This window comes from Lygodium microphyllum, chromosome 29 (assembly GCF_053477565.2).
Source record: "Lygodium microphyllum isolate KBCC chromosome 29, Lygodium_microphyllum_v1.1.10, whole genome shotgun sequence".
In the NCBI taxonomy this organism is placed as follows: Eukaryota; Viridiplantae; Streptophyta; class Polypodiopsida; order Schizaeales; family Lygodiaceae; genus Lygodium; species Lygodium microphyllum.
The window spans coordinates 99,478,511-99,622,689 of NC_141163.1; the positions used below are offsets into that span (position 1 = coordinate 99,478,511).

General features: G+C 40.7%; 1 protein-coding gene across 3 annotated transcripts; it reads left to right on the forward strand.

Moving 5' to 3' along the window:
- Window positions 1-18,679: 18,679 nt before the first annotated feature.
- LOC148010959 (3-hydroxyacyl-[acyl-carrier-protein] dehydratase FERN, mitochondrial-like) lies at window positions 18,680-87,342 on the forward strand. Of its 3 annotated transcripts, none has more exons than XM_087671258.1 (4): window positions 18,680-18,964; window positions 44,401-44,648; window positions 85,682-85,797; window positions 86,765-87,342. In XM_087671258.1, exons 1-4 carry the CDS (start codon window positions 18,835-18,837, stop codon window positions 86,862-86,864), a joined length of 594 nt encoding a protein of 197 aa, XP_087527384.1. In that variant the 5' UTR covers window positions 18,680-18,834; the 3' UTR covers window positions 86,865-87,342. The 3 variants fall into 3 exon arrangements, with proteins under 3 accessions (XP_087527384.1, XP_087527385.1, XP_087527386.1); XM_087671259.1 differs by having other exon boundaries at window positions 87,065-87,342; XM_087671260.1 differs by lacking the exon at window positions 86,765-87,342 and adding an exon at window positions 85,955-85,997.
- The last annotated feature ends 56,837 nt before the right edge of the window (window positions 87,343-144,179 follow it).

The following is a 144,179-nucleotide window of genomic DNA, read 5'->3' on the forward strand; positions in this document are numbered from 1 at the left end:
TCCAAGGATTCCCCTATATTCTCCTCTTCTCTACATCTATCTTTCTCCTTTCTTCTTCTTTTCTTTCTATTCTCTTCTTCACCACTTCTTCTCCTCCTCCTTCTCTTCTCTCCTTCTCCAACTCTTGTGTTCTCTCTCTCTCTCTCTCTCTCTCTCTCTCTCTCTCTCTCTCTCTCTCTCTCTCTCTCTCTCTCTCTCTCTCTCTCTCTCTCTCTCTCTCTCTCTCTCTCTCTCTCTCTCTCTCTCTCTCTCTCTCTCTCTCTCTCTATGAGTATCAATTGGTAGGTGATTGTAAGGCATTAGGATAAGCTAGCCATTAGAGCCTTAGGCTAAGGCTTTTAGCTTTAGCATATCAGCCTGCTCCACTTCCTGTTTAGTCACATGGAGCTCTCATTTTTCTCCTGATTGATGAATCCAAGGTAGTTGGTTGATTGCATATTTGTGGGGTGCATAGTGGCATTGTGGCTATCGATGGCGATGATGATGAGTGGTGGCAGCGGCTTGGTTTGTTGATAGCTCATCGATTGATTTTCTCTTCTTTTTGTATTCTAAAAATTTTTTACTAAGATATTTCAATCTTAAAATCCAATTCCCCTCCTTAATACTAGGTCACGTGGAAGGTTGGGGGGAGGGGGGGGGAGGTGAACATTACAAATATTAAGTAAAGAAAAAAAGGTCAGCATTGAAGTCATGGCATAAAGTTTGTTAGGTGTAGAGCGTGCAATAAAAGGGATGATGCAAGGGATATGTATGATGAGAGGTGTAATGCCATCCTCTTTCTATAATGGTGTAAGTTTGAAAGTGTAGCTACAATTTAAGGGATAGGTGTAGAGTGTGCAATATAAGGGATGATGTAAGGGATAAGTATACTGAGAGTTGTAATGCCATGATCTTTCTATAATGGTGTACATTTGAAAGGGTAGATATAGTTTAAGGGATAGGATGTTGTGGAAGTATTGTGTGAGATGTAAGGCATAGAGTGTGTAAGGCTCTAAAGCGTAGTGCGATAGTAGCTATTGGAATGGTATTGTAAAGTTGTAGGGATACAAGGAAGTCGTAAAGGTATGCTCTTCAAAGGTGTAGAAGGATGTAAGATTGATGGCGTTAGCAAATGTTATCCAAAGGTGGCATATGGATAATCTCTTTAAAGGTGCAAGGTGTAACGGTACATGGTGCATTTGTTAAGGTGTAAGGTTTATGGTGTGGTATAGTGTAAAGGTGAGGATGTTATTGAGGGATTGTACATGGATAATCTCTTTGATGTTGTTAGATATAATGGTATGAACCCAAGATATACCAAATGGTATAACACTATAGGGTGTAATGTATTTTAGAAGTATGTATCTTATGTTAGCTAGTGAATGTCTTGCAAAAGTATGAAGTTGTAGTGTAAGGGCTAATAAACACCATGTTTGTATAGCAGGTTTGTAAGGGTATGACCTTAGTGCAAGTATCGAAAGGGTTCGTATCATGTAAATTTTTTGTCAATGTAAAGCATTGTATGTTGTCTTTGCTTTTGTGGAATTGTATAGGGTATTGAAGTACATAGCTATAGCATGTGTAGTCTAATGGTATAGGTCGAAGGCTCGCAATATTAAGGAAAGCTACAAAGGTATAGTAGTGAAGGCCTAGTGTAAAGGTTGTTAGGTGTAGACAGTGCTATCCAAGGGATGATGTAAGGGATAAGTAAGGTGAGAGGTGTGATGCCATGCTCTACGTAATGCTATAAGTTTGAAAGGCTAAGTATGGTTTAAGGGACAGGATGTTGTGAAAGTACCATGTGAGCTGTAATGTATAGAGATAGTCTAAGGGGGTAAAGATTTGTGCAATAGTTTAATTTTTGGAATGGTATCGTAGAACTGTAGGGATCTAAGGAAACTAGTTAAGGTATGCTCTTCAAAGATGTGGAAGAGTGTCAAGTTGATTATATTAGCAAATGTTATTGAGGGGTGGCACATGGATAATCTCTTTAAAGGTGCAAGGTGTAATGGTACATGGTGCAAACACCCAAGGCTTGCACACTTGCAAAAAATTTCTAATATTCTAGAGTGGAAACTTCCAACATAATGATCAATTTTCAAGGTTTAATGACTTTTCTCGCAATATTGGAAGTAGTTTGATAGTAGTTGTTTCAACTCTTTTCTCAAGCTTGAGACAAAATTTTTATGCTCTTGTAGAGTTTTGTAAAAGTGAGGTCATATCTAATGTACATTGCATTTATTTATGCTCCTTGCAATTTGTACATCACATCTATTTATGCTACTAACACCTTTGAAGTGGTTCTTACATTTGCAAAAAGACCATAGATCTATGATAGAGTAATCTAAACCTAATGTGGATATATGTAAAAGTTCAAAGATTCAATTGTATAGTCTAGCGGTAAATGGAAATGTGTGGCTAAGTAGAATATATAGAATATTTTCTTAGATGTAAAGAAGTGAAAAAAAATATTATTTTAGGACAAAATAAGTGATATACACTAGCCACACTAGCATGGGTACAAAAGCTGTAAGAGACTTATTTTTAAAATGATTCAACAATAATCAAAGTCTCTTTCATCTTTAAGCTATCCTATTACAACTTCCATGTATTCCTTCACCTTCTCTCTCTTCTTCTAGTCTTCTCTCTTCTCGTTATCTCTCTTCTCTTTTCTTTCTCTAGCTCTAGTCACTCTCCTAAAAATGGTATCAGAGCTTCAATTTTAGCCATTTTCCATATCCTTTTTACTATTTTCCTCTAGGCAATCTATGGTAGATGTGTACAATAGTATAGAGGCCATTGATGGAATAGCACAATGACTAGAGGTCTATGCATGGGTAGTAGCCAACCATTATGAAAGGCATGATAGGAGGTCTAGATAAATTTTTTGGAACTAAGCAGTTTGGTGAAAAGCGCTTTATTGGAGCTAGTAGGGAACCTATGTAAGAGTTACTTTTGAGAAGATCCTTCTTCAACTTTACCAAACTCCTTTCAAGTTTTCATGGCATCTATAGTAGGAGATCTCCACTTCTCTTCTTTATCTTTATCTTTCTTCAACAAAGGATTGTAGGAGGAGTTTCCACACATCATTTGGAGTAATTAAATAACCAAGTTATGTCATATTTGGTTCAAAGAAGGCCCCAAGAGGTAGCCCACAAATTTTTATGTAGATTAAGGGCCTCTTTCTACTTGATTTTAACTTATGATCATCATGATAATCATTGTCCAAGGTCTCAACTTTATTTTGGCATCAAGTATTGGTAGATTTAGCTTCATTTTCCCCATTCTTTTAGCATTTCTTCTCTTTGAGGCCTTAACCTTAGCAAGATTAGTTATTTAACCTGAGTGTCAAGCTTTCAAACTTCAAAGAAGGCTTCATCTATAGGTTAATTGGTCCCTTTACATCAATAATCTTCAAGCAAGCATCAAGATTGAGAAGATTGAAGACATTTTTTGCAATGGACATAGCATTTGGAGCAAAGCTTAAGTTTAGCCTATTCTTTCACAAGGGAGCGCTCAATCTTACTAAAAAGTATTGGATGGTCACATTGGAGCTACCATTGAAGCCCCATTGTTAAAAGATCAAACGATTGAAGGCATTTGACACTTTCAAGCTTCTATATATTCCATTTGAAGAGATACATCTTAAAATGATTCTCTTAATCTCTCTAAATTAAGACTTAAATCTACTTGTTGAAAGAGAGATTTATCCAATGTTTACCTCTACTATCAATCTGTGCATTGTTAGAATATATCAATTATTGGATAATTAGATTAATAGACCCAATCGTAGTGCCATATCCATCTATGTTCATCTTCCTATCAATCATATGCTTATGGATTACTTTAACCTCTAATTGTTGAGTGTTTTCCTTTTGATTGATCCATTTATTGAAAAAGGGATAAGTAAGTAAATTAGTGAGTTCATTGATTGGTTGAGGTATTCCCTACTCCTATCCTAATTTTTAATATTAAAATTTCTCATAATTTCATTTGAAATCTAAAAGCTCTTTCCATTTCATGCATTTTATACTTTTCTTCTTAGCATGCCATGTTTAGTCTTGGAATTCAATGAGAAATGAAATATCCATCAAGGAAAAAGTTGGATGTTGGGGGAGATAGCAAGACAAAAAAAAAGCCTCCCTCCCTCACTATTGAAGAACCCAACAATGGCACACAACCTAACCTAGGGTAGAACTTTGCACACCCCCTAGTGATTCAAAGCGTGCCCTTGCCCTTTGTTTCATCCCTCACATAGATATATGCATGTCAAGGACTAAAACAAAAGACATTATTAAGGATTCAAGGTATTACAAGCTCATGTAGGGAAGTAGTAAGATATTACAGGTACAAGCAAGGTATTTGCATGTGCTACATGATTTTTGTAGGTTTTTCTAGGGTAATTATATGACTTACAAGGTTTCCATAGGTTGCTTAGGTTCAAATTTGGTCATACATGGTATTTACAAGCTTAAAGGCAGTGACATATAGTGGGGCAGTTTTTCTTAGCCATAGTTCAGTAGTCTTAACTCTTTCTATACTAAACCAAAAACCAAGATCGGGAACTTTATCCATAAATGGGGTTTGTAAGCTTTGATTTGAACAAGATTGCACCACAATGACAAGGTCTAAAGGGAAAAATAAATCCTATGAGACTATTACTCAAAAATCAATGATTATTTTATGAAAATCAATGCTCAAGGACCCTCCAAAGGCCCTCAAATTCATGGAGAACTCATCACTACTCAACACACAATGTGTGAATATGAAACTCATCATGCATAAAGTCATAGTAAACTAGTTGCAAAAATGGATCAAATGGTGTTTGATAGACAATCAAACCAAGTTAACCATTAACAAACATGTAGGATCCAACACTCAAATTTCATATCAAATAGCACAATGGATGGTCTTTCAAAAAGGAGACAAAGAAAATAGAGAAAGAGCACAAGCAATTGTGGATGCAAGGGTTCCACTTCAACAAATGAATGCAAACTCCCAAGACATTATAGGATGAAAAGGAATCCCAAGCAGTCAATATAAGGTTGATGAGCCATCTTAATGAGGTGATGGCTATTTTGGATATGCTAATGGCTTGAACTCTCAAGGGTAAAGCGGTCCAATATCCATGCAAAGATTTCAACACGATGGCCAATATCAATTCTATGACCTTTTGGAAGGATTTCCTTTTGATTTGATCAAGTACCTTTTAATATGGGTGGAGATGATCATAATAAGCTATTGATGGTTACTAGTTCATCCTATTCCATCTCCATGGATGATCAAACATGTTCAAGGAGCTTGATTACACTTAAGATTGAAGAGAGGATCCATGGCAAGGTTGTTCATATTTTGGTTGATAATGGTAGCACACATATCTTCATCAATAAACAAAAGTGATAGATAGATTGAGATGTTTTCCCATTGATTTAAAAAATCCTATCAAGGTACAAGTGGCTAATGGAGATGAAGAGATGAACATTAAAGTGTGCTAAAAAATCCATTTATGCTTGGCTAAAAATCATGTGGTACAAGTGGAATTAATAGCATAGAGAGAGAGAGAGAGAGAGAGATTGCAGAGAAAAATTTTGGAGAGAGAGGGAGGGAGGGAGGGAGGACAAAAAGTTGGAGAGTAAAAAAGAACTTGGAGAGAGAGAGAGAGAAATTGGAGAGAAAAAATTTGGAGAGAGAGGGAAGGAGGGAGGACAAAAAGTTGGAGAGTAAAAAAGAATTTGGAGAGAGAGAGAGAGAGAGAGAGAGAGAGAGAGAGAGATTAACGTCTACAAGAGGCCAAGTTGGCCTATGAGACCAAAAGGTTACATACAAAATGTATGGGAAGTTTTCCAAGTCCCAGTAAAGCTACTATTTGGTGTTATGGTGAACTAGGTGAGTAGGTACAAAATGATATATAGACTCGATACAATCTAGATGCACTTCAAGTGCAGTGTGGCTGCTCATGGAGCGTGGTCATCTTAAGATGTCCCGCATGGGCCTGTCTAGCATGGAGAGGCTGAAGCGGAGGGGTATGGCTCCTCAGTGGCACTGTAGTATCCATTGTATCTGTAGGTGATGTCTCCTGTGGGGGCGTGGGCCTGCTAGGTGCAGGCGGTGAGCTTTGCCTCTCTTTGTAGCTCTATCCAAGGTGAATCCTTGGGGCAGGGCCACTGGTCGATTGGCTGTAGTCCTCATTGTATGGAGAGAGAGAGAGAGAGAGAGAGAGAGAGAGAGAGAGAGAGAGAGAGAGAGAGAACCAAAATATAATGCTAGGGGAGGAAGTGAGGGAAGGCAGCTTCACTTTCTTTACAAAGCCACTTTGCATCAGCTTGATGAGATATCACGAAGTTGCTATAGAACAACCTATCATTCTTGGTGTGCTAGTTACATCAATGATGATTAATATTCAAGGAGTATAGATTGAGACATTCAATATTGAAATATCATTAGTTAAGTCCAATATCACCATGATTGGACTACCATTAGCCAAATTCAATATGAGACCATGATTGGGATGTTGTGACAATAATAAGATTAAGTGGGAAGGAGGAAGAGGCCAAGGGCAAGAGGAAGCCCTAGAGAACACATTTGATCATCATGAACAATGATTAATGGAGCCTTATTTGCCCAAAGAGGTATAACACGATAACAGTTGCAGAAACTAAGAAAGAAAGCCTTCAATCATGTTGTGATTGAGGGAAAATTAAGGTCTATGACATGGAAATGAGGAATTGAAAAACATGTAAGCATCAATAGAATAGATGAGGTTGATTTAACACTTGTGAGATATTGCTAGCATATCTATCTCAAGGCCAGATTAGGCTAAAGGCGAATACATTGAAATATGTGTAAACATGTAAATATATGGAAGTAATGTAGTAGCACAAGTGATAGAGGGCAATGTATAGCAAAGACACAAGGCACTTCTATCAAACTAGCATAGTGAAAGTGTGGTATATCCTAACTCGCAAGTCAAATGATCAAAATTACCATAGGAAGAGTGATAAACCTAGTTTCTCTCAAGACGAGAACATCTCGATTCCTCTAAGGGAAAGCAGATATAACACCTTAATTTTTAAAAAAATTAAACATTAAAAAAAGGAGGCTATTGCCTACAAAAATGCACCATTGACATCATCATCTTCACGCTCGTCATCAACGTCATCAAGCATTGGTTCATCTTTGTCATCTTCCTTATCATCACGTTCGTGAAGGATACACCATTATCCACAACCACAAAGCTAGCATATGGATCGATTAGATAGATAAAGTCTTGCACGTAGCCCATAAAAGGGCACTAAGTAATCAAGGAGGGAGAGGAGGGCTAAATGTTGTAAAGTCCTTAAGTGCATACACCTTAAGGAGACTAGTCATTACTCACAATTCTTCTTATGCATTTACAATAGCAGAGAGGTAAAGATAAAGATAGATAGATAGATAAATAAATAAATAATAAATATATATATAGAGAGAGAGACTTAAAAGAGGAGAATAGAGAAAGAGATAGTGCGAGAGAGAGATTATAAGAAGTGAGGGAGAGATAGTGAGAGGGAAGGATATAGAGAGAGAGATAGAGGGGCAAAGAAGGATCATAAGAAGAGAAGACCTCGAAAGGCCACCAAACTCCAAGGATCAACTTACTTGCGCCAACCCATCCTTGCAAATGACATTTCTTGGATCTCCACCATCATTACATTCCTAATTATCCTCTTCTCCTAGCCAAGATACTCCCTTTCTTTAACATACTCTAAGTAGCCCATTGTATAGTGCCAAGCTTTACTTCAAAGACATATGGGAGGGTCTGAGAAGGGATAGAGCAAAGAATGTGTTAGAGGAAGCTCACTTGCTACAATGTCCTCAAAGTGGCAAAGCATTGGAGTAGGACAAGAGGTTGCACATGTGAATGAAGTCCCTTCCGCACCAACTTCTACTCAAAAGCCATTGGATAGATTTAAAGTAATTTTGATTAAGTAGATTGATTGATTAGTTGGCTATTGCTACTACTTGCAACAATGAAGGTTAAAGAGTAGTTTCTATCCTTCCTTGACTATCCTTCAAATATTGCACATTTAGGAATTACAACTTACAATGTCCGCAAAATATGGAAACAATTTGTCTATTAGGAGCTAAATGACTATCCCTTAAAGGACATAACTACTAGGAGTAGAGGTAGATGCCTTGCTCATGCATGTTAATATGTTGTATGTTAAAGTGTTGCATCATTTAGAGGAAAGCTTTTGGCCTTTGAAAAGTATGAAGAGGGTTTAAGAAGTATCACATCATAAACACTAGGGGGACTCTCATTTATCACTTTACATGATTGCACTCTAAGGAGAAATGAGTATCACATCATAAACAGTAGGGGGAGTGTCATTTATCACTTTACATGATTGCACTCTAAGGAGAAATAAGTTGTAGATTGTTTCTTCTCTTAAACTATTTCATTTCGATAAAATGTTTTAAGATATGTTTCTTACTTGAAAAAGAGATGATTATCTGGTTGAGAATAGGTTGATTGCCTTGTTTATTGATTTTGGGAAAAGAGATATTGTGCCCACATGGGTAGATTCTTGGATATACCCTAGGCCTCCCCCAAGGCTAGTGGCAGAGCCCTTCACTAAAGGGGCTGGAATTGTCCACACCGAGTCCTAAGACCAACCTCAGGAAGCATGAGGTCTCTCCGTAGGGAGGACATTTGACTAGGAGGCGACAATGGTGCCAAGGGGGCTTTGGTCATAAATCCATTGGGCATCAAGGAATGGCCTAACCCTTGTGGGCTTGGGATGGTCTTCTTGGAAGGCTCCAATGCAAGATAAGGGTGACTTGGTGGATTGTGCCCATGCATGGATATCCAGGTACTTTATATATGTGTCCTTGTGCAAGGGATAAAATGTTGATTGTTTGTTATATCTATTTCTAATTAATGTGAATTAACATTGTTTAAAGGGATTAATTGATGAAGTTGATTTTTACATGTCTAACTAAGCTATGCAATATTAAATAGAAAACTAAAGAAACCCTTTGAGGGAAGTGGATGGTTAGATTCATGATAGGTCTTTCTAATGGCATGATAGGTCTTTCTAATGGCATGGTTAGATTCATGATAGGTCTTTCCAACACAACACAAAAGTTAGATCAAGCAATTCAAGGAAGGGCCAAATGTTGACTATTTGAGCGTGTTGTCATTAGAATCCAACCAATGCTGTTTTGGGGGGCCATAGTTGAGACTTTACCCTATGGATAGAGAGGTCACATCACTCCCCTCATTTCTCACTGTCTTTGAACCAAGTGTAACAATGGTTTGCTTCAACTTGAGGAATTATAGCAATGCAATCATCTCAAAAGCTAATACTAGATGATTGATAAGAGACTTTAGCATTTAAATTAGGTCCTTGTTTTTAGGTGAATCTCCTTGTTGGGTTGAGGCAGAGTTTTCCTTGTGAGGTAGACTCAAGAAGTTCAAGGCTATAAATGTTCGATTATTCTAGACGAGTTCTAGATGGCCATAATCTTAATTAGTCATTGATTGGCTACTAGAATACATGCTATCAATGTTTGTCTGGGTAGGCAAGTTATAAGCAATTAGTAGAATAATGCAAGAATGGATTGAGAAGGGGTTGGATGAGTTGTCAAAGTATGGTCAATAGAGAAATCCCCTTTGTTGAAAGCTAAAATGACCTTGGTGCTAGGAATAACAGGTGAATGTTCTAATCAATATAGTTGATATTGCATGGAACTTGATACTTAAAAGAGTCAGCCAAGAGAAGTTTCTTTCCCATGCCTTCTCTATTTGGAAGAACATAAAAAAGGGGAGACTCTCAATCTCAAGAGCAAGAGCTTACATCTTGCTCACTAAGTGAAGCTTCACAAATTGGAGTGCTTATTTTTATCCTACATAAACATCTAATCCCACTAATTGTTTGATGTGGAGAATCTAGGAGTAAGGAGTTTTGCAATCCTAAGTTGTATCTCAAGACTTTTCTCCTCTAGTTTCACGCGTTGGATCTTTGTTTGCCCCAAAGCATTTGCTAATGTCCCAACTACACACTCCATGGATACTCCTTGTCTATTTAGTGCCAATGTAGTCTTGTGCTTTTGGCCCCGTATCACATGACCTACGATTGGATTAATAGTTGGGCGTGGAAGTCCCTTGTCATTACTATTATCTGCAATTGATGCATCTAGGTCCTCCTCTCCTCCCTTTGCTTTTGAAGGAGGTATATTCCACCCCGGGGGTATGATGCTAGGAGTCATATTCCACGGTGGATTCTATGCCAGGTGGATTCCGTGAGGATTTACGGTGGATTCCGTAAACTTTTATTACCGGGACTCATACAAAAAGTGGATTCTTTGTGCGAGAAGCCAATGGGGACGCCTATCCTTTTCGGGCGTTTTGTTAATTTTATGTGTACGTGGGTGATTCCGCAAAATACATATTTAAATTAATAAATGTTTATGAGTTTAGAGTGCGCACTCATGATAAATTAAGGTTAGGATTGATTTCTAACCAATTTATTTATGTAGCTGAAGACTGCTAGGTATTCACTTTTGTCGGTTTAATTGTATTATTTTCCTAACGATTGTGAATGCTTCAGTTGATGTGTAGAGATAGCAGCGGTGGTAGTGGAAAGCATTGGAGGATAGTGTGTATTCAAATTTACCGTCAATATTTTGATGGGCGCGTGTCTTAGGCATATCGCCTATATTTTGCCGCACTTATTTATCAAGGCGCTTGATATTTATTTATTATTTTTGTATGCACATGGACGCACGATTTAGATATTTGTATTTGGACATTGTATTTGGATACGCTTGACTTCTTGGGGGCCCATTAGCTTTAATTCTATTTGGCACAAAAGCAAACTCAAAAGCTAAAGGATGCTATTTTGTAATTTGGGCTATTATTTGAGCTTGAAGATTATTAATATATGAAATATATGCTTTGTGGAGCGCTCACACAAGGCATGGGGGGAGATTGTACCCAATTGGTCTCTTATTCATGTCGTGCAAGCTTTCTATATTGATTTGTGTGCAAAAAGTAGAGTTCTTTTGTTCTTGGGGACCTTCTGACTCTCACTACGCGCGCTTATGGCATCTGAACTGTGCACCAGTGGTATCAGAGCAAAGCTGAGATCGAGAGCTTCCAATCGCTTACCATCTTGCACTAAGGCGGAGCTCCTAGAACGATCGAGCTCTACAGTTAGTTTTGTCGCGAACGGTCAATATCGGTGCGTTCCTGGCGGTCAAGAACCCCCTTCTGCACTCTCTGATCGCGAAGGACCAGCTTGTGGAGGCGGAGGACCACTTGGACATCTTCTTCTTGAAGTCGTCTATCAACAGATAAGAAAACTCATCTTCCATAGCTAAAAAGCTTAAAAGATTTATGTCAAAGGTTACTAAGCTTAATAGTAAGCTTTTAAAAAAAGCTTACTTAAACAAATTTGATTACTTAAACGAATTTGATAATCGACGGCAACGACATGTCCTGGATGGCGTCGAATCCGTTGCCAACATACTCAATTACCCGAAAATCACGTAGGCTTCATAAAGCCTTAAACTACTAAGTCTACCAAGTCCTCCAAGTTTTCTTATTTCTGCAAGTCACCTAAGTCCACAAAGGTCAGTCAAGTCATCTCCAACCACTCCCATAAAGGTTATTCATACACGCAGAAGCACAGAATCACGGTATTGCTCTCTGGTAGACTCTGTTCACACTTGCAGACTTGCTGAACCACTTTCAGCAAACGCAGAAGGTCATACGCAGTTCATACGCAGTTTTTACGAAGACAACAAATACCACAATCACAAAAGAGAAAGACTACAAAAGCCAAACAAAAATTTATAAGCCTTGTATACCTGCCTTTGAGCTACGCTCATTCCGCTAATCAGATTTCGAGAGTGTGAGGTCTTTTGGGTTTTACAGGATGATTGAACAACATATGGACGATTTTATGGCTAAAGGTGATTTACCCAAACCAACGATGGAGCAAAAGTTGGATTTGATTATGATGTAGCTCAATGAAGAACGAAGAGCCCGACAAGCTTTGCAAGTTCAATTGGCCAATTTGCAACGATCTCCCACTGACAAAGATGGACCGCAACCCGAAGATCTTATACGACGTACCATCGATGCGACACTTGAAGCTCAATCCATCCGCAAAGAAACAAAGATAAGTAAAAGAAACTTCAAATTTTGTACTTTCAATGGATCTCGAGATGGAAAGACTGTACTTGCATTTATCAGTCAATTTGATGATTACTTTCATGAAGAAACATATGCTGAGAAAGACAAAATTAAATGTGTCACTAATCATTTAGTCGATCGAGCATCTCTATGGTGGACTATGGTCCGCAAGAGCATTGATTGTCCCACTACCTAGGAGAGTTTCCAAAAGAAGTTTTTGCAGAATTTCCTTCCTCCTTAATTCCATGAAAAAGCCATAAAGCAATGGGATCTTCTATAGCAAAGAGATCGCGAACCTATTTCCCAATACACTGAACGTTTTTGGAATGCCCTACTGCAACTACACATGCTCGAAGATGTACTTGAAGTGACTCACAAATGCAAGTTTATGTCTGCCTACTTGGACATTACTATGCTGAAGTCAATATGTTCAAGCCAACAACCCTTGAAGATGCAATTTCCTTGGCTCATGACACTGAAGACAAGATTCGCGGAAGAGACATGCAACCACAACAAATTCAAACTAATGGTAACTATGGTTCCAAACAATTCAATTCAAATTTTCGAAGATTCAATCAAAGTCATTTTCTTCCATCTTCATTCCGTAAGTCTTGGACACGACCACCTGCTTTGCCATCAAACACCAATCAAAACCCTAAGCCATCCTCACAACCAAATCCCAATATTCCTAGACTTTCTGCCATTACCAACAATGTATCTAAAGCCAAACCCATAGTTTGTTACAAATGCCATCAACCTGGACATCTAGCAGCCAATTGCCAAACCAAAAAGCCACCTATCCATATCAATTATATTGGAGCAATGGAAGATGAAGAACGTGAGGAAATGCCTGACTTTACGGAAGATGATGATGATATTAGTACTACTTCGGATACTTTGCCAGGTACGCCAACTCCACATTCTTTGTTAACAATGAAATGTTTTGTGCATGGTAAAGAAAAGACTATTTTACATGATGATGGTAGCACACACGATTTTATTTCTGCAAAGTTAGTGAAAGAATTGAATTTACAAACAGTTTCTACACATTATCGCATTAAAGCTGCATTCCTAGGCACAATATATAATGGAACACAAGAAGTGCATAATTTAGAAATTAAAATTGGTGAATATACTGAACGAAGAAATTTCCTAGTTATACCTTTGCAGTCTAGTGACTTTATCTTAGGTATGCCTTCGCGTCATCAGTATAATCATGACATAGATTATTCTATGCATTCAATTAAAATTTATTTTCAAGGAAAACAAATCACATTGCATGGTATGCACGCTTTTAATAAATTTCCACTGCTTACTCATACTCATGCTAAACGTGCATGATGTAAAAGTAGCAAATCTTATTTAATTTGGGTGAATGAACGTCAAGCTAAAGAAAAACAAATACATCCTAGGCATACACAATTTCTTGCTCAATTTCAAGATTGTTTTGCTGATGATTTACCACCTGGACTACCACCTTCACAACTTGAAGATCACAAAATAGATTTAATTCCTGGTACACAACCACCATGTAAAGCACCATATAGACATAACCAAATTGAACAGAAAGAAATTCAAAATCAAATAGAAGAATTGCTTAATAGAGGATTAATTAGACCTAGTAGTTCTCCATTTGGTGCACCTGTTTTATTGGTAAAGAAGAAGAAGAATACTTATCGCATGTGCATTGATTATCGTGCCCTAAATAAGATTATTGTTCAGAATAGATATCCAATTCTTAGGGTAGATGATCTTATGGATAAACTACAAGGATCTGCCATATTTAGTAAGATAGATCTTAAATCTGGTTATCATCAAGTAAGATTGGATAAATCTGATATATTCAAAACTACATTTAGAATACAATTTGGACACTATGAAATTCTAGTGATGCCTTTCGGTCTAACTAATGCACCAGCTACATTTAGTCGCATGATGAATCGCATATTTTTGAAATATCAGCATTGTGTTAAAGTATTCTTTGATGATATATTGGTATTCAGTAAAAATGAGAATGAGCATTATGAACATCTGTCTTTAGTTTTCAAGTTGTTAAAAGATAATCAATTGTATGCTAATCCAGAAAAGAGTGAATTCTTTCAAACGAAAATTGAATATCTAGGACATATTGTTTCATTAGAAGGTATTAAGGTTGACCCTAAAAAGATAGAAGCAATTTTAAATTAGCTCATACCCAAAAATGTGCATGAGTTACGTTCTTTTCTAGGTCTTGCTAGTTTTTATAGAAAGTTTGTGCGAAATTTTTCATTATTTGCATTACCCTTGACTAAACTTTTAAAGAAAGGTATTGTTTATAACTGGTCTAACAATCAACAAAAATCCTTTGATTTATTGAAACATGCATTAACCCATGCTCCTGTATTACAACTACCTGACTTCAATAGACCATTCTTTTTAGTTGTTACTGATGCTGGTGGATCTGGAATAGGAGCCGTCCTTATGCAAGATAATCATCCCATAGCCTACTCTAGCTGTAAACTGAAACCCTCTAAACTTAAACACTTTACCTACAATAAGGAATTGCTAGCTGTAGTATAAGCCTTACGTCAATGGAAACATTACTTAATGGGATCTGAATTTATGATCAAAACTGACCAACAAAGTATTAGACATCTCCTTAGTCAACCCCAAATATCTGACCGACATATTAAATGGGCAACTTTCATTCAAAGTTTTCATCCCCTTATCCAATATCAACTAGGAAAAGAGAATGTTGTAGCCAATGCTTTAAGTAGAAGACCGATAATTCATAATATTTATGTGATATCATTTGATTTCCTTATCCCTATGAAAGATACTTATCATCAGGATCTTACTTTTCAAGCTGATTGGAATAAATTAGTTGCAAATAATTGGATTCCTATTGATTCACTGTCTTATAATAATGGATTTATGTTTTATGAAAAAAGATTATGTGTGACAGTTCCATTTAGATCATTTATTTTGCATGAGATTCATTGTCCTCTATATCAAGGTCATAGAGGTATTATATCTACTTTGCGTACATTGACTGAAGATTTCTATTGGCCACATATGGACATTGATGTATCTAACTTTGTTTCTGAATGTTTAGTTTGTCAACGAGTTAAAAGACACTATGGTAAACAATATGGTTTATTGATGCCATTATCTATTCCATCACAACCATGGGAACAAATTTCAATGCATTTTATCACTGGTTTACCTAACACTAAAGCTAACCATGATATGATTTGGACTGTTGTAGACAGGTTTAGCAAACAAGCATATTTCATTCCATGCAAGAAAACTTTAACTGCATCTCAAGCTGCTCAATTGTTTTTGAAAACTGTGTTTATTAATCATGGCTTACCAAAAGTTATTATTTGTGATCGTGATTCTAGATTTTGTAATAATTTTTAGATTACTTTGTTTGCTAACTTAGGAACAATGATTTATTTTTCATCTACATTTCATCCAGAAACAAATGGTCAAACACAAGCCACTAACAGTACTATTTTAGATATTTTGCGTGCTTACACTATTTCAAAACCACACACATGGGATACATATCCACATTTACTTCAGTTTGCATATAATAATACACCACACACAGCTACAAAGAAAGCACAATTTGAAGTTATTTATGGATATAGATTGTCTACACCTGTTGCATCATTATCGAACAAAATTCAAACTGCTGATGATATTGCTAACATGCATGCCACTATTTTTTATGAAGTTAAAGATATGATTGCCAAAGCCCAGCAATCATATACAAAACAAGCAAATAAGAAAAGACAGGCTATGAATTTCAAAGTTGATAATTATGTTTGGTTACGTATAGAAAAACGTAGATTACAAAGTGTAGATAAACACCCAGTTGTGAAATTAGCACCTAGATTCTATGGACCATTCAAGATCATACACAAAATCAATGACAATGCATTTAAACTAGAACTACCACAACATTGGAAAATTAACAACACCTTTCATATTAGTTTATTACGACCCTTTAGAGGCCAATTACCTGTACACCCTGTCTATGAAAATCCACCTTTGCTAGATAAAGAGACTGAAATCGTTGAGCCTGAAACTATTATAGATACTGACTTTATGACCACTAGAACTGGCACGTAGATACTCTAGATATTTGGTCAAGTTTAAAAATCATCCTACTAAAGAGGCCCAATGGATGCACGCTAGAGACTTAAAAGCTTTCCCCACTCTCTTAGCTCCACATTAAGCTAATAGCAATTGAGGACAATTGCTTTCCCACCTCGGGGGTATGATGTCAGGAGACATATTCCACGGTGGGTTCTGTGAGGTTTTACGGTGGATTCTGTAAACTTTTATTACTAGGGCTCATACACAAAGTGGATTCTTTGTGCGAGAAGTCGATGGGGATGCCTATCATTTTCGGGCGTTTTGTTAATTTTATGTGTACGTGGATGATTCCACAAAATACATATTTAAATTAATAAACGTTTATGAGTTTAGAGTACGCACTCGTGATAAATTAAGGTTAGGATTGATTTCTAACCAATTTATTTATGTAGCTGAAGACTGTTAGGTATTCACTTTTGTCGGTTTAATTGTATTATTTTACCAATGATTGTGAATGCTTCAGTTGACCTGTAGAGATAGTAGCGGTGGTAGTGGAAAGCATTGGAGGATAGCGTGTATTCAAATTTATTGTCAATATTTTGATGGGCGCGTGTCTTAGGCATGGCACCTATATTTTGTCGCACTTATTTATCAAGGCGCTTGATATTTATTTATTATTTTTGTATGTGTATGGGCGCACGATTTAGATATTTGTATTTGGACATTGTATTTGGATACGCCTGACTTCTTGGTCACCCATTAGCTTTAATTCTATTTGGCACAAAAGCAAACTCAAAAGCTAAAGCGTGCTATTTTGTAATTTGGGCTATTATTTGAGCTTGAAGATGATTAATATATGAAATACATTCTTTGTGGAGCGCTCACACAAGGCATGGGGGGAGATTGTACCCAAATGGTCTCTTGTTCATGTCGTGCAAGCTTTCTACATTGATTTGTGTGTAAAAAGTAGAGTTCTTTTGTTCTTAGGGACCTTCTGACGCTTACTACACACGCTTACGGCATCCGAACTGTGCACCAGTTGTCATTAGAATCCAACCAATGCTGTTTTGGGGGGCCATAGTTGAGACTTTACCCTATGGATAGAGGGGTCACATCACTCCCCCCATTTCTTACTATCTTTGAACCAAGTGTAACAATGGTTTGCTTCAACTTGAGGAATTATAGCAGTGCAATCATCTCAAAAGCTAATACTAGATGATTGATAAGAGACTTTAGCATTTAAATTAGGTCCTTGTTTTTAGGTCAATCTCCTTGTGGGGTTGAGGCATAGTTTCCCTTGTGAGGTAGACTTAAGAAGTTCAAGGCTATGAATTTTCGATTATTCTAGACGAGTTCTAGATGGCCATAATCTTAATTAGTCATTGATTGGCTACTAGAATACATGCTATCAATGTTTGTCTGGGTAGGCAAGTTATAAGCAATTAGTAGAATAATGCAAGAATGGATTGAGAAGGGGTCGGATGAGTTGTCAAAGTATGGTCAATAGAGAAATCCCCTTTGTTGAAAGCTAAAATGACCTTGGTGCTAGGAAATAATAGGTGAATGTGCTAATCAATATAGTTGATATTGCATGGACCTTGATACTTAAAGAGCCAGCCAAGAGAAGTTTCTTTTCGATGCCTTCTCTATTTGGAAGAACATAAAAAAGGGGAGACTCTCAGTCTCAAGAGCAAGAGCTTACATCTTGCTCACTAAATGAAGCTTCACAAATTGGAGTGCTTATTTTTATCCTACATAAACATCTAATCCTACTAATTGTTTGATGTGGAGAATCTAGGAGTAAGGAGTTTTGCAATCCTAAGTTGTATCTCAAGACTTTTCTCCTCTAGTTTCACGTGTTGGATCTTTGTTTGCCCCAAAGCATTTGCCAATGTCCCAACTACACACTCCACGGATACTCCTTGTCTATTTAGTGCCAATGTGGTCTTGTGCTTTTGGCCCCGTATCACATGACCTACGATTGGATTAATAGTTGGGCATGGAAGTCCCTTGTCATTACTATTATCTGCAATTGATGCATCTAGGTCCTCCTCTCCTCCCTTTGCTTTTGAAGGAGGCACACCACGATGTCCATCTCCTTATGCATTCTCTGCATCTTCATCCAAGGAAACCACATCTATAAGGCACATATTCTTCTCCTATGAAGCCCTTATTTAGATCAAACCTATAGTGTGCCTCCCGACAAGTTATCAATTGCATATGAAAATTCAAAGAATTGGGATAAGTGTGTGTGTGGATGTTGCATTGAATCTCGGTTCTTAAGAACACTTTGCTAAACTCGAGCTAGCTCTATGATAAAGTGAACCCGTCTTCTCCCAGGCACTCCGAGTCCGCCATTTCATAGGACATAGGGTGCTAAGGTAGGGATAAAATGAATGAAAAGCGAATAAAAATTCCTTTTGTTGGTCCTTGGCGTGTCATGTAGGTAATGCCTACGATGGTGTCACAACATGATCTCTCTCATTCTCTCTCTTCACGCACCCCTCCCTCTCCCCGCAACGCCTGCGTTCTGCCATGCCGGCAGAACCTTGTGGGGGTAGGCATGTCTGCGTCCGCTAGGCTTGCGAGACATGCCACGTGTCAGAAACTTGTTGAGGACGCACTCGCTGCTGCCGGCCACGTTGCCAGAAGCTTTGTGGGGGGCGGCATGTCTGCGTCCACTAGGCTTGCGAGGAGATATCCCTCGGCAGTTACAATCACGTATGTCCCCCTTTCCCTGCCAGATTCTGAGTACCTGCTTCTCATTGATATATGACTGAATGTCTAAGGGCTTTTGTATTTTGAATTCTGCTTTGTCTCTCTTAAAGAGTTAGGAGCTAAACACTACCGTTGGAGGTTGGTTCTTGGTAATTACTCGCTGGAAAAGAAAACAAAGACATCCAGCCGATTCAGCCTGTAAGCTTGCCTTTCCTAAACAGCGCAAATCCACTTGGGCACATCGAGGTCCCGTTCATCCCCAGAGAGATGGCAGGAGGACTATTAGAGTAAGGACCCAAGTCAATAGGCAAAGTTATGGCGTACTGGAGACAGTGGTACCTGCACTCTAACATGAGGGCTTGGAAAATGAGGAATCATAGGGCCGTGTAGACCCACTCCCTCCCTCAAGCTAAACTTAATACTCTGCAGAGTGGTAATGAATAACTCTGCAATGGATAAACTTCCGACAAGAGAAAGGCTTGGGAAGATGCCGGCGGTGTCTCCCATACGTGTGTTTTGCAAGAGACAAGAGGACAATGTATCACACTCACCATCGACGTGTAGACAGGTCCAGGAGTGGGTCAAAAGAGCAGGTCTTGGTGACAGAATACATACTAAATTAGTCTTGGTTCAAGAGGGGGAAACTTGATGAAGAAACAATCAAGGCTTGGAATGTGATAAGAGCAGTTGTTATTGCCTGGACTTGGAAGCAGCAGAATGACCACTTTTTTGGTAGAACAAAGATGGTGCTTATGCCCTAGGGCTCATCGCCAAAACGTAGAGATGAGATACTCACAGTTCTGAAAGGGTTAAAGTTAAAATACAATATCCTTGGCATATTTCTTAGGAAGCTAAGGAAGTGATAGGCATTGCTTGGAAAGCACCTTTTGAGGTGATGTACATATTATTCTATTCATAATATTGTCAATGCATTATTTAAAAGACTTAGGAGCTGAACGCCATTAGGTTAAAATGGGTTTTTCCAAAAAAAGAAGAAGAAGCAAAACTAGATTTGATAGGCTACAAATACTGTTGAGAACATGCGGGTTCCAAAATGCACGATCATTCAATGTTAGTCCTATAGATTAAGTGTTGCATGCATTCATTTTTCTTAGACTGTACATTTGTGTTTTGAAGGTGAGTATAGAGGGAGAGAGGAACACAATACAATACACTCTAGGGTGTCCATCAAATGAGAGTGGACTATGTGGTCAAAGGATGGTTGGTGGTTCACTAACCCAAAAAAGAACCCTAAGTCCATAGCTCTCTGATGTCCCTATGGCTCTAGTAGGCTTACAAGTAGATTGGGGGGTGTTAGAATCATGTGAGATTCTTTGCATCTCAACTAGGAGCCAAAGATAATGAATAGGAACGAGAAACATTGATGCTGCTGAGCCCTGCAGACTAGCTACAATGGATGCTCTAGAGACCTAGCCAGCCCATGAGAGGAAAGATGCCCCCGCCAGTGTGCCCCCTTTGCGTAACAAGGTGTACATGAAGGCCCTACCGGGGCAATGTAGTCAATGCAATGAGTCACCATGTACCGTTCTAGGTAGCCCATCAATGCAGCTTCATCTTAGCATAAGACCGTAACATCCAGCAAGGATAATGCTGTTGAAGATTTCCATATGAGCACTATGATGGTGATGCTATGAAGATAAGAGGGCTAAGAAAGTTCAAAAAGCATATGAACTCCTCAATAACAAATATTGCTATGATAAATGGGATGGAAATGGAAGTGTATCTACAAGAACCTTTGTACAGGTGAGGTATGAGATACAAATAGTTTACATGGAGTGATAGTACCAATGCCAACTGAAGAAGAAGCTGAAACAAGTGTGAAGGCTTGAAGGATGGCAGAGCATAGGGGTTAGGAACACTTGGGGAGGCAGTTTGGAGTGTATGAGGCTGAACATTGAGTCAAGGGCCTTGCAAACAACAAGGTAGAGTGTGTTGTCGCTTGTTATGTATCCCAGATGTGAGTAGGAGACTGGCATTATGTTGAAATTGCATAGCAAATCTGCATTTGGATGCATGATTGCAGTGGAGCAGTGGGAGAGGCCAACAATGCAGCAGTTTGGGGCCGAAACTACGATGTGGCAGGCAAACTGTGGTTTGTGGATGAGAGAAAACAATGCAGATGATGTCGCTTGTTATGTATCCCAGATGTGAGTAGGAGACTGGCATTATGTTGAAATTGCATAGCAAATCTGCATTTGGATGCATGATTGCAGTGGAGCAGTGGGAGAGGCCAACAATGCAGCAGTTTGGGGCTGAAACTATGATGTGGCAGGCAAACTGTGGTTTGTGGATGAGAGAAAACAATGCAGATGATGTGTCAAGTGCAACAAAGGATGCAGATTGGATGACATGATAGGCTAGAGAAGCTGAATTTTGGGCAGCAACAATAGCATAGAGGTTTCAGAGTGCATCTGATGATGTGGCAGCAGGATGGATGGCTGCAGAAGTCATAGAGATACTGCTAGAACCTGCATTTTGCAGCAGGACAGTGATGTATAGTAGCTGAAGATGATGTTTGTCAGTTGGGAGCTTGCCTAGGCAGTAGGGTAGGTTGCCAGGCCAGTAAAGCAGTTGGTGGGAGGTATGAGGCTAGTTTGGAGGTTAGGCATTGATGATAATGATGTTTAGGCATAATGATAGTTGGAATGTAGAATAAAAGAATACTTCGATCTTTCCTTCTTGGTCTGTTTCAAGACCTGAATAAATTGGCCAATAATCTTGTAATTTAACAGAGGGCATGAAGAGTGCAAACAATAAACTAACAAATTGATGCTGAGAATGAATGAATGAATGGAATCCTATTTGGGGCTGTTCTAGAGCCGAATGAATTGGCCAATAATTTTGTAATTTAAAAAGGTCACGAAGAGCACGAACAACACGGCTAGCAAACTAATGCTCAGAATGAATAAATGAAAATGGAAGGGTGAGTACAGGTCCTTACACAAGCAAGTTATTTCTATAATGATGGATATGGAATATGGATGGGTAGGATCTGTGCTACCTGCAAGAGAAGTTGAACCAAGGATGAATGGGCTCAAAGTAGAGGCCAGGGCACAGGGGTCAAGGAAACTCCAAGAGGTTGCATGGTCTGTATGGGGGTTGAAAGAAGGCTCATAGATTCCACAAATAGCAGACAGCCAGCACTCGATGTCAGACAATGTCAAGAAAAACTCCATCTTGGCTGACGAAGGCAGTCTGAGCAGCACAAGCTGCATTTCAGGATGCAGAGGCTATGTTTTGTTGCACTATGGCAACATGGCGGTAGAGAGACTTGATTGATTATGGGCAGCAACACAGCTGATGTCAGCCAAAAGGCTGTGCTTTCACCAGCAACAGCAGCATGGGTAACCTAGGGTAGCAGTGTTCACATGTAGGGCCAACATTGGGGGCAGTTGGAACCTACATTAGTTGGCGGGGAGTTCAGGTACAATTAGCTCATCGGCAGGTTGGCCATATTCAGATGGCTGACCTGATCTATTTTATTAGCTATTTATAGCCCGTTGGTCACATAGTCATGTAGATTGTTTCAGAGAGAATGTGAACTACTTTTCTCCACATACACACACCAAAAAAAAAGAAAAAAAGAAAAAAAAGAACAAACATGAGAAACCCTACCTCAATGCTTATCCATGTTGGATAGACCCGTAAAAGATATTATGGGTTACTTGTTCCTCATTCCCGGTTCCATGAAGACACTAGGCAAAGGAGGCCCATGCAAAGATTACAATGGGATCAAGGAGAGTGGGTTTGAAGGGATCCCTTCCTTGATGGGCCATGTGATCTGGCCTTCTTTGTCTTCACCAGCAGAGTGAGGAGGAGGATTGAGATGAATAGGATTAGAGCACAATGAGCAATCACTTCTCATTCGCGGAGACATGGCATCTTAGATTATTTTTTCCTCTTCCTATGGTTATTGGCTCATAGGAGCTCAACAATTAGTACGTGGCTTGAGAGGGGGAACCATCAGTTCTTCCAAAGACTTCAGCTTCTATGGATGATGTAAAGAAGCAAGGGTGAAGGATATCTAACTATGTTAGACTTACTCCTGAGAAGATGATTGAATTTACAGAGGAAGATGTTAGCAGTTTTGTTAGCTCATGAGTGAGTCTGATGGGCTAGGCATGTGGGCTATGTACCATCTAGCATTTTTTATTAGTCATTTCTATGATTATTTTGGCATTTATTGCTGGCCAACCTGGTCACACTTAATAGCACTATTTTGTGCTGTATATTTGGGCGGCTCCTCCACAGCTTATTCATTCACCACTTGCAGATTCTAGTGCAAGGTGCTGTTGGAGAGAAAGAGCTGGTGCCAGTGCCCATGCAACTAGTGACTTGTTGCTGTATGTGATTGTCTCGTGTTTGGTATATGGATTCCATTTCCCGAGCACATCTCTAAGTTTTCCTTTGCAATGTTTTTGTGGTTTCTCTTTTCTCTCTCTTATATCTTGTGCTCAACAGTTTATTTCAACATCCTTCTATGCTTCCATTGTTGCTTCCACTTTTGACATGGTATTAGACTGTGAACATAGGCATTACACCCAAAAACCTTGAAATAAGAAACATCTGGCTTAGACCCAAAGTATGCCTCATTTGGAGTCCAACAACGAAAGTAGGGGAAATATGAGCCCGGACATTGGTTGAGTCGTGACTTGTATATCAGATGAGGTCTATGTGACCGGATGGTAAAAAGGTGACCGTGGTGGGTCTAATCTTTGGGTTAGACGGAGTGGTTAAGCTGGTAGCAACTCGAGGCGCATTGCATCGAGTTGCGGGGTAAGGGAGTTAAAAGGGGCCCCTATTTTGGGGTCTGGGGGCCACGGAAGCGGCCCCTGGCTGGGGGGTCCCAGAGGGGCCAGCGGCCCCCCTGGCAAGGATCCGAGGGCAGCGCCCCCGGCCCGATAGTAAAGGGAATATTCCCTGGCCGACTAGTGGAGGCTTATATGGTAGGTTGGTCAGGCCAACCTAACGGCCTTCGCAGGCTATAAAAGCTAAACCCCTTCACAGCCATCGATCATTCATCTTTCACCCAGTCAGAGTTGTTGTTCCAGCTAGCCTTAAGCTCTTCACCTATCTTCTGTCTAGATCGCCATCTAAGCTTCGCACAGTGGAAGCGCATGGGTGGACAGAGTCATCTTTGTATCAGTTGTTTGGAGCTAAAGAATTTACTGATTCTCCTCTTATCTGTTGTGTACTCCCTATCTCTATCTCAGATTTTGTTCGCTACACTGTGTAATTTTTACATGGTATCAGAGCCCAGGGGGCTCTAGAGATCGGAGAGTGTGCAAGAGGCAAAGGGCTTCAACAGCAAAGAGAAACTATATCGACTTCCGGAAGCGGTTTTGGCGCATCAGGAAGCAGTGCAGGAGGTGATGCTGCTGTATCGGCTATTCAAACACTGAGGATTGGTCCACCAACCTTCAGCGAAGGCAAGTTAGATGGTATAAACTACACCTTGTGGAAGTTCAAAATTACAACTATCCTTGATTCTTATGAGCTTCTGGAGACTGTGTTGGGGATTGACGCAGAACCACAGCCTACCCCCGACCCATCAAATTCTAGTGTGATGGTTCCTCCGAATGCAGATATTCTACGAGCTTGGAAACGAAGGAATGCAGATGCATTGTGTGCCTTAGTTACAAGCTGTTCTGACAGTGTTTTGACTTTGATTCAGCATACGACCAAAGCGTCAGAGGCTTGGAATGTACTAAGGAGTCAATATGAAACACGAAACTAAACAAGGATTCAAAACTTGGAGAATCAACTAGCAGCGGAGAAGTTTGCTGAAGGAGAGACAGTTGAAGCATTCATCACTTGGATTAAGAATCTGCGCGACCAGATGACTGGTGCTGGGATACAAAAGACTAGTGAAGAGCTAGCTCGGAGGTATCTTCGGATTTGTCCACAAAAGTTTGATGGACTAGTAACTGCCCTTAATACTCAAGTAAGACCTCAAGCTTTGACTTTTGAGGAGTTTTGTGTATTATTGATGGAGGAGGAGTTGAGGCTGAAAGCTCGAGAAGGAAGCAACAATGGAGATGCTGCATTCTCTGCCAATGCAAAAGGCAAAGGTAGTTCCTCCACCAAAAATGATGGTGACAAAAAGAAGGGCTGCAAGAAGAAGTTTCAAGGAGAGTGCTTCTACTGCAAGAAGAAATGACATGCAATTGCAGATTGTCGTGTCAAGAAGGCAGATGAAAAGAATGGTACCTTTAAAAGTAAAGGGAAAGAGACAGCCAATATGGCTGAAGCAGAGTTGGAATTATTCATGGCGACCATTGAGGAAGTGTGCTCCTCGACGCAAGAAGAATCTACCACTGACTCATGGGTGTTGGATAGTGGGGCCTCCCGTTACATGACCAACAAGAAAGGTCTATACAGTTCCATGCAGCCTCTACAAGAATCCATCACTGTGATGGTTGGAAATGATGCTAAATGCCCTGCTGCGGGCATAGGTACTATTTCTTTTGTTGCTGCAAATGGTGAAGTCAAAAAGCTTTCAACTGTGTTGTATGTTCCCGAAATCAGGAGAAATCTCTTATCAGCCTGCCATAACTGATCTTGGTCATGAAGTGAGATTCAAGAAGACAGGTGCAAAAATTCTTGATAGTGCTGGTACAATTGTTAGCAAAGGAGAAAGAAGGAACAACCTGTATGAGCTAAGTGCTCTTACAGCCACTGCTGGAGTGGACACAAGTAAGCTTTGGCATGAAAGGTTTAGACACATCGGATTTGCAGTGTTGAAGGAGATGCAAAAGCAAGGTATGGTTGCTCACCTACCTACAATAACTGAATTGAAGGAACCATGTGAAGCTTGTATGATGGGCAAGCAACAGAGAAAGGCATTTCCACAAGAAAGCAAGAATAGAGCACAGGCTCCTCTAGAGTTGGTGCATGCTGACTTGTGTGGTAAGATGCCTACACAAGCCTTGGGGGGATCTTTTTATTTTATGTTGATTGCTGACGACTACAGTAGGAAGATGTGGGTGTGCTTCCTTCGTGATAAGGCTCAAGCTTTTGGTAAGTTTAAAGAATGGCTAAAACTTGTTGAGAATGAAACAGGGAAAAGTGTGAAGAAATTTAGAACAGATGGTGGTGGTGAGTTCAACTCAAAGAAGTTTGAAGGCTTTTGCAAGAGCAAAGGGATTAAACGTCAATTGACGACGCCTCACACACCTCAGCAGAACGGTGTTGTGGAACGCAGGAATCGCACCATTGTGGAGATGGCAAGATGCATGCTAAAGGGCAAGGGATTGCCTAACCATTTTTGGGCTGAAGCTGTTAATACTACAGTCTACATTTTAAATTGGAGCTACACAAAGGCTCTCAAGGGAAAAACGCCTCATGAGGCTTACACCGGTAAGAAACCATCTGTCTCACATTTCAGAATTTTTGGATGTGAATGTTATGCACATGTTCTAGAGGAGAAGAGAAACAAGTTAAAACCAAAAAGCAGAAAATGTATCTTCTTGGGTTATAGTGATGAATAGAAGGCTTGCAAATTATATGACCAAGAGGCAAAGATCATCGCGAGCCGTGATGTGGTGTTCAAGGAGGAGCCGCATACAGTGGAGGAGGAGAAGGCAAGTTCTTCCACTTTATCATCAAGCGAAGAAGTAGTCCACTATGAACCTGTCCTGAGAGCTATCCCTATCCTTAAGGAGGAGGAAGCATCATCTTCAGATGATGAGGAAAAAGTTCACCAACCTGACATCACCCCACCGGAAAAGCCATTGCCGCGCTGGGTGAAGCAGCTCTATGACCACAATAATCCTATGCTTGCATCTGTTGAGGAGAAGGCAGACGGACCAAGGAGGTCTCGGAGAATAGAGGAGCAAAGGAGGGCTTCTGCTCACAGAGTCAATATGGCCTTGATGGTTGAGATTATGAGAGAAGTAAAGGAGTCAACTGACTTAGAAGAAGCACTTGCAGATCCATCATGGAAGGCTGCTATGCAAGCGGAGTATGACATCATAATGAAGAGTGACACTTGGGAGCTAGTGGATCGATCAGCAAAGCGGAAGGTTATTGGCACCAAGTGGATCTGGAAGGTAAAGTACAAGACTGATGGTACCTTAGAAAAGTACAAAGCTAGTTTGGTTGCCCAAGGATTTTCACAAGTTGAACGGTTTGATTTTCAAGAGTCATTTGCTCCAACTGCCAGAATGACCACTATTCGCACGGTACTTGTAGTGGCTGCCCACAAGAAGTGGCCAGTGTACCAAATGGATGTTAAGTCAACATTCTTAAATGGTAACCTCAAGGAGGAGGTGCACGTGGCTCAGCCACCAGGGTTTGAGGCCCCCCATTCTGAGAACAAAGTGTGTAAGCTGAAGAAGGCATTATATGGGCTGAAACAAGCCCCCAGAGCATGGTACTAACGGATAGATAAGTTCTTTTTAAACCTAAACTTCAAAAGATGTGCCTCAGATGCTAACTTGTATGTTTATAGGGATGGTAAAAAGTGTGTAGTGATTGTCCTATATGTGGACGACCTTCTTATTACAGGTGACTATGAAGATATGATCAACCAAACTCGAAAGGCTTTGAGTTCTGAGTTTGAAATGACAGACTTGGGCTTGCGTGCACTATCGTTCGGGGATTGAAGTCTGGCAAGAGCCAGGAAAGATCTTCATCTCTCAGAAGAAGTATGCACGGGAGATCTTGAAGGCATTTGGCATGACCGAGTGCAAGGAGATAGCTACACCTATGGAGGTGAATGCAAAGTTAGCCGTCGAGGATACATCAGCACTAGCAGACATTGGGAGGTATAGGAGGTTGGTCGGCAGTCTGATCTACTTGTGTAACACCAGACCAGATATTAGTTTTGCTATTGGTGTTTTGAGCAGGTTCTTAAACAAACCTAATGAGAGTCATTGGAAGGCTGGGATGCGGGTGCTTAGATACTTGAAGGAAACTCTTGACTATGGTATCACATACAGTTTCGGAACTTCTCTTGTGGGGAACTGTGACTCAGATTGGGCAGGAGATAGTGATTCCAGGAAGTCGGTTTCTGGTTATCGTTTCTCTTTGGGTTCAGGAATTTTCTCTTGGATTAGTAAGAAGCAGCCAACAGTGGCATTGTCTTCTACCGAAGCAGAGTACAAGGCAGCTTGTTTTGCTACATGTGAAGCAATATGGTTGAGAAGGATTCTATGGCATATGGGAGTGCAGGATGAAGAACCAACTGTGCTGAGATGTGACAATCAGAGTTGCATTGCCATTGCCAAAAATCCAGTGTTTCATGCACGCACCAAACATATAGAGATCCAGTATCACTATGTGCGTGATTTGATAGAGGATGGGATAGTTGGAATTTGTCTACTGTCCAACAGAGGAGAATGGAGCAGATATCTTCGCCAAAGCACTTACGAAGGATCTGCTTCAAGTTCATCTTTAGAGACTCCGCATTGGGTCAAGGAGATAGTTCACTTATGGGTGGACATTGAGGGAGGGGTGTTAGATATAATCAATGCCCCACTCTCATTAGGTGCCACCAATGATCCATGGTGCTCAAAGTTGTAAGGCCCCCACTATGAGGAGAAGCCAAATGTGAGCCCGGACATTGGTTGAGTCCTGACTTGTATATCAAATGAGGTCTATGTGACCGGATGGCAAAAAGGTGATCGTTGTGGGTTCAGCTCTTCGCAAAGAAAGTCTGAATTTTCTCTCTCCTTAGCATTCTCTCTCATCTCCCAGCCTTTCTACAACCTTGCTCCGAAGATGACAGCATTGAGACCACTAGAGGCTGAGAAATTTCAGATTTCTCTGCTGTAAACCCTAATTTGTAGCAAAAATTAGGGTTTAGTAGCAGCCTCAAGAAGCGTGCCAGAAATTGGAAGCTCCAAGACTTGGATTCAATAGGACTAAAGCTGTTTTTAGTCAAATTCAGGTGGAGGGACCGAAAAATCAATGAATTTAGGGCATTTTCCATCTCCATCAAAGTAGGTGTAGGTCAATTAATTGCTCGAATCAAGGGGCAAATTAGATCGAAGACTTGCTGGTCATTTTGGACAGCAAGGGGAGTTGGAAAATTGAAAGGGATTGGGAGAATCCCATTGTTCATCAACTTCTTCAATTGAGTTAAATAAATACAGAAAGAAGTGTCATTTTGGGGCCAACAGGATGTCCAATGTCCAAGATTATATGGTAGAGTGTGCATTTCAGTTTTGTGAATTTGTTAATTGTTGTAAATAGTGCTTAATCAGGTTATTTACCACCCTATCCGAGGAGGAATGATGGTTTCATAGTTCCATTGCCAAGATACCATTCAATCCCTTGATTTCGTGGGCTCGAGGCACTTGATTGCAAGCCAAAGCTTTGTGCTAGTGCTGATTTTTACTCTCAGTTGAGAAATTACAGCAATATGTCTTCGTATAGTGAGATGGACTTAAGCAATGATGATGCCTCTCAGTATGAACATTCATATGGGAATGAAGGAAATGTAATGCTTGACCTCGGACAAGGCTTAGACCATGGACAACAAGCTGAAAATGTTGCTGTTGGGCAAGATGCACAACCTTCAAGGCATAAGGAGGCTGATGACCAGCAAAGTGAATAGGAATTTGATGACTGGTTCAAGAATCGGATGAGGACAACAATAAATCTCTTTGCTGAATTGGCAAAGGATCCTCAATGTACTCGATTTTTGAATGCTCCAAAGAAGGATAGCAAAGGCAAGAAGAAGAAGATGTCTTCTATACCTTTGGGACAACAAGATGTATCAAAGATAATGCCAAACCCTTCATTTGAAGCTTCCAAAGCTGCTAATAAAATAAAACAGTTGGTACCTATGGGGCAAGGAATGCAAATACAAGGTCGTCACGGAAGTGTCAATCCAATGGATTTTGGATAGTTTGGCATGCATACTATGATGGGGCAGCCATGATATTTTGGTGGAAGCATGATTTTTCATGTGATGGTTGGACAAGGACTGTATACGAGAACGTATGGCACAAATCCCTATGGTATGCAGCAACAACCAGTGCATGGTGTGCAAGGCCCAATGTATTCGGGTATGGTTGGAAATGTGCAAAACCCTATGTATGACAGCATTGGCTTGATGGTTGGGGCACAAAGTAGCATGTTTGGTACTGCATTTGCACTCCCGAATGCTTATGGGCTCAAGGAATGAATGTTGGTCATGCAAATGCTTCATTTGGTATTGGTTTTTATGTAAATTCAGCAAATGCACCCTTTTTGCAGCAGCCAGTGTATGACAACTTGACACTCAAAGGGGCAGTAAAAGACTATGATGAGGGTGAAAAAGCAATGATGTTTAAGTCCTTCAGTGGTGTACAAGTAGGCTGAAAGCTTTGACTTTCATTTAGCAGTTTGATGCAGCCTATTCGAGGGGGAACTTCACGGAGTCCTCGAAGATTGCAAGGGGCAGCCATATTTAGCCGTATAGATTTGAAAAGTGGGTATCATCTTTTAGGATCGGAAGATGTGCCTAAGATAGCTTTTAGGACATCTTCTGGATTGTATGAGTTTCTTGTTATGCCTTTTGGACTTACGAATGCTCTTGCCGCTTTTAATCGGATGATGGATCGTATTTTCAGGCCACATAGAGGATTTGTAGATGCTTTCTTTGATTACATGATTGTCTATTCAAACAACGAGGCAAAGCATCGAAAACACTTGGACATTGTGTTCAATGAGTTGTGTGAGCATAGACTGATTATCAAAATGACAAGAAAAGTGAATTCTTCTTGCATGAAATCCACTTTTTGGGGCATATTGTAGTCTGATGGTATTCGCATGGACCTTGCAAAGGTTGAGGCAATACGATCATGGCCACCTTTGAGGAATGTGCATGAAATTTGTAGCTTCCTGGGTTTATGTTCTTACTACAGAAAGTATGTATGCATGTTTGCTAAAATTGCATTTCCATTGCATGCCTTGTAGAAGAAGGATGTGCCATTTAGATGGATAGTAGTGAAAATTTCAGCATTTGAAAAGTTGAAGGAAAAGATGACTTAAAATCGTGTGCTTGTATTGTCCGATCTAAGAAAGTCATTCATAGTTCAATGTGATGCATGTGGTAACGACGTTGGGGTTGTTCTTATGTAGGACGCTCGAGTTGTGGCTTATGAGAGCCGAATTCTCCAGTGTAGAAAAGAATTTGCAGGTTTATGAGAAAGAGCTCTTGGTTGTAATTCATGCATTGTCTATATGGAAACATTATTTGTTGGGGCTGATTTTATAGTGCAGATTGACCATAAAACTTTGAGGTACTTTCTGATGCAGACAAAGTTGTCAGAGAAGCATATGAGATAGGCAAAATTTCTCTCTATGTTTCATTTTCAGATTGTACATATTAATGGTAAAAAGAATGTTGTGGCTGATGCACTGTCACGTAAGCCACAAATTTCAGTTGTCAGTATGGTTTATCACACTGAGTTGGATGCCATGAAAGAGTAATATGTTGCTGATTCAGACTTTGCTAATGTTTATGATCAACTTTGCAATGGCCAAAGGCATGAACACTTTGTGCTAAGAGATGGATTTCTGATGATGCATGGACGACCCTGCGTCACAAAGCAGTTAAGGCCTAGAGTTATCATTGAAAGTCATACTCCGTATGCAAGACACATGTGAGTGCGCGGATAGCGGAAGCGTGAAGATTTGCAGCAGAGAAGTGAGCAGGTGCGTGAGAGAGAGAGACCAAGAGAGTACGAGTTGATTTGGGTGTACCAACAAATGTGTTGGTACACAAAGAATAAAATGTATTTATACTTAGGGCCCGTAAGGGTGTATTCACATGTACAACATAACAATACACGTGTAAAATACACGGAGGTGAATAAAGGACCTTTACATCCCAACAACCTCCCACTTAAAGGTCCGGAGTGAACTTTTAACCAACTCCCACTAGTCATATGCAATGCTCATGCTGAGCCTTGCCTAGACTTTTAGTGAGAACATTTGCAGGGTTGTCCTGTGTTTTGATCTTGGTCAATGTGATGAGACCATCTTCCAGAATCTGTCTGATAAAGTGATATCGCACATCAATATGCTTTGTGCGTGAATGATACATGGCATTTTTAGCCAGATACACAGCACTCTGGCTATCACATCCCAACACTGGAGTACTTATAGACATGCCGAGATCCTCTGCAGTCTGCTCAACTATATAGCTTCCTTAGAAGCTTGAGTGCTGATATGTATTCAGCTTCAGTAGTACTCAGTGCTACGATGTTCTGCAACCTGGAGCACCAAGAGACGGCCCCTCCGGCAACTATAAAGACATACCCGCTAGTGGACCTGCGAGTGTCTAAGTCACCTGCCATGTCTGCATCACAATAACCCTGCAGATTAAGTGCACCTTGCCCATAGCAAATACATTTTGTTCGTGTACCCTTTAGATATCTAAGAATACACTTGACAGCCTCCCAATGTGGTTTGCCAGGATTTGACATAAACCTGCTGACAACTCCCACTGCATGAGTAATGTCTGGACGCATAGCCACCATAGCATACATAAGAGAGCCACAAGCTGATGCATAAGGGACTCCCTTCATAGCATTGGCTTCCATGTCATCTTTTGGGCTGTTGGCTTTACTAAGCTTAAGGTATGGAGGTAAGGGTACTTCGAGAGGCTTAGCTTCAGCCATGTTAAATCTGTCCAGTACCTTTTCAATGTACTTTTCTTGAGATAAGAACTACAATTTTTGCGTTCTATCCCTACGAATCCTCATGTCCAATATATGCTCTGCATTCCCCAAATCTTTCATGGAAAAAGCTGATTTCAGCTGATCTTTGAGAGCATCCAAGCTAGTCTTTCTCTTCCCAGCTAGCAACATATCATCCACATACAAAACAAGTATGATAGGGCTGCCATCTGTATTCTTTTTCATATACAAACAATGATCTGCATGGCTGCGTGTAAACCCATGAGAGAGCATAAAAGTGTCAAACTTTTTGTACCACTGCCGTGGTGCTTGTTTCAGCCCATATAAGCTGCGTTTTAGTTCACACATCAACTGCTCTTTTCCAGGAACTACAAAACCCTCAGGCTGTTTCATCTAGATCTCCTCATCAATGTCACCATGCAGAAAAGCTGTTTTCACATCCATTTGGTACAGCTCTAAATCCAATACAGCAATGAGAGCAAAAAGCACACATAGTGTGGTCATCTTCACGATAGGTGAGAAGACCTCTTGGAAGTCAATTCCTTCCTTCTGTGCATACCCTTTGGCAACCAATCTTGCCTTGTACTTGGGTTTCCCATCAACTGTCTTTACTTTGTAAACCCATTTGTTTGGAAGAGGCTTTCTTCCTTTTGGCAATGACACAAGATCCCAAGTATCATTAGCATACAGAGATTTAATCTCTTCCTGCATAGCTAGCTCCCACTTATTGCTGAATTTGCATGACTTGGCCTCTTTATATGTCAGAGGCTCATCCTCATCAGTAAGCATCACATAATGCAAAGAGGGGTCATACCTATGTGGCTGCCTTCTTAGGCGTGTAGACCTGTGTATCCAATGATCTACATTCTCAGGAATCGGATCTACATCTGGAGGCATGTTATTTTCAGCATTTATTGGCTGCTGTAAGCCATTTTCAGCATGCTGTTCATGCTGTACAGCACCTTCATTTTCATTTCCAGCACCTTCCTTTTCCTAATCAGCAAGTCTATCTTGCTGTCCATGACCTCCTTGTGCTTCTATTTGCTGTCCATCATCATCTGGCTCAAAGATAACCGGCTGATCATCAGTTTCAGCCTGTGGTACAGCACCATGAGGCTCATCATTTGAGGTAATAGGTGGCTGCAAATTCTGAAATTTGACCTTTTTCATGTCTTCATCAGAGGCTAAAGTACTTTTCAGCACCTTTGCCTCATTAAACACAACATTACGGCTGCGAACAATTTTCTTAGACTAAGGTAGTCACACTCTATAGCCAAATTCACCCTCATCACCATAGCCCATGAAAATGCCTTTGGTGGATTTCGAGTCAAGTTTATTCCTCAGCTCATTTCTAACACGCACAAAAGCATCACAGCCAAATATTCGTAAATGGTCATATGAGGCCGGTTTGCCAGACCAAACCTCCTCAGGGATGCCATTATTTAAGGACCTGTTTGGAGAGCGGTTGCAAATGTGAACTGCGGTTTTAAGTGCCTCTCCCCAAAATTCATGAGGGAGATTAGCAGTGGACTGCATGCACCGCACTCTCTCACATAGGGTCCTATTGTATCTTTCAGCCACACCATTTGAAGAAGGGCTGTAAGGGGCTGTAAGCTCCCTCTTGATTCCATGCAAGTCACAAAAGGACTTAAATTCGTTAGATGTGTTTCAATTTTCTACCTGTCTGAGTGGTCACGAATGCATGAAAAGTTTTAAAAACAGCAAACACTTCACTTTTCTTTTTCAACAAATAAACCCAAATCTTCCTGGAACAATTATCAATAAAAGAGGCAAAGTATGCAGCACCACCCAACGATTTCACAGGCATGCTACATACATCAGAATGCACTAAGTCCAAGACATTTGACTTACAGGAGACACCAGAGTAAAAGGAATTTTTCATTTGCTTTCCAAACTGACATCATTACAAAAATCAAGTTTAGAGCCTTTTCCATCAACCCTCTTCAAAGAGGTAAGGACATCAAGTCCTTTTTTGGCTCATATGGCCTAATCTCTTATGCTATAACTCCAAATGACAGCCAATTTCAGCAACTGCAAGAAACTTGCCATTCACGGCTTTACAGTGCAGACAATACAAAGTGCCCTTCTTGGCTCCTTTAGCAATCAGCATGGAACCCCTTTTTAATTTCCATGAACCACCACCAAACAGTGTGGTGTAACCATGCAAGTCAAGCTGTCCAACAGATAGTAAACTCTTCTTGATGCCAGGCACATATCTGACATCTTTCAACACAAGTTCTTGCCCATTATCCAAAGACAAGTGTATGGTGCCAATCCCCTCAATGCTGCAAGCATGATTATTTCCAAGGTAAACCTTGCCATAACAGCCTGCATCAAAAGTAGCAAAGCACTCCAAGCATGGAGTCACATGGAAAGAGGCACCAGAGTCTACAATCCAAGTCTGAGTGACACCATCATCAACTGACAAAAGTGCATCAATCACATTAGCCTTGGTGATTTGCATATCCTGCATGTGACATACAAGGGCATCATAATCCACTGCACATAATACATCAGCCTCTACATCCGAGAGCTCCCCTATGACAACACTGGAGGCCACATTGGCCTTTTCCTTGCTTTTGCGTGCCTCAGATGCATCTGTCTTTTCCTCTTTCTTCTTTTTGTCTCTTGCATTCTTTTTTCTCTCTTGTTCCTTCTTGTAATACCTGCAATCCGGCTTCTTGTGGCCCTTCCGACCACACTGATAGCATGTAACATTACTCTTTTCTTTTCCTTTGCTCTTGCTCCTGCTTCTTTGTCTAGCATTTGCATTTTTCTTTTCAGCTCTGCCTCTAACATTATAAGCTGAGTTGCTGCCTTCTCCACTAGACTTACGTCTAATTTCTTCATTCAAGATCGAACCCCTCACACCATCATATGTGAGATTGGGGTTATTACTGAGAGAAACAACCAAAGTCTCCCAAGAGTCAGGCAATGTCATGATAAAAAAGATCACCCTCAACTTATCATCAAAATCCAAATTAGCATCCTTGAGCTGATTTAAAATACTAGTAAATGCACTCAAGTGCTCAGCTGCAGGCTTGGACTCATCCAGCCGCATATTCATCAACTTGTGCATTAAATGCACCTGATTAACAGGTGTGGTGATCTCATAGGTAGTTTTCAACTTCTCCCAAATTGCATGACCAATGTCTAAACCCTTAATGTCTGTCAAAATGTCATGAGTGACACCCATCTTTATATAAGCCACAGCCTTTTTATTGACTTTGGCCTAATCTGCCTCAGACATTTGTGCGGGTTTATCCTTCTGCAAAGCATCCTCACAATCCGTTAAGAACAATACGCCCTGCATACGATCTTTCCAAAGATCAAAACCCTGATTATCAAACCGTTTGATTTCCATCAAACTCTTAATGTCAGAGTTGGAAGAAGTTGCAGCCATTTTTATCACAAGTACAAGTGTAAATGCATTGAACTGCAAGAGCACAAAGCTAAATCAGCAAATACACTGCTGTTCTTGCATAACCAACAATAATCCTCTGCTGTTTTTACATAAACCAGCCACTGCACAGGCAAATGCAGAAATTTATCAAATTTTGCATAAAATCCCAAATTTCCAGGTCCAAATGTGTGCAAATGTCAGCCAGACTGACTCAGCTGAGCAAAATTACATCAATACATGAAAAGCCCCAAATTTTATTGGTCCGATGCCAATAAATTTTACTTGGATGAGCAAAATTCCAACAAATTTGGCAAAATCCCCAATTTAATTGAGGTCAATGCGCACAATGTCTGCAATTTCTGACACAGATGCCATTGTCAAGCATAAACAACATCAAATTTGGGAAAAGCCCCAAATTTCCAGGCTCAAAATTGCACAAATCTGCAAACTGTGCTTGCGCGCATGAACCGGGGCTTGTGTAAGTGTGAAAAACACAAAAGATCAAATAAACTGTCGTGACCTGGTTTTTCAGGTCAAATGTGACTGCCGCCTGTTTGCGTGAGCTGTCGCCTGACGATTTTGACTTGCCACCTGCTTGCGTGAGCTGTCACCTGTAGTCACTTGGTCATCGCCTGCACTCGCCTGGTCATCGCCTGCACTCCTGATGAAAAACGACCCGTCCCAACTGTCGCCTCAGCCCTCGCTTCACTTTCGTGAAGTGCTGTCTGCAGAGAAACTGTCGCCTGTACTCCTGTGAGCTGTCGTTGGTCAGACATGACCTGTGTGAGCCTCTCGCTGGTCAGACACGACCTGTGTGAGCTTGCCAGGTCAAAAACGACCTGTGTATTTCGCGCGAGCGAATACTGAAGATGTCTCGCACAGACTCCAAGGAGCGCGAGCATTAACCGAAGCTCTGATACCAGTTGTGAGTGTGCGGATAGCGGAAGCGTGAAGATTCGCAGCAGAGAAGTAAGCTGGTGAGTGAGAGTGAGAGACCGAGAGAGTACGAGCTGATTTGGGTGTACCAACAAATGTGTTGGTACACAAAGAATAAAATGTATTTATACTTAGGGCCGGTAAGGGTGTATTCACATGTACAACATAACAATACACGTGTAAAATACACGGAGGTGAATAAAGGACCTTTATATCCCAACAACATAGATGTATTGATGCCACGGTCAAGATAGTGGAGTATTTCTTTTATTGGCCAACTTTGAGGCATGATGGAGAACAATTTGTTAAGACATGCATCGTATGCCAGAAGGTAAAGCATGATAGGTAAAAGATGCTGGGTTTGTTGCAGCTCTTACCTATTCCAGACAGGCGCTGATAGAGCATTGCAATGGACTTTATTTTTGAGCTTCCTAAGACATACACCTACAGGGAATGATGGGATATGGACTATCATTTGCAGGTTTAGCAAACAAGCCCATTTCATTTCTGTGAGGAAGAAAATAAAGGTTGATCATATGGCACGATTATTTTTGCAGCACATCTTTAAGTATTACGGTATATCAGAGTTGATTATTAGTGATCGAGACCTCCAGATGATGATTTTATTTTGGAAGGGGTTGTTTGAGAATATGGATACCACGTTGAAATTCTCATCATCCTTCCATCCGCAGACAGATGACCAGTCTGAGGAAGTAAATTCCACAATGTCAGATCTTTTAAGGTGCTATGTTTCAGACCACAAGACACAGTGAGAGCAACATTTGCTCTTGGCCGAGTTTGCTTACAACAACACAATGTATAGCTCTACGGGCAAAGCTCCATATGAGGTGGTTGAGGGTGGCAAGAAGGTACCGCCTATTCTGCAAACTAAGGATAAGATCTTTGAGACTAATTATTATGTGGAAAACTTAGATGTAGCCTATGCAAAGATAAAATATGCACTTCAAAGATCGCAAGAAAAGAAAAAGAGGGCAGTTGATCTCCACAGACGTGCTTTGCAGTTTGCAGAGGGTGATTATGTATTGCTGCGTTTTGAAAAGGCAAGGCTGAAAAAGATAAAAGGGAGAGAAAGATTGTATCCGAAGTTGAGTATGAGATACTATGGGCCCTTCTAAGTATTGGAGAAGATCAATGATGTGGCATATCAGCTGAAATTACCTCCACATTGGCATATACACAATGCCTTTCATGTCAGTTTGTTGAGGCCTTTTTATGATGATATGCCAGAGGATATGTCTGCTGAAATTCAGCCCAAGGTTAAGGAGTTGGATGAGATTTTAGTCCCCGAGCAGATTTTGGCACATAAGGAAAGAAAGATCAAAGATAAAGTTTCCAAGAGATACTCGGTGAAATTTTAGAATTATTCACCAGTGGATGCCAAAGGGATGGAAGAGGATGACTTGACAGACTATCCTTAGTTGTTGTAGCTTTACCTAGATGCCTTTCAGTTAGTGCTGACTTTAGCTTGGGCTTCGTCAGGTTTAGTAGAGCTAGGGTTCGGAGTATTGCCTAATGCTCAAGGGGGAGATAGCACTTTCACTCCTCTAGTTAAGGGACAACTCTCGTATGTAGTGGATCTCGGATGTCTTCAGCATGCAACCAAGGTACTGCGCTGACAGTATGTTTGCCATGAGGTCACTACTTAGTGTACTAGTCATTGTGAGATATATGCAGATAAGCATGAGTTTCACCTAGGCACTGGAACTATACTTTTGCATCAGCTTATGATCAAATTGGCATGAATTTTGTTTCAATTTTGAGACTAAAATTTTGATAAGTTTCAGCTCAGCTTTTGATAAACTTGAGAACCCTCTATGGTCACTTTTGGGATCAGTTTTACGCTAGTTTTTGCATTGATTGCTGGTCAGTTTTTGCATTGAGTTTGCGATTAGTTTGGGGTCACATTTGCAGTAATTTGTGGTTAGTTCTTAGATCAGCAAGTGATCAGATTATACTAAGTTTTCAATGGTTTACATCTGGTTCCATGTGCAATAGTATATATTATGTTGCCACTGATGTTTTAGCCATGGTTTATCTTGGTTATGCTATGTTATGGTTTGGTTTTGCCAGATGAGTTGAGCTTATGAGGAATAGATATGTCACATGATAATCTAGCAATGTTTTTTGAGATTCTTTGTGAGTCTTATGTTATGTTATGATTGGCTGGTAATTTTGAGCATGTGTTGGGCATATGGAATGTTTGAGCAATAGTGCGCAATATTATGTTAACTATGATGTCTTGTGGAAATTCCAGTTCACTATTTTACTTTTGATGCATTTGGATGTGCAATCAAGTTCGATTGCAAGGATTTTAAGGGGGAAGGCTGTCATGAGGACATGTATTTTTGAAACCTCACTTAATATGTGGATTAATTTTTAATCACATGGTTAAGTGAATGTTGCACATGTGAGGTGTAACTAGGGTTAGAGTAAATTTAGGAGTCTAAGACTCGAGAAAATCACGAGATGTCAAAGGTAAAAGTTGCTATAAGTTATGCTACATAGGTAATTGGTGGTATCTGGTGCCAGTTGTTGGCCTAGGTCATTTAGTTGGTCGTAAGTGTCAGTTGTTGGTGACACTAGAGAAGTGGCGTTTAATGTTACTTAACGTCAATCTGATGGTCAGAGATGACATAGAGACACTCGGGAATGGAAGTTGCCTAGCCAATTTAATTGTTGGTGTGTCAGATTGTTTTTTAGGACACCGAAATAATTATTAGATTAATTTTTAGTATTTCAAGATTAAATATTAATATTTAATTATGAATAATGCAGTAAATACCATTTGGGAAGGTTGTCACTTGTCAAAAATGCCTATGCAAGACGGAAAAACGTCTTTAGAGGTTAGAGAGAGGCATTTTAGTGTATTCAGCCTGTAAGAGAGGGGGAGGAGATATTGTCTGTCAGATTTTCCCCATTGGAGGACCTACTGAGGCAGCTAGGGATAGGAGAAGACCAATCAACTGGAGGTGACAACATCTATAGGTGGTTGAGATAGGGTAGTAGCAGTAAATGGCCGATTTTCTTTAGTTCTTTGCATCTACAAGTTGTTGAGATAGGACAGTAACAGTAAATGACAGATTTTCTTGAGTTCTTTGTGAAGAAAGTTTGAATTTTCTCTCTCCTCAGCATTCTCTCTCATCTCCTAGCCTTTCTACAGCCTTGCTCCGAAGATGAGAGCATTGAGATTACCAGAGGTTGAGGAATTTCAGATTTCTTTGCTATAAACTCTAATCTGCAGCATAAATTAGGGTTTAGCAACAGCCTTAGGAAGCGTGCCAGAAATTGGAAGCTCCAAGACTTGGATTCCATAGGGCTAAAGTTGTTTTTAGTCAAATTCAAGTAGAGAAACCAACAAATCAATGAATTGGGGGCATTTTTAATCTCCATCAAAGTAGGTGAAGGCCAATTAATTGCTCGTTTAAAGGGCAAATCAGATTGAAGACTTGTTGGTCATTTTGGATAGCAAGGGGAGTTAGAATATCGAATGGGATTGGGAGAAACCCATTGTACATCAACTTCTTCAATTGAGTTAAATAAATATTGAAAGGAGTGTAATTTTTGGGACCAACAGGGTCTCCAATGTCCAAGATTATATGGTAAAGTGTGTATTTCAGTTTTGTGAATTTGTTAATTGTTATAAAAAGTGCTTAATCAGTTTATTTAGGTTGGTTTCAAAAAATGCAAAAAATAATGCAGGTCGGTTGTATTTAATGGAGGCGACTGGGCATCAGCTATCCAATTGCACTATTCGACTACAGCAAATTGGCCGACTATGCCACGTGGCACCTGCGCTTCTTGACGCGTGCTGTACGGACTAAATCCATGTGGATTGCCTAGAGAAGCTGTTGCAAAATTGCTCAGAACTGAAATTGCGTGTCCACGAAATGCTAATCTATAACAGGTAATGCTCATGTCTACTTTGCTTTTCTTCGTTGAATTCCTAAAGAGGTTCTTTTGGCAATTACCTCCCGTAGGACAACTTTAGCAATATGGGTGAAGCTTCAGATATTGCACAAGGCTCCCTCGAACATGCATGCAATTACCCTCTATGGATAACTCTAGCAAATGAAGTTTGAGCTGAAGGATACCATCTAGTCATTCTTGCTTCGTGTTATAAAGATACAGAATCAACTTCGTTACATGTAGTCCACTCTCCAGAGGCTCAATCTTATGGGAACTATGCTCTACAAGCTCTCTCTAGAGTTTGATGAAGTAGCCAATGCTTTTGCAGGCCTAAACATCATCAATGACAGTGAGCTTTACACATATGTTCTCGATGTTGCTTGAGCATGAGACATCTTTTCGGTTATAGGGGAGGCCTCCATCCTAGTATGGTGGCTCCATTGAGGCACTTGGTGCTTTTGAGAGGGGTGACAAAAAGAAGAAGTCAAAGGCCCAGTGCTCTCACTGTGGTAAGAAGGGACATTTGCGAAAGGATTGCAAAGAGGTAGCGGCTTCGAGGAAGATGAAAGAGAAGCAGCGGCAGTAGGATATGGACTCCTCTGCTGAGTCATCCACATCCTTTGACTTTGTCTTGGCTTCTTTGGCCAAGGCAAAGACTAAGGCCAAGGCACGGAAAAGGTCTTCTTCTTTGGATCGTGGGAAGGGCTTGGCAGCCTCTCTTGTTGCTCTCTAGTGCAGGTGATGTGGTCATTTGTCATGACTCTCCAGGGCTAGAGAGTCTAGAGGGAGTGTGAAAAAGTGGTGAGGTGGGGCAAGTGAGCCTCCTCTATATAGGTATATAGGTGCATAGGTTCTAGAGAGGGACTTTCCTAAAGCATTGACCAAATTCTTACAGGTTTTGAAATTTTGGAGTTGGGATTGACCGCTACGTTCATGATAGGTTGTTACTTGACAGAGAGTGGGATTGGCTCCAGTCTATTTTGTTGAAGACATATGAGCCTTGCATTCTATCCAAAATATTATCATTCATATATATTGGATATGTATTCTTGATGGTAATTTTATCCAATGCCCCAAGTCCACACACTTTCGAAATGATCCATCCCCTTTTTGCACAAGCAAACGTGGAGTTAATAGGGAAATCAATCAGGCTTGATCACCTATTTTCCAACAACTTGTATACTTGCTTTGTGATTTCTTCTTGTTGAGAATGAGTACACCTATAAGCTAGTTGATTGGGTGTAAATCCACTAGGAATCAAAGACTTTTTAATTGATTTTGCAATGTCGATATGGCTTACAATAGAAATGGAGTTACCATTAAACCTAACATCTAATTCAATTCTCTATGTAAGCAGTTCACTCTTCTATCTGAAGGCACCCCCAAAATTACATCACAATGATTGGTGGAACCTCTTAATAAAACCAATTGATCCCTAATCCTCAATATAGACCCTAATCTTTCCTACCATTATTGTGACTCTAACTTCAGCCCCTTGGGATGCACATAAGTAGGCACTCCATCTACTCAGTTTTAAACACATGACATAGCCAACTCATCAGAAAAGAAGTTCTGAAGTTAAATGTACAACCCAATCAAAGAGTATTAGGGCCAGCTTGTCACCCAATCATTCTCCATCTATTTAAAAGTTGCCTATGTACAAGGTCCGCACCATCCTTCATCGAGACAGTTGGTATTGCATTTACTCGTGGCTTTGAAGGAGCAACAATACAAGCGAATAGGACCATGGATACCCAAGTAGTGGGTGATCAAGCCACCACAAGGTGCCTCGAAGAGAACCTCATTCTCGATGTTGATTGTACCAAAACTTGAAAATAGAGAAGAATAATGCAATTCTTTGTGTTTGTCAACAATGCCTCGCAGTAGCATACATGACCATCCTATCAAAAATGTCTTTGAGCATAAGTGAACATGGATTTCCCACCTTTGGTCAAAACCACCGAAGTGTCCCCTCATGTGAGCTTAGACACAGATATCATCAAATTTGAATGTATGTAGAGATTTAGGACAACATTGTATTGTACTAGTATCTTGTCATGTGTTTTGGTTTAACAAATGCTTTGATGACTTTGAATAGGATGATGGATAGAATCTTCAGGAGGCATGCAAATTTTCTTTGATGATATCATTTGGCATTCAAAGAATGAAGAAGAGCATATGCAACCTTGAGGTTGTGTTTGAAGAACTTAGAAAGCACAAACTGTGTATAAATGCAAAGAAGAGCGAGTACTATTTGATAGAAATTAAGTATATGGGTCATATTGTGGCCAATGGATGACTATGATAGATCTTGAGAAACTTAAAACTATTGTTGATGGCCTGAATTCAGTCCATGAGGTGTGAAGCTTACTAGGTTTGTCTCTTTACTATGAAAGACTTGTCAGGGGTTTTGCTAGGTTTTTAACACCTTGGCATGATTTGTGCAAGAAAAGGGGAGCATTCAACCGGACAGACAAGGAAAGGGTTGCATTTAATGGATTGAAATGTGCTGCTAGCCCAAACCAGTGCTGATTATTTTTCATTTGACGAAGCCTTTTGAATTGCATTGATGAAAAGTGGCTGTCCTCAGCAGGGGATTGACTACCTTGTTCACAGTCATACTTGGGTGGTGCTTCCTAGACCTCAGCTTCGCAGTATCCAGTTTCACAGGTTTCAGGAGCATGTTATCTGTGTAAAGAGCTGCATATTGATGGATTACTTCGCCAGCATTGTTTTAGGAAGATCACCTTCAGATCACTTGCCCTATCGATAGCTTGTGGGAGGGATTCCCACCTCTCATTGCGTGGTTGCTTGACAATTGTAGATTACCAGTGGTAAGGCAAATCTGTGGAGTTCTAGACATAGATCTTGGACCATCAGACTCCAACTTGGAGCTCTTTCAGTTCTTTTTAAGCTTGGAGCTTTGTCTTGTGGCCAAGTGGGAGTACTTGTTGCTTAGATTGGAAGCTTTATGGCTTACACTTGTGGCATATACATATCCTAACTGGACTATTCATCTGTACCTTGCTAGGTTGTGGAGATTCAATAGGAGTATTAAACATAGGTCTCTGTCTTGAGGACTTGTAACAGTTTTCTGTGGGAGCTACTTTCCAGAGTTTCCTTTATTGTATTTCTTCTCGAGCCAACATTCACGTGTTTTTTAACTAGGATTTCCTTACAGGTGTTTCTTGGAGCCCTTTGAAGTGAAGTCACATACGACTATAGAGGTAGCCTACATGATTTCTGTAGGAGTGAAGTACCTACCCTTGGTGGATCTCCATTGGAGATGGTGTTCCCAGCTTTTGCTCCATATTTGGCATGTTTAATACCCATCCAACGTATAACAGGGGGTGTTAGTAGTATTGTAGAAGAACCTAAACTCACAAGTAATGGAAGTGCCATATTTTCAGCATAGAGTGTCTGTTAGAATCAATGAATGCAAGCTAATGTTTTGAAAATTCATACATGCATTTGATGGAATGATTGCTTTGTTTCAGGAATCACAACAAAGTTGGGACCTAGAAGATTTTCAGGAGAAGCACAATCAAATTTGCATGAAGGAGAGATAATCTCAATGGAGCGCACTTTTACACTGCAGGATGTGCACTCCTTTTGTGAGCTTTGCAAATTGACTGATCCAAACCTTGCTCAGGACACAAGCGCAAAAGTAACAGGTTTATCAAGTGTTGTTGTACCGGAGATGCTTTATGCTGGTCTTTTCCCCACCATTATTGGCACACATTTTGTAAGTTTTCACTTCTTGTAATTAATCTCTTGATTACTACACTTCCAGTATTTTTTTCTGTTTTTGAGTTGCAGTTTGCAAACACATATTTTGCATTCAAGTATGATTTTCCTAGTATTGCAAGAGTTGATGATACTTTCTGCTCACACTAATTATTGCACATAACAAGAGAGATCCTCGATTTTCAATGCTTAATGCTGGTAATTAAAAGAGATGAAGTAGGGTTGCTACTTAAGGTTAGTGTCGTTCCCTTCAAAGTCCAAAGCATGAGAGACATGGTGCTGCGAGGTTATGTTACAAGTGTGGTTGTCATTCCTTAAGAAAGTCAACCGAAGGATAAAAGGACCAAGCCCAGCCTAGAAGCTGAGAGCCAAAGCCATGCTAGCAAATGAAGGTTAGTGGAGGTAGAAGATGGCTCAAAACTAATTGGTACATTCTTAGGGTTTCCTCTGTTTGTCATAATTCATAATATGACAATGTTCAACAAAAGTAGGAGAAAGCAATGGAGAGTGTAGGAATAAAATTAATAGGTATAGACATACATGCTAAGGTCCGGAGCTTTTCTTCCTTTTACTTATGCACTTGAGATGGCAAAATAATATCTTCATTGAGTAAGTAGGAACTTGTATATGGTTGGCAGTCAGAAACAAGTCAACTTTTTGACAAGCCATAAAAAATCTAGTGAAATTTCCCCCCCAAGGAAAGAACATTTATATTAATAACATCTTGGAGAAAATAGCCTTAAGGTAAAATATAAAAGGAACAATATAAAGAGTAGCAGAAAATAGGTTTCCTTCTCACAGAGGGTCGTAATGATCTGATTGATCACTAATTACAGCAAGCATAAAATTCATAAATTGAAATGCACACTTAACTGCTTTAATTCTGGACAATGCACAGCTTGTTAGCCCCAAAAATGGTACCCCATTGTGGTATTTCTTTAGTTTTTATTGTAAATAGATGGAGTACTAGTGGGATTCTCTAATCTCCTTTGCTATTTCAAGTGCCTCTTGCTATCAAAACTGACCAGCAAGCCTTCAAACTAATTTGCCCTCGGTTTGCTTGGGGATTCGCCTTCACTCTATTCCTTGCGAGACAAATTTAATCCCAAATTTGATGTTGATTGGCTAGTCTCTTGAATCTCCTTGACATTCTTAAATTTTAGTTGTTGAAATTTAAGTCCTAGGCCCTTAACTATGAGCACACATCCCGAGGCAGCTGCCAAACCCTAATGTCTATTGTAAGTTAGGGTTTATAGCAGAGACTGATCAAAATCTCCACGTTTGATAACTGAAATGATTGGATTTTGCTAAGGTAACTTGAGAAATGGTTGGAGGATGAGAGAGAATGCTATAGAGAGAAATCTTAGGGTTTCATCGCGAGAAGGGTTGAAAAATTATTGTTGCTATGCTCAAATAACCATGGAAGCTATCACCTATAGCTTAGGACTACCAAAAAGGCTACTGTCCTCTCTTGTATGTTATTACTTGCACCAAAAGGACCTTGGGCTGCCATTAGCTGCAGTTGGAGGGCTCCAAACTACTGTTGTCTAGGATTGGTCCTTGGTGGTTGCAAATCACATGAGCAGTATTTCCTTTCTCTTTAACAATCTCCTTCTCTCTCACAATGACTAGAATAGACTTCCACCAGTCCCCAAAAACGTTTTTTCCACTTGCATGGGAAAGTTTTATCAAGTTGCAGTTTTTATATTCCATTTTTTAGCATTATTTAGCTTATTGAATTAATTTTTAAAATATTAATTCTAAAAAATTAATTTAATAATTATTCTAATATCCAAAAAATTAATTTGACGAGTCAATAATTAAACTACCAGGCCAATTTGTCTTTCAAGTATTTGTGAGCAGTTATTAGCTCTTAGATTGGCATTAATTATTTAATTAATGTCTAGTCTGTAATATCACCATTGACATTAGTGGCGAATGATTGGTCTAGGTCAAAATTTGATACTAGATACCACCTAGTACTTGTCAGACATAAGTTATTATAACTTTGTGCCTTTGGTATTAACTTTTTAGAGTCGTGGGTCCCACACCAAAACAATTAACTTCCATCTCACATATGCAAGTCACATTAGTATATTTGTTTAACTTTTAATCAAATGCTAAGCAAAGCAATAAAAATTTACGTCCTTGTGACAATAGCTAAGTATATCACAAACACAACGGTTGTGTAAATAACCAATCTGGTGGGTAATAATGCTAGATGTAGTAAAAATATATTATCAGAGTGCTTAATAGATGTATGGTGTATGAAAGAATTCACTCCTTTTGGGGCTTAGTATCATTGAAGGGGAATATCTTCAAGTTAAAAACAAGATCACGATAGTTTTGTATCCATTGAAACTTTTGACTACTTAGTAGAAGGAATATGTTTTTTTAGCACATCAAGATGAGGTTAGTGTATTCCAACCATTTAAAGCTTCAGTGGGTGGCAGGATTATGGTATTTAATAGTATTCTTACAATCACAATGTGATATATTATCACTTGTTGGGGCTTTTCTTGATCCTTCATCACCAAGTGCAACACAATATATGAAATTTTATTTGATTAGGGGAGAAAAATTAAAAAGAAAAAAGTAGAGATGAGTGGGAGACTCCATTATCTAAAGGAGTATTGCAGAAGGTATATGTTTCGGGATGAATTCCATAGCTGGTGTTGAGGATGGGTATAATATGAAACTAGCTTCGTGTTATGAAGGAAGTGAGAGCAAAGATTATGGCTAACTCCATCGGTATCGGCACTTTGGGCAACAACCAAAGCAAGGATAACTTTTAATTAGAAGACATCACACTAGCTGTCCATACCTATTGACACATGAGAGTGAGGGGAGCTTTGAGATCCTCCATGTAAGCTCTAAATAGTTCATTTGGCAAGCCATCCCAACCTAGGCTCTTTCAATAAGAAAGGTGTCATAAAACATAATCCACTTTATCTTTTGAAATGTTTGTGTTAACCCTCGGAATGACACAAGGTGTAAAGAAGGCTTAAAAAGGAGAATAAGAAGTCAAGTCAATGGAAAAAAAAGATCAAGAAGCGTAGAAAATTTTTAAAAATCAAGAACATGGCACACAAGAGATAAAGCGCATTTTAGTCCTTTGTAAAAGAGCGCCAGACTTCCTCTGTGCAAGTTGTAAATGAAAAGGTGTATGTAAATGAGCCATGAGAACAGGAAAAAATAGAAAAAGAGTGAAAAAGAGGACCAAGGATGCTTTAATCTTGCCGATGACATTTGATTAAGATATTAATAAAATGTGTAAGGCTGTTTAGTACATGTGATGCACATGGCAATTATTTCATGGTAACAGGCCAAGGACCTCGAGGATGTAGTGGGTGCGAAAGGCAAAATTTGTAATAAGTTATGTTGGACAGGTGTATTGGGTGGTACTCGGTGTCAGATTTGGGTCTAGACTAATTTCTTGGCCACTAATATCAGTGGTGACATTAGGGACCGGTCAGTCATGGAAATGGGTTGGGTGTCCAAGGGGAGAAGGACATGTATAAAATCCAAAAAGTTAATGGATAAGCTCATTCTTGGTGTATGCAAACTAGCTCTCTTTTTGTTCTTGTTCTTGCTTCTTATTTGTGTATGAGAGAGGGAGTGAGAGAGAGAGAGAGTGAATGTGTGAGAGTGAGGGACTGTGGAGAAGCTCTTCTTCTCCTTTTCTTCTCCTCTTCTCCTTCTTCTCTTTTCTTTTCTCACACGTGTGGCTATGAAGGTTGGAGCTTGGTGTTAAGAAACCCTTCACCCTTCACCCGCAATTTGCGTTTTTGCGTTTTACGTGCAGGGTTTGTAGCCCCAAAAAGGGGCGCCATCATAGACTGACTATGCCTATTTAAAGGCCACTCTTTCATTCATTCCTCACGGCTAATTCATTCAATGCGTCACCTCTTCTCTCCAGTCTCTCCACTATCCTCACACCCCTTCATGAGGACATTGCGGTTCGTGGTTCGTGGGTGTCTTTATCATCTTCCATGTGCTACAGCACCCTTGTTTCCTTGTATCACATTCACTCCATGATTCAGAACTTCATCATTCCATTCATCAGAGTTTATTCTCTCTTCTCTTCTCTTCTCCTCTCCATGTTTGCCGAGTTCACTCCGTGTTCCTCCCTGCAAACCCTACTATCTCGTTGGTACGTCATCTTGTGACATGGTATTAGAGTTGGATCTGCTCTCCTAGCAGCGAAAATCCTCTACTGTAGTTAAGCCAAAGACCGGTGGCAGGTTCGGCATCCACTTCTCTTTTTCTTCTGTTGCATCAAAATCTCGTTTTTACAAATTTCAGGTGCTTCAACTTGTTGTCCATACCTCGTTCGCGGAGGACATCTCAGCCGAAGCTGTCCATTGCTGTCTCCATCAGTTGGCGCTTGATTTCTAGCCCTCTTCACGCAGTTTGGAGCTGATTTCATCCAGACGACTGTTGTTACTGTGCAGACTTGCTGCCGTACAGTCTGCCACGTCATCACAGTCCTGTTGCCTACGTTTTTAGTTTTTCTTTCACTTGCTGCCTGCGTTTTTAGTATTTCTCTCTCCTGACCTGTGTTTTTCTACTGGTTGTAACCTCTTACTGCTAGTCACATCCTCCTCCCACTGGTAGCTCACTTCCAGCCCTTCCACTACCCTTCCACCCCTTGAGACAGACATTGCGGTTCGTGCTTCACATTGCCCTCACACCTCTTGAGGCGGACATTGCGTTTGTGGTTCATGGTGGCTGATCTCTTCCTTCTTTAGTAAGGCACATTGGTATCCATGGCTTCTTTACCAACAGATGACTAGACTATTGGGTGCTTCTAGTGTGGCATTATCGGACACACCACCGATGCTTGCTGACTTCGACCCTTGCTCCCCACCTCCCCGGAGTATATGCGTCTTCCACCAAGTACTTTTTATGTCACCTCTTCTTTTTGGGTCATAGAGATCGTTCTACATTGGCTATTAGAGTACTATGCTTAAGGCAATAAGACACATCTGATGCGCACTAAGTCCTTTCGAGCACATGGAGGATTGATTGGCGCTACGACCTCCTAGAGATCGTCGCAATGCCAGCGACAGTCTTTTTCTACTTATTTTCAGGTACAGTGGCTTCCACGATCTACGGCTCTGTAGTTCGCTCCACGGAGAGATAGTGATTGTTTGATACCGTCTCCTCGTCAGTCCGCTCCTTCGAGAGACAGTGGTTGCTCGACTTCTTTCTCTTCTTCGGCTACCCAGTCTGCTCCATTGAGAGATAGTGACTATTGCCGACCTCTTGCTCATTCTGAGCCCCACCCTTCCCTACCCTTGACTACTCAAGTTCGAGAGGCCACCTTTGGGAGCTCTTAGGCACCCCAGATCCCTTCTTCAGCACGACAAGCTACATTTCCTTCGTGATCAGACATTTCGGAGTCCGTGATCCATGAGTTTTTGGATTCCCTATCTACTTCAGAGGGAGATTTTGAGGGGGATGTTCTTTCTTTGCCCTCAGAGGGAGCATCTACTTCTTCTTCGTCTTTAGCGGGGGCCCCTCCACCTTCCACCTCAGAGGGGAAACCTACTCCACATGAAGTTTTTCACCCATACTCTACTTTCTTGGGGTGGCTGTCTTCGACCAGTCATCTCTTCTACTGATATCTAGGATCTTCAGGTACCTCCTCAATCGGGACCTTGGAGGTTCGGTTGCGACTTGGTGACGAGGCCTTTGTATTCCTTCTAGCATGGATGCACGGAGCTAGTAGCTTCTTTCCCAAGGTTGAATTTCGGGTTCTCCAGTTCACTCTGTTTATTGTTCTTTACTGCCGGTTCCCTTTCAGGTGGAAATCTTGGATCTTAGGGATTCTCTACCTCCTATGCATTGCATGTTTTCATCATCTTTGTACTCGGGCGCTTAGGCAAGTGAACAATTTTCCCACGAGGGACACTGTCCAAGTGGCACCTGCTGCATGAGCATTCTTCAGCATGTAGCATTGCATCTCCACCTCACTCTTCTCTTGTTCCCCTTTTTGGGCCCGAGAGGGGGTGTTGAGAAACCCTTCACCCTTCACCCGCAGTTTGTGTTTTTGGGTTTCTGTGTTTTGCGTTTAGGGCTTGCATTTAGGGTTTGCAGCCCCAAAAAGGGGCGCCATCCTAGACTGGCTATGTCTATTTATAGGCCACTCTTTCATTCATTCCTCACGGTTGATTCATTCAGTCCGTCACCTCTTCTCTCCAGCCTCTCCACTACCCTCACACCCCTTTAGGAGGACATTGCGGTTCGCGGTTCGTGGGTGTCTTCATCATCTTCCATGTGCTACGGCACCCTTGTTCCCTTATATCACATTCACTCCATGATTCAGAACTTCATCATTCTATTCATAAGAGTTTCTTCTCTCTTCTCTTCTCCTCTCCATGTTTGTCGAGTTCACTTCGTGTTCCTCCCCGCAAATTCTACTGTCTCGCTGGTATGTCATCTTTTGACACTTGGAGCATAGAGATGGAGCTTGCTTGAGCTAGTGCCTTGAATCGTGGAGCCATCAAAGGATTTGAGAAAGAGGACTACAATGATTAGATTCAACGATAAGCTCACAACATCGTTATATGAGAGTATGCGCGGCTATGTGAGAGATAGCCATTGCCACTCGCTTGAAACGCTTGACTTGATAAGTCGTCTGTAGGGTTTTGGTGGTTGCTAGTGATAGTGATGCCATTTTGGTTCCTTTGACGGGACACACGGATTCAAGCTTGAGTGCTTGTGCACTCCAAATCGAGCGACGAGGTAGGAATTCGTCTTCGAAACGACGCTTGATGTAGGTAGGAAGTGAGGGATTTGGAAGGTATTCGATCTCCTTTGCCATATAGTTTAGGTTTTGGAAGATTTAGGAACGTTGGTTAGATCAGTGGTATGGTGTTTTTCATTAGTAGGATACATTAAGGTTGAGGAAATAAGTAAAAAGAAAGAAAAGATACGTTTTTGTAACAACTAGGAAGCAGGGAAAGAAAATAAAAGAGATTTTGAATACCTTAGAAGAAAAACAGAGAGTAAGGGAAGAAAGAGAGAGCATTAAAAGAAGAGAAAGGGGGAATAGCTCATTTTAGCATGTGAGAGATTGAGAGAGAGTAGCAGGTCAAGAGAGCAACAACAATAGAAATCCGTCGTATCATCACTCTCAGTGATTTTAGGTATACTCGGAACCTTCCTTGCTGATTGAAGAATAAAGATAGGATCATTGTTGCGTATAGGTGATTTATCGAGTCATTCGTCATCATTGTTTGTCATTCGGTGTGTTTTCCTGCCGCTCGGACAACACCCTAAGTCTCGGACAGTTGAGCCCTAACTGGCCCCTCGGATGCTCGAATCACTTTCGTCCTCTTGAACAACTCTTGCCTCGGACTCGGATGGTCCCACTCGGATGACCAAGTTGGTCCACTTGGACACCTAAAAGTTCCCTTGGACAGCCCTGATTTGGATGGCCGAATTGTCCACTTGGATGTATCCTCTCGGACTTGGACATGCACCCGTGTCTGAGTCGGCGGACCTGTCACTTGGACATGGCAAATTGACCACTCGCATGGCCGAGTTTGCGACTTGGATGGACAAAAACCTGCAATTCGGACGTCTGAATTTGCAAACGACCTAAACTAGAATGCATTTTGAGGGATCATTCAGGCCCCCAAACATACCAAAGGCTGTGAGCTAATTATCGGGTGATCCTAGTTGGATCCTAGACTTGCAAGTGCGATCATAGAGCTGACCTACACTGGAATTTACTTTGACTAGGCCAAGAATTGACCAAATCAACTAGTCACTTGTAGTTTACTTTCCAATAGAGATACTATTTGATTGCATGGGCAAACCCAGGATCCCATAGAGGATGAAAATTGATTGCTAGGTGTGATCGCAACTCGCATAAAAGAGTTGCAACCGTATGATACTGGCTAGCAAGGTGTGTGTGTGAATGATTTCATTGAAGGTTGCACATTGCATTGTAGACACTTAGGTGTATGAGAAAAGTTGAAAGCCTGATTGTGCTAAGCTCACCTTGCATTGCATCATTCAAGTGTGTGTGTAAGCGTAAACTTGCGAAGGGAACACACTAAAGGGGAATTAAGCTAAGGAACGAACCTATCATTAGGACTTGCAAAACCCCCGAGAGCACGGAAACAAACCAAGAAACCACATTGAGAAGTGAACAATCTCAAACCACTCGATAACCGAGTGAAGAAAGGAATAAAACACAATTAAAGATGCGTCCTTAGCCAACCTAATCACCCTCATTGACACCTTAGTGGTTTAAGAGACCGCCAACATGGCATGTGCTAGCACGAACACAAGTGTCCAAGACCTTGACCTAGGAGTTTTTCTAGTTGATATATAACAACTGATATCACGATACGAATGTCAAATGAAAATAGAAAACCATGGGAGATTCCAAATAAAATCATAGTTAATCTCAAGGAGGAGAGGAGACTTGAAAGAGTTACCTTGCAACACGTAGCCAGCTATAACCAAGAGCAACGTGCTCAGAGGCTACGCCAAGAGATAGAGCTCAATGAGGTCCAACAAGTCCTAGCCATCACAGGTAGAAATAGAATGGGAGGAAATGTTGATAGGGAGAGAGCGTTAAAAGCAGATCTTACATTGAGTGAGTTTCTTACGAAGCGACTGTTCCATAACACTGTTGCAGAGTAAAGCGGAGCAGCCCTAGCAACGAAGAGCTGGAGTGGGAATCACCCCAAACACTAGAAGCTAGACTAAGATACCTATAGTCCTTGGCCTATTAGCATGAAATAACTACCATGTGGGTCATATGCTTTAACAACCTTGCACATTTGATTAATAACTTAACCAAATGTTATTAGAAATATTAAAGCATCTCAAAATTTCACATCCTCATTACAGACCTCCCCCTTGAAATCCTTGCAATTGTTCTCAATTGCATTACATTGTGCCAATGGAAAAGCATACTACACTGGAATTTCCGTAAGGCATCATAGTCACTACATTGCGCACTGTTGTCCAACCATGCTGCATGCCCCAAACCTATAGAAAATTTCCAGTCAGCATATATGTAACATAAAACTGAAAATAAGCCTAGAACTATTGCTAGAAACTCATTGGATGCATCCATAACTCATGTTTCTCAACAGTTTTGATTATCAACCATAGAAAAGCATTAATTCAGCATAAAGCATGGCTGAAACTATCAATGGCATTTAGTAACATGATATTGTTCATGGAACCAATTGTAAACCATTGAAAACTGAGCATAATGTGATCATAAATTGATCACTTGTTGTTGATATGAGATTTGATCACAAACTGCTAAAAATGTGACCCCAAACTCATTGCAAAAATTGACGACCAATCAATGCAAAAACTGATGTAGAATTGATCCCAAAAGTGACTATAAACGGTTCTCAAAATGATGAAAAATTGAGTTGAAAGTGATCAGAGTTTTGGTCTCAAAATTGAGGTAAAATTCATGCCAAACTAATCATAAGCTGATGCAAAAGTATAGTTTCAATGCTCGGGTGAAACTCATACTCATCTGCATACATCTCATAGTGACTAGTACACTAAGTAGTGACCTCATGGCTAACATACTGTCAGCATAGTATCTTGGATACATGCTAAATACATTTGAGATCCACTATATATGAGAGTTGTCCACAACTGGTGGAGTGGAAGTACTACCTCTCCCTTGAGCATCAGGCAATGCTCTGGACCCTTACTTTGCTGAACTTGACTGAGCCCGAACTAAAGTCGGCTCTAATTGAAAAGCATCTAGGTAAAGCTACAACAACTGAGGATGGTTTGCCAAGTCATTCTCTTCTATCAATTTGGCATCCATTGGTGAATAATTCTAAAATTTCACCAAGTATCTCTTGGAAACTTTACCTTTGACCTTTCTTTCTTTATGTGCCAAAATCCGCTCGGGTACCAAATCTCATCCAGCTCCTCAACGTTAGGTTGAATTTCAGAAGACATCATCTAGCACATCACCATGAAAAGGCCTTAACAAATTGATATGAAAGGCATTGTGTATCAGCCAATGTGGAAGTAATTTCAGCAGATATGCTACATCATTGATCTTTTTCAACACTTGGAAGGACCCATAGTATCTCAACCTTAGTTTCGGATACAGTCTTTTACTTCCTTTAATCTTTTTCAGCCTTGCCTTTTTAAATTGCAGCAATACATAATCGCCCTTTGCAAACTGCAAAGCATGTTTGTGACAATTAACTGCCCTCTTTTGCTTTTCCTGTGATCTTTGAAGTGTATACTTTATCTTTGCATAGGCTGCATTCAAGTTTTCCATATAATGGTCAACCTCAAAGATCTTATCCTTAGTTTGCAAGATAGGTGATACCTTCTTGCCACCCTCAACCATCTAAAACGGAGCTTTGCCAGTAGAACTATACATTGTGTTGTCGTAAGCAAACTCAACCAAGGGTAAATACTGCTCCCAGTGTGTCTTGTGGTATGAAATGTAGCACCTCTAAAGATCTAACACTTTGGAATTTGTTTTCTTAGACTAACCATCTGTTTGCGGAGGGAAGGATGATGAGAATTTCAGCATGATATCCATATTCTCAAACAACCCCTTCCAAAATAAACTAGTCATCTGAGTGTCTCAATCACTAACAATTGACTCTGGCATACCATGATACTTAAAGATGTGTTGCAAAAACAATTATGCCATATGATTGGTCTTTATTTTCTTCCTCACCGGAATGAAACGAGCTTGTTTGCTAAACTTGGAAATAATAGTCCATATCCCATCATTTCCCGTAGGTGTCCTAGGAAGCTCAAAATAAAAGTCCATTGCAACACTCTGCCAAGGTCTATTTGGAATAGATAAGGGTTGAAATAAACCTAGGATCTTTTGCCTATTATGCTTTACCTTTTGACACATGCCCTAACAAATTGTTCTACATCATGCCTCAAAGGTTGCCAATAAAATAAATGCTCCACTGCCTTGATTGTGGCATCAATATCTCTGTGTCCTGCATATAGAGGAGCATGGCTTTTGGTGATGACTTTGGGCCTTAACTGCTTTGTGACACAAAGTCATCCATGCATCATTAGAAATCCATCTCTTAGCATAAAGTGCTCATGTCTCTGGCCATTGCAAAGTTGATCATAAACATTAGCAAAGTTTCAATCAGCAATGTATTGCTTTCATGGCATCCAACTTAGTGTGATAAACTATGTTGACGACTGAAATTTGTGGCTTACGTGATAATGCATCAGCAACAATATTTTTTTAACCATCAATATGTACAATTTGAAAATGAAACATAGAGAGAAAATTCGCCCATCTCATATGCTTTTGTGACAATTTTGTCTGCGTCAGAAAGTACCTTAAAGTTTGATGGTCTATCTACATTGCAAAATCAGCCCCCAGCAAATAATGTTTCCTCGTAGACAATTCATAAATTATAGCCAAGAGCTCTTTCTTATAGACTTGCAAATTCTTTTTTGCATTGTGGAGAATTCGGCTCCCACAAGCCACAACTCGACCATCCTGCATAAGAACAATGCCAATGTTGTTACCACATGCTTGACATTGAACTACAAATGACTTCCTTAGATCGGGCAACACAAGCACAAGATCTGAAGTCATCTTTTCCTTCAACTTTTCATATGCTGAAATTTCCACAGCTGTCTATCTATATGACACATTCTTCTTTTGCAAAGCATGTAATGGAGATGCAGTTTCAACAAACCCGCATATATACTTATTGTAGTAAGAATATAAACCCAAGAAGTTGTGGATCTCATACACATTTCTCAAAGGTGGCCATGATCGTATTGCCTCAACCTTTGTAAGGTCCATGCAAATACCATCAGCTTTGATACAATATTCCCCAAAAAGTGAATTTCATGCAAAAAGAATTCACTTTTCTTGTCATTGATAACCAACATATGCTTACATAGTTCATTGAACACAATGTCCAAGTGTCTTCTATGCTCTACCTCATTCTTTGAATAGACAATTACATCTGTTAGCCTGCTCTTTATCATTCTCAGTCTGTCATCTCCTGGTTGTGAGCTCCTGTCAGAGTCTGACAGGAGACAGAGGAGCTCTGTCAGTCCTTTAGTGGCTGTTTTCATCAGTCCACAGCCTGCGGAAGTCACACAGCCCATACTGGGCTGTTATTGTGCAGTCGGCCCAGTTTTCTGGGCAGGTCGGCCAGATCTAGCCAAAGTCGGCCAGATCTGGCTGGTCGGCCTGGCCAGATTTGGCAGGTCAGCCAGATTACTGGCCTGGGGGCTATATATAGCAGCCCCCCCAGTCATTCCAGCATTGTGCACTGCAGGTTCAGCACTGCCTCTGCCATCTCCGTCTTCGGCATTGGTGCTGCCATTGCTTCCAGTCTGTTCTGGTCCCCTCACTGACGCTCCGGGCTGCGTGCAGGGACTGCTCTGTCCATTTCAGTGTATTCAGCATTCATCTCGGTCAGTGCAGACTTTCTTCCTTCATTCCCTGCTTTCTCTCTCCTCTCCTCTGTGTTCGTGTTCTTCTTCCGTTGCACACTCTCACATGGATCATCGCCTGATTGAGAGCACGGAGGACATACCCTCAGGAGTGAGATACCTTACTGCTGCTGCCATCTTCAGGAGGCCTTTCAGCCTGCGTTTTGCTGCCCACGCTGACTACAGAGGCTGCCACGTCATCCAGTGACGCAGAAACCCTGCGTTTTCCACTAGGCTGTCCCTCCTTCTGCTGGGCGACCTCCCTACAGGCTGCGTTTTGCTGTTCTACTGTCGCTTCCACTCCAGGCGGCACATTTCCTGCTGGCGACTTCTTTCCTGGCTGTTTCCTGGTGCTGGTGGTCTCTTTTCTGGTGATCGTCATCAGCTATCTTTGCGTTTTGCAGATCCAGGTGTTTGTAGGCATTCTCAGCCTGCGTCTTGGTGGTTGGTGACCACATTGCTAGTCATATTTCGACATCGGCACAACTTTCTTTGGTATTTTGTAGATTGGAAGATGTCTTACCAGTTTTCAGGCTTTGATGACTCAGAGGATGAACTTCATTCTCATCATTCCTCTGAGCGGAGGTGGGATTATCATGAGGTTCGACGTCGGGAAGAACCTCCTCGCACTCGTCCTTATTCAGTCCATGCATCTCAGAGGGTTCCATCTACCGCGAAGGTTTCTTCCGTGAAGACTGCTTCAGATGTGCGGATGCCTTCCTTGATTCCCTCTATTCAGGTGCCGATTCTCCCTTCCTTTCCGAAGGAAGATAAGTTGGATGGTTCCAACTACTCCCTCTGGTCATGCAAGGTGGCCTGCATCCTCGATACATTTGACCTTTGGGAGCTTGTTTCTTCACCCATCGACCGTCCCCCCGCGGATTCATTCGATGGCACCTCTATGGACCGTGCAGCCTTATGGGATAGGCTCAACTCTCGAGCCCGTTCCTTTCTTTTTATGAGTCTCCATGATTCTGTTCTTGTATATGTTCACAGGTTACAGACCGCGGCGGAAGTGTGGAAGAAGCTTGCGTCTTTGTATCAGCACAAGACATTTGCCCACAAGATTTCCTTGGAGAAGAAGTTGCGGATGCTCAGTCTTGATGATTCTCCTTCCATGAAGGAGCACATCACGAAGATGGAGGATATGTGAGGCGAGTTAGCCTCTCTTGGTCGTCTGATATCGTCTGAGGATATGGCGATGATTCTGTTGACTCAGCTGCCATCACCCCGATATGATGTCTTCTACACCAGCCTCATCACTTGGAGGACCCGTGAGACACTCCTATGGGAGGAGCTTTCCCCGCTTGTCTTGGAGCATGACGAGCGACTCAGAGGTGTGGGAGCCAGTGGCTCCACCAAGGCATTTACGGCCGGCACAGGTGGCGGCAAGAAGAAGACACAAAAGAAGGAGAAGGCCAAGGACAAGAAGGAGGAGGACAAGAAGGATGCGAAGGAGAAGAAGCCCAAGTGTCCCCATTGTGGGAAGGGCACTCATCCCGAGAAGAAGTGTTGGCAGAAGTATCCCCATTTGAAGCCTAAGGAGAAGGACTCGAAGGCGGCCCCAGCTACAACAGAATCTGCGTTTGTGCATCTCTTTGTTGAGGAGGATACAACCCTAGCTTTTACCACACAGGAGAAGCCTTGGCTCGTCGACAGTGGAGCATCTTCACATATGACCTTTCGTCAGGATTGGCTTCAGGATCTACGTTCCAGAGGGGGTACCGTCACCATTGGTGACAATTCTACAGTCCCTGTTTGAGGCGTGGGGACTTTACCTATGTTTTCTGACAGGAGGTCTTCCTCCGCCCAAGTTCTCTATGTTCCTGATTTGGGTTTTAACCTATTATCTGTGCATGGCCTTACTCAGTTAGGTACCCGAGTCATTTTTACACAGGATGCAGTCACAGTGGAGGATGCTTCTACAGGTGATGCTCTTTGGACAGGTACTCAGGAGGGTAGGCTTTATACGCTCATAGCCTTGGCTGCGCGGACTTCCCGTGAGCTTGGGCTGCTTTGGCATGCTCGGTATGGTCATTTGAACCTCGATTCTCTTCGCCGGGCTTCTAGGAGGAAGATGGTGGAGGGACTTCCTGATTTCCCTCCTCTTCACACTTTGTGCCCCAGCTGCTTGAGGGGTAAGCAGCACAGGAAGCCACATCCTCAGGTTGCTTCTAGGAGGGCTACTTCTCCGCTTGAGTTGGTTCACACCGACCTTTGCGGACCTATGGGCACGGCCTCCCTTGGGAAGGCCAGGTATTTGATACTGATTGTGGACGACTTTAGTCGTTATGTGTAGCCTTATTTCTTGGAGTACAAGAGCGAGGCGTACTCCCGTTTCTGTGAGTGGCAGGTGTTTGTGGAGACCCAAACAACTTCCCAGGTTCGTGGCGTTCGAGCTGATCACGGTGGCGAGTTCACTTCTCACCTTTTCTCTCAGTTTTGCAGGGATCATGGTATTCGGGTGGAGCATTCCCATCCGAACACACCATCAGAGAATGGTGTGGTGGAGCGTGCAAATCGGACCATGTTGGAGATGGCCCGATCTATGCTGGAGTATAGGAGTCTTCCTCATTTCCTTTGGGGTGAGGCGGTGGCTACAGCGGTGCATATTCGCAACCGCTCTCCGACTTCGTCTTTATAGGACATGACTCCTTATGAGGCTTTCTTTGGCAAGAAGCCTTCCATGTCCCATTTTCGCATCTTTGGGTGCGATGCTTTTGTCCATGTGGACAAGAAGAAGAGGAAGATGAAGTTCGACTCTAAGTCGAGAAAGCTTATCTTCGTGGGTTATAGTACGACCACGAAGGGATATCGGCTCTACGACCCGACGACGTGGAAGGTTGAGGTGAGCAGGGATGTGATCTTTGATGAGGCTTCGGCCTCTGAGGATGCGATTGATGGTTCCATTACAGATGTTTCTTCGTCATCGACGGACCGCAACCCCCCCCCCCCCCCCCCCCCCCCCACCTTCTCTACCTTCACTTCCTTCCAGGATACCCCTTAGCACCCCCCCTATTCCTCCTCCTTCGGCTTCCCTTTCCCCTTTGGTGGATGTGACTCCGTCTTCTACGAGCTCTTCCATCTCCACTTCGGGATCTTCATGGGATACACAGCCTTCTTCTGATGCGGAGGATCTACCTTCACTCGGTGAGGAGGAGTCCCTCTCCGATTTGGGTGCTTTGCAGGTTCCGGAGACCCCCCGGTCTCCCTCACAGCAGTAGGAGTCTCTCAGGATTCCTTTATGGTATCGCCGGCTCATGCAGGATTCAGGTGTTACTCACTTCCCTACTTCTTCTACAGGTCCACGTCGATCAGCACGTTTACAGGCCCAGTGGGATAGTTCACTATGTGTGAACTATGCTCTTATGTCACAGATTCTTTGGGATTCCGAGCCTTCCACAGTGGAGGAGGCTCTTGCACAGGATATTTGGAGACAGGCTATGCAGGCCGAGCTCGATTCCATCGAGCGAAACCATACGTGGGAGCTTGTTCCGCGTCCCGCGAAACGGAAGGTGATAGGTGTGAAATGGGTCTTTAAGACCAAGTATCTTGCAGATGGCTCCTTGGACAAGCATAAGGCTAGGCTTGTTGCCAAGGGTTTTGCACAGCGTGCAGGCTTGGACTACTTCGAGACTTTTGCTCCTACAGCCAGGATGTCCACCATTCAAGTTCTTTTGGCTCTTGCTGCTCAGCACCGTTGGCCTGTTTATCAGATGGACGTCAAGTTTGCTTTCCTGAATGGCGTTCTAGAGGAGGAGATTTATGTTTCACAGCCTCCTGGTTTTCTTGTGCAGGGGAAGGAGGATCATGTCTACAGGCTGCGGAAGGCTCTTTATGGCCTGAAGCAGGCTCCTCGTTCTTGGTACCAGCGGATTGACCGCTTCTTTCTACAGAGTGGCTTTGCGCGCTCCGCTTATGATCCCAACCTCTACTTACGGGTTGTGGATTCTCTTTTTGTGTTCCTTATCTTGTATGTGGATGATCTTATCATTACAGGGAGCGACACTCAGCAGGTGGAGCATACACGGTCCATTCTTCAGCAGGAGTTTGACATGACGGATCTAGGGATCCTTCACTTCTTTCTAGGCCTGGAGATCTATCAGATGGCACAGGGCATTTTTATCTCGCAGCACAGGTACATCTCCGAGCTTCTTTCGGAGTTTGATATGGCTGAGTGTCGGCCTATCTCATGCCCCATGGACCCCGAGTCCAAGCTTTTGACAGCTGGAGTTCCCCTTCTAGATCCCACCCGTTATAGGTGCCTTGTCGGCTCTCTTATCTGGCTGCTTCACACTCGGCCGGATATCTCTTTTGTGGTGGCTTTATTGTCTTCCTTTATGCAGACTCCTACCCAGGATCATTGGCAGGCAGCCTTGCGGGTTCTTCGCTATTTACAGGGGACTCGATCCTTCGGGATCATGTATGGAGATGGGATTACCCTTTCTGGATGGAGTGATTCTGATTGGGCAGGTGATGTGGATTCGAGACGATCCACTACAGGTTATGCTTTCACCCTTGGATCCGGTGCTGTCTCTTGGAGCAGCAAGAAGCAGCCTACTGTGGCACTTTCTTCTACAGAGGCTGAGTATCGGGCCCTATGTTCGACCGCTATGGAGGCAGTTTGGCTCCGTCGCTCACTAGCGGAGATTGGCTTTTCCCAGACCGGACCTACGGAGTTGCGCGTGGATAACCAGAGTGCTCTTGCTCTGGCCAAGAACCCGGTGTTTCATGCTCGCACAAAGCACATTGAGGTTCAGTATCACTATGTTCGAGAGCGGATCGTGGATTCGGAGCTGGTGGTGGTCTATTGTCCTACGGCGGCCAATGCAGCTGATCTCTTTACGAAGCCTTTGCCTCAAGCTTCTTTGCTTCATCACATGCGGTTCTTGGGTCTTCAGACCCTCCCCGGATCTGAGAGGGGGTGTTAGCCTGCTCTTTATCATTCTCAGTCTGTCATCTCCTGGTTGTGAGCTCCTGTCAGAGTCTGACAGGAGACAGAGGAGCTTTGTCAGTCCTTTAGTGGCTGTTTTCATCAGTCCACAGCCTGCGGGAGTCACACAGCCCATACTGGGCTGTTATTGTGCAGTCGGCCCAGTTTTCTGGGCAGGTCGGCCAGATCTGGCCAAAGTCGGCCAGATCTGGCTGGTCGGCCAAATCTGGCCAGGTCGGCCAGATTTGGCAGGTCGGCCAGATTACTGGCCTGGGGGCTATATATAGCAGCCCCCCCAGTCATTCCAGCATTGTGCTCAAGCCCAAAAGGCATGACAAGAAACTCATATAGGCCAAAAGATTTTCTAAAAGTTGTCTTAGGCACATCCTCTGGTCTAATGCATATTTGATGATACCTACTTTTCAAATCTATATGGGTGAATATGGTTGCCCCCTGCAATCTATCCATAATATCATCAATTTGAGGAATTGAAAAGCGATTCTTTATTGTGATCTTGTTTAGAGCACGATAATCAATGCACATATGCCATGAACCATCCTTATTTTGTACCAAAAGCACTGGAGAACAAAAAGGAGACGAGTTGTGGTTGAATCAACCCTTTTTCTAACAGCTCATTCACCTGACTCATAATCTCCTCTTGTTGGGCTGCACTGAATTTGTACTACTTTCAAGGATAAGATCTATGTCATGATCTTCTGGCCTTTCAAGCGGTAGCTGCCCTAGAAGTGACTGAGAGAAGTAATCAGCATACATTTTTAGAAATGACATGCGATCTTTCTCTAACTTAGACATGTTTCCAACATTCTCACTATTATCTTTATCCTTAGTAAAAATCAAACACATTGAAAGATGGTTTTTTATTACTTTAGAAATGGTAGCTGTAGATACAACAGGGATAGATCCATCTTTCAACTTTACATCAATTGTGAGTGCCTTCCTCTTATGCTTAATGGTGATCTTTTTTGTACGAGAATCAATCATTGCATGCATATGGTGACGCCATGGCATACAAGCAATACATCACAACCCTTAAGTGGAGTAATGAAAAACTCTTCGCTTTCACATATCTCTATACATGCAACTGAAGCTTTCCAATGAGTGGTGTGGTAGGCTCTGCATGGATTTTATGCCATTTTAACTTCCTCATGGGTCCTATCTCATCCTCTCTGATGCCTAGATAGGCTGCCATGTCTATAGAGATGAAGTTGGCTCGTGCACCATTATCAAAGAAAATCAATGCATGCTGATCGCTAATTTTGCCCCATGCTCTGCACACTTCAGTAGTATCATCATTGGGTTGATCACTAATAACATTGGGCACTAATCCCATTGGTGTTTTGGGCTTCTTTCCTTTAGAATTTCCTTGATCTTTTGATTATCCAACTTGCTGCCTATTGGGACAATCCCTTGCAATGTGACCCTCATGTTCACAAATAAAATATTTATTTGCAGCCATCAATTCTCTACGTAGTACCAATGATTTCGAGCCCTCTCTTTGCTGTTTTGGCCTCTTTACAGGCTAATTTTCAGATCTGTCCCTTTTCTTAGCCTTAAACAACTTTTTATTCGGCTTCTCTCCACTCTCTAGGAAGCATGAATCCTTCCCACGCAACAAAGCTTTCGCTGTAGTAGCAGTTTCTATGAGTTTAGACATGCTAGACACGGTGGATATAATGCTAAAATCCTTGATTCCTTTGGGCAGCCCACAAACATATTTTTTCACTTACTCATGAAGGGGTACGGGCGAAGAAGAAGTAATTGTCAGAGTGCAGCGGTGCGGAAGCGTAGGACTGAGAGAGAGAGAACGCAGAGAGAAAAGGGAGAGAAAGAGACAGTGTACAATGAAGATCTGCTGTATAAAGAATGCTGAATACAAAGATATACACGGGCGCAGTGCGCTGGACTGCGTGTCTCCACCTCGACGATGCGACCTGCTGTCCACCTCGAAGTCTGCTGCAGTCTGCACTGTCTGCTGTCTGAAATCTGTGAACAGAGACAGAAATCTGCACGGCACCGGTCTGTAATCTGCGACAGAGAATAGTGGCCAGACTGCTGAAAACGTTAGCAATAAATAGGCGAAAAATCACCTAGAACGGGGCGCCAAAATAGGGCGCAGCCTGGAATAAATCTGCAGCAGGCAGTCGGACTGCCACGTGGCAGTCCGACTGCTGCAGGTCCGACTGCAGCAGTCCGACTGGACTGCACCAGGCTGAAACTTGCCTGGCTGTGATCTCTCTAACACCCCCTCTCAGAGCCTGGGCAGGGCAGAAGCCTGAGGGATCTGGAATGTTGCCGAAGTAGAGCCTGAGGAAGCGCCTTCGTAAACAAATCCGCAGGATTATCCTCCGTCTTGCAATACTCCACAGTGATGGTCTCATCCAGAAGCTTTTCTCGAATGAAGTGGTACTGAATCTCAATGTGCTTCGTCCGGGCATGAAAAACAGGGTTCCTTGCCAAGGCAATGCAACTCTCATTGTCACATCGCAGCAATGTAGGACGAGTCTGGGGGCACCCAAGCTCCTCCAACAATCTCCGAAGCCACACAACCTCGCATGTGGTGGAAGATGCGGCCCGATACTCCGCCTCAGTAGACGAAAGGGCTACCGTGGGCTGCTTCTTGCTACTCCATGAAATAACACCTGCACCCAAAGTAAAGCAGTAACCTGTTGTAGACCGCCTGTGGTCCACATCACCGGCCCAATCCGAGTCGCTCCAACCTGCAAGTACAAGATCTGACCCATCTGTCCCTGCGGGGTAATGAATCCCCAAATCAGACGTCCCCCTCAGATACCGAAGTATCCTCTGAGCAGCCTGCCAATGCACCGTCTTAGGTTCACTCATGAACCCTGCCAAGAGCCCAACAACAAAACATAGATCAACCCTCGTGTTGAGAAGCCAAATCAAGGACCCGATCAACTGTCGATAGCGGGAAGCATCCGCCAAAGGAGAAGCTGAGTGGGAAGTGGCCTTCCAGTTCGGATCCATAGGAGTAGAGAGGGCCCGACAATCTTCCATCTCAAAAGTCACCAAGAGCTCCTGTACATATCTCTGTTGGGAGAGAAAGATCCCCCTCTGAGACTGATAAATCTCATGGCCTAAAAAGAAATGGAGTAGCCCCAAATCCGTCATCTCGAACGTCCGATGTAAAGCTGACTTTGTCTCCTGGACCTGCTGTGCATCATCACCTGTGACAATCAAATCATCAACATATAATACAAACAACACACAACCATCCTCGGAAGTGTGAACATACAGCTGCGGATCGGCCTTGGACCGCCGATATCCCAACTGAGTCTGGAGGAACGAATCAATCTTCTTGTTCCAAGCTCGCGGGGCCTGCTTGAGACCATACAGGGCCTTCTTCAACCTGTAGACTTTCCCATCTGAAGAACCAAAGCCAGGAGGCTGCTCAACGTAGATCTCCTCCTTCAAATCACCATTCAGGAAGGCCGACTTCACATCCAGCTGATAAACATGCCATCTCCTATGGCCAGCCAAAGCAAGAACAGCTCTAATGGTTGCCATACGAGCTGTAGGGGCAAAGGTGTCATGACAGTCAATCCCTGGGCGCTGGGCAAAACCCTTAGCAACAAGGCGAGCCTTGTGCTTATCCAAAGTACCATCACTGAGATATTTGGTCTTGAAGACCCACTTGACTCCAATCACCTTCTTCTTCGGGGGGCGTGGCACAAGTGACCAAGTGCCATTCCTCTCAATAGCCTCCAACTCAGCTTCCATAGCTTTCTTCCATGGGGCGGACTGTAAAGCCTCCTTCACGGAGGTGGGCTCTCGATCCTGCATAACTTGGGACATCAAACAATAATTGGAGCAAACAAGCTCCGAAGAATGCGCCTGGTGCCTCCGTGACCGCCGCGGACCATCTTGCGGTCCCCACTCCTCAGGAACCCCCTCGATCCCTGAATCACGGAGTGTGTCACGGGCCCAGCGAGGAGGAGGCCGAACCTCCCCTCGTCGTTCTCCATCAGTAGAAGACTCTGGAATGTCCACCGGTGGTAACTCCTCAGAAGGATCCGGTGGAACAGTAGACTCTGTGTCAGAAAAAGAATCATAATCAAACGGCACAGGCTCCAGTGGAACTGTAGAAGGAGCCAAACTCTCCCCTGGATCTCCAAGAACGGGATGCTCCTCACCCGTTGAAGAAGCCGGAACCTCCACAAACCGCACATCACGGCTAGTATATACATCCCGCTTGACGGGATCATACAGTCGGTAGCCTTGGGACTGGGAGCTGTAGCCAACAAATACCTGTTTTCGGGAAGCCGCTTCAAATTTGTCACGGTGAGCCTTGGGAATGTGAACATAGGCATCACACCCAAAGACCCGAAAGTAAGAAACATCTGGCTTCGTCCCAAAATAAGCCTCAAATGGAGTCATCCCTTCCACGGCCGAAGTAGGGGATCGATTAAGGATGTGAACTGCAGTAGCCACAGCCTCGGCCCATAGAACCTGAGGGGTCTGTCGGTGCTCGATCATGGTGCGCGCCATCTCGATCACACTGCGGTTCTTCTGTTCTAGAATACCATTTTCTTGAGGAGTATTGGTATTGGCAAACTCCTGGTGAATTCCTCTATCTGCACAAAACCGAGCAAATTCATTAGACACAAATTTACCTCCCTTGTCGGATCGCAAGGTCTTCAACTTCCGGCCTGATCGGTTCTCCTCAAAGAGAAGCCAATCCTTGAAGTGCGAGAAAGCTTCTGACTTTAGTGCCAAAAAGTAGGCCCATGTCATCCTGCTGTAGTCATCCACGATCAACATGAAGTACGAGCTCCCACGCAGGGACTCATTCCTCATAGGGCCACATAGATCCGTAGATACTAGCTCCATCGGTGAAGTAGACCGCCGCGAAGCTGTGTGGGGAATGGCATCCCGATGCTGCTTCCCCCGTATGCAGGAGACACATGGCTGCTGGCTCACCACTATATCCGGCAACCCTCGAACAAGCTGTCCACGTGACGCCTTCCGAAGATAGTCATAGTTCAGGTGACCAAACCGAGCATGCCATAACTCAGACTGTGACTGTGAGGTAAGAAGAAGAGAAGAGAGGGCAGTGGAAGACTTCAGTTTGTAAATGTCGTTCTCCTCATATCCAGATGATAGAACCTTCCTCGATTCACGATCAAGGACTCGCACAGTAGAACTGTCAAATTCCACCAAAAGACCAAGGGAGCAAATCTTATGAACTGAAAGGAGATGGTACCCTAATCCTGGTACATGCAAAACCTCTGAGGTATGGGTGCCACCTCGTCCATCCGGAATAAGCTGCATCTTACCCCGACCTGCAATAGAAACTGAAGAGCTGTCTCCAATGAGAACCTGCCCACGCGAAGGTCGCAGCTGGGCAACACCATCTGATGAAGGAGTCATGTGCCGTGAGGCACCACTATCAATAATCCACTCTCGAGATTGGGGAGCCGCCATCGCAGCATCAGAAGCATTCGGTGAAGCGTCCTCAATGACAACTAAATGTAGAAATGCAGCTGATGAGGGTGCAGCCACCGCTCCAGAATCCTTGGTTTCCTTCTTCTTGGTGTCCTTCGAGTCTTTGTCAGGGCAATCCTTCTTCCAATGGCCAGTCTTTCCACAAATATGGCATGTGGAGTCTTTGTCCTTGTCCTTCTCCTTGTCCTTCTTGGACTTGTTATCCCCCTTCTTATTCTTTTGGTCCTTCCCCTTCTTCTGAGAGGCTTGACCTGTCAACGCCTCCGTCTTGGAAACATTCTGTCCCTTTAACTGTTCCTCTTGGTCCAAGACCATAGGAACCAACTCTTCCCACCGAAGAGTAGACTCTCGCCCCGAAGCAATAAGGGCAGAGTAGAATGTACCGAATCGTGGCGGCAACTGGGACAAGAGTGTAATCGCCATGTCTTCGGAGGAAATTGGCTTCCCCGCATTCTGAACCTGCATCTGTAGCTGCCTTAGCTTGTTAATGTATTCCCTAAGCGAAGAAGACTTATTGACGGACAAGGTCCGCATCTGTACCTCCAAAGAAACCCTCTTCATCAGGGTCATCCGATTGTACATTTGATCAAGCTCCAGCCATATCTCACGAGCCACCGTCAAGTGCTCGATGTGAGCGATCACGGCTGTAGTGCATGATAGAAAGAGAAAGGATCGAATCCTGGCATTCAGTTTGTCCCAATGAGACTGGGCCCTGGCCAACTCCGCACGAGCATCGGAAGAGAGTTTGGACTCATCTCTTACCGAAGGCCGGTCAATATCTTCCTGTACCAACTCCGCCAAATCATAGGACTCCAGAATGGCCAACATCATAACGCGCCAAATGCGGTAGTTGTCGCCGTTGAGCTTCTGATCTGTAGGAAGAGCCGGTAGGACAGGCACCTTCCGGTCCATAATCGCTTGGAACTCCAAGTCCATCTCTGTAGACATCTTCACCTGCAATGCCTTCTCAAACGCAAAAGCAGCCCCCTCTGACTGGGTAAACTCAGCCTGCTAAGGCTCTTCCGCGTCCCGAAGCTTCTTCACCCGCCGGAGGCGATGAAAAAGCAAAACCTGCACTTTTAGGTTGAAAACTCAAACTTTCTCCGCGTAAAACAGCAGTAAATAGCAGCAAATCCACCACCTGTACTCCTTTCCTGTGCGCCCACACTCGTTTCAGCCTTGTTCCAAGGCGCAGCCCTCCTGTCTGCCCTTAAACGCAAAAAACGCAAATTTGTGTCGCGATGGAAACTCCTTTTCAGGTTGATTCTGCGCTCAGTCAGCCCTCAAACACTGCTCTGATACCATGTCAGAGTGCAGCGGTGCGGAAGCGTAGGACTGAGAGAGAGAGAACACAGAGAGAAAAGGGAGAGAAAGAGACAGTGTACAATGAAGATCTGCTGTATAAAGAATGCTGAATACAAAGATATACACGGGCGCAGTGCGCTGGACTGCGTGTCTCCACCTCGACGATGCGACCTGCTGTCCACCTCAAAGTCTGCTGCAGTCTGCACTGTCTGCTGTCTGAAATCTGTGAACAGAGACAGAAATCTGCACGGCACCGGTCTGTAATCTGCGACAGAGAATAGTGGCCAGACTGCTGAAAACGTCAGCAATAAATAGGCGAAAAATCACCTAGAACGGGGCGCCAAAATAGGGCGCAGCCTGGAATAAATCTGCAGCAGGCAGTCGGACTGCCACGTGACTGCCACGTGGCAGTCCGATTGCTGCAGGTCCGACTGCAGCAGTCCGACTGGACTGCACCAGGCTGAAACCTGCCTGGCTGTGATCTCTCTAACAATAATAGGCAGCAATGCATCCCAAAACTTATTATTATATTGCTCTAAATTCTTATATTCCTTAGCATCCAGCTAATTCAAAGCTGTCATGATATCCACCTCAAAGATACTTGTCAACCAATTCGATGCAAGTGGTTGCCTTCGAATCTTTGAGGACTCGATGAAGTTTCCCCTGAATAGTATGCATCAAATTGCTGAATGAAATTCAAAGCTTTCAGCCTATCTTGTGCACTGTTGAAGGACTTAAACTTCACTGCCTTTCCACCCTCATCATAGTCTTTTGCTGGCCCTTTGGGCGTCAAGTTGTCCTACCTTGGTTGCTGCAAAAAGGGCGCATTTATTGAATTTACATCAAAACCAACACCAAACGGAGCATTTGCATGACCAACATTCATTCCTTGAACCCTATAAGCATTTTGGGGTGCAGATACAATACCAAATATGCTACTTTGTGTCCGAGGCATCAAGCCAATACTGCCATACATTGAGTTTTGTATATTTTCATCCATACCTGAATGTATTTGGCCTTGCATACCATGCATTGGTTGTTGCATACTAGAGGGATTTGTGCCATACATTCTCGTATGCGAACCATAGTATGAAAAATCATGCTTTCAATAAAATATCATGGTTGCCTCATCATAGTATGCATACTGGACTGTCCAAAATCCATTGGATTGGCACTTCCATGATGGCCTTGCATTTGCATTCCTTGCATTGTAGGTACCAACTGTTTTGTTTTGTTTTATTAAGATCTTTTGGAGCTTCAAATGAAGGGTTTGACATTACCTTCGGTGTGTCTTGCTGTCCCCAAGGTATAGAAGATGTCTTCTTCTTATTGCCTTTGATGTTCTTCTTCAGAGCATTTAAAAATTGGGTAAACTGAGGGTCCTTTGCCAATTCAACAAAGAGATTTATTACTGTTTTTATTTGATTCTTGAAGTGGTCATCAAATTCCTCTTCACTTTGCTAGTCATTAGCCTCATTATGCCTTGAAGGCCTTGCATCTTGCCCAATAGCAACATTTTCAGCTTGCCGTCCATGGTTTGAACCTTGTCTAAGGTCAAGCATTGCATTTCCTTCATTCCCATGTGAATGTTCATATTGAGAGGTATTATCACTGTTTGATTGTATCTCAGTGTATGAAAACATATTGCTATAATTTCTGAGCTGAGAGCAAAAATCAGCACTAGCACAAAGCTTTGGCTTGCAATTAGGTGCCTTGGGCCCACCAAGTCAAGGGATTGAGTGGTATCCCGGCATGGAACCATGAAACTAGCCTTTCTTCTTGGAAAGGGTGGTAATTCCCTGATTAAGCACTTAATTACAGCAATAAGCAAATGAACATAACTCAAAATGCATAATTAATTTAATAATCTCGGACATTAGACACCCTATTGGCCCCAAAACTGGCGCTCCTTTTCGGTATTTCTTTAACTTGATTGCTAATGTAAGGGATACAAGCCGAGATTCACAATCTCCTTTGTTGCTTCTAGCTACAATCGGCAAACAATTCGGGCCAATTATCCCTGGATTTTTCACCCGGGACTTGCACCAATGGAACCACCAACTAGCCAAATGTTGCCTCAAGTTACAAAGAATGGGCTAGTATCAAAATTCCTTGACAATTACACAAATTTCAGGTGCTGAATTCAGTGTACAATGTCTTCGCCAATTGGCACGAGTCTCGAGGTGGCTATCAATCCCTAATTTCTACAAAAATTTAGGGTTTACAGCAGAGATCTCTTTTCTGTCCACCAAATTTGGCTGAGATTTGCTCAAAATGGTTAAGAAATATTGAGATCTCTTGAGAATGGGTTGGAAAAGGTGAGAGAGAAATCAGATTTTGTTCCTGAGAAAACCCTAAATTCTGCTTGCGGTTTGCTCTAGCTTGCATTCAATGCAGTCACCTACTGCTAGGCATCTCCAAAATGCTGTCACTTGATTAGCAATGCTGTTGCTATCCCCTAGAAGGTGACTTCTTATTGTCCCCTGCTTGTTGAGGCTCTTAGATGGCTATTTGTTGTAGCAAATTGTTGTTCTCTGATTAGAAAATGGACCAATAGCTCTCTCTCTCCCTTTCCCAAGTTATAAACTAATTAAATGGCTAAGACTCAGCCCCCAAAAACGTTGTCTTAGTTTGCATGGGCATTTTTGCCAAGTGGCAGCCTTCTAAACCCATTTTTTAGCATCATCCAATCATTTAATTAGTTTTTAAAATCAAATAATCTTCAAAATTAATTTCAACCCTTCTAACCCTGCCCAAAATTAAATATTTCCATCCATAATGAAATTGGCTAGGTCATTTGCAACTTGGAGTGGTCCCCAACCTTTGTTGATCCTTAGACTGACATTGATTAATTTATTAATGTTAGTCTCTAGTGTTACCACTGATTCTTATTGGCCAAATAACTATCTCAGGGTCAAAATTGACACCAACTAACCCCCAAAGCTTAGTTGGCATAAATCATCATAACTTTTGCATTTGACATCCATCACAACATTTGCCCTTTGACACCCATTGCATCCTCGAGGTCCTTGGCTTGTTACCATGAAATAACTGCCATGTGCATCACATGTGCTTAAACAACCTTGCATATTTGATTAATAATTTATTTAGATAGATATTATGAGCAAGATTAAAGCATCTTAAAATTTCACGTCCTTTGTGATAGTTTCTTTGGGTGAGAGCAGTGGCCACTGCAATTGATATTCTAAACTGGTCACCTACTTTTACTGTTTCAGGTGGTATGTCTCCTTTTGAGTCGTATTTTGGGATAAAGTTAGATGTTTCTTATTTTGGCATCTTTGGATGTGATGTCTATGTTCACCTTTCAAGGAAACAAAGGGATACGTTTAAGACGGCTTCTAAGAAATAGGTGTTTATTGGCTACAAATCTCAATCATAGGGGTATAGGATATATGATCCTATCTCATGGGATGTCTACATGAGTCAAGATGTTTAGTTTGTGGAGTTTCTAGCTTTAGAGGGAGGTGAGGAGTGTTCTATTCTTGGAGATCTAGGTGATAGTTGGGTACTTAAGCTAGTTTTAGTGGAGTCTATGTCTCTGGAGTCTCCATCTATAGATGAGGAGTTTGCTTCTCTATCAGCTTTCATGTGAGTGGATATTCTGGAGACTTTGGTAGAGGTAGAGCAATGAGGGGAGAGTATCAGCCTCCTCCTAGTTGGGCTTATGATACACTCCCTAATGCAAGGATTGAGGGCCTTCTCAAGGAGTGGCAACCGCTGCAAGATGGCCTGCACGATCTTGGACGAACCAGGCACATTCCATTGAGCTTGTTTATACTAACTATGGTTTGATGATGTGTGCCATGTAGGATAGGGAGCCGACATCTGTAAAGGAAGCATTACAGTTTGATCATTAGTGAAAGTCCATGGAGCAAGATTTGGAGCCTATTGAACGGAATGGCACTTGGTATCTTATGCCTCAGCTTGCTCATTGCAAGGTGATTGGAGTCAAGTGGGTCTTAAAGACCAAGTATCTCAATGATGGTATACTCGAAAAGCACAAGGCATGGTTGATTGCCAAGGTTTCTATGCAGAGGTGAGGTGTTGATTTCCATGATACATTTGCACCCATAGCTTGTATGGCCAGCACTCGGACATAGGTGATGGTTGGTTTATCAATTGGATGTCGAGTCTATGTTCTTGAATGACGATTTGAAGGAGGAAATCTATGTAGAGCAGCCTCTTGGCTTTTCTTCCTCAGATGGTAAGGTATATAGGTTAAAGAAGGCCTTTATGGCCTCAAATAGGCTCCTTGTGCTTGGAATGAGAAGATAGACTCTTTCTGTAGAGATAGGTTAGGGTATTAGAGATATATACCCGATTCAAATTTGTACGTCCACACGTCAGCTAGAGGGCATGTAGTGTTTGTGCTTTATGTGGACGATCTCATCTTGACAGGTGACCATGCCTAGCTAGTCAAGCAGACTAAGGAAGCACTTCATGAGATGTTTGAGATAATGGCTTCGGGGATTCTTTGCTTCTTCCTAGGTCATGAGATATGGAAAATTGAGAGGGGAATCTTTCTCTCCTAGTAGTTGTTGGGTTTTACTCACGCCTACCCTCCCACAGAGGAGTGTTAGTGATCCGGATGTAGGACACTTGGGGACTTTTTACTATCTGTAAGAGGGTTTTTTCCCCCAGTCACTTTTATTTTCATCTCTGTATTTACGTTACACATTTTGGTTACTTACCGCACAATACACACCTGTGTGAACACACTTTTAAGTCACCTTCACAACCCTAACATGTAAGGGTTGTACTTTGTACTTTTCACTTCACATTCTATCATGCAAACTATCGTGTTGTGAAGACCACTCCCTCTCTCTATTGGTCGTGTTCACTTCTTTTTGCTCCATTGCTGTATTTTGATCTTACATTTGGTATCAGAGTTGTTCAGTCAGCTGTCTCTCAACTCTCTTCACTCTCAGCTCAGCCCAGGTGCTGCTCTTGCCTATGGCGACCTGTGTTTTTGACGCCTTCTTTGTTCTCCTCAACCTCTGCAACTTATTGTGGTTGTTCAAAACAGTCCTGAAAACCCTAATTTTGCAGGTGCTGTCCAAAACTGCCACATCAGCACCTGTGCAGTCTAGAACTGCTCTAGACCTGTTCCAGCCTGCCATGTCAGCAGCCGTGCAGCTCAGAACTGGTTTTGCTTGCTCTTGAGTTGCCATGCCAGCATATTTTCAGATCTGCGCAGCTGCTATAGGTATATTTTAATATTTTAATCAGAATTTCAAAGCCAAAGCAAAGGGCTTTTGCCAGAACAGGTCAATTTTTGCTTTAACAAGTACGAATTGAAGAAATTGGATCAGAAAATTTGGGGTTTTTGTATTTTTGGCAGACATTGGCACATGTAATGTGCTTTTAGTTTGAAATTGACTAAAAGTATGCACATTGGACAGTCAAAATTTGGGGCTTTTGTGTCTTTAGTGTTGCTAAGCATCTTATTGCCTTGGACAGCGCATTGTTTACTGAAATCTGGAAAATTTCAGCATATTGAGGCAGTATTGGTTAAGTCTGACACAACTATTCTTTGTGGTCCTTTATGATAATTTTGTGCTTGTTGCAAAAGATCTTTGGGATTATGTCAGTGGGGAAGTACGTCCTAGTCATTTAGCTCCTACAACCCCTCCATAAGTAGGAGTTCATGGACAAAGGCAAGAGGATGTAGCAACAACCTCTCAACAAAGTAGTAGGATGTGGACAAAGGCAAGAAGTTGCCGCACAGCCACCATCCCAAATAACTTCTCAAAGGGCTTGGGACACTAGGGATGCTCAAGCATTTTCATTTATTTCATTGGCAATTCAATGGTTGATAATTCCACATATTCGTTCTGCTACTACTTCATGAGTAGCATGGCTTACACTTGAGCACATGTTTGCTAGTAAAATTGAGGCATGCATTTCTTTTTTGAAGTAGGAGCTTGAAAATGTGAAGATGGAAGAAGGTGATGCTATGCAAGATAACCTTAATAAAATTCAAGACTTGCGTAAGTAGTTGATCAATGTAGATGAGTATTATTCTGATGCTCAGATGATTTCTAGTACTTTGAACTCTTTGCCATTGTCTTATTTGGCCTTCCACATTGCATTGAATCTTACAATGTGGGTTTCTCCACAACCACTTACTTTTCTTCAGTTGGTTAGCTTATTGCTGGAAGAAGAGCAAACAAAGATTAATAGTGGTGTGTACGTAGTAGCTTCTAAACAAGCTTCTGTGGCAAAGTAGAAAGGTAAGGGCAATCAGCCCAAGAATGCTCCACAGAGTTTTGAAAGTTTTGGAACTTCATAGAACAACAAGAAGTAGGGGGTATACAAGCTAAGAAGGGCAAGTGCCTTATTGTAAAAAGCTAGGTCATTATATCATAGAATGTAGGAAACACATTACCAAGGATTAAAAGGAGTCTGGGATGTCAGTTTTAGATGCACCTTCTTCTTCTTCTGCCACAGAGTTTGCGTCTTTTGTAATTGACCATGACTATTGTTTTTGTACTTGCAATTATGATTCTTCTTGGGCAGATAGAGCAGCTCTATTGAGGATGCTAGCACTTCGTTTTTTGATAGTGGTGCTTCTAAGTGCATTACATCCTGCAACACCTATTGGAAAATCAGTACAGTGTGCCAACGATACATCTTATCTTGTTAGAGGTGTTGGAGAGATTGTTTTAAAAGCCATTGATAGCTCTACTCTCCGTTTCACAATGCTTTATATGTGCCTAAGGATAAAGAAGGATTTATTGTTCATTTTTTCTTTAGCAAACATATGGAATGTAGGCCACTTCTGATGATGACTAATGCATGGTTAGGGATAAGGAATTCTTGACTTTGGTGCTCACTGGCACATTATGTCCTGGACTTGATGAGTTAGATGCTCACTCTGTTAATCAATTAGTTTATTTGGCATCTACTCTTACTCCTGCTATGTCACAGGCAGAGTTATGGCATACTTGTATGGGGCATGTGAATTATGGCAGTTTGATGCTTTGGCAACATACTCAGATGTTGGAAGGCTTACCTCTCTTGGAGAGACCTCTTGAGCACATTTGTGAAGGATGCATTTTGGGAAAAAATATATCAGTTTGCAAAAGATGTGTTTGAAGGGCTGCTGCCCATTTCTTTTGATGATACAACTGGAGATCCATTAAATGGAAAAAATGTTGAGCTAGTTGCTCTATTAAATAATGCAGAAATTCAGCCTATGGCTGATCAAAATATTCAGCAAGATGTTGAACAAAGGTTCAACAAGAGCATGTACATAATCAAGAAGCTAGGCACATACCTAGATGGAATTTGCAGACTAAGCAAGATGGTCATTTGAATGCTCCTCTTGCTGGTTGTACTTGAAGACAAACACATTTGCATGATTATGCTTATGCTACGGAGTTTGTTATGGCAGCAAACACACATGATGATGACGAGCCTAATTCTTTTGAGGATGCACAACAGAGTGTGCATTGGATGGCAACAATGCAAGCTGAATATGTTTCTATCATGAAGAATCAAACATGGGATTTAGTTACATTGCTTGTCAGGAAGAAAGCCATTGGTACTAAATGGGTTTATAAGATGAAATGAAAAGTGGATGGATCATTGATAAGTACAAAGGTAGGCTTGTTGCAAAAGGCGATATGCAAAAGGAAGGCATTGATTATGAGGACACATTTGCTTCTACATCCCGTATGACCACTATTAGGTGCATGATTATGCACCAACTTGACATTAAAACTACATTTTTACATGGGGAACTTCAGGAAGAAGTGTATGTACAACATCCCATTGGTTTTGCAGTTAAAGGATCCGAAAACTTGGTATGCAAGCTGAAAAAGGCCTTGTATGATTTGAAACAAGCTCCACAAGCTTGATATGTAAAAATTGATGCCTTCTTACTCAGCTAAGGGTTCATAAATAGCCCATAAAAGTCTACTCTTTACATATGCAAAGAGGGGGATCCTTGCTAGTCATTTATCTTTATGTGGATGATCTTTTGCTCACAGGGACACATGTTGATCAAATTTTAGCATTTAGGAAAAATTCGCAATAAACTTTTGATATGTTAGATTTGGGTCCTTTGCATTACTATTTGGGCATTTAGTTTAATCATAATGCTAGAGGCATTGGATTGTCACAGTCCAAATATAGTGGTAAACTCCTCCAGAGATTTGGCTTCCAAGATTGCAAGCCAGTAAGCATACTGGTGGAGATTGAACTTAAGTTGTCTTTGCATGATGACAGTGATATGTTTGATATCCATACGTATGCTCCAACAGTCGGCTAATTCATTTATTTATGCAATTCAAGGCTAGATATTTAGATTGCAGTTTCAGCCTTGAGCAGATATATACACAGCCCACGGATGTCACATTGGCAAGCTATGAAGCATGTTTTCCTTTATTTGCAGGGCACCAGGACTCTTGGATTGCTTTATGCCAAGGGGAGGTTACTACAATTACATGCTTATAGTGATTCAGATTGGGTTGGTGATTTTGATTCTCTTCAACTGTGTATTGAACCATTCCCTTCTCTTCATAATCTATTTTTCATAACAATTCATTGCTTGTTGCCTATCCAATTGTATGGTATGCAAGTTCAGTCTTCTGTCAACTCCCAATTCTGTTTGATTTAATTGATGCTTTCTTACAAACTCCATTGTAGGGAACATGACATTCATAGGTAATAAAGCATCTTGACCATCATATACTAACTGAAAAGGGGTGAATCTTGTACTTGTCTTTTGCATTGTTCTACAAGCCCACAAAGCTTGATGTAGATAATTGTCCCAATCTTTAGAATGATCTTCCACCAACTTAAAGAGAGTCTTCTGTAACATTCCATTGAATGCTTTCACCAATTTGTTACACTGAGGGTAATAAGGAGTAGCAAATTTGTGAGGGTAATAAGGAGTAGCAAATTTGTGTTTTAAGTCTAGTTTTCTTGTTAATTTTCTCAATAGTTTATTTTTGAAGCCAAGACCTTGATTTGTCACTATTTCTAGTGGTATTCCAAATCTACAGCATATGTCCTCCATAAGGAACTGAGTTACATCCTCTTTATTGCAATTCCTTGTAGCCTTAGCTTTAGGCCATTTGGCCATATAATCAACTGCAGTAATGATGTAAGACTTTCCTGTTTTTGTACCAAGCAAAGGTCCAATTATATCCAAATACCACTTCTCAAACTGTCCATAGGCAACAATGACTTTAGCAGGTTCTGGAATTAGTATCCTTTTTGCATATGATTGGCAAGCATGACAACTTTTATACCAATGAGCAACATCAGCGCTTAGACTAGGCCAAGTAAGTCTTGCTAGTAGAATTTTCCTTCTGGTAAGCTCAAAACCAAAATGACCACCACATACTTCCTCATGATAGGAAGATAAGCAAGCAGGAATCTTAGAACTATCCAACACCCTTCTTAGTACATTATCAATCCCCTTCATGTACAACAGATCATTTATGAGCACATACGCCCTAGCCTTTTTGACAATGGTATACCTTTTGTATTTATCAGCCAATGACTTTAACTCCCCAATTTTTAGAAACTCTTCAATCAGGTGAAGGTCTCCCTACCCTCATATCTAGGATTATCTATCCTCATGGCAGCAACATACTGGGAAAGAGCATTTTCAGCCAATTCATGAGCTCTACGGTTGTTATCCTTGCCAATATGCCAAATTTCAAAAATTTGCAGCTGCCTCATGAGGCCTTTTATCTTAAACTGCCAGTCTTTCAAAATATCTTTATTGGCTTTCCAAACATTTTGAACTTGTCGGACCACCAACATAGCATCGCCTTTTGCAACTATCTTCTTGTATCCCAATTGAATACACTGTTTTAGGCCAGGATGTAAACTCACATATTTAGCTTCTTTGTTACTTTGTATCTCTTTACTTTCTTGACTTCCAGAAAAGACTTCTTGATTTTTAGCATCCATAATGACAAAACCTAGTCCTCTCTTTTTCAACACTCTTCTGTAACTGCTATCACAAAACAAGGTAGCATCTTTATCCTTCATCTCCTCATGAATTTGTGGATGTGGAATTAGTTTCCGTCTTATATCAACTGCACTTTCAACAGGTTTTTTATAAGTTAAAATATCAGCCAAGCTAGCTCTTACAGTATCCTTCTTCAAACATGTAAATTCAAATTCTTGCAAAGCGAGTAGCCACTTTTGGAGCATTTTTAGTAGATCACAAAACTTGTGGAAGCAATTGAGAACTAGTAAGTACTACAAATGGTTTTTGAATCAAGCATAATTTCCATCTTTTAAGTGCATATACCTTTTCCCATACTAACAATTATTCTTCCATTCAAGCTTTTTCAGTCGCTCCAATGGATCTGCTTATATAAAACACAGGCCTCACATAAGACATCCCCTTCCCCTTCTGCATTAAAATGGCTCCCATTGCATTTCTACCAACACTGATACTAATGAAAAAAGGTTCATCCCAGTTTGGAGGCATAAGAATTGGCAAAGTGCTTAGCTTTTCTTTAATATGTAAGAATGTATTCTCTTTAACTTGCGTCCAAACTAAAGGATTCTTTTGAGTTGCTTTTTTGTAAAGGATATATATACTCAGCCAACATATGGAATGATTTTGATAGATATCTCAACTTTTGAACAAAGCTCATAAGTTCTTTTATAGTTTTTGGAGAATCCATAAGAAGTAAAGCCTCAACTTTACTAGGCTCAGGTGAAATACCATTAGCAGACACTTCATGACCCAAGAGTATCACTCTGGTTTTTGCTATCTTACATTTATCAGGGTTTAGTTGATTGCCATCCTCATCAAGTGTGCAGAAAACTTCATTAAGTTTTTTAGAGTGTAATGCCCTTGAGCTGTACACACAAAAGTTGTCCATAAACACCCCCAAAGATTTCCCAATGAAAGGGGCAAATACCCAACTAACCCATCTTGAAAAGCTAGCGTATGCATTCATAGGACCAAAAGGCATTACTCTATAGCAAAAGCATCCCCATGGGTTAATGAACGTTGTTTTCTTCTGATCTTCTTCTGCTATTCTGATTTGGAAATATCCAGAGTATCCATCGCACACATTGTAAAATTCATGACCAGCGAATTTACTCTTGAAGGATTGGTGTGTCAAAAAAGACTTATTCAAGAAGCTGTGGATGCCCTCATTGATAATGGTATACATAGGCAGCCCATGAAAGATGTAAATAATAAGCCTTACAAATCATTTTTTGCACTAAATGAAGGTAAGGAGGACCGGTTCCGCGAGAATTTGCTAGGAAAGCGGGTCGATTATTTGGGTCTTTCCGTTATTGTGATAGGTCCATCCCTTTTGTTGCATCGATGCGGATTACCTCGAGAATTATCGATAGAGCTTTTTCAAGGATTTGTAATTCGTAAATTGATTGGATGGTGCATCGCCCGTAACCTAAGAGCAGCCAAGTATATGATTCGAAAGGGAGAACCCATTATATGGAAGGTTCACTTGATCCAAGATCTCATCCTAAAATGGAAGAGGATAGTAGTCCCTCTTAGTAGTTGCATTAAGAGGCTTGAAATCAACACATACTCTCCACTTTCCATTTTTCTTTGGCTTGATTACAACAAGAGACACCCACTCTGCATCATCAACCGGATAGATAAATCCCACCTCAAGCAACTTCGGAATTTCAGCTGTAAGTACATTTTTCTGAATTGTACCAAGTCTCCTAACTTTTTGAGCCATTGGTTTACACCCTTCTTTCAATTTGATATGGTGCACAATGCTGTTAGTACTTCTCAATTGGTGATATTCTGTAGCAAACAATTTTGGGTATTTTTGAAAAATGGCTGAATATTTATCTCTTTCATCATTAATCAGGTCATTTCCCAGCATATTCATACGCTTAGGCAGTCCAACATTCATTTCAGATTACTGATTACATGTTTCTTGCATGAGGTCTGTACTTCCTAGAGCAATATTTACAACTTTTTCCTCTCTTTTTGAACCGTGGATTGACAACCCGAAGAGATCAACATCCCTAGAGAGTAGGCTAGCTTCCCATTCTCTATCTTCCTCATCAAGGCTGGAATTTTCTGAATCACTACTTTCATCACCTCCAACATCACTTTCTTGTCCATTTTGAATCACAGACCTTGTTTTCATGCAGACGCTTCTCTAGATAGAGTTCCAATTGACCTCTATACTAGTCTTGGCTGGACTTTATACCAATCAACCACGGTCATCCCAAAATGAGAGGATATGCTTCAAGTTTTGCAGGCATAACATGGAAATCCAAACATGCTCTTTGGTCTCCAATATTGATTTCCATGTTCTCGATGACTCCCAAACATTTCACTTTTGAGCTGTTTGCCATTTTAACCTTAAAACAATGATGTTCCTATTATTTTAAGATGCGTTTGCAGCATTGCTTCTTCAGTGATTACACAAACTTACGCATCACCATCAACATAAACTTGATCAATTTTCCTTCCATGTATCCATGCATCCATGATAAGTATAATGCCTTTCGCATCTGATAGGTATACCACTCCAACATGCCCAGGTTGGGTTTTTCCTTTCCTGATGCTAACCAAACCATGCCATTGCCTCGTCAGAGATGAGTTCATCTGTAGTAGCTGACCATATGTAACATTAGCCTTCTCACCTTTCAAATTCTCAAGCAAGTGGTAAGGAACTTGATTGACTCCCAAAGCAAAGTCCCCCATTTGAATCTTCCTTCGTTGTCTAGCTTTCTTGCTGGTTTTTGGATCGTCTGCAACGTGTTTTCCCTTTTTAATCCTTGTTGCTGTTTGAGTTTCAATTTCAGTATTTCTCTCTCTGGCTCTCTTGTTAGCAAAAACATTTGCATTTTTCCCATTATCAGACATATTGGTTTCGATTAAATTCATACCCAATGTGCCTTTACCAGGTCTTCTTTCCAAGTGTTGCCTAGCTGGTTCAAGTGGCCTTTGTTCCCGTTGAGATCTAGCATCTTGCCTAGCATTCCCTTGTGGCATGGGATACATCTTCTTTCATATTCTTCTTGGATAAGGGCAATTAGGAGCAATATGACCTCTTATGACCTCTTTCCCTGCAATTAAAGCATTCAAAGTTTTCCCATCTATTTCTTGGAGATCCTCTAAATCTAGGTTGCATTTGAGGCTGCCTTGCCTGTGATAGGCTCATATTCAAATTCAGTTTTACCAACTGTTCTTGTAGTTTACTAATCACTTAATCATTAGGTTTCCTATGGCCTTGTTGAGTTCCATTCTTTGCTTTTTCAAATGCCCCATGAAGATTCACAGCTTGCTGTCCTGCATTTCTTGCAATAGTGTCAACTTGATTAGGCCGTAAAAATGCATGCACAACAATACCTCTTGATCGATCCGACCTCAATTGTATTTTCCTTTGCTTTTCTTTGGCTATTTTAGCTGCATCTTCATATGTATTAGGGTCTTTGATCAGAATCTTTTCTCTAATTTCAAGTTTGAGCAATGAGACAAACTTGTCCTTTTTCAAGAACATCATGGGAAGTTGCTCCATACTTTGTGCAATTTCTATCCATTTTGCTTTAAAACTCGCAGCAAATTTAGACACTTTTTCATTTACTCCATGAAACATCCTCTCCAAAGATTTCCATAAACCCTAAGGAGTTTGCTTAGTTGCAAACCTTGTAAGGAACTCATTTTTGACTTCATTCCAATTTGCCCTTGTCTCTTCATTCAACAAGTTCCACCATCATCTTGCAGAGCCTTCAAGCAACATGCTAATCATTTGAAGCTTATCTGCATCAGTGTCCCTTCGATCTTGGTAAGCCATCCACTCCAATCTCTTGATAAACTGATTAGCATCCTCATTTTTAGTACCAAAGAAGGGTTCATATCCAAAAGCTACCATACTTGAGTTTGTGTACAGGTTGGTTTCCAAACCTTACAATTCCCAATTAATAAGATTAGCAAGAGATCTTCAACACGGGAGATCCTCAGTGGGGGCTCCAATCTATGGGAGGTGAATTGGGTAGGCGGCCTCTAACAACCCCCAAGACAACACCACAGGATAAAGACCGAGGATCTCACCTCAACAAATGCCACGAGACAGCACCACTGAACACATGATCATGGGGGGTGCTTACCTGATACTAGCAAGTGAAGGGCGTCTCTGCATTTTGATTTGTTACATGCTGTCATGACTATGCAACTTGACAGGCTTTTTGGTTTGCTGTGTCAGCATAACCAAAAAAAATTCCTTTAAAAAAGATTTTCAATACAAAAGACAGGCACTATTCAATTTATTTATCATATACTATTGGATCCTTTCCACTGGTGTGACTGTGATCTGCTGCACACATGACTGCAAAAGGCTTCACCACAGTCATGGTAATCCTATGTGGCATGGAAAGATTCTTCACCATTGCTCTATGGGAGGCCTTTCTGATAGCCATGGGGAAGTTTTGTGTTCATCTATGCACCATAATTCATCTCCTCTCTCTACTATGGTTTTTCAACAATCATGTGTGCCTCTTTGTGATAAATCAGCAACTGTAGTCAAGCTTTTACTTAACTGCAGGGATGGCTCTAGTTGCTCGCATGGGTGGGCAACGGAAGATCATAAAGTAAGTACAATTGTACTTCATGACATGGAAGGTACCATGTAGGGTATCTCGAGACTACTCAAAAACCATGGGAAACCTTTGTGTTTGTGGAAAATTCGTGGAGTTCAACTACCACGAGTAATCTTTGTGTTCATGGTGAATTTGTGGAGTTCAACTTTGAACTGAGACACATGGCAATTGATTGGGGCTTATCCAAAAGCATGTCTGTGGCAAAACTCTTAATTTTGGGACCCAATCCCCCTCAAATCACTAAGAATATTGCCTGATGTCTATCTTTTAACTGCCATTTTTTACCCCCCATGCGCACCTAAATTGGTTGGTTGTCCTTTTTTACTTATTATGGTAGGTCTGCATTGTGGCTCATGTGTGAAGTTCATGAGGGAAGAGAAGCATGTCGACTTGGCCTTTTGCCCCTGCTCACACTGGGGCGACCTGGCTCTTACTCCTTTAGGTGGGGGCAGAATATCACAAGTCACCTTGGAGCAAGGCATGGCCTTGGGCAAAGTGAGACACCCTAGACCCCCTAGGAGATGACCCCACCACCCTTACCATTGATAGACCTAGGCCATCATCACTATCCATCGAAGGTGCCCACTGAGGTACCTCACCCTTGACATGGAGTAGATCTTGTTGTAGCCCATGAGATGGATGTTGGAGGCTAGATCAACCTTGTCACAACTCCAATCTATCTTTATGATCATATTAAATTTTTGGGAAAATCATGAGAATACTTGTACTTTTTGATAAAATTCCCAAAATACCCCTCAGTTTTCAAAATTACCAAAACACCTCTCATATATGGTTAAATTTTCCAATAAACCCTACCAATTTGGTGAAAGTTTCCAAAATTCCCCTCAAAATTTGCAAAAATTATCAATATATTGCTCATAAATTCACAAAGAGTGTGTTTAATACATCATATTTTGCAAGTTTTTATCGGGATAATTGTGTTTCATATATGGGAGATGATAGAAAGACGAATTTTGCCAATATCATAAACCAATGCGATACAAAAGCTCATGATGTATGGAGACAAATGGCATTGTGCTTGAGCCCATTCAACTGTGATTATTGTTTAAGATACTCGAAGGTAGTCCCTTGGTATAGAAAAGATGGGACTCAGCAAATTTCAAAGCAGTTTTGGAAAGTGTATATACAATCCTATTCTTGTAATTTTGAAACTTGAGGGGTATCTTGGGAATTCTCAGAAATGTAGTGGCATTTGGTAATCTTTCCTAAACTTTTACCACTGTTTACCTTTTCATGGACATAGGGTAAGCGGGCCAACTATAGAACACCTAAGAAAAAAGATGTATTTTTGGGGGGGATTTCACATTTTGCAGTTTTTTTGAGATTTGAATATATGAGTATGTAGGGAATATCAAGAAGAACTGAATGAGTCCAATATTGAATAGTTTATTTTTTAAAAAAAAATCATATAATTACAAAAATACAATTTTGGGAGGTAAGGGTGCACTTGAGGGCTAGTAATGTAAGACTTTTTGGCAAATCAATGAGTAATACAATACCTAAGCAAGATTCTCAACATATTCCTCTTTTTTTGTAACATCACTGCCTCAAAGGTGTGCGTTTTGGCACCTGTTTCGCAATTGGCTCCCTTACCCTACGAGGTTTCCTTCTCACAGCTTTACATAGCTCTCCAAAAGAACTGAGGTTTCATTCTCACAGCTTTACTTAGCTCTCCATAGTTCTTTTGGAGATCAGAGTTCTACAATCTCACAATACGTCTTAGATCTAAGCTGGTTTGAATGGGACATTGGCGACATTGAACATTACATGAAAAAGGACTGAGAGTGGACTCGGTGGAGGTTGTATTCCATCCACAATTGGATAGAAAATAGCATAAGATTCTGGTAATTTTTCAAGAGAAGCATCACTTGATCGAAGATAACCCACCACTTGATTGAGATAACCCACCAGATACATGTTTGATGGAACTAGCATTTTCATTCTCTAGTGACAAAATTCTCCTTTTACAGAGTGGTTGATTAATCCACCAAGGAGACAATGCCATAATGAGGCTGCAGGACCCCGGTTTAACAATGGGGAAGCTAAAACATATTATCAGGTCCCTAAAATCCCAATGCACAAATTCTCAATGCTTAGAAGTAACAAGGTCTGTGAAGTAAAAGATAAACTCAACATGTTCTGTGAGCATAATCTTGGTACTTTCAAAAGCAGCAGATTTACTAGAATTCTTCACCAAGAAACTTGTATTTCAAACTAACAAATGGAACTCACAACAGCCAGGCTCTATCTATGTGTCACAAAAGCTGGAATTCAAAATATCAGCTCTTGTGGGTGAGAACCTTCTTGCCCAAGTGAAGGCAAACAGTTTCAGACGTGTGCGAGATAAACATAGGTATACTTGTATGTTTTTCTTTTGGATGCCAGCTTATTAATAATGTTTGGTGTGCAACCTAAAATTTGGCAATGACGAATGCTTTTAAAAAAATGCAACTTAGTCTATGTAGTCTGCTTTCATGTTCATGATGCTTGCCCTTTATCTTCTCACTTAGGTTCCTTGAGCAACGTTTTTCAAATTAGTGCCTCTTACAAGATACCCATCTTTGGTTGTAAAACCAATGTTTTGTTGTTCTTATATAATGGATGATACGAGCAAGGTGGCTATTAGCACAAAGAATGTATCAAAGACATGGAAAACTCATTTAGGATGGAAATATCTGCATCACTGATATTGTTCATGGCGCCCAGAATAGAGTCCAAGAAAAACGTCAAGAGCAAATTTTGTTTGCTGCAATGGTTTGTCCTACGGTTGACTTGCCTCCAGATAGGCTGTTTATTCATCCATATCCAAACATTCTACATGCTTGCGGGAAAGTAAAGACATGGCTATCATCATCCACGACATTGTTTGCATTATCTTGATGCCTTGCTGCATCAAAGATAAGCGCTAGCAGGCAAGGTAAAAAATAGGCAACGCTGCCCAGAATAGAGTCCAAGAAAAACGTCAAGAGCAAATTTTGTTTGCTGCAATGGTTTGTCCTACGGTTGACTTGCCTTCAGATAGGCTGTTTATTCATCCATATCCAAACATTCTACATGCTTGCGGGAAAGTAAAGACATGGCTATCATCATCCACGACATTGTTTGCATTATCTTGATGCCTTGCTGCATCAAAGATAAGCGCTAGCAGGCAAGGTAAAAATTAGGCAACGCCTGTCACTTTGATGAGCATGAGCATGAGATGCAGCTTTTTGCACAACTACTTAAGGGTAGTGGCTTTCTTTATAAATTACAGTAGTGAAGACTGCAGGGCATTCTTTGAAGAGACTGTTCTGTGTTTTTATTTCTTTTCTGTTATGCAGGGTTGAGTTTGCAACATGTATTTGGAAAGATGGGAAAAACATACTTGTTGTAGAAGGGGTGGCTGTTGCACTCTTAAATAGCTTGTCTTGTACGAAGTAAAATCTGCACTAGAACTTGAGTAGCTGCTGGTTTTACTACATGATATGCTTCTGCATTGAACTCAGTGCTTCAGATAAAGTGCAATCTGCGACAGTTATTAGTTGGATGGTCAACCTATGATAAGGTGTATGACTTATGTATATCTTATCATTAAGTGGGAAACTGTCCAGTGGCTAAAGTTGGAAACTGTTCGGTACAAGGTGGCTACCCTCTTCCATGGATGACATTCAAGCAGTGCTTTCTTCTATGAGGTTTTGGGGATGTGAGACAGTTAAGGGGACAAAATAGATTTCGTCTCCTATGTATCCTTACGGTACACAACTGAATCTTTCAGTCTTAATTTCTACTTGTACTTCAGATAGACTTTCAGGCATCAAGACAAATTAGTGGGTTTGGAATACTCTGGAAACAATTGAATGTGAAATGTTAGGCTAACTATGATCAGCAATATAATCTGGTGGCAGGTAAAATGTGAACTTATGCTTGTTTTATTGTGCCTAGAGACTCGTATGTACTCATAATCGTGCACAATTCAAGATTACATGTGTTAAGTCCCCACATGGTTATTTTTCCAGATTACGACAGGATAAGATTGTGCATGTATATTCTTTCTTTTCACTCAACTGGAGAGCTTTGGAGCATGTACACAAAACATTTTAGTGGGATGGTCTGGTCCGAATTTCCGACTGTGGCAGTCTAGTCTTGTGATAACATTATGACCCTCTTAGTAGCGATGCGTAGCATGCCAAGGTAGTAGTAGGAACAAATGTGCCTGACTCAACCTTAAAAGGTTGTTATCGGGTGTTCATTAGCCCTAATGAACATGTCACAAACATGGAGTATCAGGATGGAACAACCCCTTCGTATCTTACAGAGGATCTAAGTAATATGAAATGAGAGATTAGCTTGTGTAATTTCTCATATCAAGCGTACGCTATTATGAAATCAGAGATAAGCTGCATGCATTTTCTCATATCAAGCCTGGCACGGTGTTCGCTTCAAGCCGACAATGGACCAAAAATTTAAGTAGATTTTGGAAATGGAAGCAACCTAGCCACCTCGAGAGAGGTGGAGGCTGGTAGGCGGGTAGTACAGGGAGGTTGTGGCCAGTAGTGGAGGCGTGTGGCGGTGCTGGGAGGTAGGCGAAAGGTGGAAGGAGGTAGGCGACGGTGGAGAGAGTCGGGGGGTAATGGAGGGAGATAAACGGCGACGGAGAGGGGGAGTGATAATAGCAAGAGTAGAGGGAGGTGTGGTGATGGAGGGGAGCTAGAGGGGACAGTGGGCATAGGAGGATGCAGGCCAGGATGGAGTGATGAAGATGGGTAGAGAGACATTGAGGGGTTGGCAAAGAGCATTTAGGTGTTGGAGAGAGAGGGGTGTGGGTTAAGCAGGGAGGGCGAGGGCGATGGCGTGTGTTGGGAATAGAGGGATGAAGGGTATATCGGTGGGGTGGGAGGGGGTAGAGGGGTGGGCGAGGTATAGAGCTAGCTAGGTGGGGATAGATAGAGCTAGCTAGGTGGGGATGGGGTAGGCAGGGAGATAGGGGGTGTGTGTTTTTGGCGAGCTTGAGCTTTTGGGGGCACGCCTCTACCCAAAAGCACGCCTCCGCCTCTACTAATCCTAACCTATGATTTTTTACCACATACAAACAGGATTTGAGTGTTAGATGTCCTCTACTCCATATGGAGGCACTCATCTTAAATTGTTTATATAGCCTTGAACTTTTAACTTCAAGTCGCTTGTCGCAAAATGGTGGATGTCCGTTCATAGACTAGTTTTTACAAATTTTGCAGCCTACTAATGAACTCTTCTTACATAAGCTCACTCGACCTATCCTCAAGGGCTTCCAAAGTATAGTCAAAGTATGCCATGTTTACAATTATTTCCAAGGTTTTAGGCATTTTAAGCTTGCTTTTGGGGGAAGAATGATCAATTATCTATTGTAAGTTATATCTTATTTGGAATCATATTCTTCGAGTATTGTTGTGAGAGTCATAAGTTCAACTTGCCTGCCCTAAAATCTGGAATTTTCATAAACTCCACCAGACTTAATCATAAAAAGTCACCTAATGTCAAATTGTCTCCAAAGCTTGCTAATCAAGCTCACCCTAAAATTTTTTCCCAAAGGAGGAGGTAGGTGGGGATAGAGAGAGGTAAGGGGAGGAAGAAGGCAAGGGAAGACAATGTAAGTAGGAATTGAGGGGTGCAAGCTTCGATAGAGGGGTAGGTAGAGATAGAGAGGGCTAGAGGTATTGGACACACGCACACACATCATAGTTTATTTCTCCATCACTCACCATAGTTTACTCACCATTACTCATCATAGTATTCTCCGTCACACTTAGATGTTTAGTAATGATCATCATTGTACATGGTAATGGCTCATAGGTTGACTTTGGCCTCAATAGACATTAATGTCTCTCCCTTTATCTCTATCAATTTTCTATTTTTCCCCTTCCATCCCCTTTATATATCTTTTAATATTTTCAATAATTGTTGAAAACATTATGAAAGCTAGCTCATGTTTATAGTGGTTTGTACATGTTTGGGGCTTTAAGATCCAATTTTGTGCGTGAAAAGTTATGAAAAGTTTTCAAGGATTTAAAGATGATTCATAAATTTTTTGAGCATAGACTGATAGCAATGCATTCCATGTCACAATATTATGGTCAAACAATCCATATTATGTACTTAATATTTGAATATCTTGCAGACCCCATTGAATACACCCCACTCCCCTCGCCTCATTATATAAATGATTTGCTTTTATTGAAATGACCATAGCATATGAGGATAACGCTGGGGATGAGGATGATAGCAACGATGAGCTTGACAACAATGCTTAGTGATCATGGGGAGAACTAAGAACAATCATTGCACGGCAAGCAGTCTCTGGAGAAAGAGCTAGTTCCCCATCGCTCCCTTATTCTCTCCCCGCTAGCCTGCACCGACTGAAGTAGTAATGAGAATGGGGACATTAGGGGTAGATGAGAGAGGAGGCCGTGAGCTTGAAGAGGAGTGGGATGGCAGGTGTTGCGGCGATGAAAGCTCATATGGCTACTGATCTTGCGATGGAGGCGGGCTGTGCTAGCATGGAGGGCCCTACAAGGCTATATGAAGGCACCAAGGATGCCACACTGCATGAGCCGGCGCACCCTACTTTATGCATATTCTCTTCCCTCCTCTCTCTCTCTCTCTCTCTCTCTCTCTCTCTCTCTCTCTCTCTCTCTCTCTCATCTTCTCATGCGTTTGTAGGTGGCCAATTTGCCCGTGTAGCAATGCATAGTATGCCTTCTCTTTTATCTCATGCTTTCAGCAAAACTCGCATTGGCAATGATACCCTCACCTGAAGTTTCGCTGTGGGTTGTGGGATTGCCATCTACACGTGACATTCTTTGCTTGGGGGCCATCTTTATAATCAATCTGGCTAATCAGTCATTCTGAAGATTCTGCGTTCGTGTCAACCTTCAAAGCAATCTTATCGTTATGCATGGTTTCAGAGAAATGCCCACAAATCCAATAATAAGTGTGTGTCTAAAGCAGCTAGCACTAGCATGGGATACTTTCGACTTGTTTCACAAGTTTATATCAACAACTTGCACAGTGTTCATGAAAAAACATTTTTGGTAGCAGATACAAAAACTTCTCTCTAAAAAAATTTAAGTTATAAAAATAGTAAATACATGTAATTCGATTCAAAAATAAAAAATTTGAGTTCTAAATATAGTAAATACATGTAATTTGATTCAAAAATCTCTGCAAAAATTTGAGTTCGAGGTTTTAAACCTTCTTCTTTCAATTTCGAAAGTAAAAAAAAACAAAACAGTTCACTTTACATTATATCTCGTTTCGCTTGCATACCATTCCTCCAGAACATATCTTTTTTTCATAAGCTTTAATTATTATTTTTTGGGGATAAATTAGAGTTGATAGTGGAGAGTCTTGCAACACCTTTGATTTTGCATCTTATCATTTACACTTGAGGCACTTGAAAAGTTATTGTGGTAGTTGATGCTTCATCATCGATTCTTCCATTGTGAGAATAGGTGGAGTTGTTGCTCTTGATTCAAAGTTTATTCAACCACATCCTTCATCGGAGGAGGAATATCTTGTCCTTATAGCCCAACATTAACATATTGAGTTAATTCTAGTGCTAAATGCAAATCAGCCATGGAGAGGCCTAATCATCTTGTCCCTTCCAAGACAATGTAAGTGGATCTAGTGAAATTTTGATGGTAGCATCCCAAAACTTTTATTCAACCACATCCTTCATTAGAGAAGGAATATCTTGCCCTTACAACTCAACATTTATGTGTTGAGTTAATTCTGGTGCTTAATGCAAGCCAACCATGGAAAGGCTTAATCATCTTGCCCCTTCCAACACGATGTAAGTCTAGTGAAATTTCACTGGTAACATTCGAAAGCTTTTTGTGCATGAGTAGCAAAGTGATTTGCATAGAAAGACAATGTAAGTGTATCTACTAAAGTTTTAGTGGTAACATCCCAAAGCTTTTTGTACATTAGTAGCACAATGATTTGTATAGAATGATCGTATATAAAACATTTGTCTAGTGGTGTCCATTTACATTATTTTGACTTGAGCTCATGCGATATGTCCTAATAAATATAGAGACTAATCCCTTCTAATAACTAAGATCACAACTATGTGCAAGTGAATTGTTATAGTAAATGACTAAGCTAATGAAAATTATGAAGTTGATGACACAACTATGAACTTGTTAGTATGGGAAAAATGTGCTAGTTGTATCATTCTTAAGTATCTCCCATTTATTTGAAGTCAACTATCCTTTTAGTTCAACATTAGAGGTCTACCTTGCCTGGATCCAACATCTCTCACCAAGAGGTGAACATGGTGCCAAAGATGCATACCCCTCGACACCTAACTACATGTAAGAATAAGAACAAGGCGAGAGCAATTGTGTACAAAATTTAGGATTGTAAAATTGAAAGTTTTCTAGTGTAAATTATGTGTTGTAGGTTTCAAAGGCGAAATAGTTTCTTAAATCTAGGATATATAATTGCAATGATTGCAAGACTCGACAATCAATTGATTTAAGTCATAAAAGTAAAGCTAGGAAAGAAATTGTCTTTCTAAGATAGTTATCTAATGGAAAAGTAGTGGTTAATATGATAGCTCAAGCTATGTTCATAGAGATAGCCAAACTAATTCCCTAGTTTTCACTTTCTCACTAGGGATAGAGATGACATTGGGATCACTTGCATTATCACCAAAATGCACAATTTGTCTTTTTCCTACATCAAAATTATCATAAGCTGTGTATTAAAGGAAAAAGTATTGTCTTTTAATCATGCTATCATTTTTTGGGTTTTTCCTTAAGAAATGTAGCTTCGATGCTAAACTATTTCTAACCAGAGAGGCACTCTGTGTTTCTTAAATTCTATCCAATATCGGATCCTTTACTCATGTAACTTAATAAATGCTTTCGACTTTGACCTAAAAATTTAACAAAAATTACTAATGTTGGTAGTATCCTTGTTGATGCCACGTTCCAAAGCATCATGAACCCTCATGTCATTGCTAAGTTTGTATGATAGTAATGGCCTAACAATGATTGGAATAGCTCAATTAGAAATTGGGTGGGGTACCTTGTACCTCCCCTTCCTGGGAGGTCACCCATCCTAGTATTGTTAACACCATTGTGCACTTAATTGGAAGTTTCCCATGATTGGACTAGCGATCTAGCCCCCAAAACCTTAAGGTGGTGGATGACCTCCGGTCTATCCAATTATGGAAATCTTCCTCCATTTGGCCTTGGATTCAAACTTAGTCTCAACTCATCACCGTTGCAACGATAGTGAGCTAGTTTTCTCTAGCAAGTGTGGATTGCATTTCCAACATCCCCCCTCAAGCCACTCCTTAATCGATGTCCTAGTGCCCCCAAGCTCAACAACTTGAGCTCTGATACCAAGTTAGAAATCGGATGGAGTCCCTTGTACCTCCCTTTCCCACAGGAGATCACCCATCATGGTATTGTTCATGCCACCGAACGCTTAAATGATAGTTTCCCATGGTTGGACTAGCCATCTAGCCCCCAAAATCTCAAGGTGATGGATGACCTCGATTCTATCCATTTGGCCTAGGATTCAAACTTAGTCTCAATTCATCGTCATTGCACTGATAGTGAGCTAGTTTTCTCTAGCAAGTGTGGATTGCATTTTTCAACTTTGTAAAATATTATTATTGCACAAACTCATGCATAGTGTCACGATATCATGCATCCATGTTGCTACATGGGGCCCCTCTATGCTAACATGAAACATGTGAGACTCATTACAAAGCACAATTTCTTGCCTCACAATAGAAGCAACAATAGAGTGACCTTTCTATATTGTCTCTAAACTCCTTAGTGAGTTTAGCATACAAATGTAATAACTTTTCCATTTTGATACTTAGGTATGAAAGAATTTATTCCTCTTTGATAAGGATACAACTCTAGTATAGCATATGAATTCACAAGGTACAATATATTTGTCTTTAACAAGAATCTCAATCTCTTCAAGTCTTCCACCTCTTTGAATAATAGGTGTATACCCTTAGCAAGGTTATACATCAAGAGCTACCTAGGTAGCGCAATCACCCAAGCGGTCTTTATATTCCAACAATGTGAAACAATAGAAGCACAAAACCATATGAATCCCTTGAGAATACTCCCAAGGGCATTGATAGACCTTTGGTAGGTAAGTTGATCCCAAAAACAAGGTGTTGGTACTCCACACTATAGTAGAGTACCTTGGGGGATTAATGAATGCACCGGATCATTGTTTTGACTTCTCATGTAGTCTAAAACATGTGACTTTTGCTTTTAGGTTTTTTGTTCTAATCACCTCAACTCCTCTGCATCAATGACTACAACCTTGATAGGCTCAAGCTATATTTTATAGAAATGCATACTCTTTGCATAGATAGTATATCCTTCAAAACCATTTTCCAGAGTCACATGTTCTAGCTTCACACGCTCAACTCCTATTGTAGGAGGATGCAAAGAAAATGGGACTCTAGATATGTCAAAATGTTCAAGCTCGATTTTATAGCTTCACTAATTCTATCACTAGGGTAGATAATAAGCTTGGCACCAACAAAGGGGCCATATGCAGTCACACACTTAGACATATTTTCCATGCAATGAATCTTAAAATAAAGAGAATATTCTTTTAATCATGTTATTATTTTGTAGGTTTTTTCCTCAATAAATGTGCCTTTAGTGATAAAGTATTTCTGACCAAAGAGGCATTGTGTTTTTAAAAAAATTTATATCAAGATTCTATCCTTTACTCATGCAACTTATTACATGCTTTTGGCTTTGACCTTGATGTCGGTCCCACAATGGTAGTGCAAGTACTTCTTATGTTTTGGTGTTATTGAGTATCATTTATAGGAGAAGTGATGTCAACAATTAGTGGTCATTGTTGATTCTATCTAAGACTAGACCGTTGACTCAAGTGCAAATATTGGGTTACAATTGCTCATTCTTTGGTTGCATTCATTCCTTGTTGCTCATGAAATGGGAATCCCATGTCTTGCGTGTGCTACTTTCTTGGAAGGTTCGAAAGCTCTCCTAGGCAATTTGTCTTCTTGTGTACTCTGTATATGAAGTTGATGGCTTGGAAGAGGGGATTCGTTATCTTGGGGATGTAACAAGTCCTGCTCTAATGATCTCATGTTGTATTGATGGTTTGTCGTAGATCATCCATGAGAGCATGACCTGTGGTGGTCTCAATCTATATCCTTAGATATGTAACCAAACCAAAAACCAAACATGTGCTCTATACATCATGGCTAGTGTGACCAATGTGTCAAATAATAACCTCCCTATGTAGGGCTCATGGAAATGTGCATGATGGCAATGTCTCTCCAACATGGCTAATATTACATGTCCTCCTATAGTAAGTCCATCTCTAACTAACTGTGTCATGGTGAATCTCCTAGAAAATGCAATAAATGTGATTTGTAAGTAGACATATGAGTCGACTACCTCCACTTTTTTGGCACCTAGAGTGAAGATTGATCTCCTTCGTACTAGGGTTGATGTATGGAAGGCCAAGATCTTGATCTTCCCAAGATGAATTGTTAATCCACACCATGTGCACAAGTTAAGGCATGGAGATGTCATTGCATACTTTGTTGCGTGATTGGGATGCAAGGCAATATCATTAGCATAAAGCAACACACATACACGCGTGCGCGCACGCACACACACACACACACACACCCACGCACGCACGCACGCACGCACGCACGCCCACGTGCACGCGCGTGCGCGCGCACGCACGCACGCACGCACGCACGCACACACACACACACACCCCTATCAACTATACACATGCTTTGTAGTCATATTTAATGATCATCTAGAAAATATGGACATCATTCTTTCATACACATACACACTCACAAACGTGTGCATGCACACACGTGTACATATGTACATAAAAGAATGTTTGTCAACCATAGAGTCAACACATAAACATACACACTAAGCCTTTGGCTCTGCCTCCTCTAAGTGACCTCCATAGTAACAACCTCTTTATTACCTCTACCCTTCTTTGTCTACTCATCTAGCTCTTCAATGCTTGTCATATTCGCTTGATATCTTTAATATGATGAAGCAATATGCATGAATGGTAAATGACCTTAGACTCTTCCCATTCTGCTATCATGTCACTCATTTATAGCTCCTCAATCCCTTCATAATCTTTCTATCCCTTGCACCTTGTAAACCCCCCATGCATCCCTCTCTATGTGCATCTATCTCTCACCATCATCTTCTTAATATAACCTTGTCTACCCATTTCCTTACCCCTCTCTACCTTGCAAAAATCCCCAACTTTCCCCCACTATCTACACTTATCTATCACCATCCCCTCCTTAGTGTAGCCTTGTCTACCCTTTGGATCACTGTCTTACCCCATTCTACTTACCTCCTTCTATGTTGGCCTAACCCCTCTACCCCCCTCTATCTTGCTTACTTCTCTACCTACTCTACCTACTTCCTCCTTCTATGTTGGCCTAACGCCTCTACCCTACTCTATCTTGGCCCTTTCTCCTCAATCCCCTATTGCTGCCCTCATCTTTACCTACTCTCTTTATCCTTGTTTAGCTCCCTCTATCCTTAGCCTACATCCTCTATCCCCCACTCTACCCGCCTCCTCCTCCTATGTTGGCTTGACCCCTCTACCCCCTCTATCTTGGCCTACTTCCCCGTCTAACCCCTATTGCTACCCTCATCTCTACCTACTCTCTCTATAAATTTTTATCTCCCTCTATCCCTAGCCTACATCAATCCCATCCTCTATTATCAGCTGCCATTTTTTGCCACATAGCTCCCTTTATCCTGCCTACCTTATATCCTTGCCAATGCTCTTCCACCTCAGTCCTCACCTATCCCCCCCTATCCACCCCCTCCACTTTATCTACCCCTCCTATATTATTGCTCACTCTCTTTAACTCTAGTTACCCCTTACCACAACCAATACCTCGTTCAACATAAGATACAATGCTACTTACGTAAGATAGAAGACAAAAACTAAGGTAGGGAAGTGCAGTTTGTGGCTAGCCGTCTTTGCCCTCCTTGACCTCCCGTATTTTTATTGGTCACTCTCCTAGTAGCATATTCTCAAGGCCTCTTGCACAAGAACCAAGACTCATTGCTATATGCTTCGAAGGTTGCGAAGAAATGAAGAGCGAGGAAGAGGGGTACAACTCAGTAGATCCATCATACAAGGGGCCTCTAGTCTCTTTGTAAGGTGAGCCAATATTCTTGACACCATCTCTAAAGTACAATGAAGCTTGCTAGCCAATGTATTTTATAGGCCATTTCCAAAAGAATAATGGTGCGCCACTATCACACACACACACACACACACACGCACGCACGCACGCACGCACGCACGCACACGCACGCACGCACGCACGCACGCACGCACACACACACACACACACACACACACACACACACACACACACACACACACACACACACACACACACACATGAATTAAAGAACAATCAAGTGCACAAGAGGTTGTCTAGCCAACATGCAAAATCCATTTGCATTGCTAAATTAAAAAAATAATCCATATGGCTAATAATAGGAAAACAAGAGTGTCTTTCACCTTCATGCGCAAATAATGATTGAATTCATATAATAACCTCTAAAGCAGCCACATAACAAATATAACAACCCCTAGTGATATCATAGAAGCCACTCGCCTCAATAATAAGCCTCTACTATGTGACCAATCCAATGCAAATAAGAATGTTGTGGGTACTATATATTAGTTTTTGGCAATCTTTCCAAGACTCATGCTCAATTGGTAGTTCTATACAATATCATTGAAGTCGAAATCATGTATCTGTTTAGCAATCGTGCAAATAATAAGAAGATTAGGTATAGTCTCCACACAACACAATACAAACCACACAATGGTGACAATAAATCTTGCATCAATGTATCATGTCACCGTTAGAGAGGCCTCCAACAAGAGAAAACATTTCCTTGATATGAGATTTTTTATTTCCATAACTATATTAATCTATCCCATCATTTTGTATGGCTATTCATGCACATGATGAAACCTTATCAGCCTTTTATAGGTCACCTTTTTTCCTTTTTCATTTTATGCTATATTATATTTGCTAAAAGTTGGCAAAATCATTAGCGTTGATGTACTCCTAATCTTTGCAAGGCATACAACCCTTAAATTAAGGAAGAAAAATACATAATTCAAATTTCTCCAATCTAGACCACACCAAACTATGGTTTCTAGGTATGTGGACTGTGAAACAAACAAAGTCTTGATTAGCAAGGAGTACTAAAATCTCCAACTATGTTGAACCTAATCTTAACATTATGTTCAACTTCTTTCTTGAATAATATTTATTTGGCCAATGCAACAATCTAGGAAATGGTGAACTAATAAAGGATTAATATTTTATTTGTAAATTAGTTGTGCCAATGAGTTAAAATTAGTAGGTCTTATCAACAATACATCAACCACAATTATAAACCTTAGGACTTAATTAATTTACTCTCTCTCTCTCTCTCTCTCTCTCTCTCCCCAATCCCTTTTCTTCAAGAAGAAGACAAATCGGTCATGTCAAGGATCTCTCTACCTTTTGTTGAAGATTTGAATGGTTGTTTCTTGAGCATTTTCTCCCCTCCTAAGGAGCTTGAAACGTCCCTTGATCAAAAGGAAAAGTCAAGATATGGGAGGGGCCCAACCATCTCTCATATGAAAAAGGTTGGGGTTGTAGTCCCATACATCTCAGGCTCCTCTAAGAATCTCTTACAAATAAGATGATCTATCAAGTGTTAGAATATCTAGAATCATGCTGTTGCCATTTTAAACTCAAATTGGCATGCATCACATTCACTAGGGCTATTACATGTTGACTCTAGAATGCAATGTTGTTGCTCTTGATGTTAGCAATGGAAGCTCTCAATAAGATTTTTAGGAATAAGGAAGAGAAGAAGGGAATATCATTGTTGTCGTTGTTGGTGACGTGCATGTATGCATAGAGAAATGGGTTGAATCATGCCGTTGCGATGCTAAATTCAAATTGGCGTGCAACACATTCACTATGGCAATTACATGTTGACTTTAGAATGCAAAGTTGTTGCTCTTGATGTTAGCGATGGAATCTCCCAGTAAGATTTTGAGGAATAAGGAAGAGAAGATTTAGGGAATATCATTGTTATTGTTGTTGTTGTTGGTGAAGTGCATGTATGCATAGAGAAATGGGTTGAGGCCTAGAAAAAGCTCAATGTCTTTTCTATTCAAATAAGCTCAATGTCTTTTCTATACATTTGAAGTTGTATTTCATTTTGAGAACCCCAAATGGCGGATGGTGTTTCCAACTCAAAATCTACACCCCATCCAAAACCAAAAAATTCTCATGTGCCCCACAATAGTTTTTGATTTTCAAAGAAAACACACAAATTTAAACTAGCTAACATGAACAACCTAATTCACCTAACCTGTATCAAGTACTTGACACCTTATGTACAAAAAACACAACTAATTTAAAAAAAAAAGATAAGGCTTAAAAACGCACTTTAAAGTCTCTAGGTTTATCTAAGGCTTATCACATTCACTATTCCTCAAATGCAATACCATATTTTATAAGAGTGTGAGGTGTTTTTACTTCTCTTAATTTATCTTTGTGAAAGTGCTGTTGAATGTTACAACAAGACACTAAAGGAGGTTTGGAACCACTAACACCAATAATTGTTTCTCATGGAGAAAGAAGAGAAACAAGAAGACACTCCTTTTGCTGAAGACAACTTTGATGTTCTTTGTTAATGTATTTTCCCATAGTGATTGTATCCCCTTTATGGATATTATATTTTCCTAGAATTTTTTTCTTTTTTTTATTTTATTACCTTTATCACATTAGAAGAGTTTTGAGATCGCGAAAATGGAGAGAGAGAGAGAGAGAGAGAGAGAGAGAGAGAGAGAGAGAGAGAGAGAGAGAGAGAGAGAGAGAGAGAGAGAGAGAGAGAGAGAGAGAGAGAGAGAGAGAGAGAGAGAGAGAGAGAGAGCAAAGCCTCTGTAATGGAACTTCTATTTTTAAAAAAGAACAAATAACTTTAAAAAAATATATGAATATCATATTACTATAAATGCTTATTATGAACATCTACATTGTATAATTGTAATTATGACATCCTTTAATGACATATGGTCTTGGCCACTTTACATTAATGATATATTTGGGATTGTACGATAATGATAATTGAATCCAAATTCAAACTACTAAAAAGCTCAATGTTGTGCATTTTTTCCTCCTTTATTTTATTCTTCTCGTTTCTTTTCTTCATTTGTGGTAGCTTGATTCTCTCTCTCCCCTCTCTTTTCCACGGATACAAAGATTTGACCTTCAACAAGGTGCCCAAGCTTTGAAATCACAACCATATTTGTGTTTAATCCATTCTAAATAGATGGAACATTGATTCCTACTATTATTAACAAAGGTAGCTAGATTACCATGTAGCAAGCAAAATGTAGAAAAAGATAGAGATATGAGACATTTTTCATCTATTTTTGGAAGCTTAGAATCAAATATTTCAAAGTTGGAGCAAACAAAATAGCATAAAAGAAGTTTTAGTATAATATGTGTTTATACATAGAGAATTACATTTGGAACCTTGAACTTCAAATCTTCCATTGCATAAAACCAAATGATAAATATTTCATTCTTAATGATTTCTTAAACTTGGTATTACGTTTTATTATGAACAATTTTATTTTATTTTATAAATGTCTATCCTTCTAATATTGAGGAATAGCAAGAAATCGAGTCTATTATTGATATTACTGATGCTATACATGGTTTGATTGGAGAAAAAATGTAAAAAGGTAGGAGAAAAACATAGCTTATAGAGAATGGATATTTTTTAATGATCATTCTTGTATTGTCTCTATGCAACATGGTCAATGGGGAGCAATATCTCTCCTTCCTCTACGTATTAAAACCTAATCTCTAATGTAGGCTAAGCAAGATTAATTTGTTTATCCCTATTTAGTATTTGCTAATTTCTCTTTCAATGTTGGGATAAGAAGATCAAAGGCCATGCTATCACTCAAGAGATTGGCATATGATCATGTCTTATAATTTATTAATGGCATTATGTTGGTGACAATTTAGTTACTTAAAATTTCATCCTCAAATTTTATTACATCCTACTTAAAATTTCATTCTTAGCTTTTATTACAGAGATGGCATTATGTTGGTGCTGGTCTAGTTACTTTGGACCATAATCTTGATGATTTTAGTAAAGATTCTATAATGAATCTTGATGTTTGATTCAACGAGAGCATTATTATAATCCTAAAAGTTAGATGATCATCATATTGACTATAAGTGAGGATGAATTTAAAGAATGAAAAAATTGAATTGCCATGTTCATTTTCATTGTAACTTAACAACAAACATATAAACTTCTACAACAAATTATATGTACTAGGTGCATATTTAATTTCACTTCTTGAATGTCAAACATTTACACTAATTTTTTTGTAGATATCAAAGAGGAAAAAAATATAAAGTACATGGATATTGAAGGAAATATCTTTTTTGCTTTTAATATAAAGATAAGCTTGAATATTACAAGTAAATTTCTATTTGCTTTCTTTATGATTTACATACATGGAGATCTCACATGGTAATATAAAAGACTATTTTTTTTTCAAGGACTTTTCTTAGCAAGAAGTTAAGCATCTTTTACATTACCTTTATAAGTTTGTCATTTTAAGATAAATAAATAAAACCAATCTTCTAGCATTTGCAACTACCCTCTAACCACAAGAATGGCTACCAACTTGATGAGGCTTCTATAACCAATAACAAAAATAAAAATTCAGTAACTTGTTTATGGCAGTTAGTAGAATCAACTATCTTGATATATTTTGATCAAAATCTTACCACAACTTGTATGTATTCCATTTGTGCAAGTAGATTGGAAGGCATATGAGAAATTTTTGTTTGCACTTTAATCAATATTTTTGCATATGTATATGAAAAATAATAAGATTTAGAGTACTTACAACAATTAAAAATACAAATAATCAGGAGAACTTAGATTATTTAACTTAAAGAATGGATGAAATAATATTGCTTATTAACACATTCTATTGCAATCAAGCTCCAATGATGTACCTAAGAACAATCATATGCAAATAATTTAGTAAAATAAAATCTCTTAAAATTAGATAAAATACCAAACTGCTTACTTTTCATGGTATGGAATCAAATGAAGGTGTAAAGTGTCAAAGTTACTTGAGTTGAGCCCATGTTCAAATGCACTTGCATTGAGCTCATTTCTCCTCATGTAATGGAGACTAAAGAATCAAGTACCTCAAATTTTTGTTATATATTGAAAGGGAGTCTATTCATTATACACTTAGTAAAAGAAATAAGATAGTGAGTATATAAAAAAAATCTTAAAAATAAATAAATTTGGGCATGTTATACCTCGATCCAACAAGAAGAATGGAGTTGTTTACTTCTGTTTTTTAATATCTGAGAATATAAATACACTTTGAGTCCAAAGCAACAATATTGGTTCTCTTGCTTATGTCACAATGTCAAAAGTAATACACATTAAAGACTTCAATTAACCCTTTTAAGCATATTAGAGATCTCATCTTCTGATGCTTCCAGTTTCTCTATTATACACTTTTTAAAAGAAATAAGATAGTGAGTATATGAAAAATTTTCTTAAGAATAAATAGATAGATGTCAGAATGATTGGTTTGTACCATCCATGGACTATGTTATGGTGATAGATTTTAGCGAGCCTCTTACTTATGAAAGGAGGCCATGTGTAGAGATGATAGTCACTCTTAGGAGAGGGCCATGCAGTTAGAGTATAACTCATTGCAAAAAAATCATACATGGAATTTGGTTCCTTTGCCCAATGTGAAACATGCATTGTTATGCAAACGGGTGTACAAGTTAAAGAGTACCCTTAGATGCCCTAAGTTAGTACGTAAGGCTAGATTGATTACTAAGGGTTTTAAGCAGAAGCATGGTGTTGACTTTGATGATGTATTTTTTTCTCTAGTCAAGATGGCTACCCTATGCTTGGTGTTGGCCCTGGTTACTCAGTTAGATTTAGATCTCTCTCAGATAGATGTTAAGACAATTTTCTCACATGGAGACTTGCATGATGAGATTTATGTGTAGCAGCCTAAGGGCTTTTATGAAAAGGGTAGATAACACCTAGTGTACAAGTTGAGGAAGAGTCTTTATGGTCTTAAGTAGGCACCTAGAAAATAATATCATAATTTTGATGCATTTATGTGGTCATAGTCTTACTCTTGCGATGATGTGGATTTGTGTCTCTACATGAAGAAGGCTCGTGATGGCACTCTTATTATCTTGATACTTTATGAAAATGATATGTTGATTTGCCGGGAGAGCTCATGATGAGCTGAATGCTTTGAAAACTCAGCTCAAGAAGAGATTTGAGATGTGCCTCACATATTCTTGGGATGTGCATCACACATGGCTGCTCTCATGAGCTCTTTTACTTGTCATAGAAGGAGTACATACAAAAGATCATTGAGTACTTTTATATACAAGCTATTAAGCCTATCGAGTGTCCTTTGCCTTCCCATATGAAGGTAAATTAGGTAAATTGTCCCTACTTAGATGAGCAGAAGTCTAAGCAGAAGTCCAAGATGGCCAAGATCCCTTATGTCTTTGCAATGGGTAGTTTGATGTATGCCATGATAGCCACTTACCTTGACATGGCATTTGTAGTGGGTGTTGTGGCATAATATATGGCTACATCGATAGGTGGCATTAGGATGTTGTGAAGGATATCATGAGATACCTGAAAGGCACTGAAGATATGAGCATTTTCTATGGTAGTCATGATATTATAATCATGGGTTACATTGACTCTGACTATATAGGACATACAAATATTAGAAAGTTCACCTCTAGGTATGCCTTTACTTTTGCTAGAGGTGCTGTTTCTCGGATGTTTAGGGTACAAAAAAGCATGACCTTATCTATTACTAAGGCAGAGTATGTTGCAACCACTGAGGCTTACAAGGAGGTCCTATGTTTAGGCCGCCACACCTTCGTATTACTATTACTCCTACATTGCATTTAGATTCTATAAGTGCTATTCAGTTGGCCAAAAATCCGATCTTTCGTGTGAATACAAAGTAGGTGCGCTATTACTTCATTAAGAAGGTGGTAGAGGACAAGTTTGTTGAGCTTGTCAAGATCTCAATTAACAAGAATCTTGTAGATCTACTCACTAAACGTATCTCAATGGAGTGTTTTGCCTTGCCTTTCTTAGAAAGATAATGGGTGTAGGATGAGATGACATCTATTCATCATCCTATTGTACTTTATGTACATTTATACTTTGTCATCTTTTTCTTATTCTCTCCATCCTAAAGGCATTTTCCTTTAAGTGAAAGGTTGTTGGGAGTAAAGGTGCTCATGCTTGCACCATGCTATATTTACTTCACACATCGTGATCACACATCTATACACAATAGATGGCAAACATCCATCACTTTCACATTGTTCTTTTTTCTTTCAATGACTATTGAATAAGAAAAGGTCGCGGTCACACATTGTGATTGTGTTGAAGTTTCCACATCTTCTCTCTCTCTCTCTCTCTCTCTCTCTCTCTCTCTCTCTCCATCTACCATAGCTCTTGCTTTGCTCTTACTTCTACTTGTTGCTTCCACTCAGGCTCTATCTTTTAGGACTTTTGAAAATCTGGTTCAATAACAACATTATCTCCATGTAAACCAAATTTAGATAAACTTGCGTGATCTTTATTATAGTATCTTCTCTAGCCAATAAGGGATTTAGCTTTCAAGAGGGTGCTACTATTTTCTAAATATTATTACACCTAGGAGAAGGTGTAGATATGGGTTGCAATGTCAAGAGGGTGGAATGTTAGGCTAGCATTGCACCTTGGAGAAGGTGTAGATAAATATATTATTGCTACTGTTTTCTAAATATTATTTGATCTTTTGTGTTTTTCTTCCTAAATTATGTGAATAAAATTTGTATTATCATGCTAGTTAAAGAAGCTATCTTTATATATCAAATTAATCATGTTAGGTAATTATATAATTAAGATATTATGTCATCAAAAGGAAAGTAGGAGGGCAGATCCCTAATGGATCTATCCTATGGTTGAGTGGTCTTGGTGAACCAAGATTTTTCCTTTAAAATTATATTAGATGTATGTTATTTTAGGAAAGAGCTAGATAATGATCATCCTTCAAAATACTATAAAGTCCAACCTTGTATCATTTTAGGGGGGACTAGGGTGAGACTTGAAGGGAGATGAGCCATAAAGTGGAACCACGGAGCTAAAACAAGAGCTATAGTGGAAGGAGCAAGAGCAAGAGAGAGAGACATAAGATGTGGGAACTCCAATAGTCACAATGTGTGACCAATCTTTCCTTTATTCAAATGTCACCGAAAGAATAAAGAATGAAGTAACAGTGATGCACACCTATCACTTGCAGTGTACAAGTATGTGGGTATGCAGGTACTGTTAGTGTAGCTAATACACGAGCGGCTAGGCACAAGCACCTTTACCCCCAACAACCTACCACTTAAAGGTAAATGTACCACTAGTAAGGAGAGAACACGAAAAAAGTGACAAAGTACAAATGTACATAAGAACAATAAGATGAGAAAAGATGTCATCTCATCTAACACCCATTAACTTCCTAAGGAAGGAAAAATGCTTCGTTGAGAGACTTTTGGTGAGCAGATCTGTAAGATTTTGATTGGTTGAGATCTTGGAAAGAGATCTTGGCAAGCTCATTGAAATTCTTTGCATCACCTACTAATGACTTGCAAGGCATGGGACCACATATATCTAAATGAACAAGTGCCAAAGGTTCACCCATGTGTGTCCTGCTAGACTTTTTATGCGTATTTCATGCCATATAAACAATGATCATGACTCAAAACATTTATAGTCAAGGGACAGAAGATATTGCAAATGGGTAAGCATTTTCATTCCTTTCAAGAACATGTGCCCAAGGCGACAATGCCAAAGAGATACATGTGGAACTACATCCACTGCCAAAAGATAGTCAAATGACCTAGATACAAGTAAGGGGTAGAGAGTATTGGACTTAGCACCATGTGTGCAATGACAAGATTCCTATGGATAATCTTCCATGAGGAGTAACCAAAGGAAACTACATAACCTACATCATCCAAAGTTTTAGTAGAGATAAGGCTCTTCGTGAGAGCCGATACATGACATACATCATGAAGAGTAAACATGCTTCCAGAGCCATGGATATTACCAATACCAACTATCACCAATGCCAAGTCATTACCAAAATGGATAGATCCAATCATACTACAATAGGAGTGAAATCATTCTCTATGAGGGGTCACATGAAAGGAAGCCCTTGAATCTACCAACCAATACTAAGTATACCTTGACAAAGCATCAACCAGCTATGAATTATCAAGAGAAGAGACTGCAAGTATAAAATCATCATCAGAATCAATTTGCACAACATTAATCTCTTCAATCTTGATGCCTAGCTTGCTATGGATAATATTGTAATTATTATTTTTGTCCTATACCTTACCCTTGCCCTTTTTCTTGCACTTGTCTTCATGCATCTTATGGCAGTGCGGTCAAATATGTCCTACTTTTCCATAGTAATGACAAGTCAATGAGGATTGACAACAATGAGACTACTATCCATGTGATTGAGAGCGAGACTATTGAGAGTCTCTCCCATGATGGGCATTACTGCCCCTATCATTATTGCCTCTAATTGTCAAAGCATGAGAGGTTTTGTAACGAGTGCGTTTGTTCGCTTGTGGGACACGTCTTAGCAGCCCATCTGGAGGAGGGTCTAGAAGGCTCTGCCTGGCACCCACAAGGAATGACAGAGGGTTTGCGATCTAGGTCTTCCCGAGTCTGCCCCGAGCGGAAGTGTCCAGCCGTTCCCACTAGGGATCAACCTGAGGTCAGGGTTCCTTTCCTATCAGCAAGGTCTCTAGGACGAAGCTAGCGTTGAGCTCCAGATGTACCTCATTTCGTAGGAACAACAGAGTCGAATCGGTTTCATGCTGCACTTGGTTCATGGAGAATGGGAAACAAGAGGGATGCGGAGCTCAACCTCTCTGCCATATGGCATAGTCCCATTCCCTTTCCCCTAAAACAAAATAAATCGTGAATTCTACATCTACTGACACTAGGTCTTCATTGTCTTATTATCTCATCATTTGAGAAAAGTTCCCACCTAACCGGGACCACCCTTTCGTAGGACGGATCTAAGTCACGTCAACCACACTTTCCTTAGTTTGCTTTAGTTATCTAATTACCTACCACATTATGTTTTGACATACAAAAAACAACTTCCTTAATTAGTCAAACTAATCACAGATTCCTTCACGCAACTTAGGCACTGACACAAAAACAATGTCAAGCAAATTCATTTTTCTCCAATATCTGCTCTTTATTTATCGAATCCTGGAGTACATCCAATATCACGCCCGAAGGCTATCCCAGCAATCTACAGGATTGTTGCTCCAAGTTTCGCCCGCTGACTAGTACACGGGCCTTGAGATCCCATCCTGTCATGTCGGCCCCTTGTGCAGGATCTGAAGGCAAGGGATTTACAGCCAGAGCCTCCCCTGGCACCCAAGTGTCCTCTCACTCCAAGTAGCACCCACGGAGAAACCTCTCGCTACGAGTTAGGTCCATATACCCGACGCGGCTAACAACCCCCTTGGATAGGGCCAGGCAGACAGTCAAAGATAATTGTTCCTGCCTCTCCCTCCAGGCTTTCAACTTGAAGCATTAAGTGTTTTCCTTGAATTAGTTCCTTGAGCAAAGAGATCAAATAATGTACCTAAGTACAAGCACGAACATTTCGGAGGTCGCTGACTGCTAAGGTGTGACTCCTTTTTTTCCTGGATGCTCCCAGCATTCGATCTTGGGTCTTTTCGTGACTTGGCGAGATCCCAATAATCTCAAACAAGATTATGCCAGCAAATGTAAGTTAACTTATTTTGAGTTGCTCTTTCCTTGGGTTCTTCCTTATGGTATCTTAACCTAACCCAAGCATTAACTGGACAATCAAGGAAATGGTCATGCCTTCATTCACAACCCAACCAAAGGTCTTTTATTCTTCTAGTTTTAACCAAGTTCGGTTATTACACTTGGCAACATAGGACTCATCACTTAGGCCTTCAAGATATAGTCTAGATGCATGCGATTCCTCCTTTTCCCTTAGTGTGGTTCCATGCAGAATTTTCCAATCAACCTTATCCATCATGCACATGGTGCACTTAGTAAAGTTGAACGTCCTAAACAACCTTTGTCTCTCATCATTCTTGGCAATGGGCACTTATTTCTAATGCACAGGATCACATGTGACTTGCGTATATGAAAGTCTAGGTTTCTTTTTCGACAGTGCAAATGCATTTTACGAACGGAGACTAACATTTCATGTGTTTCTTTTAATCATGAATGTGAAGTAGGAATTTTGAATGATTGTTCATGCATTGAATTGGTTTAAAAGCTATTATTTTATGTGAAATAATGCGAAGGCCTTACTATTTTATGTGCGTAAAAACTATCATTTCATGCATATAATCTTATGCAAATTTCATACTCTACCGCTTCACGCATGCAACTTAGTGTCCATGAGAAATATTACCTAATTAATTTTAAAGCTTAGAACCTGGGTTTGATTTGTGTTTGTTGCATTGGTCGCTCTGCTCGCCTCTCTAGTATTACCGGTAGCTTTGGCACCTACGCTTTCCGTGACTTTCTTCTTGAGAGCCATTTGTCTCGTGGAGATTGGATAGTTTGGACCTTACCGGTTTACGGGTCGACAGGATCGGGTAGGAAAGACCGCTGGATGGGGTCCTTCGCCGAGGGGGTGGTTTGAGTGTGGCTCCCTACAGTTGCTCATCAACTCTCACTCCCTCTCCTTATTTCTCTCTCTCTCTCCCTTCTTCTTCTTTTTCTCCTCTTCTCCTTCTTCTCTTCCTCTCCTCTTCCTCTTATTCTTCTTCTTCTTCTTCTTCTTCTACTACTTCTCTCCTCTCTCTTTCTAGTTCTTCTTCTTCTTCTTCTTCTACCTCTCTCCTCCTCCTTCTTCTTCTCTCCTCTCTTCTATCCCTTTTTTTCTCCTTCTACTACTTCTCTCTCTCCTTCTCTTTCCTCCTCCTTCTCTCCTCTTCTTCTCTTCTCTCTCCCACTCCTTCTTCTTCCCTCCTTCTCCTTCTCTCCTTCCCCTTCTCTCGCTCTTCTTCTCTTCTCTCTCCCACTCCTTCTTTTTCTCTCCTTCTCCTTCTCTCCTTCCCCTGCTCTCCCTCTTCTTCTCTTCTCTCTCCCACTCCTTTTCTCTCCTTCTCCTTCTCTCCCTCTTCTTCTCTTCACTCTCCCACTCCTTCGTTTCCTCTCTCCTTCTCCTTCTCTCCCTCATCTTCCCTCTTCTTCTATTCACTCTCCCACTCCTTCTTTTCCTCTCTCCTTCTACTTCCCTTCTTCTCACTCTCCCTCACAGGCCCCCGCAGCAACTGGTGATCAGAAGGGGGTGTGTGGCTATGGTCATAGGTCCCTAGACCCTTCTCTCCCTCATCTTCCCTCTTCTTCTCTTCACTCTCCCACTCCTTATTTTCCTCTCTCCTTCTACTTCCCTTCTTCTCACTCTCCCTCATGGGCCCCCGCGGCAACTGGTGATCAGAAGGGGGGGGTGTGGCTATGGTCGTAGGTCCCTAGACCCTGTTTCAGCAGGACGAAGGGGGGAAAAGATCCCCAATCGGAAGGCCCAGGGGAGGGGTGTGTAGTTGTTGCCAAGCGAGGAGGGGGAGAAAAGAGCCGATTGATGGCTATCGGGATGATGGCGCTGTTGGCGGTGACGACGCAGGGAAGGGGGGGACGTAGTCTCTGTTGAGTCGAGGGAGGGGAGGGGCCTCCCCTTATATAGGGAGTGGAGGAGGTGGGTGGCATGGCCAACCCTCCCACCTGGGGGTTGCATGCCTCCCCCCCATCACCACCACTCCTATTCTCTCTCTCCTCGACGTGCTGTCTGGGGGGAGAGAGGGGGGAGCAAAAAAAATTGTACTAATGATAATAAAATTTTCTTTTTTTTTTTTGAAATTACAGGGGGGTTTCTATGGTATGTTACAGGTTTGGGAAGCATTTTTGTTAACCTCTTTAGTAGCTATAGTTAGTGCCATCCATCTTGTCAATATTAAAGATAACACTATCACTCGAGCCACTAGCAATAATGAAGGAAAACAAGTGTACAGACTATCAAAGCAAGGTACTATAGTTACTAAAAATAGCCCCAAAAACCATTGCTAAATCAAGCTGAAAACAAGGGGTATTGACCAGAGAATGAATTTACCACAAACTCAATGTAAAGAATTGTCAAATGGAGGTGACTCCTTACATAAATAATGTAGTAAACTGCAATTACAAGTTAAAAATGAAGTATAGAATGTGATTCTATAGTGGATTCTTTAGCATGTTGTAAATAGTTGCCTATAGTATAGAATCCATACATCCAAGGTCCAAGTAACATATATCCAAGAGCATCCAAGTCAAGATGGTTAGCAAAGCATCCATTATAGAATTTGAGGCAACGACTAACATACCAATGTCACTATCCAAAGCTCCAAAATAACTCAATGCAAGTCAAGATAAAGTCCAAATGTCTATCATTCATAGCCAACACATATAACATCCCTATTAGATATCAAACATCCAAGCGGATAGCCTAAGTATCATCCAAGGATAAGAGACATAATCTGTCTCAAGTGGAGGCCTTGTCAAGAAATGCGTGGTGGGGGGAGTTGCTCAAGATGCTGCGCTGAACACAGACAGAATGCACAAGGAGAAGCTCACTCAAGAGACAAGAAGAGAGATGGAGGCCACAACGTTTTCTTGCTGATTTCTTCTTCTTCTTCCACACACTTTACAATGTACACAAAGTATAGATAAGATACAACATAAAGGAAAGTGGCCTACTAAGTCAAACAATGCATAACTGACTACACTAGTCGACTAGCGCTATAACTATGCCAGCTGTAAATAGGTGTAACAACCTGAATATAATAAGTAATGAGTCAGTGGCCATGTGAGAGTCATAATGACCACCGACATGCTAAGTGTAGACGTGTGGACCCATCTAACATGGCGGTCCATCATCAATGTCCACATGTGTTGAGCTTGTCATCTCAACACTCCCCCTCAAGCTCAACTGTATCTCTGCAACTCCAAGTAAGCTTCGAAACTTTTGAAGCTTCTCTGTACCCAATGCCTTCGTGAAGATGTCAGCTATCTGATCCTCTGTGCTGACATACACCAAGTCAATCTCACCTGCTAATACCTTCTCTCTCACAAAGTGGTAGTGTACCTCAATATGTTTTGTCCTCGCATGGAACACAGGGATCCTAGCCAACTGTATACTGCTCATGTTGTCATAATAAATGACAACTGCACCTTCCACCTGCACATCTAAATCAGCCAATAACTTTTGCAGCCATACTACCTCACATGCTGCAACAGTAGCACCTCTATACTCAGCCTCTGTACTCGACAAAGCAACTGTAGATTGCTTTTTGCTACTCCAAGCGACTGCTGCACTACCAAGAGAGAACATGTATCCACTGGTAGATATTCTATCAGACATACTACCAGCCCAATCTGCATCTGTGTATCCAAATACCTGTACATCTGTACCTGCCTCATAGAAAAGTTCATAATGTAATGTGGACTTCACATATCTCAATATGCGTCTGACTGCATCCAAATATGGCTTTCTAGGTACTTGCATAAACTGACTCACAAGACCAACAACGTAGCTCAAGTCTGGCCTTGTAATGGTCATGTAGATCAAACTGCCCACTATCCTCATGAACATAGTAGGGTCTTCTATCTCATCCCCAACATCATCACTCAACTTTACATTCTGCTCCAACGGGACTGAAAGTGGTTTGCATGCTGTCATACCATATTTGGACAACATATCCAAGCCATACTGTCTTTGGGACAGCCATATACCATCATCACATCTGATCACCTCAATGCCAAGAAAGTACCTTAGCTCACCTAAATCCTTCATCTCAAACTTCTTCTTCAAAAAATCCTTGACTTCAACAATCCCACTATCAGTATCACCTGTAATAATCAAGTCATCCACATAGATGACTATGATGACCAAACCTGCATCTCCCTTTCTCACATAAAGTGAGTGATCAGCATCAGAAACATAAAAGCCAATATTGACAAGATACTCTCTGATCTTGTCAGACCATGCTCTAGGTGCTTGCTTGAGCCCATAGAGTGCCTTCTTCAACCTGCACACATACGTGGGATGCTCTAAATCTTCGTAACCTTCTGGCTGATCCATATACACTTCTTCCTGCAAATCACCATGCAAGAAGGCATTCTTCACATCCATTTGTTGCAATCTCCAACCTTTGGCTGCTGCCAAAGCAATCACACATCTAACAGTTGCCATCCTAGCCATCTCCTCATCCATTGCTGTATCCCAATGAGCATGACCAACAGCCTCCTCAAAACATGCGGGCTCAACATTCTCAACTAGTTTCACCATATAAGCATAATGGTGAGCTGCATAACCTTCAAAACCAAATATTTTAATAGGGTATCTCACCCTGCTAGACCTGCGTACCACTGGATCACTCAATGGAGTCTTTGCATTAATGCATGCTCTCTGCACACCTGGAGTCCTCACTGAAGGAATGCCAAGCTCATCATCCAAGCTCTCTGAGCCACTAGAGTCTCCATCAAGAACTGCATCAATGCCTTCTGACACTTTATTCTTTCCTTTGTCTTTACCTGTAGTGCTACTAGACGCACCTGAAGATGTAGAGGTACTCCTTAGTCTCCCAGACCAAGGACTACCAGATGATGTCTCTGGTCCACTAAGAGTCCGTGATTCTTGCTTTTCAGCCTGCACATGAGTGTCATGATCATGATCATCATCCAATGCATCACCACTAGATGCATACCAACTGCTCATTTCATCAAAGATGACATCCCTGCTTACTCTGAACTTACATGTGATAGGGTTGTAACATCGATATCCTTTCTGCTCTAAAGAATATCCAATAAAGACACACTTTTCAGCCTTTGGATCCAGTTTCTTTCGCAACTCATCTGGCACATGAACATATGCAATGCAGCCAAACACTTTCAAGTGTGAGACATCAGGCTTCTTACCTGTAAAACATTCTTCGGGGGTTATACAATGAAATGTAGTTGTGGGAGTTCTGTTCATAATATAAACAGCAGTATGAACAGCCTCAGACCAAAAATTCTTAGGCATATTCTTTTCAGCCATCAAGGCGCGTGCAACTTTTGCAATATGCCTGTTTTTCCTTTTTGCAACCCCATTTTGCTGTGGGGTATATCTGCATGTGACTGTCTCTTTATCCCATGAGACCTCAAAAAATCACTGAACTCATTCGAGAGGTACTCTCCCCCTCCATCTGACCTCAAGCACTTTGCTTTCAAGCCTGTTTCTCTTTCAACTACAGCCTTGAAAGTTCTAAAGTGCTCAAACGCTTCACTCTTTTCCTTCATAAAATATACCCACAGCTTTCTAGAATAATCATCAATGAATGTGACAAAGTATGAACTGCCTCCAAGAGATACATTTTGTGTAGGCCCCCAAATGTCTGTATGCACAACATCAAGTATATTTCTGCTTACATCTCTGTCATGTGAAAAGGGTTGTCTTGCCTGCTTACCAAACTGACATGCTTCGCATACCTTATGAAATTCTGCAACTCTAAATGTAGGCAAACCTGTAACCAACCCTTTGGACTACATTAATTTTAGCCTTTGTACATTTGCATTTCCAATGCGTTTGTGCCAAATTTCAATGTCTACAACAACACCTTTTCCTTTAGCATACATGGCAGCATTCATAGTAGGAATTCCAGCATCCAGAGTAAACATACGTCCAACTCTACTTCCCTTTGCAATTAACCTGCACTTGTCATTGAAGTCTTCTACAAAGCAACCCTTTGCATTAAATCTGACTTGCAGACCTTGCTCTACCATCTGACCCACTGAAACCAAGTTCTTTGTAATAGATGGCACATGTAATACATCTGAAAGACTCTTTGTCTTACCATCATGCAAGGACAAGGGAACTTTTCCAACATGTGAAATTGGGTGGCATGAATCATCACCCGTCTGCACATAACCTGCATTTTGCAAATCCTGCATCTCTTCAAACCATTCTGCATGGCTGGTCATATGATTGGATGCACCTGAATCAACATACCAAACATCATCATGTGTTCCCTTTCCTGTAACAGCATTCAGCATTTGCTACATAACAAACAGACGTTCATTTTTGTCTTCATTCTGTCGTGAAGACGATGCATAGTTTCCTTGCTGCAACTTACCACTACGGATATAATCTTCCTTAGCATAATATTGGGCTGCAATATGACCTATTTTGCCACAGTAGTGACACACAATATCAGAGTTGTTAGAACCTCTATTCTGCCATCCACCTCTTCCTCTAAAGCTCCCCCTGCCTCTAAAGTTACCACGACCTCCTGAAACCTGCATATCGCCAAATTGCTGATTTAATCTATTTTGCTGGTTGTCACTACCACGTCCTGTACCACGGCCTCTTGAAGAGAACCTGCCACGTCCCCTTCCTGAACTGGAGTAGAAAGCTTGGACCTGTTCACAGCTTCTTTCAGATGTCTCACTCTACATGTTGATCTCTTCAGTGATCATAAGGGAGACCAACTCATCGAAATCTGGAAATGGCTTTCTGACATATACGGAAGTTACAAAAGACTTCCAAGCCTTTTCATTGTTAAGTCCACCCAAGGTAGATGACACCAAATCATCACCATCGGGTATTGCATCAATTGCTGCCAAGGCATCTCCAATGCTCCTTACCTTCAATGTATACTCATTGATAGACATCTTCCCTTTATTCAATGTATTCAACTCTTGCTTGAGTTGAATCTTTCGTGCCTTTGTATTTACAGAAAACATACTTTCAAGTATGGTCCAAGCTGCATATGAATTCTCTGCATTTCTAATGTGTCCCAACATATTATTGTCAATTACTGCAGACAACCAATACATGACCTTTTTATCTTTAGCATTCCATTCCTTCCGTGCCTTTGTCTCTTCTGCAGTTGGAGGATCACTCACCTCCGGCTCCTTTTCCTCACCTGAAACAAACTCGTAGAGGCCTTTTCCAATAAGGAAGTTCGTGACACAGAACTTCCATGAAGGGTAGTTGTTCTTGTCGAGCTTCTCAATGATGGGGCTTCCACTATTCTCTTCCATTATCACAAAAATAATACCAAACAGCAAGCAAATCTTCTGCAATCCTCGACCTGTAGTGCACAGCAATACACCAGACAGCTTTTTTCACTGTCTGCTCAACAATACATGCAATCTGCAAACAACCAGTTTGTAAATAAACCTTGTGTTTACCCGCTGGTAAACATCTTTGAACTTACAGATCTGAAATCTGTAACCTGTGCACCCACTTTCGGTCAATACAGTCGAAGTCACAGTGTACCCTGAAACTACTGTCTGCAACCTTGCGGCTCTAAAATGGGGCCTGAAACAGCCTCAGATGCCCAAAATAGCTGCGGTTAAGCCTTAAAGGGCTTATCTGCAGAATACACAGTGCTCTTCGCGCACACCAAATCTCACTGCAATCTAAGATTTTTGCTGGACCCTGCTTCCGGTGCCTCCACAGGCACTATCCAAGAGAGAGAGTGGAAGAATGGGAGAGCTTCTTACCCGTGGCTTGCTTGCTTGAACCTTGCTTCTTCTCCTTCGCTTCAACCTTTGAAATTAGCCTCTCTCAGTGGCGCGGCTCTGATACCATGTCAAGAATCGTGTGGTGGGGGGAGTTGCTCAAGATGCTGCGCTGAGCACACACAGAATGCACAAGGAGAAGCTCACTCAAGAGACAAGAAGAGAGATGGAGGCCAAAACGTTTTCTTACTGATTTATTCTTCTTCTTCCACACACTTTACAATGTACACAAAGTATAGATAAGATACAACATAAAGGAAAGTGGCCTACTAAGTCAAACAATGCATAACTGACTACACTAGTCGACTAGCGCTATAACTATGCCAGCTGTAAATAGGTGTAACAACCTGAATATAATAAGTAATGAGTCAGTGGCTATGTGAGAGTCATAATGACCACCGATATGCTAAGTGTAGACATGTGGACCCATCTAACCTGGCGGTCCATCATCAATGTCCACATGTGTTGAGCTTGTCATCTCAACAGGCCTACTGTAGAAAATGACAGACAACGTCAATAAAAAGGAGCTCCAATCACTTCTCAAAATGCATTTTGGAACCATGACAAAGCATGTCACATCATCCATAAGCATTAGTAGTATGAGGTGTCTGCCAGGCTCATTCCAAGGTGTACATTTTTGTAGTCCATCAGTAGGTTTTCCAAATGATGCCCCTCCCCTTGTGCTCCCTTGGAACATCATGGGGTTTTTCACTTAGATCCCATTGAGTCTACATCACAATGGAAGTGTTCTGGCCAAACCCACTGGGATCAACTTGAATTTTCGGGTTCCTAAAATCAGACGAGTCTCCTAAAAGCAAGCTAAGCATTAGTAATTTCGAGTTTCCACTTCTATAGGATTACTTGATCTGAAGTAGACTTGCCATTGCACTTGGTTCAAAGAGAATGAGAGACGGAGGGGAGTGCAGTACGTCAACCCTCTTGCCCATAAGGCAAAATCCCATTCCGGTCCCCTAAAACAATGCAACTCGGTTCTACCTAATGACTAATTGGTTGATTTATTATCTTCCTATTTCTATCGCTGATTTAGAAAAGCTCCCAGCTAATCGAGACCACCCTACCATTAGGCCCACACGCTTTCCTTTGATGACGAAATCATCTTTAGTTTTCTAATTACCTACAACACATTTATTGAAACATATACAACCATGTTCCTTAATTAGTTCATTAAATCACAGATTCCTTCATGTAACTTATCTCATGGACAGACATGCAATTCAATCAACCCTTGAGTAAAACAAATTTAGTAACATACTTAAGTACATTACCCTTAAGTCTTTGCCAGTCATAGCTTTTCCTGATAGCATTAAGAGTTTTTGCATACCTCGGGTGTCCTGAAAAAGGAGAGTCATGTGCTTCCCAAAGTATCCTCCTCTTGAGAGTCTGACTTGCAGGAATGCATAGTCTCATTTTGAAATAAACAAGTCCTTCATCTTCATCTGTAAGAGAATTCTTGATACTTGGTTCTTCAATGATAAGAGCATTAAGGAAGGCTTTACGACTAAGGGCATCTGCTAGTACATTTTCTTTACTAGGTCTGAACTTAATTTCAAAGGTATACTCTTGCTCTGCAAAATTTTGATCCACTGTCATTGCCTCATATTAAGATTAGGCTAAGTAAAAATCCACTTAAGACTTTTATGATCTATGACTAAGGAAAACTTATTTCCAAGCAAGTAATGTCTCCATAATTTGAGAGTGTGAATCACAACTAACAACTCTAGGTCATGAGTAGCATATCTCTTTTCATGGGCTTTCAATTTTCTCAAAGAGTAAGCTACAGGATGACCTTCCTGCATTAGTACGCATTCCAATGCAAGAGACCTAGCATCTATGAAAGCTTCAAATTCCTTGCTTAAGTTCAAGTAGCCTTAAAATAGGAGTAGTTACCAAACTATGCTTTAGTTGCTCAAAGCTAGATTGTTCAATTAGCATTCTAGATAATGGCAACTTGCTTTTTGAGTGTGCTGCAATTTGGGCATAGTTTCTGATGAATATCCTATACCATCCTATTAGACCTAGAAAAATTCTCACTTCCTTGATAGTGGTTGGGGGTGGCCAACCTTGAACATCTTTGATCTTGGTAGGATCTACTGATATACCTTCAACAGACACTATGAATCCAAAGTACTCAATCTTCCTTTTGAGAAAGGCACAATTCTTCTTCTTGGCATACAACTTGTGTGTTCTCATTGTCTCTAGGACAATGCGAACATGTGGTTCATGATCTTCTTCCTCCTTAGAATAAGTTAGAACGTAATCAAAGAATACAAGAACAAAATCATTAAGATGAGGCCTAAAAATGTATTGCATTAACTTGTTGAAGGTAGCTGAACCCAAATGATATCACGATGAATTTGAAATGACCGTATCTTAACACCATATTGGGGAATATGGGAATTTTCCATAAGTTTGGGACACATGGTCAAATCTTTGGATTTGTCATAACTTGAACACTATAACTCCAAATTGAGCGCTCTATAGCTCAATAGATTTAATTTTTCAAGCGCTTTCCAATGATAGGTCACATCATATGGTTTTGATAAACTTATAGGCATGTTATCTGGGTGCCACCTTTTTAGTATTCAAAAAATGGGATTTGGGAGATTCCCAAACTCACTAATATTGTGTTTCTTGTGTTGAAGGCAGTTTTAGGAATATATTCATCCCCTATTTTGATCTGATAATATCTTGACCAAAGATTGATCTTAGAAAAGATCCTTGCTCCTTGTAGACGATTAAAAAGCTCGTCTATCCTCGGGATTTGGTACTTATTCTTCACTGTTACCTAGTTTAGCCCTGAGTAGTCAATAGAGTTCCATCTTTCTTCTTTTGGAATAATACTGGGGCTCCCCATGGTGAACTACTTGGCTAAATATACCCTTGTTCTAGTAGTTGTTTGAGTTGCTCTTTTAGTTTGATGGCTTCAGGAATAGACATTTTGTAAGGTCTCTTTGCCACTGGAGTGGCTCTTGGAATAGGTTTGATCTCATGATTGACTTCTCCTTCTGGAGGTAACTCCGTTAGCTCTTTAGGAAATACGTCAGCTTATTCTTTTAACTAGGATGGTTCTTCTTTTGTCTGACCATCTTGATTTACCTCGTTAAACTTGATCAAATAAACATGCAATCCTTTCTTCAGGCCTTTCACAATTCGGGAAGCTTTTGCTAATTGAACTTTAGGTTTCCATGTTTCACCTTGTGTAATTGCCTTCTTGTGGAATGCAACATGAACAATTGCTTTTTCAATATCTTCTTCCATAGTAGGGTCTTCCTCCTTATTAATCTCTTTAAGGGTAATATTTGAAGTTCTTCCTCTTGCCATAGCTACTTGACCACAACCTTGGGCAACTCTGCCTTGACCTTTGGCCTTGATGTTGGTTTCCACCAAGCTTTAGACAATCTCTCCTGAAATGTCTTGGCTCATTACAATGAAAGCATGTAAGACCATCCCTATTTCCCTAGGTAGGAACAAAATTTCCAATTGCATTGGATTTTTCATTTTTCTTTTGACCTTGGTGGATTTGGCCTTGGGTTCTTTTTGCTTGACCTTTGAATCCTCCTTTGCTTTGGTTATTGTACCTCCATAACTTATTATTTTTAGGCTTTGATTGTACTTCTCACATAATAGGAGCGACTTGAATCAAAGCATCTTGGAGGTCTATTGGGCTCATTGATTCCAAACGAGTATTTAGAGGAGAATTTAGCCCATTAAAAAACTTGGACACTTGTTGAGTAGTATCCATGGAGAGTGCATATTTAAGAAGTGAAACAAACTTGGAGTAATATACCTCCAGGGTCAGTCCCATTTGCTTCAAATTAATGAACTCATTCATCTTCTGGGTGTGATAAGCTCGAGGTAAATATCTTCCTCTTATAGCTTCTTTCAACAAATCCCAAGTAATGGTATTTTCTGGGACACATTGATCTCGACACCAATGCTTCCGCCAGAGCTGTTTACCAATTAATTTTAGCTTAGCTATCATGGCTTGGTTGGTTGTTTGGGACAATTCTTCTAGTAGCAGTAAAATAATCTTCCATGGATTCGATCCAAATTTCTACATCGGCTTCCACATTCTCGCCTTTCCCATCAAATTCAAGAGGTTTGACTTACTTCAAAAGATTCAATTTCTCTTAAGCTTCGTTGGAAATTATTGCGGGTGTGAAATTCTAGGAAATTTTCAACAATTCCCAAGTTAAATTTTACAAAATTTATATAGCGTTAATATTAGAGTTTGGTACTCAAATTATTTCTTACTTAATTTATTGAAACAATTTCAAATAAGACTTTTTTCCCATTGCTAAAGTTAAACTGCAATTTCAGAGGTTCCAAGGAAAAATAAGGTTCAATTATTTCTCTAATTGATAAACTCTGAATCAAACTTTATTATAAACGGATGCACAAGGTAATCAAATGGGGAAAAAAATACATTGTTCAGATAGCTCACAAGTTCATCTTATTTTTTTAGTAGAGGATTTCGTACTTCAATCTAAGCATGACACTCTGATACATCCTTTATGAAGTAACTTGGATTCTGAGAGTAGATATCTAAGAATCTATATTTTTGAGAGAGTTCAAGAAATCGGTCCTTTTTGTAGTTGTAGTGGCTAGAGTGACCTACGACTTTTACTCTGTAGGCTGGAAGAATCTTCATAACTTCCTCATAGATATACTGGTTTAGTTTGATCTTCTTGCCTCTAGTATATAGGGTTGAGTTTACACTGACCTCATAAAATAGATAGATCTTGACAACTTTCAGGTTTTCCATCCATTTTATCAATTTTAGATTATTTTGAAGATAAGTTAGATGACTTGCATTGATATAGCAATATCCTCCACTAATCATCCACATTCTTTCACGATATAGATGCGAGGGGTTGTACAACTGATCTAGTATTTGCATCATCTGATTCCTCCATGCAAGATTGGATGAATGCATATGTTCCAAGATTTGTTATTTTTCCATAATTCAAAAATATACATCAACAAAGAGAAGAAAACATATCCTAGGCTATGTTTACCATCCAAAAAAATATATTCTTAAGCCTATGACGTATTCTATTTTAATGAGTACTCTGATACCAACTGTGAGGTATCCACTAGGCTCATTCCAAGGTGCACCTTTTTGTAGTCCGTCAATAGGTTTTCCAAATGATGCCACCCGATGCTCCCTTGGAACATCATGGGGTTTGTCACTTAGACCCCACTGAGTCTACATCACAAGGGAAGTGTTCCAGCCAAACCCATTGAGATCGACCTAAATTTTTGGGTTCCTAAAATCAGATGGGTCTCCTAACAGCTAGCTAGCATAAGTAATTTTGAGTTCCCACTTCTACAGGATTACTTGATTTGAAGTAGACTTGCCATTGCACTTGGTTCAAAGAGAATGGAAGAAAGAGGGGAGTGTGGTACGTCAACCCTCTTGACCATAAGGAAAAATCCCATTCCGGTCCCCTAAAACAATGCAAGTCGGTTCTACCTAATGACTAGTTGGTAAATTTATTATCTTCCTATTTCTATTGCCGATTTAGAAAAGCTCCTAACTAATCGGGACCACTCTACCATTGGACGGACCCATCGGAGGTTATGTCCACCCGCTTTCCTTTGATGATGAAATCGTCTTTAGTTTTTTAATTACCTACAATACATTTATTGGAACATACACAACATGGTTCCTTAATTAATCCGTTAAATCACAAGTTCCTTCATGTAATTTATCTCATGGATGTTGAGAGATAGAGAGAAGGGTTGGAGATAATAGAGAAGAGCCGTATGCTTTCGTCTCATTTTTTCATATTATTCCATAATACATATATCTAAAGTGAAGACAACACTCTAATGTCTACAGACCATTCACACACAGCCTAAAGTCATCGACTTATTTAATGTCCCACACTTTGCTGATACAACTGACACAACTAAGTCACTGTCGGTCACACACAAGAGCTTGAAGTCTCAACAATCCCCCTCAAGCTGAAGATAAAACCTGTACACCAAGTAGTTGTCAAAAAATCGATTGAACTTATCTTTACCTAGAGACTTGGTAAAGATGTCTGCAACCTGTTCATGAGTCTTCACATTCATAAGATCTACTTTCTCTGCAAGAACCATCTCTATGATAAAATGGTAGTATACATCAATGTGTTTAGTCCCAGCATCATAAACTAGACTTGTTGTTAGAAGTACACTATTGAGATTGTCACATAACAAGGTCACTGGAGCATCCACGTATATATCCAAATCAGACACCATAAGTTTGAGCAGCCATGCAATCTTACACGCTGCAATGCAGCACCCTTGTACTCTGTCACCTCAGTGATAGACAATGCAACTGTTGGTTGCTTCTTGCTGCTCCAGCTGATCATTCCACTTCCAAATCCAAAAGCATAACCACTTGTAGATCTATGGTCATATAAGCATCCTGCCCAATCTATATTCGTGTATCCAACTAGTGTCAAGGGCTTATCTTTCACATAAAACAACCCATAATCTACAGTGGACTTTACATATATCATAATTCGCCTAACAGCATCCAAATGTGGCTTTCTGGGCTTCTGCATAAACTGACTTATGAGCCCGACAGCATAACTCAAGTCAAGCTTGGTGATGGTCAAGTAGATCAGACTTCCAACCATATGCATGTACATAGTCACATCATCAATTTTAGCTCCAATGCTAATGTCCAACTTGACATTCGGATCAAGAGGTGTATCCAGTGGTTTACATTTAGCCATGCCATATTTCTTTAGCATTTCCATGGCATAGTGTTTCTGCATCAGCCCATAAACCATTTTCAGTCTTGATCACCTCAATACCCAAGAAATACTTCAGTTCACCTAAGTCTTTCATATCAAATTCAGATTTTAGCATCCGCATAACATGCTGTATCCCCAAGTCATCATCACCTGTGATTATCAAATCATCAACATAGATAACCAGCACTATGTCTTTTTTGTAAAAGACTATGATTAGCCCTGCCAACAGTGAATCCCAAACTCTACTAGTAACTATTGATCCTTGCATGCTAGGCTCTCGGAGCTAGCTTCATCCCATACAATCATTTTTTCAGTTTTCATACATAATGATGAAAATCAGGGTGTACATACCCTTCAGGTTGATCCATATAAACATCCCCTGCTAAATCACCATTAAGAAATGCATTCTTAACATCCATTTGTTGCAATTTCCAGCCTTTAACAGTAGCCAATGTGATCACTGTTTGTATGGTTTCCATCTTGGCAATAGGACTGAATGTTTCCTCATAGTCTAATCCATACTGCTGAGCATATCCTTTAGTGACCAGCTTGGCTTTCTACCTCTCTACACTACCATTCGACTTGCATTTGATCTTGTAGACCCATTTGCAGCCAATGATCTTCTTTCCTTCTAGCAGTGGTACAAGATCCCATGTTCTATTTTAAGCTAAGGAAGATATTTCCTCATCCATAGTTGTGCACCAATTTTTATCCATTAGCATATGTAGTAGGTTCTTTGACATCTGTCACTTTTTTCATGTAAGCATAGTGCTTTGCAGAATAACCGCTGTAAGTGAGCCTATCCACAGGGTACCTAACTCTTTGCGAGTGTCTAAGATGTGGTACACTACATGATTCCCCTCTCTCATGAGGTGGAATATATCTATTCTGCCTAGTGCCAGGCATATACACAATCGGAATACCAAGCTCATTGTATAGAGGATGTTAGCTAAGTCATAGATTGAAGTCATCATGCCAGGTGTCATCATACCAGATGCATCCTCAAGGACTTTTTCTTTCCCTTTGCTATCCATCACATCATATCTCCCTCTCACTGACATAGTGGTGTCAATGGATGTGAGCTAGAGATCTACAATTTCCATGTCCATGGAGATACCATCATACCACTAGGGCATGCCAATGCAGTACTCTGCTTCGATTCAATTGTAGAAACATGCATAGAAGGCATATCTGATTGCACTACAGCCAGTGATGCATACCAAGAGGCCATCTCATAAAAAATAATATCTCTGCTGAACTAGTATCTCCCTAGTAGAGGGATCATAGCATTTATATGCCTTATTCTCTTGCAAATAACCAATAAAGACACACTTATGTGCTTTCGGATCCAACTTGTTTCTACAGTTGAATCGAAGTAGAGTACTACATTGGTAGGCCCTAGTGGTATGATAGTATCTCCATGGACATGAAAGTATTTAACACATTTCCACAGTCACATGAAAGTATTCTTCTCATTCATCATTGCGCACGCAGCTTCCATTAAGACCGTGTTCTTCCGTTCAGCTACCCCATTCTATTATGGAGTGTAGCTGCATATATGCTGCCTATGTATGCCATTTTCAGCTAAAAAACTGCCAAACTCATTTGACACATACTCCCCACCACTGTCAAATCTCAAACAAGAGATATAGCAATCAAATTCCTTTTCAATCTACTGCTTAAATTGCTGAAAAATAGCAAACACCTCATCCTTTGTTTTCAATATATAAACCCAAGTATAGCGACTGAAGTTATCAATGAATGTCACATAATACTTAGAGCCTCCCATAGATGAATTATGGGCTGGCCCCCACATATCAGAATGAACCAAGTGCAATGGTTGCTTACTATTTCTTACATGTTTGACAAATGGCAACTTTGATTGTTTACCAAACTGACAAGCATTGCAGATATGACCAATATCCATGTAAGAAAACTTGGGTAGACCTGTAACAAGCTATTTCTTTAGCATCATTTGCAATTGCCGAAGATTAACATGCCCCACTCTTTCATGCCATATTTCTAAATCTCTAACTATGCTAGAGCCATGGGCAAACATGATTGATTTCAATTGTGGCAAAGTGGCATCAAGAGTAAACATCCTGCTATTTCTATGACCACGAGCAATCAATTTTGCAGCCATTACCAAACTCGTCAATGAAGAAACCATGCTTATTAAACCTAACTTGCAAATTTTGCTCAGTCATCTGGCCCACAAACAACATTATTTTAGTGATTGATGGGACATGCAATACATCATGTAAGTTCTTATTCTTGCCATCATGGATTACCAAAGGCACTTTGCCTTTGTGTTCAATGCTATGTTGTGTGTCATCCCTTGTGCATACATAGCCTTTCCTCTCAGGCACCATGTCAATAAACCAATCACCATGAGGGGTCATATGATTTGATGCCCCCAAATCAATATACTAAACATCATCTCAATAGAATTCTCAACAGCCTTGTCTTTATTTCACCAATCCTTCTTTTGTATTAAATCTCCAAAATTGGTTGAAAAAGTCACTTACTTTTTTTACATGATACCATGTGCTAGAAGTTTCCATAGATTTTTAGGATATTTACAATAAATAATATCCAAAATATAAAAATATGCTAGTTTTGTCTAAAAATCTAGTATTTTTTGACCATCCATACTATACACATTGACACTAATGACTAATACGACTCATAAATCTCGTTTATGTAGTAACTTCCATGATGGGTGGCTACAGTCCTTGTTAATCCAAAAAAAAAATTCGAGTTAAGATCCTTGGTTTTTGTTTTTTTGCTTGAGATCTTCTCTATTTAATGATTTTAGAGTTCTTCAAGTCCATTTTGCGAGAAGTCGAGAAGATTTTGAATCAAAGTCGGGATATCACAAGTATATCCCCCGAATAATCGATAAGCACCCATGAGCAATAGGCATATGCTTTCATTGATAAAACAAGCTTCAACTATGTTATAAATAGCAACCAAATTAGTGTCAAACTAAATAGGAATAATGCTTAAATCAGATCCAAAAAGATATCCAATCAATGGGTAAGCTTTCCTGAATGTATGGGCATCAAGCAAGAATGAATGGGCATCGTTTATGCATCACCAATAAGCATGAGTCATCAATTATAGGGGGCTCCCCCTATTTTTACAAACTGTATGCTGAATACATAGTCAACAAGCTAAATACCAACCACCCAATTTCAATGCCAAGGGTTAAAGCCAATGCCAAGGCCAATGCTAAACATCCAAGAGGAGTTTTTAAGTGCTCATTGTGAGCATCCCAATGAGAAGGAAATGTTGGAGGAGTGTTGTTGTCCCAAACAACCTGTAAATAGGTGCAAACTAGCATGGAGTTGTTTTTGCCTTCATTGCCCTTAGTAGGGCTTAAAATAGTGATGAATGACCTCTTCTAAGGTCCTAGATCAATCTTGAAGAGATATTGATGAGTGTTGAAGCAATAGATGAACAATACAAACCTCAAGAGATGAAGTAATGGCTGCCCAAAGGTGACTCTTTGCTATAGCTAGCTTGAATGGAAGATGAGGACCAAGCTTGAGCTTGTGGGAATATTATTCTAATACCAATTGAAGGGAGGTGAGCCTTGAAGTGGAAGCATGGAGCAAAACAAGAGCTATGGTGGAAGATCGAGAGAGAGAGAGAGAGAGAGAGAGAGAGAGAGAGAGAGAGAGAGAGAGAGAGAGAGAGAGAGAGAGAGAGAGAGAGAGAGAGAGAGAGAGAGAGAGAGAGAGAGAGAGAGAGAGAGTGTGTGTGTGTGTGTGTGTGTGTGTGAACTCCAATAGTCACAATGTGTGGTCGGCCTTCCCTTTATTCAAATGTCATTGAAAGAATAGAGAATGAAGTGACAATGATGGGCACTCGCCACACTTGTAGTGTACAGGTATGCAAGTATGTGGGTATTGTTAGTGTAACTAATACATGGGTGGCTAGGAACTAGTGCCTTTAGCAAGAATTTTCCTCATGGACAAAGGGGTTGATGCATTAGCTCCACTTCATTTCTTACCCTCTTTGAACAAGGTGCAACACATGTTTTCTTTGATTTGAACTAATATGCACAAGGAATTACTCAAAGACCACTAGATAAGCTATTAGGTAACCTTAGCACTATCTAAGAACCTTGTTCTAAGTTAGATAAACTATTAGGTGACCTTAGCACTATCTAAGAACCTTGTTCTAAGTTGATGCTCATGGGTATCAAGAGGAGCTTCCACTAGGAGGTAGAATCAAGCAAACCTAGGCAATAGCACTCACGATATTCCAAGAGAGTTTCAAAGAACAACATCACCTAGGATTATCTTTTGATGGGCTACCCAAATCATGCCATCAAGGTTTCATTAGATAGACACATTACAATTAGGCATTTGTAAGGGATTGCATATTTGATACATCTTAGCCATCATGGAAAGTGTAAATTGCATTTGCTTAGTACAGGTTAAGCTTTGAAGTGAGGGCCACTTTAAAGAAAATATATGTGTGAGAAGGTTGTGAAGCCTATGTTGCACATTTTTCATACAAATATTGCTCAAAATATCTATATTTTTCTATTGTAATCAAGTAAATTAGCAAAATGTGAATTTATACAAGCATTAAGATTTTGAACAAGCATACTATTAAGTTGAATGGACACATTGGGTGTGCAAAGAGTCATGCATTTTGTTGTTAAGAAACTAATGTATTGAACAATGTGTAGGCTTTGTATATGTAGTTCTTTTGCAAGTAGTTGATGCACTAAATTATTAGTTCTTATGCACTCTATGTAACACATTCTCATACGTAATAATAGTGGATAGATATTGGCAATAATATTTTGGCTCACATTGTCGCATCGCATAGGGTTGAAGGTCACCACAAGGGTTTGGCAAGAAAACTGGACAAGATAGATAGAGATGTGTCTTCAAGAGATAAGTAGATTATAGTGAATGTTTAAAGGTTCAAGAGGTACTTCACGGTCAATCATAGGGGTTTGAGACAAAGGAATGTATGGGGGTTCAAGAGCTTAGACTCTGGAGATGGTAGAGATAAGAGAAGGGTTGAAGGTTTTAAGCCAAGTTCTTGAAGATGTTAATAGAGCTTCCAACTGCATGTTCTTAGCAAAGATCACAAGAGTATTATCTCATAAGTTCTAACTCAAATCAAGCTTGTTTTCTTGGCCGTAAGATCAATCAAAAATAATAAAATCAAGTACAATATGCTGTTGTGTATCATAAACAACTCTACATCCCATCATTCATACATGATGCCATAGCATGAATCAACTTTGCATGATTACATTCAATGTAGACTGTTAGGGAATTACAAGGCTTGTAGGGCAAAGAGACTTGCTTCAAGATAGCTTAAAATTGAGTTCCTGATAAGGATAAGTTACCATAGCCAAGAAATAAGAGAAAAAGCTCCTCTTAATTCAATTTAAAGCATCTATGAATAATCTACAAACATTGCCTTGCCATAGGGGCACATAATACTTGCATATTTTGACAAAATGTCTTCTGTAGAGTAAAAAATGATCTAAAAGAACAATAATGTAGCTAATTCTTTGAATATGACTTAAGATATCAGCCCCAAATCAGCCCAAATATCTTCCCAAATTCACCTTTGACGATAGCATAAACTTCCCCTAACACGGTGTCGGTGCGCTTGGCGTCGAAAGTCTACCACGAGGGTAAGAGACAAGAGGGTGAAGGGAGATTCAGGGAGAGCAGTAGATGGAAGAGAAGGGGTTCGAAGAAATAGAAGACGTAGAAGAATACTCATAGAAAGAAATAGAAAATGTAGAAGAATACTAGCAAAGATGAAGCCTGTTAGTTTATTTCTATATTATGAGAAGATAAAACTCTTGTAGACAAAAACATGTATAAAATCATACCTTCCTCTATGTTGCTTAGATCACCAATCGGATGCTTCCATTGACTCCAAAAGGGGGGTAGAATACGGCTCTCATTCTCTCCGTTTAAGCCTCTTGTTGAATCCTATCCACTTGTTTGAGAGAATGTACGAGTCCAAGTAGATAATAGGAGTCCCAAACATTGTATGCATGCTGAATATTAATCCGAGTCATTTCCCTTTGATCTTATGACATTGGAATGAATTTTACTCATGCTGAAGCTTCATTGAGATTATATTTTTGCTTATCCATAACCCGTTTGGCTTCTTGTGAATTGGCTGAGCCAAGAATTGATAAAAAATCCATTGTATAAGGGTGAGTAGGCAGTGAGTCACTGTCGGTAAGCTTTCTATCTCTATTCCCCATTCCAATTCCATGCACTTTATGAAAAGCCCAAAATTTTGATTCTTGAAATGCATCTCATGCTGGGTGTTTAATTAATAAATGTTTGCCATGTATATTCTGGGTGAGAAAAAGCCCGATGCCAGGTGAGGTGGCAAGACAAAAGAGGGGTGACCCCCCCTTGCCATCAAAGACCTAACCCGGCCCGGGGGGAACTTTGCCCACCTCTTGGTGATTCGGAGCCTAAGAATTATTGCAGGTGCAGGTACATTTGATGGAATAGCTCGAGCCCTGATCATTTGAGTCTACAGCCCTCTACATGCATTGGTAATGTCATGTATCACTTGGAAATGTATGGTGGATGCAATGCAAGAAGGGCAGGGTATGCAGTTATGGAAATGGTCTCAGCAATAAACTAAGGATGCAAAGGATGTATGGCTCTATGTGGCATTGAGAGCAACCATTGAGGCCCTGGATCTTTGGGATAAGATCCTCACCATTGGGATAAGGTATGCTCCTTGAGGGAGTCTTTGCAGGGTATTGCAGATAGTCAGTCCTACAAAGTCAGCCTACAAAAGTTGATTACAGCAAAGCCTTCTTGTGTGATTGGGCGTAGGCTCTATAGCTTGTTTCAAAGAGGGAATCCTCCTCTTCGATCTGAACTAAAAACCTCCCCATTCCGCCTTATGGTTTGGGAGATACACTCAATTTTGTGCTCAGAGGTATTGTGGGACAGGCAGCAGTCCTACACAGTCAGTCCACAAAAGTTGATTACAACAAAGCCTTCTTGTGTGACTAAGTGCAGTATTTGTAGCTTGATTTGAAGAGGGCATCCTCCCCTTCGATCTGAACTAAAAACCTCCCTATTCCGCCCTACAGTTTGGGAGATACACTCAGTTTTATGCCCACAGGTACTGTGGGATAGGTAGCAGTCCTACACAGTCAACCCACAAAAAGTGATTATAGCAAAGCCCTGATAATTTATTGTCAGAGATATTTTTACATAGCCTCGTAGAGGGGATCGAGGAATTTTATTTGAATCAAAAATTTTGGTGATCGGAGCTTTCTAGCTCAAGATATCGTCATTTTTGTAACAAGGGGTCTGGTGGACTGCACCTGGGATGGCAGGCCACAAGGGTAAAGCAAAGGCCCAGGAGGACTTTCAGCATGAAATAAGGGACTCCCGTGCCTCAATGAATGATCCTAGCTCAGCCCAGGAGGATCGTGAAGACATGTTTGAAGAGGGTGCCCTCGAGGTAGACCGCTTATCTCTGCTCAACCAAACTTTATGCTAACATGAGACCCATCATGTTGAATGACATCGAGAGATGGAGCAACGCCACAGGGAGATGGAAACCCACCAAGATCACTGTCATTCCGAGATGATGGCCAAGATCGACTTACTCATAGAGCACATGGGCGCCCTCATCCCCACCATTGCCCCCCCTCCCCTCCCCCCCCTCCCCCCCCCCCCCCCCCCCCCCCGCCCGAATCGACCCAAGGAGTATGTCCCTCCCCCTGAGGCTAACCACCCTCCCCCCTTGGAGACCAGGCATAGCCCACAAGGTCTCGGTGGTACCCATGGCATTCCCCATAGCACTTATGAGATGGGTGAGCCTTCCACTTGACATAATGAGCCCCTCCTTCCCTCCCCCGTTAGGAATCCTTCAAGCCCATCCTTGGCACTCCAACTCCCTCGTAATAACTGAAGCTATTTGCACACTCAGTGGAATGGCTCCAATGCAAATCTTAGGCAGCATGGAATGCACGGAGTACATGGGCAGCATGCATATGGCAATGGGCAGCATGCATATGGTAATGGGCAGCATGGACATTTTGGATAGCAAGGTCCTAATGGGCAATTTGGTCCTCATGTAATGCAAGGGCAGCATGGCCCCCATGGAAATTTTGGACAGCCGGGGATTGGACAGCAAGGCATGTATGGGCAACATGTAGCATATGGCATTCATGGGCAGCAAGGCCCAAATGAGCTGCGTGACAAGATTGTGTTTACTAAATTCAATGGGTAGTCCTCATCCCCAGCTGAACTAGAGGAATGGACCTCTAAATTGGAAGCCTATTTTCTCATCTACCCCCGTACCGATGAGGCAAATATTATTTTTGCCTCCTTTCATTTAGAAGGTTTTGCCCAAACATGGTGGAGATTCGTTCAAAGAGAAAATCAGCAGTTTCGTGATTGGGAAGAGTTCAAGATGCATATGATCCAAGTTTTTGTCTCCCCAGTGGAAAAAGAACGCTTGGCTAGGCAATGGTATTAGTTTGATTAGCGAAATCTCACCGTAAGAGAGTACACCAACCAATTTATGAATCTATCCATGTATGTTGAGGCAGTCAGTGATGAGGCCAAATTGCATAAATACATTTATGGGCTAGATGCGCATCTCTCAGTTGATGTAATGGCTGAAAAGCCAGCCACCCTATTTGTAGCCATAGAATTGGCTGAACGCTATGGTCGGAAATACCATCGCAATGAGGGCATGCAACCCATTGCAAGAAAACAAAGATACCCTATCAGGATACCCCCATATCCTAATAATTATCGTAGCAACAATGCAAGGATTGGCAGCCCCAAAATCCCTACTTACTCCACTTTTAATGCTGAAAGGAAATATGGCAGTTTTGGGACAACACCACCCTCCAAAAGTGACCCAAAGTATGCTGAAAATGAGACAAGGAATGGCTTCAGTCCTAATGGTCAAAAATTCATTCCTCCTGAAGTTGTCAAGGATAAAAAATACAAAGACTTGTGCTTTAAATGCGGGGATAAGTACACGACTGATCATGCATCCAAATGCCCCTTTAAGAACGCCATTGTCAAGTTTAATAGCATGTATATGCTAGAAGATAGTGACAAGTTAGAAGAGGACTTGCATGACAACTCTCCCATGATGACGCTTGCTGAAAATGCTGAATATGAAGAGGATCTTGATACCGATCAGTTGTATGACTCACTGGACGGGTTCCCTTTTGACTTCGGTGGCTGCCCTATTGATGACATGCTTGGGAATGACCCTTGGCACCCCTCATTCACCACTATATCAGCTTGCTCGATCTCCATGGATGCATGGACCAGCTCTAGGAGCCCGAACACCCTACGAGTACATGGTAACATTGATGGCAAGAGTGCATACATCCTCATAGATAGTGGTAGCATGCATAGTTTTGTAAATAAATTGACTCTTGGATCTTTGACATGTGTTCCCACTGAATTACAACAACCTCTTTGGGTTCAAGTGGCCAATGGAAATGAGGAAGTGAGCTCCCATGTATGCACACAAGTGTCTCTTATGCTGGCCGAAAATTACACAGCAAAGGTGGACTTAATTACCCTTGATATGGGCCTCGTGGATGGTGTTTTGGGATGTGATTGGCTTCAGTAGTTGGGAAAAATCTCTATGGACTTCTCTTAGCTGTATATGGAGTTTGTAATGCATGGGCAGCTTGTACACTTAGAGGGAATCAAAGAAATTGCAGATTTTCAGCTTATAACAACAAGACAACTCAAAAAGGAATTCAAGAAACGCTCCCAAATCTTTGTCTTGCATTTGCATAAGGATAATGATGACCAATGCACCTTGGGGAAGCAAAATGCAACACTAAAAGCGCTTTTGGCTGAATATGAGGACCTATTTCAGCCCCCCACTACCCTTCCCGCTCAGAGATCGGTGGATCACCCGATTGACTTGGAGCCCCATGCCAAGCCCATCAATAAAACCCCATATCGACTCTCTAAATGTGAGAGAGAGGAAGTAGCAAAGCAAGTCAAGGAGCTCATTGAAATGGGATTCATAGAGCCTAGCTCTTTCCCTTATGCCTCTCCGATTCTATTGGTTAAGAAAAAGGATGGATCCTTCCGATTGTGCATTGACTACCGTGATCTCAATAAGATCACCGTCAAAAATAGATACCCCATCCCTTGAATTGATGGCTTGCTTGATGAACTCAAGGGAGCATGCTACTTCACCAAGATTGATTTGCGATCCGGTTACCACCAAATCAGAATGAGGGTGGGTGATGAAGTCAAAACAGCCTTTCGGACTGACTGTGGCTCGTACAATTTCCTTGGCATACCATTTGGGCTCACTAATGCACCTGCCACATTTCAGAGCTTAATGAACAAAATATTGCAGCCATGGCTTTTCCAGTTTGTGTTGGTATTCTTTGATGATATACTCATTTACAGCAAGTCACTGCATGAGCATCTGAAGCATGTCAGACAAATTTTTGATGTACTAAGAGAGCACCGACTATTTGCCAAAGAAAGCAAGTGTGTCTTCATGCAAACAGAGGTTGAGTACTTGGGACACATTGTTAGTGAAAAAGGCATCCAAGCTGATCCTAAGAAAGTGCAATGTGTCTGGGAGTGACCCACCCCCACTACCACTACCTCCTTGTGTGGTTTTCTTGGCCTCTCCTCTTTTTATCAGAGATTTATTCACCATTATGCCACAATTGCAGCCCTGTTAACAGACATGTTGAAAAAAGAGGCTTTCCTATGGGATGAATTGGTTGACCGCAGTTTTCAGCACAACTGAAAGACTTGCTCACTTCAGCCCCCATCCTCGTATGCCCCGACTTTTCAAAGGATTTTACCATCCAGTGTGATGCTAGTGGATGGGGTATTGGTGCAGTCTTGCTGTAAGAACATGGGATAGTAGCATTTGAGAGCCGAAAATTGGATGATAAAGAGAGAGAGTTGCATGTCTATGATCAGGAGATGTTGGCAGTCATTCATGCTATCAAAAAGTGGCATCACTACTTGTATGGCAGTAGATTTAAGGTGAAAAGTGACCACCGTGTGCTCAAATACTTCTTGACTCAGCCCAACCTCACTCCCAAACAATGTAGATGGATAGCTACCCTACAAAAATATGACTTTGAGATTACCCACACCCGTGGAAAGGACAATGTAGTGGCTGATGCACTCTCTCACATGTGGGCATGCAAGGTTTCATCCATCACTGAACTCCACCATGATTGGATTGAAGAGCTCCAAGAGGCATACTTGCTTGATGCTGAATTCAGCCCTCTTTTCTAGAAATTACAACAAGGTGTCATGGATGACAACTCCCAATATCAGCTCCACAATGGCCTCATTTGGATCCATGGCCGTATTGTGATTCCCCATGCCTCTCCTTTCACCCAAAGAATCCTTGAAGAGATGCATTCTTCACCGATTGCTGGCCACTTAGGGGTCTTCAAAACATATGACCGAGTTTCAAAAAGCTTCCATTGGAAAGGCCTATGGCGGGATGTTAAAGAATTTGTGTCTAGATGTGTGCCTTGTCAACAAAATAAAGATAGCACTCTTAAACCGGGTGGATTGTTGCAGCCTTTACCTATCCCTGAAGGAAAATGGACCCACATTACCATGGATTTCATCACTGGTTTACCTACAACCAAGAAGGGTTGGGATAGCATATATGTGGTAGTTGACCCGACTCACTAAAGCAGCCCATTTCATCCCTACAAAATCCTAGTTTATAGAGTCTCAAGTTGCACTCAGTTTATGGAGCATGTTTTTAAGTTGCATGGCTTACCCATGTCATAGTATATGACCGGGACACCAAATTTATGAGTCAGTTTTGGCAGACAATTTTCAGCTCCATGGGGACCAAATTGGCTCCGTCTACAGCCTATCATCCCCAAATGGATGGGCAAACCGAGAGAGTCAATAAGTGGCTTGAAACCTATTTGCGACATTTTTGTCATGATGTGCAGAATTCTTGGGATGTATGGCTGCACTTGGCTGAATTTTCTTACAACAACTCCACTCATTTGAACATTGGAGTCTCTCCCTTCGAAGCATTGTATGGTTATCGGGTGCCCCTTCCTACCGTGATCTTCAATGAAAAGCTCAACCCCCTTGGAAAAGAAGAGTTAGACCGCATGCAAGCTTTACTTCAACAATGTAAGGTAAACCTCAAAAGGGCTCAAGAGCACATGAAGCTCCATGCTGATGCAAAAAGAAGACCCCTTGACTTTCAAGAGGGTGAATTGGTACTCCTCAAGGTCCCCAAGTCCCATGCTGATGCAAGAAGAAGACCCCTTGAATTTCAAGAGGGTGAGTTGGTACTCCTCAAGGTCCCCAAGTCCCGTTATGCTACACTAAAGGATGGTTCTTGCAACAAGTTGGCACACCGTTACTATGGGCCCTACAAAATCATTAAGAAGGTCAGGGACTTGGCTTACCGTCTCTAACTCCCTCCCACTACTAAGATCCATGATGTCTTCCATGTGAGCCAATTGAAACCTTTCATTGGCACTCCCAAAGATCATGTAGAGGAGCTACCACCCATAGATGAGGAGGGCCTTATCCAGTATATTCTTGAAGCAGTCATTGGGCAACGTGAAAAGCAACTCCGCACCTGTTCCATACATGAATACCTGATAAAATGGCAAGGCCTACCAATAGAGGAAGCCTCTTGGCGCCCAACATCTATTTTGGATGAATTTCCACACCTCAAGGAGGCCATATTGGCTGGAACTTAACCATGACACCTGTTTTGGGCTGCAGTCTGCATTTGGACAGCCACCTGTTTTGTACCAATTTTGGTCCTAGTCCATTTTCAGCTCCATCCTCCATACATGGACTAAAAGTACACCTTGAGGGCTCCATGCCAACACCTTACTTGCCCCGATCGGAGTTCCCTAGTGGAAGTTATGGCTGTTTTTCTCCAACCGTACCAGGGACAGCACACTAGTAATTCCTGGACAACCCTCTATTTTGTAACAGTTTTGGTCTTGACTTGATTGCAGCCCCGCCCCACCCACATGGGCTGAAAGTACATCTCATGGGCTCCGTAACGACACCTCAACTGTCCCATTCAGAGTTTCTCACACAACAACTGTCCCATTCGGAGTTTCTCACACAAAGTTATAGCTGATTTCCTACAACACACCCTTACAGTCCATGACTACATCCCTTGTTTTTTAGGACAAAAACTTTATGAGCTGGGATGGTTTGTAATGAATGGGGATCATGGGAACATGGCATGGGAATATACCAGTCACATTGATGGTATATAAGGTGTAAGAGGGTATTTTGAGGCATCACAGAAATTATCAAGAAACTCTCTTTTCACCTTCTCAAGCTTCCATGGCTTCTTCTTATTCTTCCTCTTCTTCTTCCTTTTTCCCTCTTTCTCTCTCTTCTTCTTTTCTTTCTCTCTCCTCTCCCTCTCCTCCTGCAGTCCTCTCTCTCCTTCCCCTTAGGACAGTTAGGTCTCTTTCATTACAGGCACTCCTTTCTTCTTATTTGCGTGCTTCCATAGATGCCCATTTTTAAGAAAGAAGCCATAAGCTTTCCTCTTAATATGCTTGAATTCTTCATCAATCCAAGCCTCTTTCTTCTTCATTGTGCTCAAATATTGACTGATCTTCTTCATAATCTTCTTCAAGGAAATGAACTAGGACTTGAGCAATGCAATGAGCGTGCTAGCTTCTAGTTGACCACCATTCTTTCATAGATAAATCTTTGATCTTTGTTGTTCTATGCTCATTTATAGCAGTACCTTTTCCTATTCTTAATGTACTTAATGCTATACCATTAAAAAGATTAGCTTCACCTGCAAGATTCAGCTTTGGGTTTGTATATGTAGCAAAACTGAAAAGGTACTTTCAATAGCCATGGAATGAAATTTAGCAAGTATAGATTCTTCAGCTTCATCTTCTTCCATCAGCTCTTCTTCATTGTCATATCTTGCATGTGACAACATGTCAACAACTAGATTCGCCTTTTCTACAATATGCTTTAAGTCGGGGTTGAGAGATTTAATATATGCAATCCATCTTAGCATAGCAATGTCAGGTGTAGAGCAGTTGGCAATCATGCCTTAGAGTGGAAGACAATCAGTTTCTACCACTATGGAAGCACCTAAAAAGTATTCACAATCACACTTTTATGTTGTTACAACTCCGCACAATTCTCTTTTTACTTGTGCATATCTTCTTTGACATTCATTGAGAACCTTTGCTCCAAAATGAATTGCATACCTATTACCTTCAAGGTTTTCTTGGCCAACATCCCATCTTATCCCAATGGGACTTGTATCCACAGTAAGGATGATGGGTTAACCATTTGAATAATCAATGCTTTTGAGAGTGGGGGATGAAATTAACAACTTATTTAGTTTGAGTACAATGAGAGTATGCTCCTTCCCCCAAGAGAATCTTTGGCCTTTTCTTAATAATTGATAGAGATTTTCAGCTACATGAGCAAAATGTGGTATCCATACGAGATAGAATACACATGCACCAAGAAATCTTCTCACCTTTGAAATATTTGTGCATTTTTCTTGCATTGTGCTGATGGCATCTATCTTGATTAATGACGGTTTACGTCCATAGGGGCCACATAGATGTTCGACCACTAGGACTTCTTCTACTTTGAAAATCGATTTAGCTTGAGAAAGGGCAAGATGTGCCTCTTCTAGCCTTGTCAAAATCCTCTCATGAATATGGTTAACTACAAATGTCCTGTAGCCATCTTCGTCAAGCTCCTCATTATTTTCATAGACTTCACATCCCTCGATAGGTACATCACCAAGAAATGGCAAATTAAGTTGTGGAATAAAGTCCCTTAAGACTTTGTGCATGGCATTCATCATATGGGCTATGGAGTTTGTTGCACCTTGTGGTAGAGTGCACATGCGGAACAATCCAAGAGGTGACTTCATTGTGGTAATATCTTGGCTTTCTAATGAAAGATGAAATTGGTCATATCCTGAATATAGGTTGCCCATAGAATAAATTGCTCTACCTATAAAAGCTTTAGCAAACTCGTCAACAATTGGACCCGAACCAACATTTCAGATTGTGACACGATTAATAGGTTGTAGATCTTGAGAATGAATCATAAGGATACATTTTCCTTGGGCATGGTAAACCATTGATTTGAGTAAGATGCTGAAGAAGGTTCTAAAATCTTCATTCTGATCTTCTCATTTAGAAGTTCCAATGATTTGCGAAAATGAGACCTTGGAATGGGAATGGGCTTGAGGTTCCAAAGCACATGTGGGACTATAAAAACGACCATAGGAGCCACAATATTTGGATCCACATAGCCTATTTCACTTGGCTGAAATGCAAAAGCTTTTCCACGTTTCATTAGCATTTGCATAAAAGAGTGTTTTTTAGCCCGACGAAAGGAAATAATTTTCACCTATTTTGAGCTATTTTATACTTTCAGATGTGAACTTGTGACCAATATTATATTTTCAGCCTTCAATTCTTTAATTTTTGCATCCATGCTTTCTTTATCTTTAGCTTCAATTGTTGCAATTACCTCTTTAACTGCTTCAAATTGAATTCCTTGTGTAGTCAACTTCTCTTCATCTTGCACCAAGACTAAAAGAGCTTGCAAAAAAGCATGCAGTGTTTCTTCTGCATCATCACCAACGTATTGTCTTTTTCTTTTGATTACATTAATAATTACATCATGAAATTCACGTTTGGAAATTTTGAGAATTTCAGCTAAGGTGAACTCAATTTTACTTCTCAAAATTCGTTCTTTTAGAACTCGTTTGAGATCGGTTGGAGATTCTATGTCAGATTGCAATTTGTAGCTTGGCTGCTTGCCTTTCTTCTTTCCTTCGGTCTTCTTTGTTTGTAGCGCATCTTCCATCTCTTGATCTGGGGTTATATTTTCAACAAGCTTTGGTTGTTCATGCATTCTTCTAAGTTACCCGTTTTGGAGGGCCAGAAGAGGAAGACCCTGGTTCATCTTTTCATCTTCTCTTTTCTTCAATCAATACTTCTTTATGATTGACGCCTGCCAAATGTGCAAAGGTAGAAAAAGAATCTACCGGTTCTTTCCAACCAGTTATTCCTCAAATGCACTGGTTGGCGTTAGTCAAATCATCTTTGGCTACTTTTTCGCATTCCATTTGATCTAATGCCTGCATCCATACTTTAGATTGCACATTATCTTTACATTCTTTCAAATTTGATTTAACTGACTCAAATTACAGCCCATAGGTAGCTGCATTAATTGCTGGTGCGTAGGAATTCTTTAGAACTAAATCTTCTAATCTTTTCTTCATTCCACCATTGCCAAAATTTGGCTCCAAAGTTTCAACTGCATGAATTTTTCGGTCTTTCCAAAAGACAAGCTTTTGTGCTTCAACCTCATGGAAGGCATAACACTCCCACTTGTCATGTTGTTGGCTATCGCATCAAATACAATGCCTCTTATAGCCTTCTCTCATGGGTCTTTGAGTTGATGATCGTCCTCGTTCTTCAACTTTGACACCTAGTTTCTCCACCTTGGAACTAATTTATGTAAGGTTTAGATGAAGGTCGCGCATGCTTTTAATGAGTTCATCCATGACACCATTTTTAGAAGGAATAGAAGAAGAAAGAGTTGGTTGATTAGTTAAAGAAATAGGAAATTTTGAAGGTGGAACAAGCTCTATCAATGGAGTTGTTGAAGTTGAAGTAGAGCCCAATCTTAGTTGCATCCGCTCTCTTTGAGAAATCATGTTAACTGCATCAATACCATCTATCCATGCAGTCTTGACTCTTGATTCGGAGGTAGCATCTTCTAGGTGATCAGCAAGCTTCTCTTACAGAATGAGATCTGCAATCCTAAGGAATAATTCAATCTTTTGACCTTCCATACTTTGGTGGTCTTCAGCATCAAGTTATCCAAATTTACTTTCAAACTCGTGGCATAAAGTTGTAGCTATACTTTTGTTGGGTTTCTCAACCCAATCAGTGAAACTTTTCTTTGTCACTAGGCCAGAGTCTTCTAAGAAGAATTCTTTGTGTAGGGCTTTTTTGAATGCAGCCCAATCCACATCTCGTTGAAAAAGACCATGGATTCTTTCTTGAAGACCATGCTTGGCTAGTCTGGCAAAATAGCAACTCCATGCATGTTGTTTTACACCAAAGAAGAGTATTTTCTCAACATAGAAGCGAATGAAAACAGAGACATTTTGACCATTAAATTGTTTTAATTCCCGGCCAACTTCCTCTAGGGTTTTCATAGCTGTGGGATCAATCTTATCTTTGTCTTGCCTTTGTTGTTTTTATTGTAACATTTGGATTTTTTGTTGGCTGTGGAATCAATATTCTCTTCGTCTTGCCTTTGTTGTTGTTGTAACATTTGGATTTGTTGTTGTTGAGTCTCTTGCAGTATGTGCACCAACTATTGTAGAGTATCTCATGAAGAATGCCCCATCTTGGAGTTCTCTTACACTGACCTTCACGTCGAGTTCACCAATGTCGCAACGCATAGGGTTGAAGGTCACCACAAGGGTTTGGCAAGAAAACTGACAAGATAGATAGAGATGTGCCTTCAAGAGATAAGTAGATTATAGTGAATGTCTAAAGGTTTAAGAGGTACTTCACGGTCAGTCATAGGGGTTTGAGAGAGAAGAATGTATGGGTGTTTAAGAGCTTAGACTCAGGAGATGGTAGAGATAAGAGAAGGGTTGAAGGTTTCAAGCCAAGTTCTTGAAGATGTTAATAGAGCTTCCAACTGCATGTTCTTAGCAAAGATCACAAGAGTATTATCTCATAAGTTCTAACTCAAATCAAGCTTGCTTTCTTGACCGTAAGAGCAATCAAAAATTATAAAATCAAGTATAATATGCTGTCATGTATCATAAACAACTCTACATCCCATCATTCATACATGATGCCATAGCATGAATCACTTTGCATGATTACATTCAATGTAGACTGTTAGGGAATTACAAGGCTTGTAGGGCAAAGAGACTTGCTTCAATAGAGCTTAAAATTGAGTTCTTGATAAGGATAAGTTACCACAGCCAAAAAATAAGAGAAAAAGCTCCTCTTAATTCAATTCAAAGCATCTATGAGTAATCTACAAACATTGCCCTGCCATAGGGACACATAATACTTGCATATTTTGAAAAAATATCTTTTGTAGAGTAAAAAATTATCTAAAAGAACACTACTATAGCTAATTCTCTGAATATGGCTGAAGATATCAACCCCAAATCAGCCTAAATATCTTCCAAAATTCACCTTTGATGATAGCATAAACTTCCCCTAACACGGTGTCGGTGCGCTTGGTGTTGAAAGTCTACCACAAGAGTAAGAGACAACAAGGTGAAGGGAGATTTAGAGAGAGGAGTAGATGGAAGAGAAGGGGTTCGAAGAAATAGAAGATGTAGAAGAATACTCACAGAAAGAAATAGAAAATGTAGAAGAATACTAGCAAAGATGAAGCCTGTTTGTTTATTTCTACATTTAAATGAGAAGATAAAAATCTTGTAGACAAAAACATGTATAAAATAATACCTTCCTCTATACTGCTTAGATCACCAATCAGATGCTTCCATTGGCTTCGAAAGGGGGGTAAAATACCAGCACACCTGGCCAGAATTCTGCCAGATTGCTCCCTTGTCATCTCACACTTCAACGTGTTGTTCACCGCTTGAAGATAGCGATCACGTGTCGTGCGATTTCACTAATCTTTCTTTTTACATAAAATCCTCTCAAAAGAGCTAAAAGCTATATGCTTTCTTTTACATGTTGTCCTAATCTAGAAGTTGTCTATAGTTTTATGGACTTTTACAAGAGATAATATCTAAAATAAAAAAATTTGGCTAAAGCTTGTCCAAAAATTTAATAGTTTTAAACCATGGACACTAACACTAATGCCTAAAGTGGTATTGGCTTTCTAGATCTATAAGGAAGACGTAGTCTAGATTTTTTCACAAGATGTGCACGTAGCAGCACGACAACGTTATGTCTTGCATTGGGACTGTCATTTTTAAAAGATTTTCTTGAAGCAAGATTTCAACTTCATTATTAGAGGTTGTACTCTTAGACATGAAAAATAATAATATTGGAAAGTGCAACTCTATGATGTATTGGTTTTAAAAAAGAAGGTAAAGCCCATTATACTTAAAGAAATAAAACTTGATACTATGGATATAGATAATTGGTTGGAGCTAGATGAGCTTGTTAACAATTGTATTACCTTGCCAATGATAAGTTTATTCTAAGTCAAAGATACAAGAAGCGGTATTTTATCACATACAAAAGAAACTCTACAATCTCTATGAGAAAAAGAGTGCTACAATTCAAGTATATCACTTAAGAAACCCATTGGTTTGAGGATTGAAGTAGACACTCATATCTGTAGTCACCTTAGTGACTTTAATACTATTCTCAATGAGTTAACGACTCAAGAGATCTAGTCCTAGGATTCAATAAAGGCTATGCCCTAACTCATAAATTTACTTGAGTGCTAGGATACATTTCAGATTGCCTTAACTAGCTCAACATCACCAGATTGATTTTCAAGTGTAGAGGTTGACGGTAGCTTGCTTATGGAAGAGATAAGTTACAAGAACATTGATGATAGCAAGAGCTCTAATGTCCTACTAGTGAGAGGAAGGCCTCAACACCAAGGGGAATTCTAATGCTAGAGGGAAGCTCCATGAGAGATGTGAGTCTTGCAGTAAGTTGCAATCTAACAAACATGTTGAATGCTATCATTATGACAATAGACCATATAAAGAAGGATTGCTATAAGTAAAGAAGAACAAGAACACAAATACCAATAAGAAGAAAGAAGGTAAGAGGGAAGACAAAGGGAAAGCCAAATTTGAGGAAGTAAATGCAATCACTCTTGCAAGTGATGATGGATATTCTTTATGCATCTACATACCCTTGTGATTTTCTTAATGCTATTATGATCAATTGATTGGTTAGAATTGGATAGTGGATTTAGGTGCATCCTTTCATGGTGATTGCTTATAGGGTGTGGCTAGCATCATATGATGCTAGAAGGAGAGGATCGAGTTGTAGGAGTTGGCAACATTAAATTGGTTTTTTTGAATGATTTTACCTTTCTGTTTGAAAATGTGCATCATGTGCTAAGTTCACTAAGAGCTTGTGGAGCCCCAAGAGGAACACCAAGGAAAAGGAAATTCTCTTGCAAGAAAATCTATCTTGTAACATCAACAAGCTTTTATTTCATTCTTTATATGACTATCACAAAGAAAACAACACCAAAGGCAAGAAATCTTCACGCAGCATCATAGTAACAATCTCCCACGGCTTTATCTTTAACAAACTTGATCATATTCTTCATATTCTTTATATTCTTCATTAATAGACAAATAGAACACAACTTTTGATGGAAAGAAATCACATAGTATTCATCTTCATTATCTTCATAATCTTCTCCCTCATAGAAAGAATACAATGTTTCACATAGAATCGACTATCTCTTGCATCTGATCTCTCTGACAATAGTATGCTCTCAATACTACATCATATCCTTACTACAATCACTCAATAATCACTCACAATAATCCTTCTTAGGTCGTGGATATACCTCCCAAAAGGTATGTCAGATGTGAAGGGTCACCAGAGACATCATAGTGTCCTATGAGATCTATCTTCTGTCTCACTGTCCTTTTGTAACCTTCTGTAAATCTTCTGTAAATATTCAGCAATTACTTCTTCACTTCAAATAGCTTGAATAGAGCTTCCATTCATCCTTTTCCTAAGACAAGAACACTTCCCAAAACATCCATACATCCATCATAACACTCAACAGAAACAACAGAATAGAACCACATAGCAACAGGACTACAGAGCTACAGAAGCACAGAAGCTATAGAACTTTACAGAAGATCAACAAAACCCATAAAAACCAAAACAAAACCAATTCAATATCTCATTAACACATTTCAATCATCTCTCAAAACATCCATTCAACCATCTCAACTACCAAAACAGAAACAAAACAGAAGAAAATCAGACCTTACAGAACCATACAGAGAGAATTACAGAACTCTTCAGAACAACATATCTCATCAAAAACCAACACAAACCCTTTCAAACATACTCAAACCACTCCAAACACTTCAAGACATCTTCAAACTCAAACAATAAACCACCAAAAACAACCATTCAGCGACAAAAACAACAAAAAATCAGGCCAAAAACCAATCATTTCCACAGTCAACATATTCCCACACTTAATAAGGAAGCATCCTCGCGACCTAAGAAAATGGAAGAATAAAAGCTCTATGATTTGCTAAAAAGAATGTTCAATTCAGCATCAATCACCCACTTTGATCACAACGTCAACATATTAGCTTCATAACTTGTGAGGAAAAAGCTTCGTTGCTAAGTAGGATGAAGGTATTTCTTCTTAAACTGCATACTAAGCTTTAAATGCTCCAAAGCTTTACTCTCATCAACAAAATGCTGAGGCACATTCTGGAGGAACTGTAAGCAACACATCCTTTCCAATAAGATGAGGAACCTGATAGGAAAGGCCTGTGCAAAGTAGTACAGAACATCCATCTGAGCAACAGTCACATCTACATTTGGATTGATGAGCAAATGAGGGATACTCTTTCGAGTATTCAGCTTTGACTGTTGATGCATGAAAGCAAGATACCAACAAAAATGAGCTGCAAGGCGAACAGTGGTATCCTCAGAAGTAGCATGCACTTTGGCAAAATGAAGGTAAGAGTTCGAACATACTGCAGATGTATCCCAAGACCCTGGAATGAAAGGCGGTCCTGTCACACAATCATGTAGCGTCCATTCTCTTCGACGGAGTATGTCACTGTCATATCCTGGAGTATCCACCACTGTTTGGGGAGGAAGATTGATATAATCAGATGAAGGGGGCAATGGAATAAGAGGAGAACATTGTAAAGGAGGATAAGATAAATCATAGAAGGAAGGCAAATGAAGGGATAAGGAAGATGGCAAAGATGGAGAATTCAACAAAAAGGTATGAAGGGATTCTTTTGGAAAAACTGAAGGAACAGGAGGAACAATAGGTGGAATGTCAGAAGGAGTAGGAGATACTGTAGGATTAGCAATGAAAGGACAGATAGTAAAAACAGGAATATGAGGAAATCCAGAAGGAGTAAAAGATAAAAGCGGAATGGTATCAGGACTTGAGAAAAGA

Excerpts from the sequence above, each read along its gene's own strand:
- LOC148010959 (XM_087671258.1), top strand. The coding sequence starts at position 18,835 with ATGCCACGTGTCAGAAACTTGTTGAGGACGCACTCGCTGCTGCCGGCC. Across the intron at positions 18,965-44,400 it reads CCCTCGGCAGTTACAATCAC|GAATCACAACAAAGTTGGGA; the intron begins GTATGTCCCCCT and ends GCTTTGTTTCAG. Across the intron at positions 85,798-86,764 it reads CGTGTGCGAGATAAACATAG|GGTTGAGTTTGCAACATGTA; the intron begins GTATACTTGTAT and ends TCTGTTATGCAG.